Source organism: Capsicum annuum, chromosome 9 (assembly GCF_002878395.1).
Source record: "Capsicum annuum cultivar UCD-10X-F1 chromosome 9, UCD10Xv1.1, whole genome shotgun sequence".
Classification (NCBI taxonomy): Eukaryota; Viridiplantae; Streptophyta; class Magnoliopsida; order Solanales; family Solanaceae; genus Capsicum; species Capsicum annuum.
The window spans coordinates 155,160,535-155,304,713 of record NC_061119.1 but is presented as its reverse complement, the minus strand read 5'-3'; the positions used below and the strand labels follow the sequence as shown (position 1 = coordinate 155,304,713).

General features: G+C 34.9%; 1 protein-coding gene across 1 annotated transcript; it reads right to left on the bottom strand.

The window, feature by feature from the left end:
• Window positions 1-98,882: 98,882 nt before the first annotated feature.
• LOC107856869 lies at window positions 98,883-103,047 on the bottom strand. The gene is made up of 6 exons (XM_047396318.1): window positions 102,971-103,047; window positions 102,092-102,338; window positions 101,705-101,854; window positions 101,262-101,325; window positions 99,243-99,511; window positions 98,883-99,191 (listed from the first exon to the last, which is right to left on the bottom strand). Exons 1-6 carry the CDS (start codon window positions 103,045-103,047, stop codon window positions 98,883-98,885), a joined length of 1,116 nt encoding a protein of 371 aa, XP_047252274.1.
• Window positions 103,048-144,179: the final 41,132 nt, after the last annotated feature.

Below are 144,179 nucleotides of genomic sequence, written 5' to 3'. Positions count from 1 at the left end.
CTAAATCTCAGAACAGTGTAGTTGGGAGGCCCAATTTCCCAACATGTGCAAAGTATGGCAGAACCCATTGTAGTGAGTGTTTAATGGGCAAAGGGGGTTGTTATGGTTATGGGAGAATAGTCCATTGAATCAAAAAGTACCCATATGCTAAGCAGAGAAGTAGAGATACTCATCCCCAGACATAGGCTACTAGTCCAACACCTCAACCAAGATGCCCAGCTCCTCCCCAAGGCGCGTCTTTCAGTATCGGTGGCAGTCAACACCAGAATCAATTTTATGCTTTGCCATCCCATCAGGAACAAGAAATATAGTTCAACATATGTTATCACTAGTATGGTTTATGCTTTTTACCTTGATGTTTATGTATTGTTAGACCCGGGATTGAATTTCTCTTATGTGACTCCTTTGGTTGCTATAAATTTTAGGATAGGTCCTAAAAATCTCTCTAAGACCTTCTCAGTTTCCACTCTGGTAGGTACGCCAGTTGTTTTCAGATGAGTCTATAAGGCGTATCCTATTACCATCCTCTATAAGATCATACTAGCAGACATAATAGAGTTAGATATAGTAGAATTCAATGTTATTCTAGGCATGTATTGGATCCGTTCATGCTACACATCGATAGATTTTCGTACCAGTATGGTGAAGTTTTAGTTTCCTAATGAAGTAGTTTTTGAGTGGGAGGTAGTTCTATATCTCCCAAAGGTTATTTTATCTCTTACCTTAAGGCCCAAAAGTTAATTTCAAAAGGGTGTATTTATTATTTAGTTTGAGTCAAAGATACTAAATCTGAAGTTTTGGTCATTCAGTCAGTTTGGGTAGTAAATAAATTCCCAAAGCTTCTTCCTGAAGATCTTCCAAGGGTACCTCCATATAGAGAAATAGAATTTGGTATTGATCTGCTTTCTGATACTCAGCCCATTTTTATCCCCCCATATCATATGTCTTCGGCTGATCTCAAAGAGTTAAAAGAATAACTTAAGGACCTCTTAGATAAAGGTTTCATCAGACCTAGTGTATCTCTATGGGGCACTCCAGTCCTCTTAGTGTGAAAAAAGATGGTACTCTCATAATGTGTATAGACTATAGATAGTTAAACAAGCTTACCATTAAGAACAAGTATCCCATTCCTAAAATCAACGATCTGTTCAACCAACTTCAGGGTGCTAGGTGGTTCTCTAATATTGACCTTAGATCGGGATATCATCAGTTGAAAGTCCGAGAGGAGGACATTTTGAAAATAGCATTCCGAATGAGGTATGGCCATTTTGAGTTTGTGGCTATGTCGTTTGGACTGACAAATATTCCTGCAGCCTTTATGGATTTAATTAATAGGGTCTTCAAGTATTACTTGGATATGTTTGTCATTGTTTTTATTGATGACATACTGGTGTATTCTAGAAGTGAGAAAGAGCACGCAGACCACTTGAGAATAGTATTATAGACCCTTAAGGACCGTCAGTTGTGTGCAAAGTTTGGTAAATATATGTTTTGGTTGGAATCTGTTACCTTCTTGGAGCATGTTATTTTAGGGTCTAGTGTTTATATAGATCCTTGAAAGACTAATATAGTAAAGATTGGCCTAGACCCATCACTCCACTTAATATCTAGAGTTTTTTGGGTTTGGCTGGGTACAACAGAAGATTTGTTGAGGGGTTCTCCTCTATAGCTGCATCATTGACTAAGCTTACCCAAAAAAGGGTAAATTTTATATGGTTAGATTAGTGTGAGAAGAGTTTTCAAGAGTTGAGGATAGATTGACTTCGACTATAGTATTAGCTTTGCCAGAAGGTTTAGATAGATTTATGGTGTATTGTGATGCTTCTAGAGTGGGGTTAGGTTATGTGTTGATGCAAAATAGGAGAGTGATAGCCCATGCTTCTAGGCAACTCAAGTATCACAAAAAAAAATTACCCAAATCACAACTTGGAGTTAGCTGCCGTGGTTTTTCTTTGAAAATTTGGAGGCACTACCTTTATGGTGTGTATGTTGATGTTTTCACAAACCGTAAGAGTCTTTAGTATGTATTTACTTAGTGGAAGTGGAATTTTCATCAAAGTAGGTGGTTGGAGTTGCTGAAAGATTACGACATGAGTGTGCTCTATTATCCGGACAAGGCCAATATGGTGGCTGACGCACTAAGTTGGTTGTCAATGGGTAGTACGAATCATGCAAAAGAGAAAGGGAGAGAATTGGTCAAAAAGGTGCACAGATTAGCCCATCTGGGAGTCTGTTTGATCGACACTGATGATGGGGGAGTAGTAGTACAAAATGGTTCAGAATAATCATTGGTAGTGGAAGTGAAGGAGAAATAACGAAATGATCCCATACTTAGTCAGACATTAGAGGTAATGCAGTAAGAGAAGGTTGAGGTTTTATCCCAAGGAGGAGATGGTGTACTTTGCTATCAAGGTAGAATTTGTGTTTTTAATGTCGACGGGTTGAGGGAGAGGATACTAGCCGAGGATAATGGTGCAAGGTATTCCATTCATTCGAGTGCTACTAAGATGTACCACGACTTATGATAAATTTATTAGTGGAATGGTATTAAGAGGTACATAGCTGAGTTTGTAGGGAAGTATCCCAATTGTCAGAAAGTTAAAGTTGAACACCAAAGACCAGTGGTACTATGCAAGAGATTAGTATCCCCACTTGGAAGTGAGAAGTCGTGAATATGGATTTTATCACAAGGTTACCTCATAAAATATGTCAACATGATTAAATTTGGATCATAGAAGACCGAATGACTAAGTCAGCCTATTTCCTACTGGTCAAGACTTCAGACACCGTGGAGGATTATGCCAGAATATATGTCCAGGAAGTAGTGAGGCTTTATGGGATACCCTAATCCATCATTTCATATAGAGGCACACAGTTTATTTCACAGTTTTGGCAATCATTTTAGAAAGGCCTAGGTAAAAAGGTTAAGATTAGTACAGCATTTCACCCGCAAACTGATGGTCAGGCTAAGTGCATAATCCAGACATTAGAAGACATGTTGAGAGCATGTGTTTTACACTCTTTTTGGATAGAGGTTTGTCATGGTTTCATAATGTACGGTACTGTATGGTATGGTATGGTATTGTACAGTATAGTACAATACCATGTTTGGATAGACTGTATCGTTCATTGCTGTTTAATAATAGTTTTATTGTTTGATTTAACAGTATGGTACTGTATCATAACTGGTAAGTTTAGTAAAATACACTTAATCATTATAAATATTAAATTTATCAATAATTGTTAATAAAATAATTTTCTTCCTACTAATATATCATAAAATATGCCATGCAGATATATTAAGATATTAAATTGATGTAAATTCTAATAGTCACTAAAAGAGTAGATCAAAATAAATATCGCTGGATTCATTTTTTATAGTAACAAATTTCATTTTTTTTGGTGTTTTGAGACATGACACCAATGACAAGTACAAAGTTTGAATGCATCTTTTGTGTATTCTACGGGTCTGTTCGATAGTGAATTCAAAAAAAAAATTCCTTGAAAATAAATTGTTTCTTACTTATTTTCTTTGTTCATTACAAAAGTAGGGAAATATTTTCTAAAAGTATTTGTATATATTTAACATAAAATAATAAAAATGAATATGAAAAAGGGGTCGAGGTAAGCAAAAACTTAATTTTTTTAGAAAAAAAATATTTAGAGGGGTAGGGGTAGTGGAGTAGGAGGTCTAAGTAGGAGCTAGGGTAAGAAAAAAACTTTAATTTTTTGAAAAAAAATTATTTAAAAAATAATTTTTTGGTTGGGGATGGGGGTGGGCGAGGGGAGTTATTATTTTTTAGGTAATAGGGAGGGGGGAGAGAGGGAGTTGGTAGGGGTAGGATGGTGAAAGAAAATTTTCTTTAAATTTTTAAGAAATAAAATTTAAAAATAAAAAGAAAATTGGTGAGGGAGTGGGGCTAGTAGGTGGGGGAGGGATGGAGGTGAGGGTGAGGTAAGAAAAAGTTTTAAAAAAATAAATTAGGGTGGGGGTTTTGGCAGGGGTGGGGTCGAATAGAGGTGGGGATGGGATAAGCAAAAGTTTTAAAATTTCTAAGAAAGAAAATTTAAAAAATAGAGGGAGCAGGGTGAAGGAGGCGAAGGCGGAGGCTGGTGGAGTGGAGGCGAGGTAGGAGGTGGAGTTAAATAATATAAGGTGAAAGGTAAAATGGGATTATATAATGTTAAGTGAGGGCATAACTGAAAAAAAAAAAAAAAAAGCAAACCATGGGATACCATCAAATTATTGGTTACATAAAGTGAGAGTTTTCATGGTTGCAAAACCATAAACCATACCATACCATACATTTTAAAAAACAATCAAAGCAAATATGGTTCTCTTAGTAACTATAACATACCATACCACGGGAAACCATTATCCAAATAGAGTGTTAGACTTTAAAGGGAGTTGGGATGATCAATTATCGTTGATTGAGTTCGCTTATAATAATAGTTATTATGCTAGCATTCAGATAGCTATGTTTGAAGCGTTGTGTGGGCGTAGATGCCGATCACCAATCGTATGGTTTGAAGTTGGTGAAGCGGCTTTGATTGGACCGGATTATATTCTTGAATCCATGGAAAAGGTTCAATTGATTCATGAAAGGTTTAAAGATTTCTCATAGTCATCAGAAGTCGTATACCGATGTGAGAAAAAAGGAACTCGAGTTCGAAGAAGGCAATTGGGAATTCCTAAAGGTTTCTCCTATGAAATAAATAATGAGATTTGGAAAGAAAGAAAAGTTGAGTTGGTGATATATTGGTCCATATGAGATAGTGAAGCGTATTAGAAAGGTGGCTTATGAATTGAATCTTTCATCAGAGTTAGCTATGGTTCATCTAGTGTTCCATGTTTCAATGCTTAAGAAGTCTATTGAAAGTCCTTCCTTGGTAGCTCGTATATAAAACCTACGGGCCAAATATAATTTGTCGTACGAAATTCTCGTATTAGCGTCAGTGAAAGTTTTCTGGACAAACTAGTTAGTTGAAAGGGCTACTTGGAAAGCTGAAGCAGACATGATGGCCAAGTATACTCATCTTTTTTCTTCCAAATCAGTTCCTACCAAAGGTAAATGGTTATTTTTATCCAAGACTCTCTCTCCTTAAGTTTGTTTAAGTATTCTTAAGTCGTTTTATATGTGGTGTGTGGTTAGATCCTTAAGATAGGTTTAATCTTGTTTATAAGTTGGTTGTTGGCGTGACTGATCATTTTCCTAGTCCTAAGTGATGCCATATTCGTGGATGAATATTTCCAAGGAGGAGATATTGTAATACCCCATCCTTGAAGGTTTTCTATCTATCATATGACTCACCCCTTGAGTCGTATGTACATCATACAAGTAATAAGTTAAAATTGTATCCAAGGTAGTGTGGCATAGTAGACAATGTGTTGTAGGTACGAATTGACCCTAGGAGTCATCAAGTGGGGTATGAGTCATTAATGGTGGGTTGTAAGTTCATCAGTGTAAACTCCTTAAGATACTATCCAAGATATGATTGGGGGTTATAGGTGGAGCTCGTTATTTGATCAGTGTGTACCCTCTTTTGATTCTATCCATCTTATGATTTATGATGCCTAGTAATACCTTTCCATATGAGTCATATGCTCAACTCGTAAGAACTGGCGAGTAAATTCTAAGAAGTTAAGGGGATTTTTAGTCATTTACTCCTTATAATTCTCAACCCGCGACATTTAACCCCAAGGGGCATTACTTTTCCTCTCTTTTATATCATTTAAACAACATAAAATCCCTCATTCTACTCTCAAAAATAATATTAGGGTTTTTTCTCAAGACCATCTCTCAAGTCATAAGGGTCAAGTTTGCTTCACCAAGCCAAGACCTTGAAGGTATGTGGGGTTTATGAACAAGGATATTCTTTCATCCTTGTGCCCAAAACTTATTTTAAAGTGAAAGTTATATGACTTGCAATCAGGGTTCATACCCAAATTATCTTGTCTTGAGTTTATGAAATTATCATGTGATTGGAGTATTAAAGTGCATACATGTTTTCATCTATTTATGTTTCGACTTGAAAATTCTCTATTATGATTTGAATATCATGTGAGACATTGATTAAAGATTTCCAATTGAGTTTTAATCATGGTATTGTATTACAAGTTATATTATGGAAAGTATGAGATTTAAGGATTAAGTATAAGCATTAAGTATATAAGAAAGTTTGATCTTTCGATTCAATAACAAGACTTGAAATTCATAATTGTTCATCCTGACTATGATTTAAAGTAAAGAAAAGCATAATTGGTTTCTCGTATATAGACCCTTATTCTATTTTAAGGTGGATTCCTATGTATGAGCATATCTATAAACCTTGGGAGTAGTATTTAGCACCGAGATAGGAATGCGAATGAGTGTATCCTAAATTTTCAGAAACTACAAGCCAATGTAGGTTAAGATTTTTCCCAATATGAATAAAGTAAAGTATAGTGATCACTAAGATAAGGTTCTATTTTGATAGCAAGGGTAGAACAACTCTTCCCAATGTGGGTAAGACATTGGACTCCATGATAGCTCACACAGTTTATGTCAATTAGAAGAATCTCCCATAAGCGAGATTAAAAGCAAAGATTTTTAAGAAACTAAGCTTTATGACTTACTAAGTTTATTTATATGCTTCATTATCCATTTTTTGTAATCTTATAGTCTTTAGTTTTACTCAAGTCTGAGGTGAGTCATTTATGTTTAGCATGCCCAGTTTTAAAGCTTATATATGTATATTCAGTATTGTTTCACTTATTCATTCACCCCCACATGCTCAGTACATTTCAGAAGTACTAATCCACATATACGTCTGTGTGCTACACTATCTTATAATGTAGGTTCTAGTGCTCGTTTTCAGCAACACCCTTTGGCATCATTACCTGCATCCTAGTGTTTGTTGAGTCCTCATAGTCCGAGATCCCAGTCTTTTAGATTTGTGTTTTATTTGATGGAAGTGTTTTATATATTGATTTCAGTTTATGTACGGGTTAGCTGGGGTCTATCCCATTGGATTTCTAGTCTATAGTAAAGGCTTGCCAGACTATGTCTAAGCTTAAGTTCAAGAAGTTTGTGAAAGATTGCTAAGTTAAAGATTCAGTTTAAGTTATGAGATTGTTTATCTTTGTTTCCTTCTCATGTTTACCATCCTTATTGGGTGAGTTCTGAGTTGTAAAGATATCATGGGTTAGCTTGGGGCTATTCGTAGTCCTAAGTGTCATATGACGTCCAGGGGGTACTTTTAGGGCGTTACATGCTCGAACTTGAATCGAGGCTAAATGAATATAAATCTGAAAATCCATTAATAAGATTGAGTTTAAGACTAAATCGACTTAATAGTGAAGAAAGGGACGGAATCTCCCTCAATAAAAGTAGATAGAAAAAGAGTGGATTAATAATGGACTAGAATCAACCTCGCCTACTTTCCAAAATACCATATTTAGTTACAAAATCTAATGATTCATTGAATAAGGTGGTACGACTTCTATTGTAAAAGAATTTTTTTAAAAAGTGAAAAGTGGGAATAAATTTATTTTTTAGAAAATTGTAGTAAAATCTAGGTTTTGGGTGGAATCATAATACTAATGAGCATAAATATGCCTAAAAGTATGCATCCCATCACCAATATCCAAACAATACAACCATAAGTTCCTAAACATATATAAATTACAATCAGGTCCTTTTTAAGAGTAGAATACTCACCTGGAGTCCATCTAGTATTGTGGCCACGGCCTCAGGCCCAACAATACATAACAACAAATAATAGCACCATAATCCAAGAAACTATCAAATCACTAAGTCAAATAGTATGTGTTATATTACATGATCCTTAACATTAATCTATGGTTAACATGACTATAATCAAAGATAATAATGTTCTATGTCCATAACGGGTATTTTATCCTAAGGTTCAGGTCATATTTCTATCCCAAATTCTCAAAATAGGTTAAGCCATCATATACTAGTCATAATCCCATCCAATAATCCCTACCTAGTATCCAATCTATATGACACACAATCTCGTAGAGGAAAGTAGACCGTAGCCTACCTCGATGTCGAACTACATTCCTAAACTATGTATGGATCATTCATATTTGCTCCATGATCACAAAATGTCTTCATGCTATTAAAATCATAATATAAGCATTAGTACAAGTAAAACGATACCCATATTGCAATGTAAAATTTTGAACCTAAATACTGATTAAAAAATAGGCCTGTGGGCTTATTAGCAGAATCTCAAAATGAATCCATCACGAGTTCCCTCGAAGGATAAAAAATGTGTGCCAAAAATTTTAGAACAAATGGAGTTCAAATCGGAGCTCAAATCGACCCCTAAATTTTAGGGATTACCTAAATCCTAGGAATTTACAATGAAAAAGGATGGAATTTGATGGGAAAATAATGGAAAATGACCATAGAGCGTTGAACTATCTTACTTAGCTTCAACAGATGATTTTCCACACTTTTCCACGTCCCAAGCTCTCAAAATAGAGGAAAAAACCTAGAGAAATGAGGGAATATTGGGTGAAGAAGAGAAATTTATCACCAGCAGTGACTACTTTAGCGACCATTGAGTCTCTTAAGTGGAAAATGACCACAAAAGTGGTTGGGTAAGGATAGGAAAGGATCTCTAAAGTGGCATCCTAGCTGCTAAAGAGACTTCCACTAAAGTGGACCCTGACCGCTATAACGATGCCACTTAAGTGGACCTTGACCACTAAAGTGGACCTCATTTGAGTAGCTAAGGCTGCTAAAGTGGCTCAAGGCAGCTAAATCAGCTCCTAGACTGATTTAACAGTCACACTAGATATCAGGCATAAGATTTTTGCTAAGTCCATATGGACTGTGATTAGGTGCACGGGATTCAATTAGAAATACATACATATAAATAAACTTGAAACCATGCCAAATTCGACATTCAAGACTCAACTGAACCATCAAAACTTTTATTTGATATTGTTTTGATTAAGTTGGGGCCCACCCATAGTTTTATTTTTACCAAATTTACCCAATATCCCAAAATGAGTCTGAAAGCTTTGGGACCTGGACCAAGCGTCCTCCTAGCCTAAAATCAACTTTTTAGAGCTAGCGATGCTATTAGAATTCTTATATGAGGCTGTTTAGTAGAATTTTTAGTTTGAGACCTATTTCTCCACTCCAAAAGCTCCAAGATAGGGAAATGAGCATAAAATTTCAATGAATTTCCCAATAACGGAACTGCTGGTTCCAACAAGTCATAAATAACCTGAAGTCACTGTGGAATGGCAAAAAAACACCAAAAGTGTGTGGAAATCAAGAAAATAACTTAGAGGTTCATTACAATATCCATTACTAAAAGAACTTTCATCCTTGAAAGTCAATAGATATAAAGAGTTCAAAAGCTCAAATGGATGAAGTACCAAGAGCGCATTTCTTTAGCAAAACTCTCTAGATAACCTCTAAGTGTAACCAAAGCTTCCAAGGGATTTTACTCAAGGTATCTCTTTTTATTTCACATCCTTATTTTACTTTCCAAATAACTAAAAAGCCATCCTCAGCAACCAACAGGCCTCCAACTAAATCGAGCATGGCTGAGGCACGTAACCCAAACCACACCATGTTAACATCATACTGATACAAGTAAAACCAAGATATCACTAAACCAAGATAAAGATATTCTAAAGCATGAACCATTCAACCAACACCAAACCAAATACAAAATTCTCTTGTCTTTCCAACCGTTATCCACTCCGAACTGTACAGAATATCTCCAATATCATCCAAGTCCTGTCTTCACAATCACATCATATTAACCTTAAAAGACTAGAGTTGATCTACTGGAAATCCATGTGGACTAGCATAAGAACAAGGCCTATGAGGTTCAACATGAATACTCAAATAGTGATGAAAATGTCTTCGATTTGTCCTAAGCCACTAATTGATTTAGATAACCCTCAAAACCAACAGTTAAGAGTTTGAAGTATAATCTTTCAAAATTGAATAATCTGCTCCAGAGTACCCTACCGACTATGGGTGCAACCATGCTAAGACTAACTAGAATACACTTGTCCCACTTAGTCGACATAAAAGTTTCTGATGAAAACATAGAATTAAACGCCCAAATTAGTAGAAATTTAGTACCATATGCTGATGGACCATCTTTCGAGCATCTATCAAGTACACTATATCCAAACTAAAAGAAATTAAATAGATAGGTAATGAGTAAGCCTAGCCAACCTATCAACAAATGCTCAACTAGAACAAATCTTTGAAATGGTGCTGCAACCAAATTATGCAATCCATAGCCATAATCTCAACAACATCACTAAACTAGTTGATCTTATCTATCCAAATCATTCTTATGGACGAGTAAACATCCATAATCCAAAACCTGTCGCAACCTTTAAGTTGTCATTCAATAGATTTTTAACCATAGTTTGAGCCAACAAGACTTCACTAAGGTCAATTACCTTGTCACAACCCAAAAATTAGGGTCATGATGACACTTATCATGGCTAAGCCTTGACAAGTAAGCCAATCTCCCAAACAGATACATAAGAAGAAAACAGCACAATAATTCCCCAAGGCAGGACTTCTAGGGCAAAGTCAGACCATACCTATATGAAAATAGTAAAAGTCTAAACACTAAAGATACCATAAACCATCCCAAAACCTGATGTCACCGTGTATGAACAATCTACATACAACTTAAAACTAGAAATACAACTGAATCTAAACAAAAAGTAAAAATCTATCTGTAAATACAAAATAAAGAAATTAATTGGAGAGGAGGAGGCTTAGGGTCAACCTGAAGGCATAGAGCAATCAATAACTTAACAATAACAATGATCAGCCGCACAATCTCAATTATCACACGATATACTCATACCTAGATCTATATTGAAAGTGCATAGTAGGGATGAGTACAGTCAAATTGTACTCAGTAGGTATCATAGGCTGACTGAACAATGTATAAAATAATATACATAAATACAAACGGGTAAAAAGATACATAAAAGAAACAGAGTAGATTGAAATAAATAAGTAACAGAACACAACACTAAAGATGTATAACGTATGAAATGCAATTATGGTGTCACTTCCATATATACACATAAATACATACATATATATATATATATTATCTACCTATCTCAGTCTGAAAAAAGTTAAGCCATAACCTACCTCAAAATAATAAAATTTCAGTCCAAAGCCTTTTAATGTGGATCTTTCCCCTCTCAAACGCCCTTAAAATCAATTAAAACATATATGGAATCTATATGCTAAAAGAAAATCAATGATACCCATTTGTCTATTTCCAAGTTGGGGTCAAAACAGACCACAAAAATGGATTTCCAAAACAAAAGGGTAAACCAAATTTTTTGTTTGGAAAAATATTACCCATGATTAAAAAATCCACAATAAAACCCAAGTGAAATCGAGTTAAAACGAGATTTAAATCAAAGAAATATATTTTAGGACTCCTGAGCAAAAAATCCCAAATTCCAATTTAAAAACCCAATTTAAAGAGTTTTAAATGACATAAACAAAAGTAAAATAATTGAAATAGAGATTTAAACATTACACAATCTCAATAATAAAATAAATCATCCAAAACTCTCTCAACCCAAAGCTCAAAGTGTAACACCCCGCATTTTCAGACTTGAATTTGAGCTGTCGTTCCTACATGTAATATCTCAAACTGATGATTCCTATATAAATATAAGTTTAATGACTATTTGACTAGTGTGAAAACTTCTATTAAGGTGAAAAATGTTCATAGAAAACACTTAGAGCAAAGTTGAGTTAAGAGCTTTACATTAGGCCAAATTTTTGTATTTGATCCTACAAGGGTCAACTTTAAGCATATATAAATTCTGAAATATATGAAATTTTAGAGATAAAGACCCACTAAATTATATATAATTTTTTCCTCTTTCCAACGCATCTGATTTTTTCTTAATCTGATACCTGAGCAAAAAGTTATGAGCATTTTCTTGAGGAACCATTGAGGATGAATGATTTTAGCGTGGCTCGCCCTTTGTGCCCTGAGATTTTAACGTGGCATGCCCCGATTTTTAGAAACTCTAAAACTCATATTTATCTTTAGTTTTTGAAGATAAACTAGTCATTTACGTCGTAAACCATCCTAATACACAATCCCCCTTCTCCTAAACTCTCAAGAACAAAAAGCAAGGGTTTCTTCCAAAAATTCAATGCCCAAGGCTCCAAATCCATGTTCCCTTCAAAGAATCAAGAAATTCAGGTATGTGGGATATTCATCACTTGGATCCTTTCACCCATTAAGTCCCTAAGATTCCTTAAATTCTCAAGTCTAATTCTATTTTGATATAGGGTTCCCTGAAGATAATAAATTCCATGATTCCTCGATGTAATTCTTGAATTCAACCATGAAATAGTGTTTCCTCATAACGTTAAGTATTCTTTCGTACTCTAATCATGATAACTTATTATATTGATAAAATTGTTAGATACTTGAGTTTAAGTCATGAAATTTTCTATCATGTCATTACATTGAAATCATTATATTTAATTATACTACTTTCCGTGCTGGTGGGTTATGAACACCCGATACCTAGTTGATCTTACATGTTACTGTAACAACCCGAGACTACCCCCTAGTCGTTACATGGTGCTTACTCTCTCAAGGGACCACAAGATAACTCATGAGCTGGTACCTGCTGTGAGCACTAAATAATATAATCATGAATGCGGAAGAATAACTAAAATGCCATAAGGTTTTAATAATGAAATGACTAATGAATTATGAATCTGGCATAACATTGAAATTGAAATAATTTAAATAGCTAACTGTAATGTCTAAAAAGCCTCTAAACTGAATACTTTGAGTTGACGGGACAGGCCCCAACTAACTCTAGTAACTACTGAGATAAAGACATGAAGTAATATAATCGGTCCTCGAATGATGAGGACTCACCACTGCTACTGTAATGCTAATGATCTGAGGGACTAAGTGAGATCCGAGAACTGAGCATCAGCACCTATGATATGATACATCATAGCATAAAAGAAAAGTATGCTATCAGTACTTTGAATGTATAGGTATGCTAAATGAGGTAGACTGATATGCATGGTCTCATGAATAGGAGTAATAATAATTAACTGGACATGCATGTAAAGCATAGAGTACTGAATAAAGAGCATGGAATCTGTAGATACTGAAAATACATAAAAATCTGTAAATACTGAGGATACATGACCAAGCATATAACATGAACTGAGTAAAATTTGTAAACTAAAATACTGAAATAACTTAAATCAATATGCTTTGGTCAAACAATTCTAAGACTGAATAACTAAGCTGGGACTATAACTTAGACTATATCTGAGATTGTGGGAGGATCATCTAACCAACATTCCCTAATTTAAGCTAATCGAGGTCCAACTGGTAACCCCAGTTGGAAGGGTGTTAATACCGTTCCATGGGTACTAATGATGGCTGTGTTGATCCACTAAACTGATATAATGTCCAAAGGACTAAGGATGTCAAGCCTGAACTAATGGGTGACCCCTGCGAGATAGTCAAGCCTAATCTGATGGGTGACTACTCATATCCTATGCTGGCTACGTAGTTCTGGAGTATAAGGACTACTAGTAATGACTCTCCCTGTCTAATGGGAAAGCCGTCATCCTTGTACTCGCTCGGTGCTAAATCCTACTCCCAACGTAAAGACACTGAGATACTAGACTATTTTGAGTGCAATGACTGATATCTGACTATTCTAATAATGCTCATAACATAATCTGAAGACTATTCAGTAATGTACTGAGACTATACTAAATAAACAGCTATGGTTTTCGGATATTCAATACCCCCAGGACTCAAAACAATAATACTGAAAAGACAGTAAAACTTAAGGGACCAAAACATGAAGGCTCTTATTAAATAAATCACTCTTGTAGGCTTTTTATCATACACATGTAGTTCAAGGTTCAAAGCAATCATAGGAATGTCCTAAGACATATAAAAATAGCATGAATCTGACATACTAGAGATATATCATGGTTTTGTTCAATAAATGATGATACTAAAACATGGGGAATTGAATAATAACAATAATTTCATGGTAACATAGTATAAAATCAATAGTACATGGAGATTCATGGATGAAATCATAATTTAAAACATAATAATTTGAAAGATTATAACTTGGTGATTAAAATAGGTTACTTGGGTTCCATGGATGAAAGAGATCCATGGATGAACATCTAACATATCTACGATGATGAATTTGGATGGATTGATGGAGAGTTCTTGAGATTTGACCTTGATTCTTGAAGGTTAGGGGTTTGTTACTTGAGAGAATGTTCTTGATTATGGGGAAAAATTAATTTGAATAATGCCCAATTAGGGACTTAATTTCATGTTTGGGGCTGACTAGGACAAGGGAAGATTACTTAAAAGTCCTTGGAATTAAAACTTGGAATTGACTGAAAATCTTAATTTTTTGGGCTCGCGTGATGCGGCACTATCGCACCGTGTCACTGGAATTAGACAATTGGGAAACTATTCTGTGGTGCAACGCGGGGAAATCGCGGCCATTCACTGATTGAGACCTGGAAGTTTACCGCGACGCGGTGGTATCACTCTTCGACACTGGAAATGGACAATTGTCAAGTTGACCTATGGCGCGATGTGCCAGGATCGCGGAACCTCACTGGAATTTTCCAAATGGGAGATTGGTCTGCTCCGCGATGCACTAAAGGTTAAAATAATTGTGTTTAATGACTGAAACTTAAAATTGCCATAATTTCTTACCCAGCTATTAGATTTGGGCAAATTTTATGTCGTTGGAAAGCTAATTGAATTTCCTATCAGTGACAGACTCTAAACTAAAAAATAATGAGTGTTTAAAAATTTTCATATACAAATACTCATGTATTGGGACTTAGATTATGCTAGGGAAATACGAGGTGTTACAATATCTCCCGCTTGGGTTCATACATCCCCGAATGAAATAGGTTAAGATGAAAAAATTGATGGACTAAGCTTCTATACTAAATATGCATGCCTGATGCATGGAATGCATGACTGAACTGATTCATGAATGCACGACTGACATGAACATGATGTGCGGCTGAAACTGAGCATGATAGAGAAAAACCTTAAGAAGATTGGTACCTTATACTGAACCTGGATTTATGGAGAAAAGATAAGGGTACTTGGTCCGTATATCTACTTTTGCTTCCCAAGTGGCTCCCTCAATGGACTGATTCCGCCAAAGAATTTTGTCCAGTGGAACTTCTTTGTTCCTTAGTCTGCGAACTTGATGATCAAGAATTTCAACTGAAACTTCCTCAAAGGAAAGACTATTCTGAATATCTACACTTTCTAAGGGAACAACTACAGCTGGATCGCCAATACACTTTTTCAACAATGTGACATGGAATACTGGGTGTACTGAGGCTAAATATGAAGGCAACTTAAGCTCGTAAGCTACCATTTCAAAATGACTGAGGATTCTGAAGGGACCAATATATCAGGCACTGAGTTTCCCCTTCTTACCGAATCTCTTCACTTCCTTCATGGGAGAGATTTTCAAGTACACCAAATCACCAACCTCAAACTTGAGATCCTTTCTCCTCACATCAGTATATGATTTCTATCGTCTCTAGGCAGCCCTAAGACTTTCTCTGATTAACTGAGCCTTCTCTAAGGCATCAAACACCAAGTCAGGCCCTACTACTGCAGCCTTACCTACTTCAAACCAACCAATTGAAGATCTACATCTCCTACCATAAAGAGCCTCAAATGGAGCCATAAAGATACTGGAATAATAGTTGTTATTGTATACAAACTCAATCAAAGGAAATGGTCATCCCTACTAACCTTGAAATCAACAATATATGCTCTCAGCGTATCCTTAAGAGTTTGAATGGTCCATTCTTCTTGGTTGTCTGTTTGAGGGTAGAAGGAGGTACTGAGATAAACTTAGGTACCAAGACCCTTTTGGAACTCTTTCCAGAAGTGAGAGGTAAACTGGGTACCTCTATTTGAGATAATAGATAAGGGAACACCGTGTAACCTAACCAACTCTCTGAGATAGAGTTTGGCATAGTCCTCGATTGAATAAAAGGTATGGACTGGCAAGAAATGGGCTAATTTGGTCATCCTATCTACAATAACCCAAATAGAATTATACTGATAATGGGTACGAGGCAAACCTGTCACAATATCCATGTTCACTTCCTCCTATTTCCACATGGCAATATTGAACTCCTGCATAGACTCACTAGGCTTTTGGTGATCAACCTTAACTTGCTGATGCGTAGAGCACTTAGCTACAAACTCTGCAATATCTCTCTTTATCCCACTCTACCAATAGATCTCCCACAAATAATGATACATCTTAGTGGCCCCTGGATGGATAGAGTAATGCGCATAATGCACTTCGGCAAGAATTTGTTGCCTCAAGTCATCTATACCAGGCATACACAATCTACCTTCATAACGCAAAACACCATCTCCCCCTTGGAAGAAAACCTCTACCTTCTAATCTTTGACTGATTCTTTTAACTTAACTAGACTGGGATCCCTATCTTGCTTTTTCTTCACCTCAAAAACTAGAGATGACTCTGAGCTACTCTGCACCCATACACTACCTTCTGCTGAATTAAGTAACCGGACACCTAGTCGGGCAAGATGATGGACTTCCTGAGCTAACTTTTTCTTACCATCCTCAATATGAGATACACTACCCATAGACACTTTACTGAGAGCATCAGCCACTGCATTAGACTTGCTTGGATGATACAAAACACTCATGTGATAATTCTTCAATAACTCTAACCACCTTCTTTGATGCAAATTTAAATCTTTCTAAGAGAACACATACTGAAGGCTTTTATGATCAGTGAACACATCTACATGCACCCCATACAAGTAATGCCTCCAAATCTTTAAGGCAAATACTACAGCTACTAAATCAAGATCATGAGTAGGGTAACTCTTCTCATGAGGTTTAAGATGTCTGGAGGCATAGGCTAACAACCTTAACTCTTTGTATGAGGATACAACCCAAACCTACTCTAGATGTATCACAATATACAACAAACCCATCGAAACCATCTGGTAGGGTAAGAACTAGGGATGAGGTGAGTCGAGTCTTCAACTCCTGAAAACTCTTCTCACAGGAATCTGACCACTAAAACTTAACTTTCTTCAGAGTCAATCTGGACATAGGGGATGCAATTGAAGAAAACCCTTCAACAAACCAATGGTAATATCCAGCTAAACCTAAAAAACCCCTAATGTCTGATGAAGAGATAGGTCTAGGCTAGTTTCTCACCACCTTAGTCTTTTGAGGATCAACTTTAACACCATCACCATAAATGATATGGCCAAGGAAAGCTACCGATCTTAGCCAGAATTCGCACTTACTTAATTTAGCAAACAACTGGTGAGCTCTAAGAGTCTGAAGCACTAAGCTGAGATGATCTTCATGATCGCTTTTACTGCGAGAATAGACTAGAAAGTTATTAATAAAGGCTATGACGAATATATCCAAGTACTACTTGAACACTCAGTTCATCAAGTCCATGAAGGCTGTTGGGGCATTCGTGAAACCAAACGACATGACTAGAAATTTAAAGTGACCATACCAAGTTCGGAAAGCTATTTTCAAAATATCACATTCTCTGACTCTAAGGTGATGATAGCCCGATCTGAGGTCTATCTTGGAAAAGTAATAGGCACCCTGAAGTTGGTCAAACAAGTCACCGATTCTAGGAAGTGGGCATTTATTCTTGACTATGACCTTGTTCAACTGATGGTAGTCAATACACATTCTGAGAGAACTATCTTTCTTATGCACGAATAGAATAAGAATGCCCCATAGGAAGATGCTGGGCCTGATGAATCCCTTATCTAGGAGATTCTTTAACTGTTCTTTCAAATCTTTGAGTTTAGCTGGAGCTATTCTGTATGGTATAATAGATATAGGCTAAGTATCTGAGAGAAGGTCTATTTCGAAGTTGATTTCCCTTTTGGGAGGAACTCCGGGAAGATCTCCAGGAAACACATCTGAGAATTCATTTACTATTAAGACTGACTCAAGAGTAGGGGTTTCTAAACTAGAGTCTTTGACTTACATAAGATAGTAGACACACCCCTTAGATATTATCTTTCTCGGTCTATGGTATGAAATCAGCTGACCCCAAAGAGCTGTAGTACTACCCCTCTCACCATTCAAGAATTGGTTTATTTGGGAACTGAAAATGAACTATTTCTATAATCAACTGAGGCATAACATGAGTGGAGCTAATCCATAACGAGAATGATGTTAAAATTCATCACCTCTAACTCCACAAGATCAACTGAGGTAACTTCTTATGATATTATGATCGGACAGTTCCTGTATACCTATTTGGCTACAATGGAAACACCTACTGCGGTAGATACTGAAAAGGGTTCTACTAGAGTTTCAGCACTTACTTCAAAAGTGATGGATATATATGGAGTTACAAAAGAAAGAGAAACTCCAGGGTCTAGTAAATCATAAACATATAAGTGAAAGACCTGCAATGTACCAGTAACTACGTCAGGATAATATTCCTAATATTGGTAGAACTGAAAAGTATATAATCTATTCGGACGCTGACCACTGGTAGCACTGAAAGTGGCCCCCTACTAACTTGGGCGGCCGAATGGAACTAACGACTGATAGGACTGGACCTATTGGCGCGCATCCCTAACCTTTTGAAAAATTACCCGACACTCTCAAATCTGATGGCCTGGCTTGCCACACCTAAAGTAAATATCACTACCCTCTCTATACCACCCTGATGATGTCTGCCATTTTTCTGACATAGAGGATTTGTATGAGCACTTCTAACACTGACCTGGGACTTAGAGACTGGTGACCTATCCCTATTGTCTTTTCTAAATTTAGGTACTGGGGAACTAACTAAAGAAGGCACTGGGGATGAATACCTCAGGTGAAATGGAGGACGGTTATCACCCTCTGACTTTGGCTGGATGAAATTAAAACCCCTTGTCCTAGCTCTCTTGTTTCCTCTCTCCCTCTCTTAATCTTCTACTCCTTGATTTGTTGAGCATGCACCATCAGCTAAGACAAGTCCATCTCACTAATAAGCATTATAGTCCTACACTCCTTGAACATACTATCAGATACTCCATACACAAACTTACTTATCTTGGACCTACTGTCAGCTACCACATGAGGAGCATATCTAGCTAACTGAGTGAATTTAATAGAATACTCCCTCACACTCATGCTTCCTTGCCTCAAATTAATAAATTCTAACACCTTGGCCCCCTTCAACTCTAATGGAAAGAATTTCTCTAAGAAAGCCATAAAAATCTTCCCATTCTATAGGCCATGCATCAATACCTCTATCAACTTTCCACTGCTTAAACCAAGTATGGACTACATCCTATAATTGATATGCAGCCAACTCAACACTCTGACTAGATGTCACCCCCATAGCATCCGTTACCTTCTAAACTATATCTAAGAATTCATGTGGATCATCTTCAGACTTGGACCTCATCAAAGAAGGAGGATTCATCTGGGTAAAGTCCCAAATTCTAGTTGCAGCAATATTGGCCACTAGGTTGGCTGAAATAATAGCTCTTAATTGTGGTGTCATCCCAGAAACATTAGCTGAGACTTTCTCATTGTCTACCCTAGTGGGTAAATCTATTATATCCAGATGAGTATATAGAAATTTCCTGATTATAATATCTACAAAAATCACTTTAGTAGATCTTATGGAGTTAGAGATAACTAATTTTGATATCATTCTCGACACGGATTGGCTCCACTTATGCTATGCTTCAGTTGACTGTAGAAATAGAGTCATTCAATTTTAGTTTCCTAATAAACCAGTCATTGAATAGAAGGGTGGTACTTAGTGCTTAAGGTTCAAATTACTTCATACCTTAAGGCTAGAAAAATGATATATAAGGGGTGTATGTACTATCTTGTTTAAGTTAAATACTAATTCTACAACTCCCAGTCTTGAGTCATTTTCAGAAGTAAGGGAATTTCCAAATGTGTTCCCTGAAGATCTCCCTGGAGTCCCTCCCTAAAGGGAAATTGACTATGGAATAGATCTTCTTCCAGATACCTAACGTATCTCTATTTCTCCCTATAAAATGGCTCTATCTGATCTAAAAGATTTGAAAAAATAGTTGAAAGATCTCTTAGATAAGGGATTCCTCAGGCCCAGTGTCTTCCCATAGGGCGTTTTAGTCCTGTTCGTGTGTAAAAAGGATGGTTCTCTCAGAATGTGTATCGATTACCATCAGTTGAACAAAGTCATAATTTAGAATAAGTACCCACTCCACAGGATTGATGACATGTTTGACCAACTTCAGGGTGGCTGTTATTTCTCTAAGATAAACCTCAGATCTGACTATCATCAGCTCAGAGTTACAGAATATGACATTTCAAATACAACCTTCAGAACTCGGTATGGTCACTTCGAATTTTTAGTTATGTCTTTTGGACTAACAAATTCCCTAGTAAATTTCATGGACTTGATGAATATAATGTTCAAGCAGTACTTGGACATGTTTTTCATAGTCTTCAATGATGATATTTTTGTCTACTCCCTTAGTGAAAATGATCATACAGACCATCTCAAAATTGTAGTGCAGACTCTTAGAGCCCATAAGTTATTCGCCAAATTCAGTAAGAATGAGTTTTGGACAAGATTAGTAGCTTTTAATAGCCATATTATTTTCAGTGATGGAATAACAGATGACCCTCAAGACACTAAAGCAGTAAGAAACTGGCCCAAACCTATCTCTCCATTAGATATCAGGAGTTTCTTAGGTTTGTCTGGCTATTACAGATGGTTTGTTGAAGGTTTTTTGTCTATTACGTCCCTCATGTCTTGATTGACTTAGAAGAAGGTCAAGTTTCAGTGGTCAAATTCTTACAAGAAGAGTTTTAGGAGTTGAACACTCGACTCACCTCAACCCCAGTTCTGATATTGCCAGATGGTTCAGATAGGTTTGTTATTTACTGTGATACTTCCAGAGTTGTTCTTGGTTTTGTGTTGATGCATAGAGGTAAGGTCATAGCCTATGCCTCTAGAAAACTTAAGCCCTATGAAAAAAATTACCCTACCCATGATCTTGAGTTGTTTTTTCCTTCAAGATTTGGAGGCATTATCTTTATGGGGTTCATGTTGATTTGTTCACAGATCACAAAAGTTTGCAGTATTTGTTTTCGCAGAAATATTTAAATCTTTATCAAATAAGGTATCTTTAGTTATTAAAATATTATGATATAAGTGTGTTGTATCACCCGGTCAAGGCCAAAGTAGATTATCTATGGGTAGTGTTTCTCATGTTGAGAATGATAAGAAGAGGTTAGTTCAGAAGGTTCATCATCTTTCTAAATTAGGTGTTCGGTTGGTTGATTCTGCTAAAGGTGGTGTTTGGGTTCAGAATAGTTTGAAATCTTCTTTGGTTGCAAAAGTGAAAGAGAAATAAGATAGGGATCTCCGTTTAGTTAAGTTTAAGGAATCAATTAGAGATCAGAAAATAGAGATTTTCTCCCAAGGAGGAGATGGTGCGTTACGTTTTAGGGTAGGCTATGTGTGTCACATGTTAATGGTTTAAGACAAGAGATTTTAGCATAAGAGCTTGGTACGCATTGATCTATTCACCCAGGAGCCACTAAGATGTACCGTGACTTGCCAGAAATCTGTTGGTGGAGTAGTATGAAGAAAGATATTACAGAGTTTGTAACTAAGTATTCTAACTTTTAGCAAGTCAAGGTTGAACACCAGAGGCCTAGTGGCACATTACAGGAGTTTAGCATTCCTACTTGGAAGTGGGAAGAGGTAAACTTAGATTTTGTAATGGGTTTGCCTCGTACGTATCGTCATCATGATTTGATATGGGTGATTATAGACAGAATGACCAAATCATCTCATTTCTTTCCTGTTCATACTTCTTATTCGGCCGAGAACTACGCCAACCTCTATTTGAGAGAGTTATTTAGGTTGCATAGAGTCCCATTTTCTATCATTTTAGATAGTGGTACTTAGTTTACCTCTCACTTTTGGAAGAATTTACATAAGTATCTTGGTACCCAACTTCATCTCAGTAATACTTTTCATCCTCAGATAGATGGTCAGGCAGAGAGGATGTAATACCCCATAATTTTTCCTAGCTAATTTCATCCCAAGAATTCTTAGTATTAGATTCTAAATTGAATGATGGTTATTCCATGAAAAAATTTCAAGATTTTTACATTTTTTCATGTGGGAAATTCAATAAGCTTTCCATAAATATAAGATTCTCCTAAATCCGATAACCAAGTAAGAAGTTATGACTATTTCAAGTTCCTGTCGTAAAAAAATGCCATATTAATTAGTGGTGTACCATGTCACAAGATGAAATGGCATTTGGCAAATTCCAGTAGGGGAGCACAATTATGGCGCGTCGCGCCAGGGCCCAAATTCAGAATTGTCCTTTTCCAGTATCTCAGCACGATCTCCCTCACATCACGTCAAAGTTATAGGTCAAAAAGGAAGGGGAAACACAATGGATCCACATCGCGCCATCCATCAGTTTTCTAATTATCAAATTCAAGTGACACGGCGTAATAGCGTCGAGTCATGCTAGGGGTCCAATTCGGGAAATTTTTACTGAAATTACATGACGCGTCTAGAGTTAAAAGGGTCAACTTCCCACCCCTATTTAAGCCCTTTAACACGTGATTTAGCCGTTTTTCACCCAAAATACACTAATTACTCTCAAAAACTCTCAAAAACAAGCCCTGGGGTTTTCATAGAAGGTTCAATTCCAAGGGAATTCACCATCAAATTTCAAGAATCTCTCCATCAATCTTTGTAGAATCACAAGTTAAGGTATGCATAGTGTTCATTCATGGAGTCCTTTCATCCATGAAGCCTAAGAATCTCTTTTCTAAGTTTAATTTTATGGATTTCCTTATGAATTTCATGTTGGGTTTGTTTTGTTTATGTTGAGAATGATCAATTGAATTCAAATCCATATAAGGTGATTAATTTTATGTGGAATTGATTTATATAGATGTATGTTCATGTGAACCTATGAATAAACCCTAGATGATGAAATTAGAGATGAATCATGATGATTAATGGTTGTATAATGTTGTCTACATGTGATATGCCTACCATGTGTTTGATTAAATACCTAGATGAAGGAACAATGCCCAACTAGTATGATATCATGAAATCCCCATGTATGTACAAGTTATGCCTATCACATGTTTTGATGGAATGCTTCTAAAAATGTATTATAGATTATGATGTTAGTTATATGTTCAAGTAAGTTATGCTTGATCAGTTTTGCTTCCATCGAGACCTGGGGGTACTTATACCCAAAATATTAGTTGTGTGCCTAGAGCCATGTCATGTTTCCATAATACTCTCAGTCAAGCTATGAATCCTTAGACTTTAGACATTCTTATGACTCAGAAAATCTCCATGAACTCATGAACTCAGTCAATTATCAAATATCAGTAATATTTTATCAGTCAACAGAATTCAGTAACTCAGTCCATGTTTAGTTTATTAAATTATGTTCAGTGTCTATTCAGATGGGAGTAGAAATTAGCATCGAGTGAATCCAAGGATGGGAACTCACCTATTATATGAGAGTGTGATTCTTAGAAGCAATCCTTGTATTCTAGAACTCTGTAGCCAGCATAGGTTGAGACATCATAGCCTACTATAAGAGGTTAGCTGAGGTGTCTTAGCCTGCTATATGAGGGTTCCCACCATTCTTACTAGAGTTACATGTTATATTAGGGTCACTCACATGTTGTCCTTACCAGTGGTGCGGTATCAACACCCTTCTAATTAGGGCATAGATAGACCCCAATTCAGCTATAATGCATTATTTGGGGCTTGTCGATTAGATGACTACCACTCACAGTCTCAGTATCAGTCTCAGGAAAAGAACTTGGATAGTTCTTCAGAATTTAGGACTGTCAAATACAGTCAATTCAGACATAGTACAGAACTCAGATAGTTCCATCAAATTTAGTACTATCAAATACAGTCACTCATGTTATCAGTTATATTCAGATTCAGTAATTATTTTATCACAGTATTAGTGTCAGTTGTTATGTCTCATGTATGTATTCTCACATTCATGATAGTTAGTCATTTATTATTATTGTTTATGTATATGAACCCCATGCATTCAGCCTGCCTCACATGCATACCAGTATATTTAAAGTACTGACGTATTTGCGCTATGGTGTCTTATACCATAGGTTCAGAGACATGAGCTCCAAATCAACAGTAGATTCCAGTTTCAGCAGTCAGAGTTAGAAGTGAGTCCTCATTATTCAAGGATATGATTATTCCCTATTATCTCATTAATTAGTTTATTAGTTGGAGTTAGTTGGGGACATATCCTATCAGCTCCTTACTCAGACAGTTCAGTCAGTTAAAGGCTTTCTAGACTATCATGTTTCAGACTTTAGTAATTTTAGTTTTGTTTTGGGTATTCTATTACCCCACACAGATGTTATATTACTCAGATTATGTTCAGTTTTGAACCTTACAGCCTTTCAGTTCATGTTTCTACATTATTCAGTATTTTATGCAGTATACAGGTACAGATATCAGTCATGGGATAGCTTGTGGTCCTTCAGGGTCATGAGCATCGTGTAGCTTTTTGAATATCAGATTTGGGGTGTTACAAACTTGGTGTCAGAGCCTAAGGTTTAATAGAGTCCTAGAAAGTCTGAAATCCGCATCTAGGATGAACACCAGAGGCCTAGTGGCATATTACAGGAGTTTAGCATTCCTACTTAGAAGTGGGAAGAGGTAAACATGGATTTTGTAATGGGTTTGTCTTGTACGCATCGTCAGTATGATTTGATTTGGGTGATTATAGATAGAATGACCAAATCAGCTTATTTCTTGCCAGTTCATACTTCTTATTCAGCCGAGAACTACACCAACCTCTATATTAGAGAGTTATTTAGGTTGCATAGAGTCCTTTTTTCTATCATTTTAGATAGAGGTACTCAGTTTACCTCTTTCTTTTATAAGGCTTTAAATAAGTGTCTTGGTACCCAAGTTCATCTCAGTACTACTTTTCATCCTCAGATAGATGGTCAAGCAGAGAGGATGTAATGCCCCATCCATTTTCCTAGCTAATTTCATCCCAAGAATGCCTAGTATTAGATTACAAATTGAATGATGGTTGTTCCATGAGAAATTTTTAAGATTTTCACTTTTTGTCATGTGTGAAATTCAATAAGCTTTCCATCGATATAAGATTCGCCCAAATCCAATACCCGGGTCAGAAGTTACAACTATTTCAAGTTCCTATCATAAAACAGCGCCATATTAGTCAATGGCGCACCGCTCCACAAGAGGAAATGGAATTTGGCAAATTCCAGTAGGGGTCCGCGATTATGGCGCGTTGCGCCAGGGCCCAAGTTTAGAATTTTCCTTTTCCAGTGTCTCAGCGTGATCTCTCCTGCGTCGCGTCAAATTTCTAGGTCACAAAGGAAGGGGAAATGAAATGTCTCGTCACGCCATCCCTCAGTTTCCCAATTGTAAAATTCTAGTGACATGGCGTGATAGCGCCACATCATCCCAAGGGTTCGATTCGGGAAATTTTTACAAAAATTACATGATGCATCCAGGGTTAAAAGGGTCAACTTCCCATCCCTATTTAAGCCCTTTAACACGTGATTTAGCCACTTTTCACCCAAAATATACTAATTAATCTCAAAAACTCTCAAGAACAAACCATAGGGTTTTCATAGAAGGTTCAATTTCAAGGGAATTCATTGTCAAATTTTAAGAATCTCTCCATCAATCTTCTAGAATAACAAAATAAGGCATGCGTAGTGTTTATTCATGGAGTCCTTTCATCCATGAAGCCTAAGAATCTCTTTTCTAAGTTTAAGTTTATGGATTTTTGTATGAATTTCATGTTGGGTTTGTTCTGTTTATATTAAGAATGATCAATTGAATTCAAATCCATGTTGGGTGATCAACTTTATGTGGAATTGATTTGTATAGATGTATATTCATGTGAACCTATGAATAAACCCTAGATGATGAAATTAGAGATGAATCATGATGATTAATTTTTGTATAATATTTTCTACATGTGCTATGCCTACCATGTGTTTAATTAAATGCCTAGATGAAGGAACAATGTCCAACTAGTATGATATCATGATATCTCCATGTATGTACAAGTTATGCCGATCACATATTTTGATGGAATTCTTCTATAAATATATTGTGGATTATGATATTAGTTATATGCTCAAGTAAGTTATACTTGGTCAGTTTTCCTTCCTTCGAGTCCTTAGGGTACTTGTACCCGAAATGTTAGCTGTGTGCCTAGAGCCATGTCATGTTTCCACGATACTTTTAGTCAAGCTATGAATCCTTAGACTTCAGACTATCTTATGACTCAGTAAATCTCTATGATCTCATGAACTTAGTCAGTTGTCAGATATCAGTAATATTCCATAAGTCAATTGAATTCAGTAACTCAGTCCATGTTTAGTTCAATAATTTATGTTAAGTGTATATTCAGATGGGAGTAGAAATTACCACTGAGTGAACCCAAGGATGGGAACTCACCTGTTATATGAGGGTGTGGTTCTTAGAAGCAATCCTTGTGTTCCATAACTATGTAGCCAGCATAGGTTGAGACATCATAGCCTGCTATATGAGGGTAGATGAGGTGGCTTAGCCTGTTATATGAGGGCTCCCACCATTTTTACAGAGTTACCTATTTTATTAGGGTCACTCACATGTTGTCTTTACCAATGGCGCGGTATTGACACCCTTCCAATTAGGGCATAGATTGGACTCCTTTTCAGCTATAATGCATTATTTGGGACATGTTGGTTAGATGACTACCTCTCACAGTCTCAGTATTAGTCTCAGTAAAAGAACTTAGATAGTTCTTCAGAATTCAGGACTGTTAGATATAGTCAACTCTGATACAGTACAAAACTCAGATAGTTCCATCAGATTCAGAACTGTTAGATACAGTCACTCATGTTATCAGTTATATTCAAATTTAGTAATCATGTTATCACAATATTAGTTCAGTTGTTATGTCTTATATATGTATTCTTATGCTCATGATAGTTAGTAAATTATTATTATTGTTCATGCATATAAACCTCATGCATTCATCCTACCTCACATACATACCAGTACGTTCAAAGTACTGACACATTTGTGCTATGGTGTCTTATTCATAGGTTCAGAGACATAAGCTCCAGATCAGTAGTAGATTCCAGTTTCAACAGTCAGAGTTAGAAGTGAGTCCTTATTATTCAAGGATATGATTATTCCCTATTATCTTATTAATTAGTTTATTAGTTGGAGTTAGTTAAGTACATGTCCCATCAGCTCCTTACTCAGACAGTTCAATTAGTTAGAGGCTTTCTAGACTATAATGTTTCAAACATCAGTACTTTTAGTTTTGTTTTGGGTATTCTATTACCTCACACAGATATTATATTATTCAAATTATGTTCAGTTTTGAACCTTACTGCCTTTCTGTTCATGTTTCCATATTATTTAGTATTTTATGCAGTATACAGGTACAGATATCAGTCATGGGTTAGCTTGTGGTCCTTTGGTGTCATGAGCACTATGTAGAATTTTGGGTATCAGATTTGGGGCATTACAGAGGAACATTATTACCTTAGAGGACATGTTGAGAGCATGTGTTATTTACCTTAAAGAAATTTGGTATGATCACTTGCCTTTGATCGAGTTTGCCTTTAATAATAGGCATCACTCGAGTATTTAGATGGCTCCAATTGAGTCTCTCTATGAAAGGAGATATAGATCTCCTATTAGTTGGTTTAAGGTAGGTGAGACTGCTTTGATAGGACCAGATTTGGTGTTTGATCCAATGGAGAAGGTTCATTTGATTAGGAAAAGGCATTATACAGCCCAAAACTGTTAGAAATACTATGTAGATGTGAGGAGGAGGGATCTTGAGTTTAAAGTTGGAAATTTGGTGTATTTAATAATTTTTCCAATAAAGGGAGTGAAGAGATTTCGTAAAAAGGTGAATCTCAGTCCCCGATATATTGTCCCTTATCGAATCTTGAGTTATTTTGTGAAGGTAGCTTATGAGCTTGAGTTTCCTACAGATTTGGCATCAGTGAATTTGGTGTTCTATATTTTCAAATTAAAGAAGTGTATTGGTGACCCAGGTGTTGTAGTTCCTTTAGAAAGCATAGATGTTCAGGATAGCCTTTCTTATGAAGAAATCCCAGTCGAGATCCTTGATCGTCAGATTCATAGACTAAGGAATAAAGAAGTTCCCTTGGTCAAAGTTATTTGGCGGAATCAGTCTGTTGAGGGAATCACTTGGGATGCAGAAGCAGATATGCGTACCAAGTACCCTCATCTTTTCTCCGTAAACTCAGACTCAGCTTAAGGTAACAATTCTTCTTAGATTGACTCTTTTCCATTCTTAGACCCAGCTATATAATTATTCTCATGTCGTTTCATGCATTCACGAATTTTCAGTCATGTATCATGTTTAAGACTCAGTCATGTATTTATGTTTTCAGTTATGCATTTCAGTATATGATATCAGTTTCTTCGATACTCTCAGCTAAATTAGTCTCATTTGGGGATGAATGTTCCTAAGTGGTATATATTATAATACCCTGTATTATTCTTAGCTTAGTTCATCCCTGAAAATTTCACTAAGTGTCAGGAACTTAGTCATATATTTTGCCTCTTAATTTTACAAATTTTTAAATTGGTATTCCCAACTCCGAGACTAGGTTCTTGAGTTAATTCATGTTCAGGGGTTTAAGGAGCATGTCTCGGGGAAGTTTTGGATTTTTTGAATGAGTTTTGGGTCATGTTTGGATTTTGATTCCAGCAGCTCACCGCAATAGCATCGCGTTCCATATAGCGATGGACTTCTCATCACATTGCGTTGACCCATTAAATTATTTTCCAGTTACAAATTTAATTTCTGGAGGGGCAGTTACGTCTTTTCCTATTGACCCAATTTGTAAAAACACAAATTAAAACATTAATTAGGGCATTATTTGCCCATCATCTCCAATTTCCTCTCAAAGTAAACCCTACTCTTTCCCCAAGATCATGAAATTCTATTCCTTCCTCTCTAAAGAAACCGAGAATTCAAGCTTCCAAAATCCAAGAACCTTCAAGAAAGCATCAAAAATGGTATTCTTCTTTCAAGCTTAAGGGTTTAAGGTATGTGTTATGTTCATCCATGGGCCCTTTTCACCCATAGAGTCCAAGAATACATTTTATGTTTTAAATGATGAATTTTACATGTTTATGATGAATTATTTTCATAAAGCTCTTATGAATTTTGATTTATGTATTGTGTTTACAAGTGTTTTGATAGAATGAGCCTTTACACGTTTAAATGAAAGAAATTTTTATGTTAAATCCCTAACTCATGGTTTTAGTGTCGTAACTATGTTTTAATTGCATACTTTACCCATTACCATGCTAAGTTCATGACTCTCATGTGTTTGATAAAATGCCTAAGTGTTGGATTTTGAACAATGATTTCCTACTATGTTTTCAAAGCTTTCATATGTCTGTAATATTATTGCCATACAATGCTGGAGGGTTATAAACACCCGATACTTAGCTGTTTACATAATTTTGGTAGTTTCAAAATGATTTCAGATATGCCATGAGTGTTACCATTCAGCCAGTTATTATGATCAGTTGTTTTTTTTAGTTAAGCTTAGTCCAGTCTAGTAATATGTGTCAGTTCAGTTGAGAGTAGAATACAACACCGAGCAAACCCAAGGATGGGGGCATTTCTACCAGATTAGGGTTTGACCCTTAGTAGCAATCCCTGAGTTACAAAACTACGTAGCCAGTATAGGTTTGAGATATCTTCCTACCATCTTAGAGTTGACACACATCTCAAAAGTTACCTTCCAGTATTAGCTTACACTTTAGTCCTTTGGGACACCAGTTTAGTGGATCAACACAACCATTGTTAGTACCCATGGCATGATACTGACACCCTTCCAACTGGGGTAACAAGTTGGACCTCGATTAGCTCAGATTGGGGCATGTTGGTTAGATGATACCTCCTATAGTCTCTGTTCAGTATTCAGTATAGAATTTAGTTTAGGTTTGCTTGACCAAAGCATATAGATTACCAGTTATTCAATTATCAGATTTCAGTATTTCATCTTACAGATTATCTTAGAAATAATATATGCTTGGTCATACCTTCTCAGATTTTACATCTCTTATGCATTTTTCTCAGCTATTTCATGCATACATACTTTGTTATTTTAAGCTATCCAGTCAGTTATTATCTCATGCACAGTTAACCCATGCATTTCAACCTAACCTCATCTCATATACCAATACATTCAAAGTATTGATCGTATACTTTTCTTCGCGCTATGATGTCTTATATCATAGGTTCGGTGCTTAGTTTCCTAACTGCACTTAGATAAGTTCAGCATTACAGCAGCAATAATAGTGGTGAGTCCTTATCCTTTGAGTAAAAGTTTATCTTTTATTCAGTTATTTCAGTATTCTTTATTATAATCAGTTGGAGTTAGTTGGGGGTTCGTCCCATCAACTCCACAGTCAGTCAGTTAAAGGCTTTTCAGACATTGAAACAGTTAGTTTATCAGACTTATCAGTTGGATTTTAGTAGTTTTCTCAGATGTTCAAACTTGTGAATTCAATTGTATTTTCAGTATTTAAACCTTACGATATTATCAGTTGTTTTCCGCACATGTCTTTTATTATTAATTTACTCAGTTCTCATAGCAGGTACCAGTTTATGGGTTAGCTTATGGTCACTTATGACCGTGAGTATCGTTGTTACGACTAGGGGTAGCCTCGAGTCATGACACCAACATACTCTAAGTATATTACAAAAGTTAAATAATTTGTTGCAATAGATATTTAATTGGTTAGGACTAATTAAACTAATATAGAAATCCTATTGCAACAGATATAGACATCTGGTGTAGTAGATGAATGATATATTTGATTATTTCTGACATACTCTACATATGTTGCAACATATGAATAATTTGTTGCAACAAATGTTTAATTTGTTGGAATAAATTAAACAATATAGATATTTACTGCACCAGAGATAAACATCTATTGCAGCAGATGTTTAATATGTTTGATTAGTTCTAGCATACTCTACATATATTGTAATAAATAGATAATCTACTGTAACAAATATTTAATATGTTGGAAATAATCAAACAAATATTTACATCTGTTGTAGCAGATGAATAATCTGTTGTAACTGGTTATACACTTTATTGATGATATAATTACTATCTAATTTATTAAAATGCAATTGAAGTTATTGATTTATAGATAAATATAGTTAAATAACTTTATTTTTTACTAATCATGATTTATTGAAGCAATTCACATCAAATTAGACAATTGATCACTCTATTTAGGATGAATATACTTAGTTGAACATATAATTACTATCTAATTCATTAAAAATTTTATTGGAGTTATTAATAGATAACTAATTATAGTTAAATAACTTTATTTATTACTAATTGTGAAAATGAAATAATTCACATCAAATTAGACAATTGATTACTCTATTTAGGACAAATACTCTTAGTTGAATATGCAATTACTATCTAATTCATTTAGAATTTCATTGAAGTTATTAATCTATAGGTAATTGTAGTTAAATAACTTTATTTATTACTAATCATGATTTAATGAAGTAATTCAGTTCAAATTAGCAGGAACCCGTTGCAACATATTATAACCTGTTACAATAGATATCTATATTTGTTTGATTATTTCCAATTGATTATTCATCTGCTGCAATAGATTACTCATCTATTGCAGCAGATATAGAATATGTTGGAAATAATCGATTAGATATAGGCATGTGTTTTGTTTGATTATTTCCAACAAATATAGACATTTGTGCAATAGATTATTCATCAGTTGCCATATATTAAAGTATTTTTGAAATGATCAAATATATTAAACTTTTGCTACACTAAGTGTCTATATCTATTTGATTATTTCCAACAGATATATACATATATTGTAACAGATTATTTATCTGTTGCAACATTCGTAAAGTATATTGAAGATAATCAAAGATATCATTCATCTACTACAACATATATGTATATCTATTTGATTATTTCCCATATAATTCATTATTCTAACTAATTTTACATTTGTTGAAACAGATATAACACATCTTGCAATAGAAGTTGTTCTAGACATACAACATCTGTTGGAATATATATATATATATATATATATATATATATATATGAATGTATTATATAATAAATAAAATACATCAACAACTAAATTAATCTAGTTCATAATAAAACCAACAATACGACTAATTACTATTTTCAATAATTGCGGAGCATTTCAATTCAACAATGTAGTTATTTTATGACCAACCGTCTTACATACATAGTACTTATTTTTTCTCATTGGAAATGATTATCTTACTCCACTCCTCCTCTTTATTTACCTTCTTCCCAGTTTTCTTAACATATGGAGGAGGTATTTCTCTCTCTAAATTCTCCCAAGGAACAATAAAAAAATCTTTGGGAGGTAACAATTAATTTCCTCACAATATGCAATTATGTTTTTGTTTTCACCGAATAATATGGATATGAGTACTCATTAATCAAGATTCTAAATTAAGCACCATATTGGGCTTAAACCGCTACCATAGCATATAGACAAGGTACTTTGCCTAAGTCAAAAAGTCTACATGTACAAGTTCTTTTATGATGATCGACCATCGCAACATCACCATGATCGATGATACTAAACTTGTAGTTCGCTATTTGATGGGCCAATAACTTATTTCTTGAGTTGATATACTTTGATATTTTTTTCATTGTATGAACAATCTATTTGGTGAGTTGACTACCTCTATATGTCTCTCATGAAATAATTTTGCAAACCTCATGTTTATTTCGTTAAATAGAGTGATAATGGAAAATTCTCTTTCAACCTCAAATAATGCATTACCCGACGCAACAGTGTTTGACGTTATAATATTATACCCATACAAAAAATCACTTAATAAGATCTAAAATTACAATGTACTCAAATAAGACAGTTAATTTATACTATTATACTTATTTTCTAGGTAGAATACCCTACTCCATCTGTGGAATCCGACATGTTTGAAATATTCGACTGTCTTAGGTACGATTTCCCTTATTTGATTAAATTAGTTGTAGAACTCAACTCTATCATACACTTTTTCATCTTTATAAAAATGTGATATGACCTTTGAATTGTGAAAGTTGTTTCAAATATTTTTCTCAAGGTTCCTCATGGAACAATCATAATGAGTTAAAGGGTAGACATTGAAACTATCTTTTCAATACTTAAATGCCTATCTGAAATTATGCATAACTTATCGATATCATCTACATATCTTCACATTTAATTAAAAATTACTGGTATCAGGCATCATATTTATTGTCCACTATACAAAATTCCCTCAAAAAGATATGATTCTTCACATCCTATGTCACCAACGATAGAAAAACTTCATCATACTTACACTACAAGAATATCCCATCAAAGGCTATAACTTTTATCATTTTTTGAAAATCATGAATCCAAGCTACATAGACTATAAAAAAGTACTTGAACTTTTCATTTTCACAAATCTGTAATGTCGACTTACTTTCAAGATTTGCAAACTCAACCTTTATCAAGCACATCATACCCATGCTTATGTGTTCCCCAATCGAAGACTTTGCAATCTTCATGCCCTTATAAATATTCCAATAACTAACCTTAAAACCCAATATTTTAAGGAGGGGATTGGTCATATATCTTATAGATATGACTTTACCATTGGGGAAGCTAATTTAGAAGTATTTACTAATGACTTTTCTGTGGCATGCATATTATGGCTCGTAACATGCTTTGAACCACATGTGTGATACTTTTAATAGGTTCTAATTCAATATCTGATAGAACTTATGAATTTCACAAACCTTAATCACCACTTTCACTCTAGATGTGAATATTTAAAATACACACTATGCAAATTAATCACCTTCTTAAGTATAAGAACTTTTATCAAGCAAGCAAAATGCGATGAATTGGTTAGTTATTTCTTATTCTTGAATATCATTCCTTATAAAAACCCACTTCATTTTCTAGAACATTTCTCAACCGTGTTGATTGAAAATTGCGTACTATATTGCTTTCTACATCAGGTGTAGGCGTTTGGTCCTCCTCCACTTCATCTCCACTCCCATCATCTAGAATATTTATTTCCACCTCTTCTAATTCATCATTTAACATATATTGTTGATCTTGTTCTATATTCTGGTTCTCTATTATTTTTTCAATCACACATACCTTTAAAATGGTCCTAGCACCATCACTCAAATAAGAACGCAAACAAACTTGACTGCTTATATTAAAAGGTAGGACCCTTTAATTTTCAAAAGGGTTATACATGTAACTAATGACAAGATCTTTTGGTTGGAAATTTAGTCCATAATAACTAATGATTAGTTTTAAAAATCATCATACAAATCATCTCTTTTGGCTTGCATCCCTATTGTCTTTAACATGTCACCATTCCTCTAATGCTAAATAAATTGACTGGTTTTCTCGATCCATTCACTATGACAATCAACCCCAATGTTATTGGTTCCTCCATTAATGGTTCCTAAGGAAATTTGTTATAAAAAGTTAATAATGACAGTGAAGTAAGTTGAGTGGCTATATGTAACAACAAAATTATATGCATTATCATTGTCCCAACAAGTAACTCAATTGTTGCAATAAAAGAGTCATCTATTGCAACATATCACTATTTTGTTGCAATAGATGATTAAACTATTGGAGTCAACTTATCATTTTATCCTAGTATTTCCACCTATTGTAATATGATTCCAATAGTTAAGTCATCTATTGCAATAAGTAGGTCATTTGTTGTAGTAGATGAATCATTTATATTAATAGATGACTTATCAGTTGGATACATATTCAAAATAGAATATAAATCAAACATGTAAGTAATATATTGTAATAGATGAGTCATATGTTGCAATAGATAACTCATTTATTGCAGACGTATCTATTGGATTCAATTTTTCGTTCTATCCCAACTTTTCTAGTTACTGCGACTATATCCAACAGGTAGGTCATCTATTGCCATAGATGACTTATAATATCCCGTACCTTTCTTAGCTTAAATTCATCCTTAGAATTTTAAAGGATAGCTTCCAAAATGAATACTATTTATTTAGTGTGAAATTTTCCAATTTAGACCTTCCATTGTGTGAGAAATTGAATAAGCTTTCCAACGATATAAGATTTGCCTAAATCCAATAACCGAGTAAGAATTTATGGATATTTTAAGTTCTAGTCGTAAAACACTATGATTTGGGCGCTTAGTGCATCGTGGAAAGGGCCAATTTCCCGTTTGGCAATTTCCAGTGAGATATCGTGATATTGGTGCGTCGCACCAATGGTCAAAATGACAAACTAACGGACTCCACGATCGTGGTACATCGCAGTGAAAGGCCAGTTCTCGCTCGTCCATTTTCCAATGAGTCATCGCAATAGTGGTGCGTCGTGGTGCCACCCAGTTTGCAAAAAAGTTCATTTTTCCAATACCGTATAAAAGATAAAAGAGGTATTTTGGTAACTTACTCAGCCTCAATCCATCTTAAAAAATGAATTAAACCCCTCTAAAGTACTTTACATCCAATTTCATCAAATCTTAAAAAATGAATTAAACCCCTCTAAAGTACTTTACATCCAATTTCATCAAATCTTTCTCAAGCAAAACCCTAGCTCATTAAAATTTCTCCCCAAGAAATCAAAATTCCTCCATTAACTCTCCAAGGAAATTCAAGATTGAGGATCCCCAGTACAAGAACTCTAAGAATTCATTTTCAAAGCATTTATAGGAATCCAAGATTCAAGCTTTTTATTAAAGATCATCAATTAAGGTATGTGGGGTTATGAACTAGGACAATCCTTTTGTCCTGGTGCCCAAAATTTATTGTAAATTCAAACTTACTAAATTTTATATGATTTCTCATGAAATTCAAGATAGGGTTTACACCCATCATTTTTATTTTCAAGTTTATGATATTTCCAATGATTTAAAAGTTGAATTCCATGATTATGTTCATATTTTCATGCATATTTCTAAAATTTCCAAATTTTGAGTTGTCTTATCCATATTTACATTATCAAGAATGATTATTATGATAGATTTAACATGAGATTGATTCATGGGTTATTTATCCCAAGATTTAGTATTATTACTTCAAGAAAGATGATGCTTTAAGCATCTTATGAGAAGCTTGTTTATAGTTTTTCAGTAAAGCTTTGATAATTTGATCACTAGTTTAGCTTTGGAATTCACTTTATAGATTATTACATTTTACAGAACTTAGATTAGCTTTATTTACAGATTTAATCATACAAATGCATAATTGGTTTTCCATATGAATCCTTATGCTAGTTTTAAAAGTGGATTTCTAATGGTTTGAGCATACAAATCTAAGAGGGAGTGGTATTTAGCACCGAGCAAGAAGTGTGGGATTAGATTGTCCTATCTTCCATAGAACTACGTAGCTAATGTAGGTATAGATTATCAGATTATTCCCATTTCTATATGGATGACAGATTTAGCCTGTGATCGATCACATATATTAGGTTATACTCCCTGACAAGAGTAAGACACCTCTCCCCAATATGAGATTTCTTTCTTAGGAGGTCAAGACGTTGGACTCTATGTAGCTCACATGGTTTATGTCAGTTAAGAGAACCTCCCTTACAGATAAGCTTTTGAAAAAGTATTTCCCTAATAGTAAAGATTTTCAGAATAAGTTTTCATATTTCACTTAACCTATATGATTTGGGATTAAGAACGGAATATAGATTTCTGAACTAAGTGTAATGGCTCACAATATTTACAGTATATACTTTATTATTTATGATCTTCAGATTTAAGATTTACTCAAGCCTATGTAAGTCATTTACATTTTGCATACATGATTTTATAACTTGTGATGATATTGCTCACTTATTGCATTCACCCCCATATACTCAGTACATCATCAAAGTACTGATCCACATATATTTCTATGTGCAACATTATCTCATAATGTAGGTTCAGGTGCTCAGCCTCAGCAGCGCGAGTGATTTCTGAGCTTCTTATCTACTTCTCTGCAGTTGGTAAGTCCTCATAGTTTGGGGACTTAGCTATTCATATTTTTAGTTTATTAATAGATGTTTCCATATTCATTTTATACAATTTAAGTCACCCAGGGCCTGTCCCAGTGACTCTCTAGATTCAATTAGTAGAGGATTGTTGGACTACTAGATTCAGTTTTTGACATTTGATTCAGTATTCAGAATCCTTCAGTATTATTTTGCCAGAACTTTTAGTATGTTTCAGATAAGATTTCTACATATATTATGATTTTACATTTATATCTCCTATTTTGAGATCTAGACTTAGTAGAAGGCAACCAAGGTTAGCTCAGGACTACTTGTAGTTCAAAGCACCGTGTGGCATCTCGGGAGCTCAAATTTCAAAGCATTATAAACTTGTTATTAGAGCCTAATGAGAGTCATAGGGAGTCAAACAAGCCACATTTCGTAGAGTATTGATCATCGGTGTGAAGAGTGCCATATCTATGAGCAAGAGGCTATGGAGCGTTCTTAGGAAAACAACTGTTCTTTCATGATCTATCATGCATTTAGTATCTCTATCTGCTTCTAATTCATACTTTTACGTGATAGTTTAAAAGGCCTCCTCATCAATCTAATGCCTGCAAAAATGATAATTAGCCACCTCAGCCCGCAGATTCTTTGAACAAGAATGTGTCACATATAGAGTTTTGGGCTGCCTTTCAGGTACTGTCCCAAGATGTAACAGCTAATGTTCAGGGCAACCGTCAGGCTATAGTCCCATCTCAACAAGATGGAGACTTAGTTACAGCCTAAATTTGAGATTTTATGAGGATGAACCTACCGGAATTCTTTGGGTCGAAGGTAGGTTAGGACCCACAGTTGTATTTAGATGCGGTAAAGAAGATCACCCAAATTATGCATGTTTCTAAAGAATAAAGTGTAGAATTAAAATCTAATAGACTGACGGATGTTGCATATTATTGGGTGGTAATGTGGAAGAAAAGTAGAGGGGAGAATACAGCCCCCATGACTTGGCAGATATTTTAGGATACGTACTTATAAAGGTTCTTCCCGTGTGAGATAAGGGAAGCTAAGATAGAAGATTTCATGAACTTGAGATAGTGTTTAATGATAGCAAAAGAGTATTGCCTCAAGTTCAACCAGTTGTCTAAGTATGCCCCTGAACAGATGGCTGACCCTAGGTCAGGCATCAGTAAGTTTGTGATCGGTGTGTCTGGGTTGGTAGTTAATGAGTGTTAGACTGCTATGCTCATTAGATATATGGATCTTCCTAGATTGATGATGTATGCTTAGCAGATCAAGGTAGAGAAGATTAAGGAAAGAAAGAGAGTAAATAAGAAGGCTAGAATAAGGCAGTTTGATCATGGTCGGAATAGGTTTGGAGGAGGAAATCATTCGCAGTTTCAGAATCATTCATTTATGCCTGTACCATCTTCAGCTAGTGCTCTTGCACCCAAAACCAGAAAAGAACAGTGGGGTAAGTCTTCTATGTCCAGATCTCAAAATAGCATAAGTAATAGGCCCAGTTATCCTCAGTATGCTAAGTGTGGTAAGAATCATCCTGGTGAATATTTAGCTGGACGGAAAGGTTGTATTTACCATTTAATTTGAGTTAAAGACACTAAGTCTGAGACACTAACACTCCATTCCATTTGAATGGTTAATAAGTTTTTGGAAGTTTTCCCAGAAGATCTCCCAAGGGTACCTTTCTATAGAGAGATAGAATTTGGTATTGAACTTCTCCCAGATACTCAACCTATTTCTATCCCTCCTTATTGAATGGCTCCCACAGATCTTAAGGAGTTGAAGAAACAACTAAAGATCTTTTAGATGAAGGTTTCATAAGGCCTAGTATTTCTCCATGGGGCGCTCCAGTCCTATTCGTGCGAAAGAAATATGGTTCTTTGTATAAGTGCATTGGCTATCGTAGGTTGAATAAGGTTATAGCAAAGAACAAATACCCTCTTCCTGGGATTGATGACTTATTTGATGAAATCCAAGGTACAAGTTATTTCTAAAAAATAAACCTTAGATCTGGCTATTATCAGCTTACAGTAAGGGAATGTGATATTCCAAAGATAGCTTTCAGAACCCGTTATGGTCATTTTGAGTTTCTAGTTATGTCCTTCAGGCTAACCAATACTCCAGTAGCTTTCATAGACCTCATGAATCGAGTGTTCAAACAGTATCTAGACATATTTGTCATAGTATTCATAGATGACATCCTTGTGTACTCCTGTAGTGAGGATGACCATATAGATCATCTTAGGGTTGTCTTCCAAACTCTTAGAGATCATCAATTGTTTTCCAAATTCAGTAATTGTTTTGTTCAAGGTCAGTAGCTTTTCTCAGTTATATTATTTCCGCTGATGGCATTAGAGTTGATCCCCAAAAGACTTAAGTCGTAAAAAATTAGCCTAGACCCATCTCTCCATCAGACATTAGGATTTTCTTAGGTCTAGCTGGTTATTACTGATGTTTTATTGAAGTTTTCTCATCTATTCCATCCCCTATGTATATATTGACCCAAAAAAAAGTTAAGTTCCATTGTTCAGATTCCTGCGAGAAAAGTTTTCAAGCGTTAAAGACTCGACTTACTACAGCCTCAGTCTTAGCTTTACCTGATGGTACAGATAGTTTTGTGGTGTATTGTGATGCCTCTAGAGTTGGTTTGGGCTGTGTGTTAATACAGAGAGGTAAGGTCATAGCCTATGCCTCTAGACAGTTGAAGCCACACGAAAAGAATTACCCAACCCATGATCTAGAATTAGCTATTGTGGTGTTTGCTTTGAAAATCTGGAGACGCTATATATACGGTGTTCATGTTGATGTATTCACGAACCACAAAAGCCTACAATATGTGTTTACCCAGTTGGAGTTGAATCTCCGGCAGAAAAGGTGGTTAGAGTTGCTAAAGGATTATGATATGAGTAGGTTTTATCATCTGGGCAAGGCTAATGTAATGGCAGATGCCCTTAGTAGATTATCTATGGGTAGTGTTGCTCATGTGGAGAATGATAATAAAGAGTTAGCTATAGAAGTTTATCGTTTGGCTAGATTGGGCGTTAGGTTGGTTGATTCACCTGAAGGGAATGTATGGGTTCAGAGTAGTTTTGAATCTTCCCTAGTTTCGGAAGTGAAGGAGAAGCAAGATATGAATTCTAGTTTAGTCAAACTAAAGGAGTCGGTTAAAGGCCAAAAAGTATAGGTTTTCTCCTAAGGGAGAGATGGCTTGCTGAGATACCAAAGTAGATTATGTATGTCATGTGTTGATGGGTTGAGACAGTGGATTATGGCTGAAGAACATGGTGCGCATTATTATATTCATCTCGGTGCTACCAAGATGTACCATGACTTATGAGAAATCTATTGGTGGAGTGGTATGAAGAGGGATATAATGGCATTTGTAGCTAAGTATGCAACTTGTGAGTAGGTTAAGGTAGAGCACCAAGGACCTGGTGGTAAATTGCAAGAGTTTGGTATCCCTACTTAGAAGTGGGAAGAGGTGAATATAGATTTTTGACTAGTTTATCCCATTCGCATCACCAGCATGATTCGATTAGGGTTATTGTAGACAGATTGACTAAGTCATCGCATTTCTTGCCAGTTCATACGCCCTATACAGCTGAGGATTATGCTAAGTTGTATATCCGAGAGTTAGTCAGATTGCACGAATTCTCTTGTCTATCATCTCAGATAGGGGTACTCAGTTTACTTCCCAATTTTGGAGAGCTTTTCAAAAGGGCCTTAGTACCCAAGTTTATCTTAATTTAGCTTTCGACCCTCAGACAAATGGTCAAGCAGAGAGGACCATCCAAACTCTAGAAGATATATTGAGGGCATGTGCTCTTGATTTCAAAGATAGTTGGGATGAGAATTTTCCATTGATTGAGTTTGCCTATAATAACAGTTAGCATTCTAGCATACAGATGGCCCTATTTGAGGCTCTTTATGGGAAAAGATGTAGATCACCCATAGGTAGGTTTGAAGTGGGTGAGGCCACTTTTCTTCGGCCCGATGCAGTGTTTGAAGCTATGGACAAAGTTAAATTAATTAGAGAAAGATTAAAAATAGCTTAGAGTCATCAAAAATCCTATGCAGATGTGAGAAAAGGGACCTTGAGTTTGAGGTTGGTGATTTAGTATTTCTGAAGATTTCACCCATGAAAGGGGTGAAGAGATTTGGCAAGAAGGGGAAACTTAGTTCCCGGTATACTGGCCCTTATAGAATTATGAGACGTGTTGGGAAAGTAGCTTATGAGCTTGATTTGCCGGTAGAATTGTCTGTTGTTCATCCTGTATTCCATGTCATTATGCTTAAGAAGTGCATCGGTTACTCTACCGTTGTAGTTCCTTTTGAAAGCTTAGATATTCAGAATAGCCTTTCTTACGAAGAGATTCTAGTTGAGATTTTAGATCATCAGATCTGTAGACTGAGGAACAAAGAACTTCCCTTGGTCAAAGTTTTTTGGTAAAATCAGTCTGTTGAGGGTGCCACTTGGGAAGCAGAAGCAGATATGCGAGCCAAGTACCCTCACGTCTTCTTTGCAAACTCGGATTTAGCCAAAGGTAATACTCACCCTTGATAATGTTATTTTCTATTCATATATTCTGCTATATAGTTGTCCTCATGTAAGTTTATGCACTCACAGAATTACTCAGAAGCTTAGAATGATTTAGATTAAGTTGCTCAGTTTATTTTAGTTGTGCATGATAGATTATAGTCTCATATTTCCTCAGTATTCTTAGTCTAACTAGCAATATTCATGGATGAATGTTTCCAAGGGGAGATATTGTAATACCTCGTACCTTTCTTAGCTTAAATTTATCTCTAGAATGTTAAGGGATAGCTTCCAAAAAGAATATTATTTATTTAGTGTGGAATTCTTCAGATTTAGACCTTCCATTGTTTGGGAAATTGAATAAGCTTTCCAATGATATAAGATTCGCCTAAATCCGATAACCGAGTAAGAAGTTATGGCTATTTTAAGTTCCAAACAAAAAACACCATGATTTGGGCCCTTAGCGCGTCGTGGAGAAGCGTAAAATGACGATTGTAAAATTCCAATAGACCTCCATGATATAGAGAGGGCCAATTTCCCATTTTGCAATTTCCAGTGAGACCTCGCATTACTGGCGCATCGCGCCAGTGGTCAAAATGAAAAACTAAAGGGCTCCACGATAGTGGCGTGTCGCAGTGAAAGCCCAGTTCCCGTTCGTCCATTTTCCAGTGAGCCACCACGATAGTGGGGCATCGCGGTGGCCACCCAGTTAAAAAAAGTTCATTTTTTCAGTTCCGTCTAAAAGATAAAAGAGGTATTTTGGTAACTTACTCAGCCCCAATCCGTCTTAAAAAATGAATTAAACCCCTCCAAAGCACTTTACATCCACTTTTCATCAAATCTCTCTCAAGCAAACCCTAGCTCATCAAACTTTCTCCCCAAGAAATCCAAATTCCTCCGTTAATTCTTCAAAGAAATTCAAGAATGAGGATCCCCAACACAAGAACTCTAAGAATTCATCTTCAAAGCATTTATAGGAATCCAAGATTCAAGCTTTTCATCAAAGATCATCAATTAAGGTATGTGGAGTTATGAACAAGGACAATCCTTTCGTCCTTGTTCCCAAAATTTATTTTAAATTCAAACTTACTGGATTTTATATGATTTCCCATGAAATTCAAGTTAGGGTTTACACCCATCATTGTTATTTTCAAGTTTATGATATTTCCAATGATTTAAAAGTTGAATTGCATGATTATGTTTAGATTTTCATGCATATTGCTGAAATTTCCAGATTTTGAGTTGTCTTATACATATTTACATTATCAAGCTTGATTATTATGATAGATTTAACATGAGATTGACGCATCAGTTATTTATCCCAAGATTTAGTATTATTACTTCAAGAAAGATGATGCTTTAAGCATGTTATGAGCAGATTATTTATAGTTTTTTAGTAAATCTTTGATCTTTCAATCACTGGTTTAGCTTTGGAATTCACTTTATAGATTATTATAGTTTACAGAACTTAGATTAGCTTTATTTACAGATTTACTCATATAAATGCATAATTGGTTTTCCATATGAACCCTTGTGCTAGTTTAAAAAGTAGATTTTCAATGGTTTGAGCATACAGATTTAAGAGGGAGTAGTATTTAGCACCGAGCGAGAAGTGTGGGATTAGCGTACCCTATCTTCAACAGAACTACATAACCAATGTAGGTATAGATTATTTCCATTTCTATATGGATAATAGATTTAGCTTGCGATCAATCACATGGATTAGGTTATACTCCCTGGCAAGAGTATGACACCTCTCCCCACTGTGAGGTTTCTTCCTTAGGAGGTCAAGACGTTGGACTCTATGTAGCTCACATGGTTTATGTCAGTTAAGAGAACCTCCTTACAGATAAGCTTTTGAAAAAGTATTTCCCTAACAGTAAAGATTTTCAGATTTCACTTAACCTATATGATTTGAGATTAAGAACAGAATGCAGATTTCAGAATTAAGTGTAATGGCTCACAAGATTTACAGTATATGCTTTATTATTTATGATTTATAATCTTTAAACATGATTTTATAACTTGTGATGATACTGCTCACTTATTCATTTACCCCCATATACTCAGTACATCATCAAAGTACTGATCCACATATATGTTTATATGCTGCATTGTCTCATAATGTAGGTTCAGGCGCTCAGCCTCAACAGCGCGAGTGATTTTTATGTATCTCATCTACATCTCTGTAGTTGGTGAATCCTCATTGTTCGGGGACTTAGCTATTCATATTTTCAGTTAATTAATAGATGTTTCCGTATTTATTTCAGATAATTTGAGTCAGCTGGGGCTTGTCTTAGTGACTCTTTAGATTCAGTTAGTAGAGGTTTGTTGGACTACTAGATTCAGTTTTAGACATTTGATTCAGTATTTAGAATCCTTTAGTATTGTTTTACCAGAACTTTTAGAATGTTTCAGATAAGATTTCCACATATATTATGATTTTACATTCATATCTCCTATTTTGAGATCTAGACTTAGTAGAAGGAAGCCAGGGCTAGCTCAGGACTACTTGTAGTTCGGAGCACCGTGTGGCATCCCGAGAGCTCAGATTTTGAGGTGTTACATGGCTCATCTATTGCAATAGATAACTTACCTATTGGATCCATCTTTTGTTTCTAAATATGTATCCAACAAATAAGTCATGTGTTGCAACAAATGGGTCATCTACTGCAATAGATGACCTACCTATTGTAGATATCACTTTTTGTTGGATTCAAATTTTTGTTTTACCAACTTTGATAGAAGCTATCCAACAGCCAAATGGTCTATTGCAATAGATTACTAATCTATTGGATTCACTTAAGACACATGTGAAAGCAGATTTCCCATTTGTTGCAACAGGTGACTATCTATTGAAACTAAGTTTAACAGTAGTGGAAACTATCCACCAACTCTTGTAAATGAATACAATAGCTATTGAATATACTACTATGAATTGCTGAAAAAATAACAAATATATCACAACCCAAATGGACGTGAGTGGCACCCACCCCGTTCTCCGGTGGAAGAAACAATAATCCCAGATGTATTAATCTACACTTAAAAAAATAAAATAAACTATTACATTAATAATCAAAAAATAAATTCAAGGTTTAAAATAACTAAGAGAATTGTGGAACATACTCTTAAGTAAAATAACGATCCCTAATACTTAAAAATCGATGTATCAAAACTACTAAAGAATGTTAAGAAGAGGATGAAACCCCAAAAATTAAAAGGAAAACCTAAGTACAAAATAAAAGACTAAATCATCCAAGGGAGATTCATATATGATAAAGGACTAAATCATCCAAGAGGGATTCCTGGCAGCTCAAAACATGTTGCTCACCCTTAAGTTCGGAGTCTAATACTAGAATCATAAGTGAGGTCTCGTAGGAGTTGCTGGGATATATACTGCACTCATCAAAGTAAAAGCAGGTGTAGTATCAACACACAAGAAAATAATATTGTACTGGTAGGGTCATTTGGACAACCCAAGATAAGAATAAGAACACTCAACCATAACATAGTACGACAAGTTGATACATTTTTGTCCTAACTACACCTTGAAGCAACACACAACATTTAAGTAGTTTAGAATTCCTAGAAACAAATCAAAGACATCTACAAGTATGCAAATCAGTAAACTCAATACAAGTCAAGCAAATACCACACATATAAGTTCAATACCCAGTTCACTCATGGAGCAATCAAACTCACCTGTACCTTGTACATACACTCTAAGGGTATCATAACCACTTTATTGTCATGACTTGCAAAGGACAAGTTACATTCATTTACCAAATCCTAGACACAAGTGCCTACCAACCTTATTCCACCAATAAACCATGAGAATGTCCAATTAGCGGAACATTCCACAAAAAGCCATAGTATATGACAAAATCATATAAAACAAAATACCAACCAGCACTTGCAATATCCACTAATTTTACATTTAAGTTCATTTGAATAATAACCTTACATAAATTAGCGTGAACTAACAAGAAATACTAAGAATAGTTAACATGCATATATAACACAAATTGAATAAAACCACATAACCATCTACTGCCTTAATCCATGCTTGCACAACCCAACTAAGACAAAACATTGCCTTTCATGTCATTTCTTCTTGATTTTTATCTAGAAATACATACAAAATGCATAATCAATGCAATTACCTATCATGTTAGGAATTATAACTCAATCCCAACCCCTAAGGCCAAGTTCATGATCATTCCCTCATTATTCCAGGGCTTTTGTATCATAATCCACCTAAAACTACCCATTTCATGGATCATTTAGTGGATTGGCAACATACAACGGTAATTTAATGAACATTAAATAGAACCTAAGGATTTTGCACCCAATTTACTCCCTTTCACCAGAACACCAACTAAAAAAAGCCTTTCACCTTTCCTAAAATATATAGATTAGTAATTTTAGGGCTAGATTATTAATTTATTTGTTAATGGGAATGAATTCTTTACCTTAACGAAGAAAAATGAAGGATAACTGGTGATTTTTGCCTAAAATTGCCTCTTCTATTTCCAAATATGTGTCTTAGCAAATAAATAATTTTGGGAGTTTTTAGAATAAAATGGCAATTTTTGTCACTATAGCGACATTGCTATAACGACACGTCTCTATAGCGGCATTTGACCAAATTAACTGATTGCTATAGCAGGACTTCTACTCTTTTAGGCATGTCTCTATAGTCACATCGACAAGACAAAATGTCTAGTTTTCTAAAAAGAAATCCCTTTTTCACAACACACCTTAAATCCAATATATCCCAAACAATACCCTTTACACTAAGATCAATTTTGAGCATTCTACATACTTGAATTCAATTCCATAAGATCCCACGGGTCCCTTATTATATTAGATAATTAGAAATTAAGTCAAACACCACCACACTTACCAAATTCATTCCTGAATTGCTCTAAACCACACCTCGCTCAGATTTTGTTCAAAACTACCCTATCCTAAGATTTATAACTTTAAATTTGAGAAGAATCTTAGCCCAAATTTTTAAACAAGTGACTTATATATGATGATGGAAAGGGTCGTTACAACATATACCAATTTAACCATCATTAATCTATGAACAATCGAAAGAGAAATTAGGCTAAAATAAGGAAAGAAAAAGAGTATTTGTATCCTCAAACAAGTGAGGGTACTTATTTTGCATGTCCTTCTTGATTTCCCAAGTGACTTCTTCAACAGGATAATGCTTTCATCGAACCTTGACCAAATAAATTTCCTTCATTTTCAACCTCTGAACATCCAGATCCAGGATCGATATATTTTTCTCCTCATAAGCCAAATCCTTATCTAATAGAACCGAGTCTTATTTGATGATGTAATCTCCATCTCCATGGTAATTTATGAGGATAGATACATAAAATACCAAATGGACTCCTAACAACTTTAGCGATAATGCTAGTCTATTTACAACCAGACCAGCATCCTCAAGAATATCAAAGGGACCAATATACTGAGGGTTGAGCTTGCCTTTCCTATCGAAACTCATGACTTTATTCATAGGTGTCACGACATGAGGCTACCCCCAAGTCGTGATAATGGTGCTTACAATCACAAGTGATCATAAGCTAACCCATGAGTTGGTACCGGCTTGATAATTGAGTAAAACTGATAATAAGAGACATATACAAAAAAACAATTGATAATACCATAAGGTTTTAAATACTAAAATACAACTGAATCATAAATTTGGACGTCTAAAGATATACTGAAAAGACTGATAAACAACTGATAAACAAACTAATTGTCTGAATATCTAAAAAGACTAAGTCCCCAACACTTAGAGAAATTTTCAGGCTTTAAGCCTTTTAAACATACAACTAGGAGCTGAACTGAGTTAAGAAAATTATGGGGTATTACAATGTCTCCCCCTTGGGTACATTCATCTTCGAATAAGAATGATTTAGCTGAGAGTACTGAAGAAACTGAGATCATATACTGAACATGCATAACTGAAAGCATGATTACATGATCGAGAGTGAAACATGATACGTGAACTTAATATCATGAACTGAACTGATTCCTTCAATATATGAAATGACACGAGGATGATTATAAGACTGAGATAGAATTAAGAAAGTTCACTTATGAGTACCCATTACTTCGTGCTGGATCTTTTTTCATAAAAAAAGGTTGATAGATTTAGTACATGAAAGCTTCGGGTACTACAACATCTCCCCCTTAGGATAATCTCCCCCCAAAATGATACTGATTGGCTAAAATACTAAGGAAATATGGAGATGATGCATGGGACACTAACGGACTAAATAATGACTGAATATCTGGAATCTAAAACTGAAGCATAAACATAGAGTATCCACATCCTGGATTCATTATAGAGATAAAAACTTAGGATATACATGACATGATCTGAATTTTGCTAACCATTAAAAGAGTAGCATGAGTATTGAAAACTGAACATACTGTAAAGCATGAGTACTTAAGTTATGAGCAGCATGACCTAAGTTTGAAGTTCATAAATTTCATATAATATGATTCATACAATTGAGCAAACTGGAACTTCATATACTAAGAACTAGAAGCGTACACGACTTTATGGAAATTGTACGAATATGAGCTATGATCATTGGCTGAAATGTAAAGTATGGGTATATATATCGTGGGGGCTAAAGTACAAAAATTTGCACTAAGATAAGAATAGGTTGGGCATCTTTCTCCCCTACTGACATTCTACATCATACTGACATCACTACTGGAATCTGAGAGCCTAACTTGGCTTCTTATTCTATCATCTCCACCTTAGCTATAAGACACTTTACTCTAAAGTTCGGATATGATAATACTCATCAAAAATAAAGTCACCCTGAACGACTACACTTGAAAATGCAAAACCTGTTGCTAATACTCCCTTTTGAGATACAACTCTTAACTTTATATAGCCCCAATAGTCATTACATATAGCTTTAAACACTGCCTAACTTAGAATCTTCATGAGTATCACCATACTAAATTTTGAATCAATAAACATTAATTCTTCCATACACTATTTCAAGCCTACTAAATTTAGATAAACTCTATCCCCACTTTACTACTGCTAAACTTCTAGATTCATACTTCTAACTCTAGATCATATACTGTCATAAAATTCTGAGAAGGGATCTGAAAATATATCTGACCCCTAAGCACTGAGGTACTACCCCTTCATTCAATGACTGGTTTATTCTAAAACTAAAAATGAACGACTCTAGTTCTATAGTCAACTGAAGCATAGCATGACTGGACCGAATCATACTGAGAATGATATTAAAATCAGTCATCTCTTACTCCACAAGATCAATTGAGGTGAATTTTTGGGGTATTGCGATCGAACATTTCCTGTATACCTCCCTGGCCACAATAAAGACACCTACTAGAGTAGACATTGAGAAAGGTTCTGCTAAAGATTCGGGACTGACACTAAAATCGACTGCCATATAGAGGTTACAAAAGAGTGTGAAGCTCCGAGATCTAACAAAGCACAAACATAAAAATAAAAGACTAGTAACATACTCGTAACCATATAAAGAGAGCTTTCCTAATCCTATCAGGACTGAAGTGCATACAATCTATTCTGGCGCTGACCACTAGTTGCACTGGATGCATAACCCTACTAAGTTGAGCGACCAGATGGAACTGGAGGATGATTAGACTAACCCTGCTGACCACTCTTTGTAAAATCTCAGACTCTGTGGCCTGGCTTGCCATATCCAAAACATACATCACTGCCAGCTCTGCACACATCTTTATGGTTCATACCACATTCTCTACAAAGCGGATTGGTACGACTACCGTTCATACTACCTTAGGTCTTGGAGCCTGGCACACCATCCTGACTGTCATTCCTAAGCCTTGGTACTGGCGCACGAGTTGAAGACGGAGCTTTAGCTGAAAACTTCTAACGGAACTAATAACGGTTACCATCCTCTGACCTAGGCTGAGAAAAATTAAAGCTACCTTTCCTAGACCTCTTACTCTCTCTTTCTTTCTCTTTAAACTTTTCCTCCTCAATTTGTTAAGCATGACCTGTAAGTTTAGACAAGTCTATCTCCTTAATTGATATGGCGGTCCTATACTCTTTGACTACACTATTAGATACACCAGAAACAAACTTACTCATTCTCGACCTATTATCAGATACCACATTTGGAGCATGCCTCGCCAATTGAGTAAACTTAAGCAAATACTCCTTCTCACTCATACTACCTTTCTTTAGGTTTATGAACTTCCGCACCATAGCTTTCCTCAACTCTAATGGGAAGAACCTATCTAAGAAACCTATGGCAAACTCCTCCCACTCTATAGGCACTGCCTTAACATCTCTATCCTTCCTCCACTGCTTATACCAGGTGTGAGCTATATCTTACAACTAGTAAGCAGCCAACTCTGCACTCTCACTTGAAGTGACACCCATGATATCTGTCACCTTCTGAACCATATCAAGAAACTCTTGCGGATCCTCCTCAGACTTAGATCCAAAAAATAAAGGACGATTCATTTGGATGAGATCCTGAATCCTAGTTGCAGCTATATTTGCCACTGGATTAGCTGGGGCAACAACTTGTAGATTATTCTGAGCTACTACTGAGTGAGCTAAGGTAGTGAATGCAACTTTGAACTCAGAATAAGAGACATGTTCATTCAGGGGATCTTCCTGAATGATCGGAGGTACGGGGTGATTCTCATTCCTTCTTTTGTTATTCTTTCTGGGAGGCATTTTTGTTAATGGAATAAAGGATAGATTAGAAAGAGAGTTTAAATAGAGCTCATGCTAACTGGCATGACATGAATACTGAAAGAAGGGAAACTTTTCCTAAAATATTTTGTATTTTCTCATCCATAAGTATAGCGTGTTGTACACCCATGCACAAGATTCTACTCAAACGGCTTTTCAGACTCCCTAGGACTCTCTAAAACCTTAGGTTATGATACTAAGTTTTCTCATAAACTGAGGCTACCCCTTAGTTTCGACAATAGTGCTTACGGTCATAAGTGACCACAAGCTAATCCATAAGCTAGTACCTGCAGTGAGCACTGAGTAAAACTAATAATCAGAGACAAATACAAAAAAACAACTGATAATGTCATAAGCTTTTAAATACTGAAATATAACTTAATCATAAATCTGGACATCTAAAGACATACTGAAAAGACTGATAAACAACTGATAAACTGACTAACTATCTAAATGTCTGAAAAGTCTCTAACTGACTAACTATGGAATTTATAGTACAAACCCCCTAACTAACTCCAACTGGCTGAAATAGAGGAATACTAAAATAACTGAATGAGGATAAACATGTCCTGAAAAGATGAGGACTCACCACTACTGTTGTTGCTGTAATACTAAAATACCTAAGCGCGGTCAGGAAACTAAGCATCCAATCTTATGATATAAAACATCATAGCATGAAGAAAGTATGCGGTTAATACTTTGAATGTACTGGTATATGAGATAAGGTCAGGCTAAAATGCATAGGTTCATGTGCATGAAATACTGACTGACTAAATAGCATGAGATAATGACTGACTAAATAACATAAGATATCTAATGCATAATATGTGTGAAAGCTGTAAAATCTGAGAATGCATGACCAAGCATATAACATGATGCTGAAGTAGTCTATAAACTAAAATGCTGAACTCTGATAACTAAATAACTAATAAACTGTATGCTATGGTCATGCAAACCTGAACTGATATCTATACTGAATATTGAACTGAGGTTGTGGGAGGTATCATCTAATCGACACGCCCCAATCTGAGCTAATCCAGGTCTAACCTGTAACCCCAATTGGAAGGGTGTCAGTACCATGCCACGGTACTAACGTTGTCTGTGTGGATCCACTAAAGAGTCACCATCAACTGGCAAGTTGTGTTGTCCTCAACTGGCAGGTAAATACTTTATCAACCCTTAACTAGCAGGTTGATATCTCTAACCTACACTGGCTACATAGTTCTAGGATCAAGGGACTTCTACTAAAGGTCATACCCTCTACTGGCTGGTGAGCCCCATCCTTGGGTTCACTTAGTTCTAAATCCTACTCCCAACAGAACTGACACTAATTTTTGGACTTAGCTAAGTGCCATTGAGCCAAACAACTGATCATGGTAACTAACTAGATGATAGTACTCATGGTTTATCTTAAACCATTCTAGAAATAAAAAACTATGGAAACAGCTGAATATCGGGTATCCATAACCCCCGACACTAAATGTAAATAACAACAAAGGCATGTAATAGCATCAAAAACCCATAATGGGGAATCACTCTACAAAGTCATTCTCTTTGGCATTTCATCAAACACATGGGGATTAAGGCTTTAACATGGGGATGCTTTTAAACATGATGAGATAGCATGATTATATGACAAAAACTATAATTTGATGATTTATCCTAAATGGCGTGAACATGACATAGGAAATTCAACATCTAAAACATATTATAATCCATTCCACTTGAAAACAATTGTAATCTTAACTTGAAATCAAAATAACAAGTAATTCATGGAGATAATTCATTTAAAACATGGAAAACTCATAATTTAACATTTAAAAGGGATTCTTGGACTCCATGGTGAAAGGAAACCGTAGATGAACATCACACATACCTTAGACCTTAAATTATTAAAGAGAAACACAAATTTTTAAGCTTCCTTGAAGGTTCTTAGATTGGGAGCTTGATTTCCTAGTTTTCTTAAAGAGAATGCAATTGAATTTGATGTTCTTGGGAGAGGGTTAGGGTTTCTTTGATAGAAAATTAGAGAAGAATGGGCAAATAATGCCCAAATTATTGATATAAGTCGGGTTATGACGACTTGGATTGAGGGGAAAAGATGTTACTACCTCTTAAATATTTAAATTCATAACTAGAATGCTGATTAGAGGATCACCGTGATGCGCCAAGGCCCCCAGCACTATACCCACTGCGACATGCCACTATTACGGTGAGGTTCTAGAATCGAAACCTAAATGTACCCTAATCCTTGTTCAAAAAATATAAAACTTCCCGAGACATGCTTCTTACACCCCTGAACATAAATTAACTCAAAAACCTACGTGTCGGGGTCCGATGGACTCGTTTAAAAATCCTCAAAGTTAAGAGACCAAAAAAAGACTAATTCCCCAACACTAAATGAAATTTTCAGGCTTTAAGCCTCTTATACATGCAACTAGGAGCTGAACTAAGCTAAGAAAAGTATGGGGTATTACAATAGGAGACACCTTGAGTGACACTTGTTCACCAACCTTGAAAACCATGTCTTTTACCCTATAATTTGCATATTCTTTCTATCTACCTTGAGAAACCAACAACATAGTTTGAATAACCCTTACCTTTTCTAGAGCCTCTATTATCAATTCAGTACCCAATGATTTAACATCTCTAGTCTCAAACCACCAAATTAATAATTTACACCTCCTTTCTTAGAGTGCCTCAAATAGTGTCATACTGATGATGGAGTGATAACTATTAATATATGAAAAGTCATGGTAAAACTGGTCCTAATAACCACCAAAGTTAATAACATAGGCTCTTAGCATGTCCTCTAGCACATAAATCATCCCTCTGACTGCACATCAATTTGAGGATAGAATGTTGAGATAAATATGAGCTTAGAACCCAACTTCTCGAGTAACATGTCCTAAAATTTGGAGGTATTATTTGAATCCCGATCCAAAATAATAGTAAAGGTCACCCCATGAAGCCTGCTATCTCCTTGATAGAGAGTTTAGCTAGTTTTAGGAGTTTTAGTCTATCCTAACTGGCAAGAAGTGATCTGATTTTGTCAATCGATCCATTATAACCCTAATGGAATCATAGCTTCCCGAAGTGTTAGGAAGACCTATCACAAAGTCCATAGAAATATTCTCTTATTTTCATATAGGTATAGGTATTCTCTGAAGTGATCGGACAAATATTTTATATTCTACTTCACCTGCTGATTATAGAGACACTTGGACACATACTCTACTATGTCTTTTTTTATCCCAAGAAACCAATAAATCTACCTCAAGTCACGGTATATTTTGGTTGTACCTAGATGTACGGGGTAACGTGAACCATGAGCTTCATAAAGTACATCACAAATCAAATCACCAATCCAAGAAAAATATATCCTTCCCTTAAACCACAACACTCCACCCACGTTAAGAGTGGAGTCTACTGTATCTACATACACCATCTTATTTTGGAGTGCATTTAACTTCTTTCCTTAAATTATTTGGCCTTAATCTCATCTAGAAATGTTAACTTAACCTCAACACTAGCCAATACTTCACCCTTACTTGAAACATTAAACTACATACATTGAGATGCTAGAGTTTGAAATTATCTAGGTATAGGTCTCTTGGACACCCTCAAGAAGGACACACTACGTATACACAGTCTTTTGTCTCAATATATCTGCCACCACATTGACCTTTCCCAAATGATACTAAATAGTTAAATCATATCCTTTAACAAATCCATCCAACTCTATTTCCTTAGATTCAAATCTCATTGATTAAATATATGTTGTGGGCTATGGTGGTCTGTGAAGACCTCACACATAACACCATAATGATAGTGCCTCCAAATCTTTAGCGCAAGCATTATCGCCGTCAGCTCTAAATCATGGGTTAGTTATTTTTCCTTATGAAGTTTCAACTTTCTCAAATAATAGGTAATAACATTCCTATCTTGTATTAGCACATCACCCAAGCCCAAAAGTGAAGCATCACAAAACACTATAAAGTCTTTACCTTCAACCGGCAAAGAAAAGATATGAGTTGTAGTTAAAGTGTCTTATGCTTTTGGAAGCTGTCCTTATATTGGTATGAACAAACAAATTGTATTTCCTTCTGAGTTAACCTTTTTAAGTAATTGCAATGGATGCAAAGTTCTTGTAAAACCAGCAATAATAACTGGTAAAACCCACAAAGCTCCTTACCCCAGTCACAGAACTAGGCTGGACCCAACTTATAGTTGTCCGAATTTTCTGGGGATCCACCATTACTCTTTTTCTAAAACAACGTTCCCTAAGAAGGAAATCGATGACAACAAAAACTCACACTTTGAAAACTTGACATATAACTACTCTCTTTTAGAATCTCCAACACTCTGTGAAGATGACCTGTATACTCCTCCTTACTCTTGGAGTAAACCAAAATTTCATTAATAAACATAATCACAAAACAATCCAGATATGACTTAAAGATACCATCATCAAGATCTTAAAGATTGTCGACACATTGGTCAACCAAAAGGACATCACTAGAAACTCATAATAGCCATATACGGTTCTACATATTGTCTTTGGAATATCCTCCAGCCTAATTTTCAACTGATGATAATCTGACCGCAATTTAATTTTGGAAAATACTGTTGCACCCTGTGACTAGCTGAATAGATCATCAAGGCAAGGCAAAGGATATTTATTTTTGATGGTAAGCTCATTCAATTGTCTATAATTAATGTACATCCGCATACTATCATCTTTCTTCTTAACAAACGAGACCAAAGCACTCCAATGTGAAGCTCTTAGATGAATAAATCCCTTATCAAGTAGTTTTTGTAATTGAGTTTTTAGTTCCTAGAGCTCTATCCGTGCCATTTGGTAGAGAGGAATAGAAATAGGGTGAGTGCTCGACTCTTACTCAATGCAGAGATCAATGCTTGTAGATGGAGGCATACCCTATAAGTATGAATGAAACATTTCCTAAAATTTGGAGACCATCGAAACTGACTCTATAGAAGGAGACTCCACACTTACATCCTGGAGGTGAGCTTAAAATGTTGAACACCCTTTCCTTACTAACTTTCTAGCCTAGAAAAATGATGTAATGTTCATTGATTTGGCCTTATATGCTCCCTCTCACTCTAGTGTATCCGTCCTAGGCATACATAGAGTCATTCTCTTATTATTACAGTTTAGAACACCATGATAAGGAGATAAAAAATTTATACCAAAAGTTACATCGAAGTCCAACATATCCAAAATAATCAAATCTACCTGTGTCTGAAAACTCACAACAACACCGAACAAAAATGATAAACATGGGTTACTACTACAGACTCAGTGTTACGGCCCAAACCAGGGCCTATTCATGACGGGTATCTAAAGCCCACCATAGAACGAAGACCACCCCCTTAGCCTATCATCAAGAGGACAATAAAAAATCCAACCCACACTTGTCCATAAAAGCTTCTAAAACTAGAACATTAACTAGGTTGGGACATGCCCTCGACCATGACCAAATAAATCCACAATTTCAAAAATATGAAAAGAAAACTAATGACATAACAAGGCCTTCCAAAATATAGAAGCTCACCACTTCATAGCAGATCCACAAGAGTACTAAATAACCTAACATTACATAGGGACAATTAGTGAGGCGAGCACTAGCATGTAACTCAGGGAGTAGGGATAAAATAATCCAATTACCAAAATTCAGTCATAACCCATATGTACCACATTCATATACATATATATATATATGATGTCAAGGTAGGGACAAAGGTCAATTAACATGATACTTCAAAAAACTATCCTTAACTGTGTAGCTCATACCGTCCTAAAGGCACCCATGGGCTATGTGGGTCCAACTTCCCTTGTTGGAAGGGCCCTAGTGCGTGTTAGCCACATGAATCGAGGAAAATATGCAGAAAGGATAAAGACATCAAGACTATAGCCCTCCTAAAATATATATATATATATATATATAAAGTGTGTACCAAGCACACATTACACGGACCCCCAACACCGGCAAAACTGGTTTTCGATATTGATCCCTCTGGGAGCTATACCTTCATGGTGAGTAACATAATCCCCTTTAAGCCCAAATTAAAACAATTTACACATAACCAACCACTAAGACATGAACCATTTATTAAGACATTTACCACTTGATATCGCCATACCATTATGCTTGCAAGCCAAATCAATTATCCAAACAAATCCATATAACCAAATTAACTCCCACGTTCTATTTAAAATCCAATCCATGGCGACCAAGGACATTCAAAATCAATTTTTATATCCATTTATCTTTTGATGCAGCGTAATGGGTTCAAAAACAAGTTAAACCATGCAATTATCAATATTCAAAACTAAGTTTACAAAGTGAATTGAGGTTAATGTCATTATGAAACCAAAATTCCATCAATTTGGGGAAACCCATGTCCCCTATTCCAACCATTTAAATAATGCAGCAATTCAGTCCCAAAAACATCAATTTAAAGCATGAATAATACATTTAAAATATGGGACAAGTAATTCAAGCAGTAACAATCCAAAACCCTCAACCCCAATTTCAAACCCATCATCTAAATCACATGAATATTCAATAATTTAATTCCACAATGTAAAAATGTAAGTTAGGGATGAGCAACATGACTGAATACACAAGGAATTGAAGATAATTTGACGTTTGAAGCCCAAAGTAGTGATTTCTTGAAAAATCCTTGAGCTTTCTTGGATTTTGAGTTTACGAGAAATTGAATGGTGTTTTGATCCTTAAAAACTAAAAAAGGGTTATTATATGTTTATAATCATGCAAGGGGTAAAGAGACCAAAATACCCTTACACCAAGTGGGAAAAAAAACAAAACTGGATGTTTTTAACATAGCAGCATGGCACGACACTATCACAGAGGGTAGCCTCTGTTCCACGCCCTTATCGTAGAGGCTAACCTCTGCGGCACGCTAATATCACGGACCATCACTGCCTCAGGGTCCTAAAATGACCCCAAACCCCTTTAAAAATTTTTAAAACTTCCCCAAAGTATCCTTTTAACATCCCTAAATATAATTCAAGCCAAAAATTGATATTACACATATAGGAGGATCAAAAATAAAAACAATGAAACTTTATGGGGTCTCACATTATCCCTCCCTTAGGATTATTCATCCCCGTATGATAAGTTAGGACACTTTTAGTATGAGAATAATATGAATACATCAGAATCAAATGATAAATTTGAAATACAACAAAAGGGAAATGAAACTCATACCTCAAGCACTTTTATCCAAGATGGGGAACATGAATGGATACATGGCCCTTATATCTTGTTCAAATTCCCATGTTGCTTCTTCCACCATTTTATCTCTACAAAGAACCTTTATCGAAGATACATCCTTGGTTCTCAATCTACGAACTTTTCTATCCAATATCTCAACTGGGACTTTCTCATAAGACAATGAATCTATAATACCAATATTCTCAACAAGCACTATAAAAAAAGGGTTAGCCACACACTTCTAAAGCATGGTCACATGGAAAACATAATGAATTAAAGTCAAACTCATTGGAAAATCTAACTCATAAGAGACATTACAAATCCTTCTCTAAATCTACTACGGACCAACATAATAGGGATTGAGCTTCCCCTTCTTCCCAAATCTTATGACTCATTTCATAGCAGACACCTTCAAGAATACCCAATTACTAACTTTAAACTCCAATTGCCTTCAACTCATACCTATATAGACTTTTGGAGACTTTAAGAAGTCTTGAGTCTTTTGCTAATCACTTTCACCTTCTCCATATCTTGGTAAAACAAGTCAGGGTCAAACAACCTAGTCTCACCTACCTCAAACCATCTAATAAAAGATCTGCACCTTCTACCTTATAGAGCCTCAAAAGGTGCCATTTAGATGCTAAAATGATAATTGTTAATGTTGGTAAATTCAAAAAGAGGCAAATGGTTAACCCAATTACCTTTAAAATCAATCAGACATGCCCTTAGCATATCCTCTAAGGTCTGAATAGTGTGTTCAACTTGTCTATCTATTTGAAAATGGAAAGCAGTTCTAAGGTTCACCAGAGTTCCCAAAGCTTTCTGAAATAAATACTAGAAGTGAGAAGAAAACTGCATACCTCGGTCTGAAATAATAGACATCAGTGTACCATGGAACTTCACAATATCTTGAATGAACAAATTAGCATAATCCTTTCCGAAGTAGTTAGTCCTCAGAGGCCAAAAGTGAGCAGACATAGTCATTCTATCCACAATAACCCAAATAAAATCATACTAATTTTGATACCACAGCAGACCCATAACAAAATCTATATTAATCATCTCTCACTTTCATATAGCCAACTCTATCTCTTGATACATGCCACCAGGACTTAAATGTTCAACCTTAACTTGATGACAAACCTATACTTAACTACAAAATTTGCCATATCTCTCTTCATATTATTCCACCAGTATATTTCCTTCAAGTCATGATACATTTTAGTCAAACTCGAATGAACTATATATCTGACTCATGAGCCTCAATCAAAATTATTTCTCGCAACCCATTACATCAGGAACACGCATTCTTCTTTGATAACTCAAGATGTCATCTCCTCCAATCTCGAGTGCCATAACCTTATGTTCACCTACATTATCCTTGATTTGCATAAGTACGGGATTGATAAATTATTTCTCTTTTACCTCAGCACCAAGAGATAATTTAACCACTTCTTAAACAATCGCTTCTCTATCCTTAGAGTCTAAAAGATGAACCCCCCAATTTAACCAACCTGTGAATGTACCTCACTAATCCTTTTTTCTCCACATCAATAGGGGACAACTTCCCCATAGACGACTAAGAGCATCAATAACAACATTAGCTTACCTGGATGGTGGTGCAAACTTATATCTTAATCCTTAAGTAGATTGAGCCACCGCCTCTATTTGAGGTTTAATTTCTTTTGTACAAACACATACTGCAAGCTCTTATGATCTGAATAAATATCCTCTTACACCCTATATAAATAATGGCACCATATCTTCAAATCAAAAAAACATAGCTGCTAACTCTAAATCATAAGTCGGATAATTTCTCTCTTGAACCTTAAACTGCCTAGAATCATAGGCCATAACCTTACTATTATGTATTAAAACACAACCAAGTCCCACACAGAATGCATCACAATACATAACAAAACTATCATACCCTCGGGTAGGGTCAAAATAAGTGCAAAATTCAACTTATTCTTCAACTTCTGAAAACTTCCCTCAAAAGAATTAGACCATAAAAACTTAACCTTCTTCTAAGTTAACTTTGTTAATGAAGTAGAAATAGAAGAGAAACACTCCACAAACCTCTAATAATACCCAGCCAAGACCGAGAAGCTCCTAATGTTGATTGGAGTCATGGGTCTAGGCCATTTCTTAACTACCTCAACTTTTCATAGATCTACATTGATCCCTTTACTAGAAATAACAAGCCCGAGAAAAGTCACAGCACTAAGCCAAAATTCACACTTAGAAAACTTTGCACACAATTGTTTATCCTTAAGAGTCTGCAACACAATTTAAAGGTTATTTGCATGATCCTCCTCACTTTTAGAGTACACCAAGATGTCATCAATAAAGACTATAATGAACAACTCCATAAACTATCTAAAAACTCAATTCATAAGATCCATGAATACAGCCAGAGCATTAGCCAACTCAAATGACATAACCAAAAACTCATAATGGCCATATTTGATTCAGAAAGTAGTCTTGGGAATATCAACCTCCCCAATTTTCAACTGATTATATACTGAACAAAGATCATTCTTAGAGAAATATCTAGCACCTTGAAGCAGATGAAAAAGGTCATCAATTCTAGGACCTTATTTAACTAATGATAATCTATACATATTCAAAGATACCCATCTTTCTTTTGCATAAAAAGTACAGGAGCACCCCATGGAGAAATACTAGGACAAATAAAGCTTTTATCAAGCAGATTCTTTAACTATTCCCTTTACTTCTTCAGTTTAGTTGGAGCCATCCTATAAGGAAGAATGGAAATAGGATGAGTATACAGTAAAAAATCAAACCCAAAATCTATTTCCCTATCGGGATAAATTCTAGGAACATCATTGGGAAAAAATTTTATAAGACTCATTAACCACAGGGACTGATTACAAAGAAGGACTTTCAGAGTTAGAATGTTTAACCCAGACTAATGATATAAACACCCTTTGAAAATCAACCTCTAAGCTCTAAGATCAAAAATGAACCTCCTTTTGGATACTAAGGAACTCCTCTCTTATTCAATTACCGGTTCATTAGAAAAATGAAAACTAACTTCTCAGGTCCTATAAGCAAGAGAAGTAGCATAAATGGAGCCAATCCATCCCTAAGATAATATCAAAATCTACCATATCAAGTCCATCAATGTCTCCCCATGAATGATAGACACCACATAATCCTTATAAATTCTTACAGAAATAATAGAATCACTTACCAAAGTAGACACGGAAAAGGGGTCAGAAATATTCTTAGGACTAAAACCAAAGTGCACAGCCATATAAGGGGTCACATATGATAGGGTAGAACATGGATTAAGCAAATAATAAATATCACAAAAGAAGAGTTGTAACATACCAGTGACAATATTGGGGGATGACTCATATTCCTGATTAATAGCAAGAGCATAGAGATGATACGACCAATGTCGGTACAGAAAGTGGCACCCTTAGGTTCAGGAGCCAATGAATTTATGAATGGGACCTTATTAGCACTAGTAGAAACTCTGATCAAAGGACAATATTGCTGCATATGACCAAAACAACCATAATTATAGCATTGATTCCTCCCCTCCTCACAATATCTATGGTGAAGCTATCCATAAAAATAACAAAGAGAATAAGGTAGGGTTGACTGAGCTCCACTAACCAGAGATTGGGCACCTTGTGCCTTAGGACCACTGCTATCCTAAAAACGATGATCGCCAATTGGCTTGGGATAAGGAGCACTAGTAGATGAATAAGAATTTCCCTAATTCTTCTTCTTAGTCCACTATCTACTATCTCTCCCACTATTTTGCTGATTTGCATCCTACTTTGAATGTCTAAACTTTTTGTTTATCCTCTTTCCCATCTCTGTATATTTGTTTTTCTCATCCTTCACCTGTTGTAAATAAACAACTAGCCTAGATACGTCTATATCATTATTCAACATAGCAGCCTTACATTCTAACACCAAATCACGAGAAAACCTAGAAGCAATTTTACTTATTTGGGACCTCATATTAGACACCAATTCAGGAGTATATCGAGATAACTGATGAAACTTTAGAGCATACTTCTTAACACTTATCTTACCCTACTTTAAATTTATAAACTTTCAACCTTAGATTCCCTCAAATCTTGAGGAAAGAAGTGATCAAGAAAAGCACTAGAAAAGTCACCCCATACTAATTGTTTAGTTTCATCGCCTCTTATCACTTCCCATGCTTTATACCACTAATAAGCTACATCCTTTAACTGATAGGCAGTAAACTCCACACCCTCTAAATTAGTAGCATGTATCACCCAAAAAATCTTCTCCATCTTATTAATAATCCCCTGAGGATCCTCTTTAACCTTATATTCTGTAATGGCTGAAAGATTTAACCTCATAAATTGGCCAAATCGGGTGATCTCAGAAGAGCTAAAAACAGGACCAACATGATCAGACTGATGAGACTATGATACCACTAATTGAGCAAGCATATAAATAGATTGACGAAACTCTGCATTGGATATATCTTTCTGAGGTGACTGAGCATGAGTATCACTCGCCCGAGAATCTCGAGGAGGACTAGTAGGGATTGGGGAAACCCTAAATAGAGTGGTACAAACCAGAGCAAAGACCCTAGATCGAGTTTGAACTCTATAAACAAGGAGAGTTCCATCCATATTTTTCCTAATGTAGGAAAGAGTTTACAGAAGAGTTCCTACGACCGTCAGATTTTTATGGGGCATGATTTGAAATGCGATTAAGCCAAGAGATAGAGAAGATTCAAAGAACTAGACTCTATATCCCAACAAGAGAATACAAGAAAGAAAAAGAATACTAAATGCCTCATAGCCTCCCCTTTATAAGCGTGGCATTCTATATACCCATAAAAGAGACTCTACTTGACACAGCTTGTAGACACCTAATGTCCCTAAAGCCTGGCTCTAATACTAAGCTTGTCATGACCCGTACTAGGGCCTGGTCATAATGGGTATCTCAAGCACACCATGGATCGAAGACCACCCCCTTAGACAAACCTCAAGAGCATAATAATTATAATAAATCAAAAGCCAATCAATATAGAAATAAAAGATAAATAAGTCAAATAAAAGTTCTAATAATCAAAACTAACAATCCAACCCACACTTGACCAAAAAAGACACTAAAACCAGAATATTCAACTAAGTCGGTACATGCCTCCGACAATGACCAAATAAATCCATAATTTCCAAATGAAAAGAAACCAAATTACATAACAGGGCCTTTCAAAAGATGAAAGCTTACTACTTCACAGTAGATCTACAAGACTACCAAATCATCTAATGTTGCATAAGAGTAACAAAAAAACCCTCAGACTCTACATTATAAAATAAGGCAGTATCCTGGGATGGTCAGTAGGGCGAGCACTTGCATGTAACTCAGGGAGTAGGGATATAATAATTCAATCACCAAAATTCAGTCATAAAACTTATGCACCACATTTATATACATATATATAGGATGTCGGGGTAGGGACAAGGGTCAATTAACATGATAGTTCAAAATATTAACTTAAACTATGCAGCTCACTCCATCCTAAAGACACCAATGGGCTATATGGGTCTATCTTTCCCTACTGGAAAGTCCCCAGTACGTGTTAGCCGCATGAACTAAGGAAAATATACGGAAAGTCTAAAGACGTCTAAACTATACCCCTCCTAATATATACATATATATATATTAAAAGTATGCACCAAGTATATGGTATATGGACCCCCAACATCGGCAAGCGTGGTTTCCAGTATTGATCCCCTCGGGACCTATACCTTCACGATGAGCTATACATATCCCTTTAAGCCCAAATTAAAGTTACTTACACATAACAAACCATTAACCCAAAATTCATTCATTAAGGCACTTACCACTTGGTATTGTCATACCATTATGCTTGCAAGAAAAATCAGTTATGCTAAACCAATCCACATAACTAAATTGACTCCTAAATTCTATTTGAAATCTAATCCATAGCCATCAAGGCCATCCAAAACTATTTTATATCCATTTATCTTTTAATGCAATGTAATGGGTTCCAAAATAAGTTAAATCATGCAATTATCCATATTCAAAATTAAATTTACAAAGTGGGTTGAGGTTTATGCCATTATCAAGCTAAAATTTTGTCAATTTAGGGAAACTCATGTTCCCCATTCCAACCATTTAAATAATGCACCAATTCAGTCGCCAAAACATTAATCTAAAGAATGAATAATCAATTTAAAACATGGGACAAGTAATTCAAGCAGTAACAATCAAAAACCCTCCACCCCAATTTCAAAATCATCATCTTAATCATATGAATATTCAATAAATTAATGCCACAATGTAAAAATCTAAGTTAGGGATAAGCAACATGCCTGAAATATACAAGGAATTAAAACCAATTTGAAGTTTGGGGCCCGGAGTAGTGGTTTCTTGAAAAACCCTTAAGCTTTTTTGGGTTTTGAGTTTAAGAGAGAATGAATGGTGTTTTGATCTTTAAAAACTAAAATAAAGAGGTTATTTTATGTTTATAAGTCATGAAAGGGGTTAAAAGACCAAAATATCCTCACCCAAGTGAAAAAAACATAACTAGATATTTTTTAACACAGCAGCATGGCACACCACTATTGTAGAGGGTAGCCTCCATGCCACACCCTTATCGCGAAGGCTAACCTTCATGGAACTCTAATATCGTGGACCCTAACTACCTCGGGGTCCTAAAATAATTTCTAACCCCTTTCAAAAATTTCAAAACTTTCCCAAAATACCATTTTAACATCCCTAAACATAATTCAAGTCAAAAATTGACATTACACGTGTGAGAGGGTAAAAAATAAAATCATTAAAATTTTTTGGGGTCTCACACTCACCAACTGGGATAGATGCATATACGAGATAGTCGAGTATTTCACAAACCAATTTCAGACTCATAGCAAATTTTCAAGATAAATAAGAATTGGTAGACCCGAAATTAAATAAAATAAAATAAAATCCATCTAGTCACAAATTAAAATGGTACATGTGATAATCGTATTAGAATCCTCAACATCAGTCTTTCTTGGAAAGGCATAATAGTGAGTCATGTTATCAATTTAAGCTAACTTCCTTCTAGGATGTACTCTTCACCAACCGTCTTGCTGATTTTTTTATCTACCATATGGATGACCTTTGTCATTTTCTCCTCCTTTTCTATATACCAAAACTATGTTTGACTACTTGTATGTCTTAACAGGCACTCTATCTTAAAATAACCAACAACACCATAATAATATATTTCCTCTTAAGAAAAGGCCAACTAGTAGAAGAGTAAGAAACCTTTGTACTCTTTATAACCCAACTAAGAAAAGGCCTATAGTAAAAGTTGGATTTAATGACCTGAAAATTTGATGAAGTAAGTTAACTATGTGTTTTATGGGATTTGACTATTTAACCCCTCCCATAGTTGCATTGTGGTATTTCTAAGGTGTGGGGATGATTAGCATGATTCTCGATGCATTTTGGTGCCATTTTATGCAATATTGTGGTTTTTTTATTGCTTCAAGAGCCTAATTACGAGCTTATATGGTTATCTTTTGATCCATGCGATAGATGGCTAAACGGAATATGGCAGCAGATCTAAAATGTCAATTTTAGAGTGGTAACATATTTGGTGTAGTTTTGTGGCTTTTAAATCTCATTTCAAACCACGATTTAGAACTACCTGGATATTTGGTATGGGTATAAATAGACTCTTTAGTCATAGTTTTGGACACTTTTCACCTTGTCTCTTGAGAGATAAATCCTAAAATAGTGTCAGAGCTTACAAGTGAAGATTTTGGGTGCTTGGAAACTAGATTAATATCTATTTATTGATTCTATTATGGATTCAAGATGCGATTTCATCCTTTTCTTGCTCTAATTCTTGGCTTATTATTCAAAACCCCAAAAACCTTATTACTTGATTTATCGCCAAATTTCACTTCTTTTTATTTGTATAATATTTCTACTTCTATAATCACTTGTTTTCCTCAATTTAACCTTCAAAACAACTTTGATTCTCGGATTTATAATGGATTTCAAAAGTTTTACTCGGTAAAGGTTAAAAATAATTTTATGTGATTTGAACCTTATTTTTAACTCGATTTGACTTGGGTTTTCAATGATAGATTTCTAAAGGTATGGGAAACACTTTTTTAAAGTAAAGTTCTAATTTTTCACTTCTTTTTTAAAAATCTATTTTGGGGGCACATTTTGACCCCAAACCAAAAGTAGCCAATATGGATATTAATGAATTTTTTTTTGATGGATTGACTATATATATCTTGGTTTTAGTTGATTTCAGGGTCGTACATGAGAATTAAGGTTGTAGGGTCGAAGGGTAGCAAATTGATTCAACATTTGAGGTAGGTTATGGTATAACTCTTCAAACTGATCTGGGTAGTTAATTTATATACCAAAATGCATGTTAAGGGTGGGAGCCAATCATGAAATATGACTATCAATATGTTATTCTCATGTGGGGGCCTAAATATAATATAATTTTTGAATCTAAGATATTATGTGATGTGTGACTGTGTGAGGTTTTATGTGATGTTGGTAGCCTGAAATACATGTGAATAATTGTATTGTGTTGATTTGAAATGCCTATTGTGCTGCCTTTGGCGTATTATGATATATTCACACTTTGCAGGCATATTCATCATGTGGAAAATTTATGGATAGTGTAAATAATGAGTGGATATTGGCTCATATGACTGTGAAATTGAAAAATTATGGAATAGTTGTGGAAATACATCATGTGGATTGATTGTGAAAATACTCATTTTGAATGTTTATGAACATTGCATCATCATTCTCATGTCATCATATGCATCATTTGACTTTTTTGTTTTATTGCTTTATATATATGTATATATGTTTGTTGTCATGTATGTGAACTTGGTTTGTGTCTTATGCTATGTATATGCATTGGGAACACTAGAAATACTAAAAATTCTAGAAATATGTAATACACTGGAAAATACTGAATATTAGTATCAGATGTTGGATATTATGGACCTTCTTCGAAAAACTATGTCGGAGAAGACTCCACTCATACCAACCTTTCCTCCATAACTCCTAATCTTCTATTTATTTTAGCTCTCAATCCACTTATATCTGCACTCATTTCCACTACATGTTTGGTGAGGTGGGTGATGACTTCCAAAATGTGGTTGGAGCCTTCACCACTTGGACTTGCGTTTGATAATGTACCTACAAAACTTAACAAATAATATTAGTTTAAAGTCATATGTCGCTCATATGTATATGTTCAACTCACCTCCTAAAGTATTGTCTCCAAATTGGCAGTGAACTAATTCGGCTCAATCAATTAAAATCACATATACTTTTGTAATACCCTGTATTCTTTCTAGTTCAATTCTGCTCTAAAGAGGATTATTAGAGACTTAGGACCTGAAATTTTAGCTTAAGTGTTGAAGACTTGGTCTTATTTTTGGCCTCTAAACTTTGATGACTTTATTCTTAACTTTTCAAACCTTGAAATGTCAGTTTTAAAGTTGTTTCATGATCAGGGTAGTCCATAGTACCTTCGGGGTAAGTTTTGGAATTTTTGGAGAAGGATTGGGGCATGTTTGGTTAGCCAAAATAGAACCTCAATGCGATATCGCTACGTTGATATAGATGACATGATGCATCACAGTGAGCAATGCGATGCGTTGCTGATCACGTCGGAGCCTAGTTTTTGTGTGTTAAATGACCGGTTATAGGGGCATTTGAATCATTTACCCTCACCCAAATCCACCCAAAACACATAATTTTAGCCTCAAATAGCATAGATGCTTCATTATTCATCTTTTTCTTCCCCAAGAACAAAATCCTTGCTCCAAGAATTAAGAACAATTCCATAACTCCTACTCCAAGAAAGCTTATAATCCAAAGTTTTGGGTTCAAGAACTTCAAGGAGAAGCTTCAAGAACACCATTAGAGAGTCAAAGTTTAAAACTTTTACATTCAATTCATCAAGAAGGGTATGTGGGTTATGAACAAGGATCCTCTTTCATCCTTATGTCCAAAACTAGTTTTTAAAGTTGAAAGTACATAAATTTATATGATTTACAGTTTAGAGTTCATACCTAATTATCATTATTTGAAGATATTGATGTTACAAGTGATTAAATGTTGAATTACATCTCTATTTTTGCATGTTTATGTATGTGAAGTGATTTTATATGTATTGAGAGTTGAATTTCACTATCTTGACTAGAATTATGTAAGAATTTCAAGATTTTGATTATTGAACATGACTTTATGATAATTTGACATGAGTTTGATCATAGATTTCAAACCCTAAGTATGAGTATTGATATTTAAAGAAGATGATGCCTTTAAGCATCACATGATTAGTTTACATTTAGATTTTTCAAAAAAGATTTGATCTTTTGATCCTCAGTTAAGATATGGAATTTACTTCATAGTTTTGATTTCAGTTTTGATTATAGTTTAAAGTAAATGGATACATAACGGATTTTCATTATAAACCCTTATACTAGTTTTAAAGTGGCTTTCCTACAGAATGAGCATACAAATTTAAAGGGAGCAGTATTCAGTACCGAGTTGGGTATGTTTACATGCCCCAAAACTACGAGCCAATAGAGGTACAGATTATTCCTATTTTTATATAGATGACAGTTACAGATATGATTACTTAGATTAGGTTATACTCATTGGCAAGAGTATGACACCTCTCCCCAATGTGAGGTTTTTCCATAAGGGAACTAAATGTTGGACACTATGATAGCTCACATAGTGTATGTTGGTTAGAAGAACCTCTCTAATGGTAAAGCTTTACAGAATAATTTTCAAAAGAATCCCCTACAGAACAGAGTAATTGTAATAGAAAAGAACAATAGAAAAGCTTTTAGAAACTAAGCGTAAATGCTCACAATTTTAATCAGATATTATTTTTCATAAGTTATTAGCCATGAGATTTTAGATCTTAGTTTATGGATACAAAGGTGAGTCCCTTTACTTTTAGCTTAAATGATTTGAAAGCGGATTTGACTTCAGTCCTACTTATTTCACTAGCAGAAAGAGTAAAAGTATAGTTTTCAAAACTAAATATTATGACTCACTACATTTATGTAGTACATTTTGCTATTCATGGTTATGATATCTTTTAGTTTTTTAGATATTTCATCTTATGTGAGTCATCTATATTTAGCATGCATATTTTATAAATTTTGATAATATTGAGATATTATTTCTACTTATGCATTCACCCCCACATGCTCAGTACATTCCAAAAATAATGATCTACATATATGTCTATCTGCTACATTGTCTCATAATGTAGGTTCAGGTGCTCAGTTCCAGCAGCATGATTGGCCATGAGTATCTCTATCTGCATCCCGACAGTGGTAAGTCCTTATAGTTCGAGGACCCAGTTATTCAAACTTTCAGCATTCCAGATTAGTCTATTCAGTTATGTTAGATAGTTCGAATCAGTTGGGGGTCTATCCCAGCGACTCTCTAGTAGTAGCATTAGAGGTTTGTTTGACTATTACATATATTTTAGATTTTCAGTGTTATTTCTTTGTATTTTCTTAGTTAAGTATTTTCAGACATTATATGCAGATCAGCTCAGTTTAGTTCAGCTAGTATTTTAGTATTTTCTCATACCACATGCTCATATTACCTGATTTGAGTCATCAGAATAAGTAACGGGATTTCAAGGTTAGCTCGGGACTACTTATAGTTTGGAGCACCGTGCGACATCCCAGGACTCATTTTTGGGGTATTACAAACTTGGTATTAGAGCCTAAGGTTATAAGAGTCCTAGGGAATCAGACAAGCCGTATTACGTAGAGTTTTGATCATGGGTGTAAAGCGCGCCACATTTAAGAGCAAGAGTCTATGGGATTTTTTAGAAAACCATCTCTTTCTTTTATGATCTATCATGGTTACAACATATCTATTTGCTTTTAACTTGTGCTATTATATGACAGTTGAATATGCCTTCTTGCCAAGCTAATGCATACAAAAATGATAACCAGCCACCCCAGCCTGCTGACCCTCTGAACAAGAATATATCTTATGCTGAATTTTGGGCTGTGTTTTAGGCATTGGCCCAAGCTGTGACTACCAATGTTCAATGTAACCACTAAGTGGCAGTCCCAATTTATTAGAATAGGGATTTAACAGCAGCCAGAATTCATGACTTTATGAGAATGAATCCGCCTGAATTTTTAGGTCAAAGGCAGGTGAGGACCCACATCTTTACGTAGATAAGGTGAGGAAGATCATAATTATTATGCATATTACTGAATAGGAGAGTTTAGAGTTGGCATCCTATAGGCTGAAGGATATAGCGTATGATTGGGTGGTTATGTGGAAAATAGTAAAGGTGAAAATGCAGCTACTATAAGTTGGCAGGTGTTTCAAGATGTGTTTCTAGATAGGTTCTTTCCACGTGAAATAAGAGAAGCTATGGTAGAGGAGTTTATGAACCTGAGGCAGGGCTCGATGATAGTGAAGAAGTACTATCTTAAGTTTAATCAGTTGTCTAAGTATGCCCCTAATACGATGATTGACCCTAGGGATAGTATGAGTAAGTTTTTTACTGAAGTATCTGGTTTGGTAGTCAAGGAGTGTAGGACTTCCATGCTTATTAGGGATATAGATCTTGCTAGACTGATAATTTATGCATAGAAAATAGAGGAACAAAAGTTGAAGGGAAGAGAGAGGGGAAATAAGAAGGCTAGAATCGGCCAGTTTGATTATGGATAGACTACGTTTAGAGGGGGAAATCATTCATAATTTTAGAATCATTCATCTATACCAGTGTCATCTTCAGCAGGTGCTCTCGCCCCTAGGGATAAGTAGGAGTAGTGGGGTAAGACTTCTATGTCCAGGTCTCAGAATAGTATTAGTGGAAAATCTAGTTATCCTCTATGTGCTAAGTGTGGTAAAAATCATCTTGGTGAGTACTCGTTGGGACAAAAAGGTTGGTATGGTTGTGGTAAGTTGGGTCATGGAATCAAAGAGTGTTCGTATACTAAGCCGAGAAATAGAAATTCTCGTCCCCAAAATCAAGATACTATTGAACTAGCTCCTCTAGGCCGCTGAGTACCTCCTCAGAGCATATCATTCAGTACTGGTGGCGGTCAGTGCTAGAATTAGTTTTATGCTTTACCATTCATCAGGAGCAGGAGAGTTCACCAGCTATTATTACTGGTATGCTTTGTGTCTTTCATCTTGATGTTTATGTGTTGTTAGACCCTGGGTTGAGTTTTTCTTATGTGACCCCTGTAGTTGCAGTGAATTTTGAAGTAGGTCCCAAAAAGCTTTCTGAGATCTTCTTGGTTTCTACCCTAGTGGGTGAGTCAGTTGTTGCTAAACAGATCTATAGAAAGTATCATATCACTGTCCTTCGAAAAATCATGTCAGTAGACTTAATAGAGTTAGATATGGTTGACTTTGACCTTATTCTTGGTATGGATTAGCTTTATTCTTGTTATGCATCTATAGATTGTCACACCAGAGTGATGAAGTTTCATTTTCCAGATGAGCCAGTCTTTGAGTGGAAAGGTAATTCAGTGTCTCCCAAAATTCATTTCATATCCTATCTTAAAGCCAGAAAGTTGATCTCAAAGGGGTGTATCTATCATCTTGTTCGAGTCAAAGACACTAAGTCTTAGGCTCCAACGGTTCAGTCAATTCGTATAGTTAAGGAGTTTCCAGAAGTTTTCCCCGAATATTTGCCAGGGGTACCTCCCGATAGGGAAATAGAATTTGATATTGACCTTCTCCCCAATACTCAGCCCATCTCTATTCCTCTATATCATATGGCTCTAGCTGAGCTTAAAGAGTTAAAAGAACAGCTTAAAGACCTCTTATATAAAGGTTTCATAAGGCCCAGTGTCTCTCCATTAGGCGCTCCCATCTTATTCATATAAAAGAAAAATGGTTCTTTGCAAATATGAATTGACTATCGTCAGATGAATAAAGTCACAATCAAAAACAAGTATCTTTTTCTTAGGATTGATGAATTATTTGACCAACTCCAAGGTACAAGTTAATTCACCAACATACACCTTAGATCTAGATATTATCAGCTTAGAGTAAGGGAATATGATATCCCAAAGACAGCTTTTAGAACCTGTAATGGTCATTTCAAGTTTCTAGTCATGTTTTTGGGGCTGACAAATGCCTTTAGCAGCCTTCATGAACTTGATGAACAGAGTTTTCAAAAAGTAACTGGACATATTTGCCATAGTCTTTATTGATGATATCCTTATTTATTCCTGTAGTATGGATGACCATGCAGACCATCTTAGAATTATGTTGTAAACTCTTAGAGATCACTAGTTGTTCACCAAATTCAGCAAATGCAAATTTTGGCTAAGGTAAGCAGATTTCCTCGGCCATACTGTTTCTATTAAGGGCATTAAAGTTAATCCCCAAAATACAGAAGCAGTAAGAAATGGCCTAAATCTATCTCTCCATCAGATATTAGAAGTTTCTTGGGTTTAGCTGGCTATTACAGGCATTTCATTGAGGGTTTCTCATCTATTGCGTCCCCTATATATATATTAACTCAAGAAAAAGTTAAGTTTCAGTGGTCAGACTCCTATGAGAAGAGTTTTTAGGAATTGAAGACTCGACTCACTTCAGCTCTAGTTTTAGCACTACATGATGGTACAAATGGGTTTGTTGTGTATTGTGATGCTTCTTGAGTCAGTATAGATTGTGTTTTGATGCAGAGAGGCAAGGTTATAGCCTATGCCTCTAGATATCTTAAGCTTCACAAAAAGAATTACCCTGCCCATGACCTTAAGTTAGCTGCTATTTTATTTGCTTTGAAAATTTAGAGGCGCTATCTTTATGGGGTACATGTTGATGTGTTTACCGACAACAAAAGTTTGTAGAATGTATTTACCCAGAGGGAGTTAAATCTTTGTCAGAGAAGGTGGTTAGAATTGTTGAAAAAATATGACATGAGCGTGTTATATCATCTGAGTAAGGCAAATATTGTGGTAGACTGCAATACCCCATACTTTTGATAGCTCAACCTAGCCCCTAGAATGTCAAAGTCTAGCTTCAAAAATGGATAACTTTTGTTACATGTAGAATTCTCAGATTTAGACCCTCCATTATATGGTAAATTGAATTAACTTTCTATCGATATCAAATTTACCTAAATCTGATACTCGGTCGAGAAGTTATGGGCACTTTTAGTAAAGCAATATGCCATTTAGGCAAGCACCGTGTTGCGGTGAAGGTCTAATTTGCATTCATCAAAATCTAGTGAACCTCCGTAATTGCCCCATACCGCATTAAAGTCCCAGGTCCCAATTGTCAATTTACAGTGGCACACCATGATGGTGGCGCATCGTGGTGATGGCCAAAATGGCATTCGTCCCTTTTCCAGAGGCTCACCACGATAGCCCTGCATCGCGGTGATGGCCAATTTCCCAATCATCCTCTTCCAGTGATCCACTGCGATAGTGGCGCATCACGGTGGCATGTAAAATTAGGACTTTCTCTGTTATTTTAGTTCTGATTAAAAGTTTAAAAAGGGCACTTTGGTCAATTTCTAAGCCCCCAATTCATCAAAAACAAGGAATTGAGCCTATTCTAATCACTTTATGCTTATTTTCATTCATTCTCTCTCAAAGAAAACTCCTAGAGCTCAAAACTTAAGCTCCAAGAAATCAAATTTCCTCCATTGTTTCTCCAAGAAAACTCAAAATTGAAGATTCCCAAATCTAGATAATCAAGAGTTCATCTCTAAAAGCACAAATAGAGATTCAAGTTTAAGATTTCTTAGAGATTTCATCAATTAAGGTATGTGGGGTTTATGAACAAGGATCCTCTTTTATCTTTGTGCCCAAAACTAGCTTTTAACTACAAATTTACATAATTTTCTATGAAATTATATGAGATTTGAATTAGGGTTCATACCCAATGTTGTTATTTGTAAGATTATGAGTTTTTGAGAGATTTTAAAGTTGAATTGCATAACTATTTTTATATTTTCATGCCTATGGCAGCAAATTTCAGATTTTGAATTGAATTATCATTATTCTCAATGTCAAGCATGAACTTTATGATGTTTTGACATGAACTTGATGCATAGGTTATCAAGCCAAAGATTATATGTTGATATTTCCAGAAAGAGGATGCTTTAAGCATCCTGTGATCAGATTATTTACAAATTTTCAACAAAGGTTTGATCTTTTGATCCTCAGATAAGATTTGGAATCCACCTTATAGATATATTATAGATTTCAGAAATCAAAATAGTTTTATTCGCAGATTCAATCAGATAAATGCATAATTAGTTTCGTAATAACCCTTATGCTAGCTTTTAAAGTGGATTTCCAATAGAATGAGCATACGAATTAAATAGGGAGTAGTATTTAGCACCGAGATGGAAGTGTGGGATTAGTGTTCCCTATCTTCCACAGAACTACATAGCCAACGTAGGTACAGATTATCAGATTATTCCCATTTCTATATGGATAATAGTTACAGATGTGATCACTTAGATCAGATTATACTCCTTGGAAAGAGTATGACATCTCTCCTCATCATGAGGTTTTGCCCATAGGGGAACAAGATGTTGGACTCTATGTTATCTCACATGGTTTATGTTGGTTAGAAGAACCTCCCTTCTAGAATAGTTTTTAAGAGAACTCCCTAAAGTTGTAAGCTTACAGCATAACATAAAGAATAACAGAAAAAGCTCTTAGAAAACTAAGTGTAAAGGCTCTCAACTTTATTCAGATTGTGCTTTACATAAAGATATTAGCTACAGACTTTAGCTTTTAGATTTCAGACATAGAAGTGAGTCCTTTCTACACTTAGACAGCATGATTTACAAACAAAACACTAGTACATCTTTTAGAACTAAATATTATGACTCAGTAGATTTACAAAGTATGATTTGTTATTCATGATTACAGAATTCAGTATTTCAGATATTCCAGCTTGTGTGAGTCATTTAAATTTTTCATGCATTACTTTACAAACTATGGTAATGAATGATATTATTGTTTTATGTATATATTTCACCCTTATATACTCAGTACATCCTTAAAGTATTGATCCACATGTATGTATATATTCTACATTGTCTCATAATGTAGGTTCAGGTGCTCAGTTCTGCAGTGTGAGTAATTTCAAGCATCTCCACCTACATCCTGATAGTTGGTGAGTCCTCATTGTTCGGGAACTTAGTTATTCAGATTTTCAGCTTTGATGGTTTAGTATTCTTTCCAGACGGTTCGAGTCAGCTGGGTGTTTATCCCAGTGGCTCTCTAATTATTAGTAGTAGAGGCTTGTTAGACTGCTAGATACAATTTAGACTTATAGTATTGACTTTCAGATATTATATTCATAATATTCTTAGTTAACTCAGACAATTCTCCATCTTTATAATGAATTTTATGTCTATATTTCCCTTATTATGAGATTCAGGTTTAGTAGAAGGTAAACAGGGTTAGCTTAAGGCTACTCATAGTCTTGAGCACCGTGTGACATCTCAAGACTAGGTTTTAGGGCATTACAAACTTGGTATCAGATTCTAAGGTATATAAGAGTCCTAAGGAGTCAGACAAGCTGTGTTACGTAGAGTCTTGATCATGTGTGTGAAGCATGCCACATTTATAAGCAAGAGACTATGAGACATTTTTAGGAAAACATCTCTTTCTTTCTTGATATATCATGATTATAGTATCTCTATCTACTTTTAACTCATGCCTTTTCATTACAGTTGAATATGCCTCCTCATCGAGCTAACGGCCGTAGAAATGACAACCAGCCATCCCAGCCTGCTGACCCTCTTAATGAGAATATTTCCCATGCTGAATTCAGGGGCTACCTTTTAGGCGTTGGCCAAAGCTGTGACTGCTAATATTCAGGGAAACTATCAGGCAGTAGTCCTACTTCAAAGGAATAGGGACTTAGCAGCAGCCAGAATTAGAGACTTCATGAGAATAAATTTGCTGGAGTTCTTTGGGCCAAAATTAGATGAAGACCCGCAGCTTTATTTAGATGAGGTAAAGAAGATCACCCAAATTATGCATATTTCTTAAGGGGGATAGTGTAGAGTTATCATACTATAGATTGAAGGATGTAGCGTATGATTGGGTGGTTTTGAGGAAGAATGGTAGAGGTGAGAATGCAGCCCTTATGAGTTGGCAGGTATTTCTAGATGCTTTTTTAGATAGGTTCTTTCCATGTGAAATGAGAGAAGCTAATATAGAGGAGTTTGTGAGCTTGAAGCAGGGCTCAATAATAGTGAAGGAGTACTTTCTTAAGTTCAATCAGTGGTCTAAGTATTCCCCTGATACGATGGTTGATCCTAGGGCAAGTATGAGTAAGTTTGTTACTGGTGTATCTAGCTTGGTAGTTAAAAAATGTAGTACTGCCATGCTTATTAAAGACATGGATCTTGATAGAATAATGATTCATGCTCAACAGATTGAGGCAGATAAGTTGAAGGGAAGAGGGAAGGGAAATAAGAGGGCTAGAACAGGATAGTTTGAGTATGCCAGGCTAGGTCTCAAGGGGGAAGCCGTTTGCAGTTTCAAAATTGTTCATCTATGCCAACACCATCTTCAGCTAGTGTTCCTGCTCCTAAAGCTACACAGGAGCAGTGGGGTAAGTCTTTTATGTCCAAATTTCAAAATAATATAAGTGGAAGACCCAGTTATCCTACGGTAAGAATCATCCTAGTGAGTGTTTAATGGGATAGAATGGTTGGTATGGTTGTGGTAAGTTGGGTCATGAAGTTAGAGAGTTTTCGCATACTAAGCAGGGGAACAGAGATGTTCATCCCCAGACTCAGGCTACTAGTGCACCAGTTTCCCTAGGTTGCCCAGTACCTCCTCAGGCATGTCATCCAGTACCGGTGGCAATCAGCGCTAGAATTGGTTTTATGCTTTACCATCCTATCAGAAGCAGGAGGATTCACCAGATGTTGTTACTGGTATGCTTCATGCCTTTCATCTTGATGTTTATGTGTTGTTAGACCCTGGGTCAAATTTCTCTTATGTGACCCCACTAATTGTAGTGAATTTTAAAATAAGTCCTGAAAAATCCGTGACCCCTTCTTGGTTTCTACCCCAGTGGGTGAGTCATTTTTTGCCAAACAGATCTATAGGAAGTGTCCTATCATTGTCCTTCATAAAATCATGATAGCATACCTAATAGAGTTAGATATGGTTGACTTTTATCTTGTTCTTGGTATGGATTGTCTCCATTCTTAGTATGCATCCATAGATTTTCACATTCGAGTGGTAAAGTTTCAGTTTCCAGATGAGCCAGTCTTTGAGTGGGGAGAAAATTCAGTGTCTCCCAAAAATCATTTCATATCCTCTCTTAAAGTTGTAAAGTTGATTTCCAAAGGGTGCATCTATCAACTAGTTTGAGTTAAAGACACTAAGTCTGAAACTTCGATAGTTCAGTCAGTTAGAGTAGTCAATGAGTTTCCTAATATCTTTCCTGAAGATTTGCCAGGGGTACCTCTCAATAGGGAAATAGAATTTGGTATTAACCTTCTTCTAGATACTCAGCCTATCTCTATTTCTCCATATGGTATGGCTCTAACTGAGATTAAAGAATTAAAATAGCATCTTAAATATCTCTTATATAAAGGCTCCATAAGGCCTAGTATTTCTCCATGGGGCACTTCCATCCAATTCGTGTGAAAGAAAAATGGTTCTTGACGAATGTGCATCAATATTCGTCAGTTGAATAAAGTCACAGTCAAAAACAAATATCCTCTTCCTAGAATTGATGACTTATTCAACCATCTCCAAGGTGCAAGTTATTTCTCTAAGATAGACCTTAGATCTAGTTATTATCAGCTTAAACTAAGGGAATGTGATATTCTGAAGATAGCTTTCAAAACTCATTGTAGTCATTTTGAGTTTCTAGTCATATCCTTCGGGCTAACAAATTCCCTAGCAAGCTTTATGGACTTGATAAACAGAGTGTTCAAACAGTATCTGGACATGTTTGTAATAGTCTTTATCGATGATATTCTTGTCTACTCTCGTAGTGATGATGATCATGCAGACTACCTTAGAATTGTATTGCAAACTTTTAGAGATCACTAGTTGTTCACCAAATTCAACAAATGTGAATTTTTGATAAGGTCAGTAGATTTCCTTGGTTATATTATTTCCAGTAAGGGTAATTGAGTTGATCCACAAAAGACAAAAACAGTAAGAAACTAGCCTAGACCTATTTTTCTGTTAGATATTAGGAGTTTCTTGGGTTTAGATCGCTATTACAGACTCTTTGTTAAGTGTTTTCTTCTATTGCGTCTCCCATGTCAAGATTTACTAAGAAGAAAGTAAAGTTTTAGTGGTTAGATTCCTGGGAGAAAAGTTTTCAGGAGTTGAAGACTCAACTCACTTCAGCCCTAGTTTTAGTGTTACCTGATAGTACAGATGGTTTAATTGTGTATTATGATGCCTCTAGAGTTGGTTTGGGTTATGTTTTGATACAAAGAGGTAAGGTCATAGCCTATGCCTCTAGATAGCTTAAGCCTCATGAAAAGAATTTCCCTACCCATGATCTTGATTTAGCTGCAGTTGTGTTTGTTTTGAAAATCTGGAGACACTATCTTTATGGGGTGCATATTGATATGTTTACAGATCATAAAATTTTGCAGTATATGTTTACTCAGAGGGAGTTAAGTCTTCATCAGAGAAGGTGGTTAGAATTGTTAAAAAAGTCTAACATGCATGTGTTGTATCATTCGGGCAAGGCCACTGTAGTGGCAGACGCCCTTAATAGATTGTCTATGGGCAGTGTTGCTCATGTGGATAATGATAAGAGAGAGTTAGTTTGGGAAGTTCACCGGTTATCTAGATTGGGTGTGAAATTGCTTGATTCAGTGGAAGGAAATGTTTGGGTTCAGAGTAGTTTCGAATCTTCTCTAGTTTTAGAAGTAAAAGAGAAGCAAGATAAGGATTCTAGATTGGTCAAACTGAAGGAGTTAGTTAAGGACCAAAAGGTAGAGCTTTTCTCCCAATTGGGAGATAATGTATTGAGATACCAGAGTAGATTGTGAGTGTCATGTGTTTATGATTTGAGACAATGGATTATGGTGGAAGCGCATGGTCTGCGTTATTCTATTCATTTAGGTGCTACAAAGATGTACCACGACTTGCAAAAAATCTATTGGTGGAGTAGTATGAAGAAAGATATAACAAAATTTGTATCCAAGTGTCCAACTTATCAATAGGTTAAGGTAGAGCACCAAAGACCTAGTGGCGCTTTGCAGGAGTTTAGTATCCCCACTTAGAATTGGGAAGATGTGAATATGGACTTTGTGACTGGATTACCCCATTCGCATCGTCAGCATGATTCAATTTGGGTGATAGTAGACAGGTTGACTAAGTCAGCACATTTTTTACCAGTTTATACGTCCTACATAATTGAAGATTATGCTAAGTTGTATATCAGAGAGTTAGTCAGGTTGCATGGAGTTCCTTTATTTATCATCTCTGATAGGGGTACTCAGTTTACCTCTCAGTTTTGGAAAGCCTTTCAGAAGGGACTTGGTACCCAAGTTTATCTTAGTTCAGCCATTTCATCCACAGACAGATAGTCAGGCAGAGAAGACCATTCATACTTTAGAGGACATGTTGAGGGCATGTGTTCTTGATTTCAAAGGCAGTTGGGATGACCTTTTGCCATTGATTGAGTTCTCTTATAATAGTAGTTACTATGCTAGTATTTGGATGGCTCCATTTGAAGCTCTTTATGAGCAGAGATGTAGTTGGTTGGTTCGAAGTGGGTGAGGCCTCTTTTATTAGGCTATACATGGTGTTTGAAGCCATGGAGAAAGTTCAGTTGATTAGATAAAGATTATAAGTAGCCCAGAGTCATCAGAAATCTTATGCAGACGTAAGAAGAAGAGATCTTGAGTTTGAGGTTGATGACCTTGTGTATTTGAAAGTTTTACCCACGAAGAGGGTAAAGAGATTTGGACAAATGGGGAAGCTTAGTTCCCGATATGTAGGCCCTTTTCGGATTTTGAGTCCTGTTGGGAAGGTGGCGTATGAGCTAGAGCTACCCGCTGATTTATCATCAGTTCATCTAGTGTTTCATGTTTCCTTGATGAAGAAGTCCATTGATGATTCAGCTATTGTAGTTCCTCTAGAAAGTATAGATATACAGAATAGCCTCTCATACGAAGAACTTCCAGTAGAGATTCTTGACCGTTAGATTCGTAGAATAAGGAACAAAAAAGTTCCCTTGGTCAAAGTTCTATGGAGAAATCAGTTCGTTGAGGGTGCTACTTGGGAAGTAGAAGCAGACATGCGTACCAAGTATCCTCATCTCTTTTCCACAAACTCAGATTTAGCTGAAGGTAATAGTCTTCCTTTATTTAGTTCTTTTCCGGTCTTAGATTCAGCCATAAAGCTATTTTCATGTAAATTCATGCACTCGCAGATCAGTTCAATAGCTTCGTAAGTTTTAGATTCAGACATGGAATATATTTCAGTTGTGTATGATAGCTTTTAGCCACAAAATTGTCAGTATATTTAGATTTATGAGCTACATTTGAGAATGAATGTTCCCAAGGGGGAGATATTGTAATACCTTATACTTTTCCTAGCTTAATTTAGCCCTTAGAATGTTAAAGAATAGCTTCAAAAATGGATAACTTTTGTTACACATAGAATTCTCCATATTTAGACCCTCCATTGTGTGGGAAATTGAATTAGCTTTCCATCAATACCAAATTCGCCTAAATTCGATATTCAGTTGATAATTTATGGTGTTTTTAGTAAAGTAGTGTGCTATTTAGACAAGCACCACATCGCGGTGAAGGTTTAATTTGCATTCATCAAAATCCAGTCGACCTTCGTGATTGCCCCACATCGCGTTAAAGTCCCAGGTCCCAATTGTCAACTTCCAGTGGCACACCGTGATGGTGGTGCATCACGGTGATAGCCAAAATAGGGTTCGTCCCTTTTCCAGAGGCTCACTGCGATAGGCCATGTTTCGGTGATGGCCAATTTCCTAGTGTCCTCTTCTAGTGAGCCACCATTATAATGGCGCATCGCGGTGGCATATAAAATTGGGAATTTCTCTTTTATTTCAAATAACACCCTATACTTTTATGTAGCTTAAATTCAACCCAAATCCGACATCCAAGCGAAGAGTTAGAGCAATTTTAGTAAGACATTGTACCACCTAAGCCATCAGCGCATTGTGGAACCAGGAAAAATGGCAATTGTCAAAAATAGTGAGCCTCCGCGAAGGCTCAATTTCAGAATTGTCCTTTTCTAGTGTTCTGATGCGATACCATTGCGTCACAGTGAGCTTCCAGGTCGCGTTCAAGGTGGCAACGCGATTGTACCGCATTGCGCCACCATACAATTTTCCAATCATCATTTTCTAGTGGCCTAGCGCGATAGTGGCGCGTCGCGCCAGGGGTCTAGATCGGGAAAATTTTACGAAAAATTAAAGTTGCACCCAAGGTTAAAACAATCTTTTTCCATGATTTTATTCTACCTAGATATGGGATTTAAGCCCTAAAAATATGTAAAATCCTTCATTATTCACTTTTCCCCAAAATGAAAAGGTAGTTCTCTCTCAAGAAAACAAACCCTAGCTCTCAAGAATTAAGGTCAATCCCAAGAATTTCTTCAAGAACTTCAAGAATCTCACAAATTAAGGTATGTTAGATGCTCATCTATGGGTCCCTTCCACCCATAGAGTCAAAGAATCCATTTTTAAAACTTCAAGAATTATGATTCATGATTTATATGTATGAAATTGAATTGTGTTCATGTTTTGACATTTATTGAGTTTCAATCCAACATTAATGGTAGATTCAATGAAGTTGTATAGCATTTATGCTGAATTGAGTAATCCCCATGTTATAATCCATGAATTTGCAAGTTGATTCTTGTATCCATGTTAACCATAAATGTTTATGATCTAATGAACCAAGTATGCTTTCCATGTGTTTGATAAATTGTCTATGAGAATGAAATAATGACATTATAGCATGCTAACATGTAATCCTCATTTATGTACAAGTTAATGCATCACAAGTGTTTGATAAAATGTCTCTATGAATGAATTATGACCAAGTGAACATTGTTATGTTATTCAAGATTATGCTTTGCTTTACTTTTCATGTTATCGAGTCCTAGGGGAATTTAATACCCAATAATCTAGCTGTTATTTAGAGCCAGTGTTAGTTATAGAATAGTATCAGTTATGTCACCATTAGTAGTACTCTCAGTCCATTACATAACTCAGTAGAATGCAGTCAGTTATAGAACTTAGGAAAACTCAGTAATCTCAGTATTAGTCCCGTCCAGCTGAGTGTACTCAGTTCAGTGTCTTTCAATTTAGAGTAGGATTCAGCACCGAGTGAGCCTAGGGATGGAGGTACACCTGTTAGTTAAGACTGGGTCCTAGAAGCAATCCCTAAGCTCTAGAACTACGTAGCTAGCGTAGGTTATGAGATGTCACCCGTTAGATAGGACTAACATACTTAGGGATCACCCGCTAGATTAGGACTGACTCCACAGCAGTTGTCTTTACCCATGGCAGGGTACTGACACCCTTCCAATTGGGGTTATAAATTGGACCCCAGCTCAGTTATCTTTTGTTATTTGGGGCATGTCGGTTAGATGATTACCTTCCATAGTTTTAGTTTCAGTCTTCAGTTTAGAACTCAGCTCAATTTTACAGAATCAAGATTGTCAGACACAGTCAATCAGTATCAGTAATTCAGTTATCAATAATTTCATATATCAGTTATACAGTTATCAGAACTCAGTACTTAGCTTCAAAAAAGTTCAGTTATAGTATACACATACTCTTATATTCAGTTACTCTATATTATTTAGTCAGTTATTGTTCATATATATGAACCTTTGCATTCAGCCTTACCTCATCTAGCATACCAGTACATTCCCACATACTGATGCATACTTTCCTGTGATATGATGTTTCATATTATAGGTTTGGATGCTCAGGTTCCCAACCAGGCATAGTAGATTTAGATTCAAGCAACAGCAGCATATTTAGCAGTGAGTCCTCATCATTCAAAGACATTCTGTTATTTCATTATCTCAGTAGACTCAGTATTTTAGTAGATGGAGTTAGTTGGGGGATTGTCCCGTCAACTCTTATTTCAAACAGATTCAGTTAGAGGCTTTTCAAACTAGATTTCCAAATAGTATTCAGTTTTATAGATGTTATATTTTATCAGTATTTTAGATGTTTTGAACCTTATGGCATTTCAGCCTATAATTCCATATTTATTTTAGTACTATTGTTCAGTGCTCATAGCAGATATCATTCATGGGTTAGCTTGTAGTTCTTTGGGGTTTTAAGAACTATGTAACGACTAGGGGGTAGTCCCAGTCGTTACATTTCAATTTCGATTAAAAGGTTAAAAAGGCCAATTTGGTTAAATCCCAATCCCCAATTCGTCAAAACAAAGAATTGGGCCTATTCTAAGCTCTTTATGCTTATTTTCATCTATTTTCTCTCAAAGAAAAGACCTAGACCTCTAAACTTAAGCTCCAAAAAATAAAATTTCCTCCATTGTTTCTCTAAGAAAACTCAAAATTAAAGATTCCCAAATCAAGATTTCATCTCCAAAAGAACAAATAGAGATTCAAGTTGAAGATTTCTTAGAGATTTCATCAATTAAGCTATGTGGGGTTTATAAATAAGGATCCTCTTTCATCCTTGTGCCCAAAACTAGCTTTAAACTACAAATTTACATAATTTTCTATGAAATTACATGAGATTTGAATTAGGGTTCATACCCAATGTTGTTATTTGCAAGATTATAAGTTTTTAAGAGATTTTAAAGTTGAATTGCATGACTATTTTCAAATTTTCATGCCTATGGAAGTAAATTTCAGATTTTGAATTGAATTATCATTATTCTCAATATCAAGCATGAACTTTTGATGTTTTGACATGAACTTTTGATGTTTTGACATGAACTTGATGCATAGTTTATTAAGCCCAAGATTATATGTTGATATTTCCATAAAGAAGATGCTTTAAGAATCCTATGATTAGATTATTTACAAATTTTCAACAAAGCTTTGATCTTTTGATCCTATGATAAGATTTGGAATCCATCTGACAGATATATTACAGATTTTAGAAATCAAAATAGTTTATTCACAGATTGAATCAGATAAATGCATAATTGATTTTCTAATAACCCTTATGCTAGCTTTTAAAGTGGATTTCTAACAGAATGAGTATATAGATTAAAAAGGAAGAAGTATTTAAAATCGAGTTGGAAGTATGGGATTAGCGTGCCCTATCTTCCACAGAATTATTAGCCAATACAGGTACAGATTATCAGATTATACCCTTTCTATATGGATGACAGATACAGATGTGATCACTTATATTAGGTTATACTCCTTTGTAAAAGTAAGACACTTCTTCCCATCGTGAGGCTTTCCCTATAGGGGAACAAGACATTGGACTCTATATTATCTCACATGGTTTATGTTGGTTAGAAGAACCTCTTTTGCAGAATAGTTTTTAAGAGAATTCCCTAAAATTTTAAGCTTACAGCATAACAGAAAAGAATAACAGAAAGTGTAAAGGCTCACAGCTTTATTCAGATTATGCTTTACATAAAGATATTAGCTACAAACTTCAGCTTTTAGATTTCAGACATAGAAGTGAGTCCTTTCTACACTTAGACAGTATGTTTTACATACAAAACACTAGTATAACTTTTAAAACTAAATGTTATGACTCAGTAGATTTATAAAGTATGATTTGTTATTCATGATTACAGATTTTAGTATTTTAGATATTCCAGCTTGTGTGAGTTATTCACATTTAGCATGTATTATTTTATAAACTATGATGATGAATGATATTATTGTTTTACGTATGCATTTCACCCTCATATACTCAGAACATCCTCAAAGTACTGATCCACATATACGTCGATGTGCTACATTGTCTTATAATGTAGGTTAAGATGCTTAATTCTAGTAGCGTGAGTAATTTTGAGCATCTCTACCTACATCTCAATAGTTGGTGAGTCCTCATAGTTCAGGAACGTAGTTACTTATATTTTCAACTTAGATGATTTAGTATTCTTTCCAAACAATTTGAGTCAGCTGGGGGTTTGTCCCAATGGCTCTCTAGTTATTAGTAGTAGAGGCTTATCTGACTACTAGATACGATTCAAACTTACAGTATTTGTTTTTCTTTCATTATATTTAGATTATTCTTAGTTAACTCAGATAGTTTTTCATATTTAGCATGACTTTTATGTCTATATTTCCGATATTATGGATTTAGATTTACTAAAAGGCAAACAGGGTTAGCTTAAGTCTACTCGTAGCCTTGAGTATCGTGTGACATCCTGATACCAGGTTTTGGGGCATTACACAGACGCTCTTAGTAGACTGTCTATGGGCAGTGTTGCTCGTGTGGAGAATAATGAGAGAGAACTAGTTTGAGAATTTCACCGATTAGCTAGATTGGGTATGAGGTTGGTTGACTCAGCTAAGGGGAATGTTTGAGTTATGAAGAGTTTAGAATCTTCTCTAGTTTCTAAAGTGAAAGAGAAGTAGGATAGGGATTCTAGTTTGGTCAAACTGAAAGGGTCAGTTAAAGACCAAAAGGTAGAGGTTTTCTCCCAAGAGGGAGATGTATGTTGAAGTACTAGAGTAGATTGAGAGTTCCATGTGTTAATGATTTGAGCCAAAGAATTATGGAAGAAGCGCATGGTGCGCATTACTCCATTCATCCAGGAGCCACCAAGATGTATCGCGACTTACGGGAAGTCTATTGGTGAAGTGATATGAAGAAAGATATAGTTGAATTTGTATCCAAGTGTGCAACTTATTAACAGGTTAAGGTAGAGCACCAAAGACTTAGTGGCATATTACAGGAGTTTGGTATTCCCACTTTGAAATGGGAAGAGGTGAATATGGACTTTGTGACTGGATTACCCCATTTGCATTAGCAGCATGATTTGATTTGGGTTATAGTAGAGAGATTGACCAAATCAGCTCACTTATTACTAGTTCACATGTCCTACACAGCTAAGGATTATGCTAAGCTGTATATTTAAGAGTTGGTTAGATTGTATGGAGTTCCATTGTCCATCATCTCAGATAGGGGTACTCAGTTTACCTCTTATTTTTGGAAAGCCTTTCAGAAGGGTCTTGGTACCCAAGTTCATCTTAGTTCATCTTTTTACCCAGAGATAGATGGTTAGGCAGAGAGGACCATTCAAACTTTAGAGGATATGTTGAGGACATGTGTTCTTGATTTCAAAGGCAGTTGGGATGAACACATTCCATTGATTGAGTTTGACTACAACAATAGTTACTATTCTAGCATCCAGATGGCCCCATCTAAAGCTCTTTATGGGCGAAGCTGTAGGTCACTAGTCAGTTGGTCTGAAGTGGGTGAGGCTTCTTTGATTGGTCAAGACATGGTGTTTGAAGCCATGGAGAAAGTTCAGTTGATTCGAGAGAGATTGAAAGTATCTCAGAATCATCAGAAATCTGATGCAAACGTAAAAAAGAGAGATCTTGAGTTTGAGATTAATAATCTTATTTATTTGAAGGTTTCACCTATGAAGGAGGTAAAGATATTTGGTAAAAAGGGGAAACTTAGTCCCTGGTTATAGGTCCCTACAGAATTTTGAGTCGTGTAGAGAAGGTAGGGTATGAGCTTGAGTTACCCTCAGACTTGTCATCAGTTCACCCAGTGTTCCATGTATCCTTATTGAAGAAGTGCATGGACTATTCAACTGTTATAGTCCCTCTAGAAAGCACAGATATTTAGAATAGTCTCTTGTACGAAGAGCTTCCAGCAAAGATTCTTGATCAACAAATTCGTAGACTAAGGAACAAAAAAGTTCCCTTAGTCAAAGTTCTGTGGTGAAATCAGTCTGTTGAGGGTGCCACTTAGGAAGCAAAAGAAGACATGCGAACCAAGTACCCTCTCTTCTTCTCTACAAACTTAGATTCAGTCAAAGGTAACAGTCTTTCTTAACTCAGTTCATTCCCAGTCTCAGTTTCTTCCATATGGTTATCTTTCTGTCATTTCATGCACTCACAGATTATTTCAGTAGCTCATCATATTTTAGATTCAATCATATAGTTTTGGTTCCAGTAGTGCATGCCAGTATAAAGTCTCATTTCTCCAGTATCTTTACTTTAACTAGTCTCATTCAAAGACGAATGTTCTCAAAGAGGAGATATTGTAATGCCCCATATTCTTTCTAGTTCAATTCAGCTCAAGGGGAGATATTGTAATACCCCATATTCTTTCTAGTTTAGTTCAGCTCAAAAGAGGCACATTAGAGACTTAGGACCTGAAATTTTAGCTAAGTGTTGAAGATTTAGTCTCATTTTTGACCTTTAAACTTTGACGACTTTATTCTTGACTTTTCTGACCTTGGAATGTCAATTTTAAAGTTGTTTCATGATTAGGGTAGTCCCATAGTACCTCCGGGGTAAGTTTTGGAATTTTTGGAGAAGGATTGAGGTATGTTTGATTGGCCAAGATAGAACCTCAATGCAATATCGCTGCACCACATAGATGGCTGGGTCAATGTAGATGAGTGCTTCATTGATCGCGTCGGTACCCAATTTTTATGTGCTAAATGATGAGTTATAAGGGGCATCTTAGTCATTTACCCTTACCCAAATCCGCCCAAAACACACAATTTTAGCCTTAAATAACATAGATGCTTCATTATTCATCTTTTTCTTCTCCAAGAATAAAAGCCTAGCTCCAAGAATCAAGAACAATTTAATAACTCCTACTCCAAGAAAGCTTATAATCAAAATTTATGGGTTCAAGAACTTCAAGGAGAAGTTGTAAGAACACCATTAGAGAGTCAAAGTTTCAAGCTTTTACATTCAATTTATCAAGAAAGGTATGTGGAGTTATGAACAAGGATCCTCTGTTATCCTTGAGCCCAAAACTAGTTTTTAAAGTTGAAAGTACATGAATTATATGATTTACAGTTTAGGTTCATACCCAATTATCATTATTTGAAGATGTTGATGTTACAAGTGATTAAATGTTAAATTACATCTCTACTTTTGCATGTTTATGTATGTGAAGTGATTTATATGTCTTGAGAGTTGAATTTCACTATCTGGACTAGAATTATGCAAGAATTTCAAGATTTTAATTATTGAGCATGGCTTTATGATAATTTGACATGAGTTTGATCATGGATTTTAAGCCCTAAGTATGAGTATTGATATTTCAAGAAGATGATGCCTTTAAGCATCCCATGATTAGTTTACATTCAGATTTTTTAGAAAAAATTTGATCTTTTGATTCTCAGTTAAGATATGGAATCCACTTCATAGTTTTGATTACAGTTTAAAGTAAATAGATGCATAATAGGTTTTCATTATAAACCCTTCTGCTAGTTTTAAAGTGGATTTCCTACAGATCAAGCATACATATTTAAAGGGAGTAGTATTTAGCACCGAGTTGGGTATGGTTACATGCCCCAGAACTATGAGCCAACATAGGTATAGATTATTCAGATTATTCCTATTTCTATATGGATTATAGTCATAGATGTGATCACTTATATTAGGTTATACTCCTTGGCAAGAGTATGACACCTCTCGCCAATATGACGTTTTTTCATAAGGAAACTAGACGTTGGACACTATGATAGCTCACATAGTGTATATCGGTTAGAAGAACCTCCCTAATAGTAAAGCTTTACAGAACAGTTTTTAAAATAATTCCCTATAGAACAGAGTAATTGTAATAGAAAAGAGCAATAGAAAAGTTTTTAGAAACTAAGCGTAAAGGCTTACAATTTTAATCAGATATTTTTTTACATAAGTCATTAGCTATGAGATTTCAATTTTTAGTTTACATATACAAAGGTGAGTCCCTTTACACTTAGCTTAAATGATTTGAAAATGGACTTTACTCGGTCCTACTTCACTAGCAGAAAGAGTAAAAGTACAGTTTTCAGAACTAAATGTTATGACTCACTAGATTTATGCAGTATGTTTTTCTATTCATGGTTATGATTTCCTTCAGTTTTTTAGATATTTCAGCTTATGTGAGTCATCTACATTTAGCATGCATATTTGATGAATTTTGATAAAATTGAGATATTATTTCTACTTATGCATTCACCCCCACATGCTCAGTACATTCCAAAAGTACTGATCCATATATATGTCTGTGTTCTACATTGTATTATAATGTAGGTTCAGGTGCTCAGTTCCAGCAGCGTGATAGATCATGAGAATATCTATCTTCATCCCAATAGTGGTGAGTCCTCATAGTTCAGGGACCCAGTTATTCAGATTTTTAGCTTCCCAGATTAGTCTACTCAGTTATGTTAGACAGTTCAAGTCAGCTGGGGGTCTGTCCTAGTGACTCTCTAGTGGTAGCATTAGAGGCTTGTCTGACTATTAGATACATTTCAAATTTTCAGTGTTAGTTCTTCGGATTTTCTTAGTTAAGTATTTTCCGACATTATCTGCAGATAAACTAAGTCCAGTTCAGATAATATTTCAGTATTTTCTTGGACCGCATTCTTATATTACCTATTTGAGTCATTAGAATGAGTAACGGGCTTTCATGGTTAGCTTGGGACTACTTGTAGTTTGGAGCATCGTGTGGCATCCTGGAACCCATTTTCGCGGCGTTACATCTTTATGGTGGAGTGGATTCTTATCATTCTTGAAATAAGGACAAATTAATTTAAGGATGAAGGACTTGGATCAAGAAGTTTATCAACGAATTACTATGAAATTGAAGAACAGAAGCACGAAAAAAATCAATCTCAAAAAAAAGTAAAAAAAAATTACTTATGTTGCTTAATTTGAGGAATCAAAGAAAGAATTTGATGATTTAAACTATTTAAGAAGTAATTAAATATGTTTACTCGCTAAATAGTTGAGAAATCGAAGGAAAAAGTGTAAAAAAAAATTATGGAGTTTGGACACTTAAAAAAAAATTGGGGTCCCAATACTTGGGACCTTTACAAAAAAAAACTAATTGTTAAAGTATGCAGCAAATTGGCCTCTAAAGTTGAGGCCCGCTGGTTGTCAGGAACTGGGGAATTGTCGACCGCTACTAACGTGGCACGGAAGGTCCCTTCTTTCACATTGGTGTATATATGGTGCTGACGTGGTGAGGGTTGACTGGTCAACTACTGATGTGGAATTTAATTTATTTTTTTCAAATATTTCTCTTTTCAAAATACCACAAATAGCACCAGTAATACTTTGACCTTAAAATTTTTGGATCAAATTGTATTTTCCTATCTTCTTCTTTAAGAACAAGATGAACAAACTCAAGCACACCAACAAAAATCTCAATCATCACTTCATCATAACCTCATCATTTTTTCTTCAAATTTCATGAAATTTTCACCCCACGTATTTTTTTCAACACCACAAATGCACCGCACTAATTTTTGACCTTCAAAATGAAGCCAAAGTTTTAAAGCTCAAAAATCTTTCAATGATATCTTCAAATCTACACCTTCAAATCATGTGATATTTAAGATTTTGGTGCAAAAACACTAGAGAATCAAGAACTAGTGTCAAAACAACAAATCAATATTTAAAAGTTTGAATTTCTAGGGGATTTTTGAAAGATTTTTTTGTTGAATTTTTTAAGAGATCAAAATCCCAAGATAAAGATTTATTGAAACAAACCTTAACCTAGACTCTTGATATCAAAATAATAAGAATCAAATAGAGAAGAACAAAAAGAAAAAGGAAAAAAAAGAAGGATATGTAGATTAATATCTAAGTACTAATATTATGGAAAATAAGACACTTGATACCCTCACCTCACAAATTATTTCAATACTTAAACATAAGCCCTAGCTTGAACAATAACTGAAACAAGAACCACAAATCGATAATTCTTTGATTAATCAAGTCAAATTTACCAACAATTCCAAGATCAACATTAATTAATTCATCAGTTATACTAATTACTTCACTAATTTCCTTGATCAACACTAATTAAATTTTTTATACATTATATGTGAATCAATTTTTGCTCCATCTTATGATATATATCAATTTTATACATATATAAAATTTTATCTCTATTCTGTATTTAATATACTTTTTATATGCATTGTTTGGTACTGTATGTATATATGTATTTATCCATTACTGCATACTGAATGATGTATATCTTATTTGTATTGTATGTGTGTATATGTATTTATACATTACTGAGTACTGAATGATGGATATCGTATTTGTATTGTATGTATATTTGGTACTGTATATATGTATGGTTTATATGTGTGTATATGTATATATCCACTACTGGTACTAACTCTATAAATCATTTTGTATTATGTGTATTTTTTTGGTACTTGATGTATATTTTGTATTGGTTACATTATATTCATATGATATTTTATATATGGAAAATGTAAAATATTATGTTAGGAAACTTCCTTCAAAATCACCCCACAAGTGTTGTTACTCCAACAATAGTATAATAGTGGATTTGCAGGACAAAATTTATGTTGAGCAATTTGAAAAGTTTTGCAAGACGTCTTTTGGGATCTATATATGTATGCATGAGTGTTCTGTTCAAGCACTACTAGTTAGGTAGGGCTGGGCATATTTTGGTTTAAATCGAAAAAACCAAAAAACCAAACCAAAATTTTAATTGCGATTTGGTTTTTCAGTTTTTTGGATTGGTTTTGATTTTCAATTTTTGAAATTTGGTTAAACGATTTGGCTTTTCGTTTTTCAAAAAAATAATTTGGATAAACTAATTAACCAAAATTCTATAAATAATTAATAATATATATTTTATTATATATATATAATATTTAATATATAATAATATAATATAAATATACAATAGCAACCCTAATAACTAATAAGTAATAGTACATCACATACAACTAACAGCATACATTAGTCCAATAGTTGAACAATCGATCGAACCATAAACCGCCGGCGAGATCATCGTCTGTACAACAACACCAGAGTCGGCGACCAGATGACCATTGTGGGTTGCAGCTTGTAGTGCTGACTGTGATCTTTTCGGCAGTGACCACTCTTATGAGTTCCGACTGTTTATGCAAACTTATGCATAATGAAGTTATATGTTATGTTAAACTTATGGTTATATCAATTTAGTTTCATCCATGTTGAGTTATTTATATCTGAGAATGAAAAATAGTTATGAAATATTTTTTAAAAAAAAATTATTAATTTTAAATGTTCAGTCATAACAAAGAGAGGTTCACTACTTTAATATTCAAAATCAAAATAAAAATTCAAAATAACCAAACTAATTTGTAGAAATCGAATCAAACCGAGTTTATTTCGGTTTGGTTATAGTTGTCATTTTTGTCAATCCAAAAATTGAAAAACTGAACCGATATTAAACCATCAAATCGAACAAACAGAATGCCCAGCCCTATAGTTAGGTACTTTATGTCTCTGGGGTTAGAAGATATTTCCAAAGATGCTCTATTGATATATATAAATAAATCCCTACTTATTTCACGCTTAGAAAATTTGCAATTATAATAGGGTTAAATTCTTTTGGTAATTAGATGAATTTGTAATAGAAAATAAAGAGCCTAACAAGATTATTTCACGGTATTTTGGAGGTCAAAAAGTTGTTAAGAAAGTAGTTTTGGTCAATTGCTTTGACAACCAGGAGTGGAGTGAGGGTAATGATAATGATGTTGTCAAGATAGCTTTGTTGTATTTCATTAATACATACAATTTTTTTGGCAAGAAGAATTGTGTATCAGTCCATAAGCTTAATTTTTATTTGGTTAAGGATGGTCAGTACAAGGATTACCCATGGGGTAAAAAATATTTTTAAGGACTTGGAAAAATATTAACAGTATTATAGGATCCATGGTATGCCACTTACTATGGAAGTTTGGCTTTATGAGTGATGCTTTATTGTTGATCCAAAAATTGCTATCAAACATGCTAACAGAATCCCAAATTGCAAAATGATAAGACCACTGACAACCGTCCTCAATTCAAGGCTTTCATCAAAGGCATTTTAGCTGATGTTGATAATCTGATAACTATGAATGTATTCTTACATTCTTTCAACTACAATTTACATATATTCAAAATACGCTAATTTTTTATTATTTTCTAATTTTATACACGAATAGAACACCCATTTTAAGGGAACTGCAATTTTATGATTGCCTTCAGAAGATGCAGTAGCAGATACAACCTCACACAATATGTCTTCAAATGATGATTCTCAAGATGCTCCCCCAACTATAGTAAAGACAAAGGAAAAAAATTTGGTGTTGTATCTTCTCCATTCTGTAAGAAACAAAAAAAAGTAAAGTCTGCACCTTTACCTTCAAATATTTCTACCAGATCATCCTCAAGAAATACACCAACAAAACTAAAACCCCCTGAAACTTTAAAAAAAAAAAGCCCTCCCATTTCTATTTAAAAAGCCTCACCAAACAAGAGATCATTATCTCCTATTGCAAAAATCAGACAAAGAATATTGTGACTCAAAAGACTGTTCCTCGAAGGACTTTTTCTAAGCAGCCGCCATCCTACAGATAAAAAAATATGTGGTCAAGCCTATTGTTAAACCAAATCATTCAATATCCCCACAAATGTACCTTATAGTAGCAAGTCATATGAAGAATCCAATTTGGCTAAACAATTAGCCATTTTTCAATAATCGGTACATACAATTTTAATTTTCTTGAAAACTTTTCTACCTTTTTTCACATATTCCTTCTTGATACTCCATCCATTCAAAAAGAATGACCTACTTTGACTTGGCGCAAAGTTTAAGAAAATAAAGAATACTTTTGAATCTTGTGGCCTTAAATTAAAGTTGTGTTAAATTTATCAAAATGCCCTTTAATCTTGTGGTCCTAAACATGCCATGTGGAAAGTTAAAATTAAATTATTGTCAAAAAAGGAAAGGAGTCATTCTTTTTAAAACAGACTAAAAAGGAAAGTAGGTCATTCTTTTTTAAACAGAGGGAGTATTTGTTTTAAAGGTGAAGATCAAGATCGATGATTTGTGTAATTTGATAAGCGACAACTTCAAAAGTGTTATGAAAGTTATCAAAGCAAACAACACTGTTGAAAATGTATTTATAACAACATTTACTTTCATTATTGTATATATTTAAATATAGTGTATATACTAGTATAATAAATTTCATTGACGGGATTTTAATGCTGAAGTTGCAGCTGATATACCTACGTTTTCTCAACCATCACTTCAAGATATTAGCGTTGCTCATTCTCGTAATCCAAATTAGCGTGATACTTCTACCATCGAGCTACAACAGGTACCAATGTATAACTGTATTTCAAATTATATAACTACATACATATGCAATGTATTAATATTTATGTATGTTTTTATTTATGTATTTATTATCTAAAAAAATGCATGAAGTATAAATTAGCCCATCATATTTTGTTATTTAGACGAATGATGACATACAATTTAATAAAGTGTCAAAGAAAAAAGAGGTATATTCATATTAATGTATAACTTTTTTAGACACATTGTATTCATATTTTTATATGACATAGTGTATTCTATAATTTTAGATAATTGAAGAAAATTCTCCTCAAATAGATGTCAAAATGTTGATCAAAATATAGGTTTTTCTTTCTCTGTGCATGCCAGCAAATATAAAAGTGATGAACAAGTGATTGAGGTTGATGGTGTAACTATATTAGGGCCTTAGACTGAATCAAAAAGACCTATAGTTAGGCTGAAGTGGACTTACAACAAAAAGGGCCTATGATCGTCTCCTACTTGACTATTTAGACCTACGTAAAAGCAACTGGGCAAGTTCTAGATTCCTCTACACCAGGAACTCAGTAATACCTCACGCACACATGCGCATGGTTACGTTGCTAAGTACTACTTATCCATTTATGAAACTATTTACCTTAATTTTTTTATTCGTAATCCTAATTCCATTATCAGAGTCACAACGGTTTCACACACATATACATCACACAGCATAAAAAATTTAGGAGGGGTTTCAACTTTTGAACACAATTTCATCAAACACAAACACTCAGCATAGTGTTCCCAAATTTCTAAATTAGAACAAAAATCACAATTTATTACAAATATTTTCAAAATCTATTAAAAATCAATAAAAACAATTTTTTACCATAGGTGCCAATTTTCTCCCTATCTCAGCACCTTGTCAGCATCGAATTTGCAAGTCATAATAGACTTTTAGCTACTTAAATTATTTTTAGCTACTTCTAGAAATTTGGAAAAAGATATACCCCCACCCTCAATTGAAAGTCCTTCCACTGTCCCTAGTGCTAAAAAAATGTAAAGTAAGGATGAAAGGTCATACCTAGATACTCAAGGCGCCGGGTCAACAATATCAGCGTGTGGGCCCTCAAATCTGGTCCCACTATCATCAGTAATTATCTCATCAACTATTGAGACTAAATCATCAAAATAGTTGGGGGCACAACACTGTCCCGTTTTGCATCAATAACAGGTGGTCTCGAACCACCAGCTCTAGCGTCCATCTCACGGACCCTCGTTTCCCAATCCTACTCATCTTGAAGACAGTCTGCCTTAGCTTTATTCATAGCCTCTTTCTCCTCGCACCTTTTTTTCTTTTTTACTCTTGTTTAATCTCGGGTTATCTCAACTTTTGGCTCCAAAATAGCCTAACTATTAGGAATATGGACAGTGGGCACCACTATCTTAATCACGAGCTCTGAAATCACCGGTCTATCATACAACTCAAATACCATCTTCTTGATTTTAGCAACTTTCAATCTGATCCCAGTAATATCAATCGTCTGCCCGCTACTAAACTATCGAGTAATCCTCGACTTAAATTTATCAAGCCGCCCTTGGACCCGTCTGTCCTGGTTCATAAACTGCGTACAAGCCAGGGATTCTTAGCCTCCAGTGAGGCTAGTATAGTCATGGCCTCCACCATATCGCCTGCAAAATCATGATAAGTCCAGAAGGCATACCTCATGGCCTGGGTGGCATAGACTGTACTGGAGGTAGATCACTAAATGTACCTGTCACATCGGTCTAAGTAGTCTCTGTCTGTCCAACTATCTCAGCTCCCTCGATAGTCCATGTCGAAATATATCAGCCATCAATTCTGCTGCTTACCTAGCCTGTTGGGCCAAAGGGTTGGCTGCATCTTTAATCAGGCCTAAGTTAGTGGTGTTTGTGGTCTCTAACACCTAATTGATACCTGGTAGTTCTTGTACTCCCGCAGCCAGGCATATCTATGTGATCTTGCAATTATATGACAAGAGAGACTTCTCACCTCCTATAGCTCGGTCTCTCAACTTTTGAGTTAAGAACTCACCAATATCAAAATAGTAATCGGCTATGAACCCGACTATCATAGCTTCCCAGACTGGGGTTAGAACATTATCTCCCATGTTTGGATAAAACCTATGTCAGGCCAATGTCCACCATGCCTTACCCTCAAAGTTAAGGGAATTCTTTTTAATCTTCCGGGAGACCACCCTTGGGCCTCCAACTACCCATACAGTGTTTTGCCCGTTCAAAGCTATTTGCTCCACAATCCATCTAAATAACTCCATCTTCTCCTCAGAACCTAGCATCTTTTAAGTTATTTTTCTCATTTCTTCTATCTGATAATCCATCTCCTTAGTGTTTGTCAAAGGTTGATACTCTAATTCATACAAGAACCAACCAATAGTATGCGAAAAATGGTCTACTCATACTCCCTAAATAGCAAGTAAAGCAATAGGCTCACCACTCTTTCACAATTGTCCTTGTGGATATTATCTTTGAAGTTCACCTTTCTAGTCTGCGTAAATTTCTCGTACCAGTACCTCGCTATATTTTTCAAGTACTTTCAAAACCATATGCCTAAAGCACTTCTCATACCTGGGGATCTACGACATCCCAGTAGTCATCAATTTTCACTCTAGATATATCATCCTCAACCCACTGTTAAAAGTATCTTGCATACTGGGTTACCCCTATCATTCAATGATGGGCACGGAGCAGTGGTAAGTGCAAGTGAAGGATCCTGTCGGTCAATCGAGGTGGCATCAACCTCTTCAATACTGTGGATATTTTTAGAACTGGCTTTCTCCGTACTCGATTCAGCATCATTATCAATATCAGGTTGTGGTATATAAGGAGGAGAGGTAGTTGAATTTTTTCTTCTTGGACCTCGTGAAGGTGTCTCCTCCAGGAGTGCAACCTTCTTCCCCTTGTTAACCTTTTTTTCCTTTTGGGGAATCATTTTCTGTTGTTGTGCCTTCATATAGGTCACCACTACTTTTGGATGACATAGAGAACTCAGAATCAATGGATTCTGAACTAGTAGTCGGTGCCTTCTTGTTTCCCTTCTTAGCCACTTGCTTAGTAGCTGATGTGTTCTTAGGAGGCATAGTACCCGCAAATACACATTAGTTAGTAAATAAATAAAGAAAATAAAGCAAAAATAAGAAACAAAAGTTCAATGTGCATGTTTTGTTCAGGGTATGAGTGGGGAATGCAGGTCCTATCAACTGGGTGCGACTCATATAAATTAGTCGTATCCTACATAGTGAATGAACAATTACTCATTGGTATACTTAAGACTCCTCCTAACTAGTCACACCGACTAGGTATAACGTATTACTAACTATCGTAAGCAGATAATAAATATTTTTATAAAATCTTATTTCTCTCGGGTCAGTACAACTAAAGCATATGAGTCGTATGGATTGGGTACGACTCGTTTAGGCAAGTTAAATCCATTCCAGAACTTTAAATTTTTAAACTTCCATGTTTTCAATGGGTAAGAGTCCCATTACGACCCCATTATCAGTGGGTACGAGTCGTAAGGAGTCTCGTATCCACTGCAGCATAAAAGTCCAACTTTAAAGTTTGACTCCATATAAAATTTCCCAAAATACCCACTAATTTATTCAACAATATTACTCATTTCTAGTCAAAATATCATAAAAAATTAACACCAAAATTCAAGTATGTCCCCAATCCCCATGTTCAACCTAAAACCCATGAACTATGGTATCAACATTCAATGCAAATGCAAAATCAACTCAAAATAAGTTCAAGCAATCTCACATTTTCCATTTTATGCAAGATATCATGAATTTAAGTTTGAAATACTTACTTTAATGAGAAAATTAGGGTTTTTTAATTCTTCAAAAATTTCTCCAAATTCGTGCTTAAATTTGAGATCCGCGCAAGATGGTAGTTAATTTAAGTCGTTTTCAAGTGATTTAGTGTGTTAGGAGCTTGAAATTTAGGCAAAAATGGAGGTGGGTATGAATTTTGGCTATCAGGTAACCGTCGGGTACACTATTTTCTTTTACATCACTTTATCTGGGTTGGGTTGACCTGCGACCCTGACCTGGTAAGCTTAGGTATGAGTTTGTGTACAAATCATACCCAGGATTACGGGTCTTTTCTTTTACTCGTGTAGACCTGGAGCCTTACCTGGGTTCTAGTCAATACGATCCAATGTGACGAGTCGTGCCTTGAGGGTATGACTAGTTATAAGAGTCGTATCCACTCCAGAAACTTTTACCTTATTCTGCTTAGTCTCCCAGGTCCATACGACTCCTACTTATGAGTCGTACCATCTATATACGACTCATAAATACTTCATATAACCAAACTTTTTGAATTTTTCTGGGTGTCTTCAACACTTCTTATTCTTGTACACTGAACAAGCATATTAACCTATAAATAAATAAGTACAAAAATATGGGTTGCCTCTCATGCAGCACTTGATTTAACATCGTGGCATGACATGTCTAAGTTGGGTACTCATATTTCACCAACTAGCCCATGAGTTGCATCCTATGCAGTGCTTGATTTAACATCGCGGCATGACGTAATTGCCTTAGTTACTCAGTTTTCACCAAGGTCAATTTCAAAAACTTCATTCAATTTTTCATAATTTGCCATATAGTTCTTTACTCTTTTCCTGTTTACCTAAAATGGGGCTTCACCACCCTCTTCAGTTCTAAAGCACCATAGAGATAAACTTTTGTAACCATGAATGGACCATACCCTCTAGACCTCAACTTACCTAGAAACAGTCAAAGCCTTAAGTTGTAGAGCAATATCTGGTCACCTTTTTTGAATATTATTTTCTCAATTTTGCAATCATAAAGTAGCTTCATCTTTTCCTTGTAAAGTGCAAAACTTCTGTATGCCCGATGTCGGAATTCATCCAACTCATTCATACTCTTTACCCTTGACCTGGCTGTATTTTGCCACTCAAAATTCAGCTTTTTCAAAGCCCAAAGTGCTTTATGTTCAAGTTCAACGAGCAAGTGACACACCTTTCCATACACTAACTTATAAGGTGAAGCACCAATTGGGGTCTTGAATGCTGTTCGGCAAGCCTATAATGCATCATCTAACTTTCATGCCCAATCAGTCCTATTGGCACTTACTCTCTTCACCAAGATGGACTTAATTTCTCTATTGGACATATTAACTTGTCCACTAGTCTGCGGATGATAATGTGCTTCCACCTTGTGTTTCACTGTATACTTCTCAAGCAGACGTTTCAATAAAAGATTACATAAATGTGACCCTCCATCACTAATTCTAGCACGGGGCATGCCAAATTGAGAAAAAATATTCTTTTTCAAGAATGCAATGACACTACGTGCTTCATTGTTGGGAAGGGCAATTGCTTCCACCCATTTAGAAACATAATCTACAGCCACAAGTATATACTTTATGCCCAACTCGCAAGAGGACCTATGAATTCAATACCCCATACATCAAATAATTTCAATTCTAAGATAGGAGTCATAGGAATCTCATGGCGTCTAGAGATATTACCTTGTCGTTGACATTGATCACAAGTAGAAGAAAAATCATGTGCATCTTTGTAGATTGTTGGCTAATAGTACCTACATTGCAAGATCTTATAGGTTGTGCGGGTTCCTCTAAGATGACCCCCAACTGGCGAAGAATAACAAGCCTCAAGTATACTCATCATCTCCACCTCGGTATGAATCTACGAATAATCCAATCCTCAAAAATTGTGAATAAACAAGGCTCATCCCAAAAGAAATTCCTTACCTCTTGCATAAACTTCTTTCATTGTTGGAAGGAAAGATCTTCTGGGATTAGATCACTGGTTAGATAATTTGTATAATCTGCAAACTATGGAATTAGATCTTAGGAAGCTGCTAATATCTGCTCATATAGAAAACTGTCATCAATCTCAAGCCCATCTTCAACATTCTACATATCTTTCTCCTCTAGTCTAGAGAATGATCCGCAACTTGATTCTCAGTGCCTATTTGTCCTTAACCTCAAAATTAAATTCTTACAGCAATAGTACCCACCTAATCAGTCTAGGCTTTGCATCCTTTTTCATCATCAAGTATTGCAATGTTGCATGATCAGTGCACACAATCACCTTTATCCCAATCAGATAAGATCTAAACTTCTCAAAGGCAAAAACCACTACCAACAACTCTTGTTTCATCATGGTGTAGTTATTTTGAGTAGGATTTAGTGCCTTGCTAGCATAATAGATGGGATAAAGGATCTTTTCTTTCTGTTGACCTAGTACAACTCCTAAGGCCAAACCACTCGCGTCACACATAATTTCAAATGGCAAGGACCAATCTGGAGATATAATGATAGAAGTAGTCATCAACTTCTCTTTCAAACATTCAAAATCCTTCGAGCATGCTTCACTAAACTCAAACTTTAACTCTTTTTCAAGAAGCCTACAAAGAGGGCTGGCAATCTTAGAGAAATCCTTGATAAACCACCTATAAAACCCACCATGACCCAAGAAGCTTCAAACACCCTTCACAAAAATTGGTGGAGGTAATTTCTCAATCACTTCAATCTTCACTCTATCTACCTCAATACCTTCTTTTGGAATTTTTTGCCAAGCACTATACCTTCATTGACCATAAAATGGCATTTTTCCCAATTAAGTACCAAGTTGCATTCTTCACACCTTCTAAGAGCATTCTCAAAGTGAACTAAGCAGCCATCAAAAAAATGACCAATGACTAAAAAATCATCCATAAATACTTTGATGGTGTCTTCTACCATGTCGGTGAAGACTGACATCATACATCTCTGAAATGTTGTTGGGTCATTACATAACCCGAATGGCATACGTTTGAATGTGAATGTCCCATAAGTAAATGTGAAGGTAGTCTTTTCAAAATCATCAAGTGCAACAATAATCTAGTTATAACTTGAATAACCATCAAGAAAATAGTACCATTCTCTGCCCGCTAACCTGTCTAACATTTGGTCCATGAAGGGCATGGGAAAATAGTCCTTTTAAGTCCATGCATTCAATTTTCTGTAATCCATGCACACTCTCTATCCTGTGAATGGTCTCATTGGAACTAATTCATTCTTCTCATTTGGCACAATAGTATTACTATACTTTTTTAGAACATATTATACTGGACTGGCCCACTTACTATCAGAAATAGAATACACTACACCAGCATCCAACAACTTAATTATCTCTTTCTTCACCATCTCCTGCATAGGAGGATTGAGTCGATAATGATGCTCTATACTTGGAATAAAATCCAGCTGAAGTTGAAATTTATGAGTACCCAAACTAGGTGAAATACCCACAGTATTTGCAATGGACCAACCTATGGCCCTCTTAAATCTCTTTAATACTGATATAATACTTTCACTTCTGAATGTATCATATCAGCTGAAATAATAATAATAGGCAAAGTGTTGTTGGCCTCCAAAAATACATATCGTAAATGAGAAGGAAGGGCCTTTAACTCTAAGATAGGTGGCTCCTCAATGGATGGGAAAATAGGTGAAGTATTCTATTCTACAAATCAAGATCAAGGTTCTTTGGTGCATATGTATATCAACCACTCCCAGGAAGTGCACACACCATCTCATCATACTCTTCAATGCCATCACTATCAAAGTTTATGATCACAGTTACAAGAGCTTCAACACCTAGCCTCTCTTCAATAGGAATAACAACATCAGAACCATCATCCAAAAAAGTAACTGCATCAATATCATAGAATGAATATGCCTTATCATTATACACATCAATTACAAATATCACTCTGAACTCATCTAGTTACTTCATATATTTGCATACATTGAATATCACCTGTTCATTATTGAGTCTAAGCATCAGATGTCCTTTCTCCAAATCAATCAACATCCTACCTATAGCCAAGAATGTTCTTCCTAAAATAACTAGGACTTAAAAGTCTACTTTGTATTCTAAGATCATAAAATCAGCAGGAAAGATGAAAGAAGCCACCTTTACTAGTACGTCATATAGAATACCAACTGGCTTCTTCATTGTCCTATATGCCATCACTAGTCTCATGATAGTTAGTTTGGGAGCTTCTAACCCCAACTGTTTGAATACTGCAAAGGTTATAAGGTTGATTCTTGCCCCTAACTCACATAATGCTCGAGTGAAGTTGAAAGATCTAATAGTGCAAGGAATGGTGAAAGCACCAGGATCTTTCTTCTTCTCTACCAATGATTTAGTAACTACAGCACTGCAATGATGAATATTGTTAACTAGCTTATAAATTACTGACCTTTTATTGGTGATTAAATCTTTCATGAATTTTGCATATCTTGAAATTTGCTGCAATTCCTCTACAAGTGGTATATTGACTAACAACTTCTTTGACATAGAAAAAAATTTATGATACTTACCCTCTTCTTGTTTATTTTTCAGCCTTTGAGGAAAGGAAGGAAAAGGTATCAGAATAGGCTTCAACATAGGCTCTTCAACCCTGTCTTTTCTTTGTCCTCTTTACTACTGCTCTCTACATCAATTAGATCATAATTATTTTTATACTTATTTATAGTGTTAACAATTGGTTTTAAGGTGGTTTTACCACTCCGAGTGGTAATGGCATGGCAATGAGCATCATTCTTTGGATTTTAAACTATTACTAGGGAGAGTCCCTGATTGCTTCATATTCACTGTGGATGACATATGACTGAATTATTGCTCTAACTATTTGATTGTTGTAACATGTGATTTAACTTTTTGATTTAGGCCTGATAGATTGCCTTAATGTCCTAAAGACAGCTTTCTTGACTTTCTAGTTCTTTGACTAATTTTGACAGAAGTGCCTCTATTCTAGATTTTGAATCACGACCCCCAGGTGGAACATACTTATCACTCTTCTCCTTGTAGTTGTCTTTCTGACGCCAATCAGCATCTCTCTCTACTTTTATCTCTGTATCTATCATTATAATAGTTCTGACATTGATTCCCTTGCCTTTGGTCATGAAAATCTGCCAACCTACAATCAAGATACTTTGCCTCCTCTTCAAATTAAATCTCAAAAAATTTGAGGTGGATGTATGAGCCCTAACTGAATTCACTTTCTCAGCACCCACTACTGTAAATTGCTTAGTAAGAAGCCCAATATCTGTCCAAAGTTGAGCAACCTCTTATGTGACTAGATCATTATTTTCTCTATAATCACCAGCTACTCTAATAGAATATGCATCTGCACTACATTCAGCATCTCTCATATGCTATCCTCTATTGGTCAATGAAATATTATCTAGCATCTCTTGCACATACTTCCACCGAAGTTGCATAAATGTACCTTTTGAAATAGTATCTGCCATTGCTCTTGACCTAACATTTAGTGATCTGTAGAAGATTCCCAATAAATTTGACCCTCTGATTATATAATTAGGTACCATGCTCAGCTTCTTGTTGAATCTAAACCATGCCTCATACAAGGATTCTGCAAGTAACTGTCTGAAGTTATAAATTTTATCTTTCAACTATAACATCCTTCCAAAAGGGAAAAATCTGCTAAGAGACTGTTTCCGCAACTCATGCCAAGAAATGATTGAGCCTCTTTGAAGTTTCCTCAACCATAGTGATGCTTCTCCAATAAGCAAAAATGGGAACAACCTTAACCTCGAATCTTCTTGGTCCACCACCGGAATGGTATAAGATGTGTAGATCCCAGTAAAGATAGCAAGATGTAGATTCGCATCATCAGTTGTTGCTCCTGAAAACACACCCTTTAAGTTCAATAGTTGGATCATACCACTAGTAATGTCAAACTTGACATTGAGGAGTAGCAGTGGAGGAATAATTGCTCCTATCTCAGCTAATTCAATATATCATATATCCTCATTATCCTCTCCGTATGGTTACAGAGGATGATATGTAGGGATCACTAGAAGTCTACCTCTCTAAAATCTATCACCCACTTGCCTCGGCCTGACTAGTTCTTTATTCTGAGCTCTCCGAGCCTCTTCAGCTAACCTAGCCACTTTATCTTCTCGTCTCTCTCGCTCTAGAAGTTATTGCATTTTTATGTCTGCAATATTATATGGATCAAGTGAAGCAAGCGGGATTGTTGCATTTGGATCAATAGGTGACGGGTCTTGACCCCTAGCAGTAACACCATCATAAACTTGTTCTACTATTCTTCATGGTAATTGAAGACTTCTATTTGGCTCTGGATCAAAAGGGAGTAAGAGATTTCCTCTTCTCCTAGTGTTTGACATACACTGGCGTATGCTAAATCAAAATAGAAAATAAAACCCGCAAACTTCACCAAATTCAATCAACAAATTACACTGTCTTCTCCGGGGTTGGCATCAAAATTTGATGTCGCCCAAAACTAACCTCCTTAGAAGTATTCTACAATTGATGTCAAATATAGTAACCGAACTAGATTGGGGTTGAACACATGGGGAAGATGCTAAATAGTTGCTTTGTTTGATGTAATTCAGGAGCAGTACAGAAAAGTAAATGGGGGGATTTTAGTATCAATCGTAAGTAGTAACCAAGTCTTAAGTGCTTTTGAGTTGTAAATAATAGAAGAGGAACACTAGGCTTGTGCTTCCCTAGTTTATTAACTCTGTAAATTTCTCGTGATCAACTCGACTATTTTATTATTCTTCATGAAAAGTCTACGAGATAGGTATTATCGACCATCTTGTGAATGTAAAGATAAATCTCACCCTTTACCAGTTCAGTCTCAGGGTGTTGCCTTGTTGCTCCTTGTTCCGACCTCAATTCACTATCGTCTTTTGAGTTCAAGTGATTAGATGATATGGCAAGAATTATAAGGTGCAGGTGAATCTCAAATTATTGTCTTAATATCCTTTTCCCAATCACAAGCTCCCTTGTGAAAACATTTGCAAATATAGGCTACTCAAGATTTTGCAGCAGCTATGAGATTAATTATTGTGAAGAAGATTAAGATACATGAATAAACCCTAGAATAGATGAATATGACACTTTCTCTATATAGATAATCCACCAGGGTTTCCACAACCCTAGTCAAGGAGATTAGCCGCTCATATTCATGCAAGAATCCATATTATCAATGAAGGAAACATGTACTTAATTGCACAAGAATAAGATGAATAAACTCCAAAGTCTTGAATTGAATAAAAACCTAAAATCTCAAGAATAATTGTAAAGTATGTGAAAAGTAATAAGAATAATGTCAAAGTATTTAACCTGATAAAAGATAAACCCTAGGGTATTTATAGTATCTCAAAATTACATAGAAATTCTAATAAAAATGGGAAAGGTAAAGTTATATCGGCACTTGGTACAACTTAGTCTTTTACTCGTACTATTATCATATAAGTTGTACTTATGCCTCTCGTATCCACTCCAGTGTCTGATCTCCTAAAGTTTCAACTTTATATTCATACGACTTTTGCTCACGAGTCGTACACGAGTATAAGAATCATGTCCTTCACTCGTATCCACGTGGGACTTCTGTCTTTCCAAGCTTTGAATACTGGTTTGGTTACGGTTTCCCTATACGACTTGTACTCAGAATTGCAACTCGTGTACTTCTAAGACTTCAACTTTGGATGGCAGCTTTAGATTATGTTATGCTTACGGCTTCATGATATGTCTCGTACCCTCACTTATGACTCAAATGCTCCAATCGTATACTGTCTATACTTAGTTTCTCATTTTGGCTTTGGGTTTTGTTGTTCTTACAAGTCAGCCTACGAGTCGTATCGAGTGTTGACGACTCAAGGGTAGCTCGAATCTTGATCAGAATTAGTCTTTCTAGGTTTTTTTTTTCTATTTTTATCCCAACACTTCTGTAGAACTATTTTACCTGCAATCAATCCAAAAGTGCATCATATCTACTAAAATAACCCAAGTACTCCCATAAATTCAAAGTTTTAACCATCGAAAGTGTCGTGTTCCATGATACATAACTTATGTATGCAAAATGTGTCACATCCGAGTACACAGAAAACAAATTTTATGATACTCTTATTTCTATCAGAAATGATGTACATCTCTAGCCTCTGACCATGATCTTTCTTAAATTTCTCAAAAAATTAACTCTATGAAGCTTCACTTTCTAAATCAACCACTCTGTATTCTAATAGTAATATGTTCTCTTCACAAATAAGGGAATACAAATGCATGATAGATTTCAAAATAGTCTAACTTTCTATTTTAATAATGTAGCATACTTACCTGCCTCATCTAAAGTACTAGTGCAAATAAATGCCTCATTATATGTTGATTTAAGTTGGCTTCTATCAACTACAATGATTGGACTACAATATTAAAACCCTTTGATAAAAGCATAAAGAGATATAAGCAAATACAGAAATTGATTTTTAGGTGTTTTCTTCATTCAGATATGTGATCCAAGGTATGGTTTTCCCATTATGTATAGTATCCAGGTAACTTTCGGTAAGATCGAGCTGGTTTCCCCATTATAGAATTCATTGCCTTTTCCATAGCATGCCAAGCCACCATATACATCACTTCCAGTCCAATGTTTTTCTTTATATCATATTTAATATCATTTGGGATATATTTCCTCTTTAAATTAGCTATTTTTTTACTTAATAATCCCTCCTATCAACTTGTTAGTAGCATGACAGTCTTTAAAGACCTTGTTCTTCAGTGAATAAGTATGTTCTCTTACAAAAGACTAAACTACAAATATTTTAGAATGATTTATGCTTGATGACTTGAAAAACACACTTACATTCTTCATATTTACATTTAAGCCAATAATTGCATATATAGTGAATGCACACACCATTAGAAAATTATATACATTATGACATAAATAAGATATAGTCAAATTATATGTATACAGAATAAACAAGTCTGATGGCATTAGACCTAACTATTTTGAAAGTTAACCAGCTATCAATTGAATAGATATCCACTACAGCCTTAAGTGTAGCCTTGACTTTGTTTACCTGATCAACAACTACTTTTTTATTAGTATAAAGAGTAAAATTTTTCATTATTCTATTTAAATATATTGGTTTTTCATAGTTTGTCGTCACAATTTAAAGTGTATCAATCGAAGTTGTTGTATCAAGTTCACAATAATTTGCAAAAATAATTTCAATAAGAGTTTCTTCAATAAGATTTTCTTCTGACACATTCTTGTTGATCTCGTTATCAAAAAACTTAACAGGCAAAGGATACGTGGCAAACTTTTTGTTTAATTTCTTCAACTGAACATATACCTTGACTCCCATGTCATTGTGTATTTTATTGGTTTATTGATACCCTTACTACTGTATTTAATATTGACAGTTTTCACTGTCAAGTCTATCATCATTTGGCTATCAATTAGTTCAACCAAGTCCTTGTGATGCATACTCATTTAAGACTATTCCTTCAGTCTCATAGTCATCGTATTTATTACCTTCAGTAAATTTTCCTAAATGTCAAATCATGATCATTATGGTTGCCATTTTATTTATGTAAATATTGCTGCAATTGTTAAAAATCAAAAATATAATAGCACAAAGTAAATATAGTGTGGTATTTAATTGGATAATTTGGTATTGATAATAGTTCATAATTAAATCTTGTTATTAAAATGGAAGTTCAATCAATCAAAAGTTCTGTAAGTACTTATAGTCAATTATACACAAAATTACAATTCACTAAATCATAATAATTGAACTCTATATACAATTACCGAAAAAGGGTTTGAAATGCCTTTCAACTATGTGAAATGGTGCAAAATTATCGTTTGTCTAGTTATTGGGCCTAAAATACCCTTTTCGTCTACCTATTGGGGCTATTTTGTCCTTCTATTTAAGAAAAATTATATAATATCACAACTTATCTTTATTAAATTACATAGAATCCCTATTGTTTTTCTTAATATTAACCAAATAATAATGCACAATATTAATTTTTCATCGTTCTAAATTGATCTGATAAACAAAAAGAAAAATAAAATAAATAGTCATTTTTAAAAAATTATTGCATATGCATAACTGTATTAGTTGGTTGTCAGATATAGCATATAAAATATTTACTTTTATACAGATTCTAATATATAGAAAATAATTATATATTAAATTTTCATATTTCTTATTTACTATCTATCTTTATGGAAGCCTTTGTTCATTCATATTTTATATACTATATCAAAATTTTATGTTTTTTATTTTTATTTTCTACTTTCACGATGCCTCCATAAAAATATATGATATATTTATACCATAAAAATTCATGGTATATTTATATATTATATAAATTATAGATAAAATGGTCAAATCCCCCCCCCCCCCAAACCTTTACCCCAAATTCTAACTACACACTTATACTTTGAGAGGGTCCTATGACCCCCCTGAACTATTTTAAAATGAAATTATTATCCCTCCCCCCAAACTATTTTAAAGTGGAATATATACCCCTCTAAAAACTCATACCCAGATTTTATTTTGATTTATGGTCTACACGCGCTGCCACGTGTAATGTCACGTAATTCCACGTCATATATCATTTTTTTACTGTAAAAAATTAATTCCACATCATCATCATCATCATCATCATCATCTTCTTCTTCTTCTTCTTCTTCAATGGCATAATGAATCATATGGAATTCACACAATATGTAATCTTATCAAAATCAAATCAACAATTAATGTTCAAAAAATATTCAATTTTCACAAAATGGTGTCTCAACAGTGATGGCGCTGCGACAGCGATGGCGCCGCGACAGCGATGGCTCCAAAAAATTCAAAATTTTGGTGACTTTATTTTTCTATCTGAATTGATTCAACATTCTCACGTAATTTGAGTTCTTGAATGTCATTGAAGAAGAAGAAAAAGAAGAATAAAAAATGTCATTGATGAGTTCTTGGATGCCATTGAAAAAGGCGAAAAAAAATTAATTGTCATTGATGGGTTCTTGGATATCATTGAAGAAGAAGAAAAAATTTAATTGTCCTTGATGGGTTCTTGGATGCCATTGAAGAAGAAGAAAAAAAAATAATTGTCGAAGAAGAAAGAATAATAATAATTAAAATTATATATATTTATTTAAAGAAATATTAAAACTAAAGTTTTAATAAAATATTTTCATTCTCACTCTCTTTAAAGAGAGTGAAACACACTCTCTTGCCATGTCAGTGTTGAAGGGGTAATAATTTCATTTTAGAATAGTTTAGGGGGGTCATAGGACCTTCTCAAAGTATAAGTGTGTAGTTGGGATTTGGGGTAAAGGTTGGGGGGCTATTGACCATTTTCTCTAAATTATATTTAGATCATAAAAATACATGATATATTTATATCCTACAAATTATATTTATACCATAAGCATACATGATATATTTTAGATATAAAAATTTTATACCATGTAATACTGGAAATACATATTTATATTTAATAAATAATTTTTTAACAAGAAAATTACTTCCGGCATAATGAGATATACCATGAATATTTATCTCATAAATTATATCAAAAATATAAGAATATCTGATTTTGACATAAATTATATCTATACAATAAAAATACATTGTATATTTGTACTTCCAACATAATATTTTTTATTCCATAAATATTTATCCATAAAAATTATGGTTAACTCATTACGTTAGGATAAAAAATACACGATAATAAAATAATACTAGATGATTAATATACATGAAAATAAAATAAAACAAAACATACACAAGCAAATAATGGAATACTTATTTTATTTAAAAATATTTGAATTTTGAATATAAGAGAGAGAAAGATTTGAAAGCAGTGATTATCTTTTCCACTTTCAATTTGAAGATTGAAAATATATCTCTTAAATTAAGATGAATTGACAATTAATAATAGCATTAAATTAGGAATTACAATTATCTTTTCTGATTTTTTTTAAATGACTATATATATAAAAAAAAAATTATAATATTGAAAAAGTACTATTATTTATGTAATTAAGTTTTAAGGATGATCTTTCCATGTAATTTGTCTAAATAAAGGGGCAAAATAGGTCCAATAAGTAGACGTGAAGGGCATTTTAGGCCCAATAGATAGGTGAGAAAGGTATTTTAGACTTAATAGATAGACGAAAAGGGCATTTTAGGCTCAATAGGTAGGTGGAGGACATTTTTACTCCATTTTACATAATTGAAGGGCATTTAAGGCTCTTTTCAGTACATTTACCATGAACTGTACATTTAATCTACTGTATTTATTTTAAAGTCGAAGAATAAGTAAAAAAAACTACATTACAACATACAATATTTGTTTTGAAGAAGAACGTCAACCAAAATTTTGGAGATTTTGAATTATTCTGGATTTGTTTAAAGTTGAAGAACACTGAAAAACTCTATTACGATATTCACTAAATCATAACAATTGAACTCTTTATACATTTACCATTAATTTTAAATTTAATCGACTATATTTGTTTTAAAGTCGAAGAACGGTGAAAAAAATAGATTACGACACACAACATTTATTTCAAAGAAGAAAGATCAACCAAAATGAGGATTTTGATGATTTTGAATTGTTCTGTGTTTGTTTCAAAGTTGAAGAACTATGATAAACTACATTAGACATATAATATTTGTTTCAAAGGAGAAGGATCAACCAAAATTTTAAAATTTTTGATGATTTTGAATTTATTTTTATTTGTTTCAAACTCGAATAACAATGAAAAAATTACATTACAACATCTTTATTTGCTTCGAAGAAGAAGGATCAATCAAAAGTTTCACTATTTATGAAATAGCCAATATTTGTTTTAAAGTCAAAGAACAGTGAAAAATACGACACACGGTATTAGTTTCAAAGAAGATGGATCAATGAAAATTTTAGGAATTTTGATGATTTTGAATTCTTTTATATTTATTTCAAAACTCAAAGAACAGTGAAAAAAACATTGTTGCATAGCTGTATACGTTTTGAAGAAGAAGGATCAATCAAATTTTTGGGGATTTTGCATTTTGTTTGTAAACTTTGCTTTATTTATGATAAAATAGAGAATACAATTTCTACCTTTGAGAGCCTTGTATAATTGGGCAAGAGATTATTGAGTTGTAATGAAATACGCATGATTTGAGATATATTTTTACAAAAAAATATTCAGTCTCATTTTTGGCATGCCTAAATAATTAATGTATTTAAGTTTTATATGAATACAGACGACTGAGTAAAATTGAATACAATGGCTATAAATTATAATATTGCAAACTGTGGCTATGGGCGCTAGATTTTATACTAAAGTAACGCTATTTTTGAAAGTCTCCATTTTTATCCTTGTGGTCTCTCCAGGGCTAGGGGTGTGCATCGATCGGTTCGATTCGATTTTATATGTTATTGATTCGGTTTATCGATTTTTTATTTTTAAATATGTAAAACCAATCACTACAACAAAATTGATATATAGCTACGAAATTATTAGCTACGAGATAAAATTCGTCACTAATTGTTCACATTTTGTGACGAAAATTATATTTTGTATCTAAATACATGAAGCATATGCTTTTAGTGACGAAACATAAAATTTCGTAGCTAAGTTTTGTCCTCTAAAGTTTCCCACCAAAAAATATTTTGGCACCATTTTAATAAGATCATTAGTGACGAATTTTAAGTTTTCAGTGACATTTTTTTATCGCTAATAATGGATCCAATTCGTGACAAACTATTTTTTGTCTTGAATTAGTTATAATATTAGACACACAAAAAAATTCGTCATAAAAGGTAAGTCGTCGCAATAGCGACAAATTAGAGTTCCTGGTTAAATATTGTAAGTTGTAGCTACAAAATTTGATATTTTATTATGTCCTCAATTTTTGTCACTAATGTTATAAATAATTAGCATCGCTTATTTTATTGTCTCTAATCAATCTGTGATTCAGTGACAATATAATTTTATGACAAAATATGTCATCTTAAATAGTGACGATTTAGAATTTGTATCTAAATAATTTAACTATTTTTCAATGAAAAAATTTTTGTAGCTAAATATAAATTGATCTTTTGCTATTTTTTTATGATTATAAAAAATTTATTTTATATTGATATAGCTATGGAAAACAAGACTCGATCTAATTGTGTGAAGGTTGAAGTGAACTCATTGAATGAATTTTTGAAAGGTGTAAAGTCAGTGTGTTAATCTTGTACATGTGAGAAACATTTTAGGTAGACCAAAGTTAAATATGATCAACTAATTAATTAAAGTTTGAAAAATATTATATTATAAGTTTTAGACAAAAAATTTTATATTTAATTGTGACAAAAAATTTTGTAACTAATAATTCAAACAATTAGCAACAATGATATTATCGTCAATGTTTAACCTGCAATTAATCACAATAAAATTTTATCATCAAAAAATAATTACGACTTAGATTTGGTCATTGAATAGTGTAATTATTAGATATGAAGATATTTATGGTTATAATTATAAGATCAATACTCTAAAAAAATTTATCCAAATAAATAAAAATTAGAAAAAAATTAATATATTATTGAAAATATATATTCAGACACAATGATATAGACTGTGTCACATAATCAATATAAAAAGATAAATTTCTAAACATCATTATGATAGACAATTTAAAAAAAAAATACAAACAAAACCTACAAAACTGTTAAAGAGCCGCAACAAGCTTTTTAAATATATTTTGACATATGCATTATCCAACAAAAGGCATTTATGAAAAAGTGATTATCAAGCTTCATTATAATAACCCACAATATTATCCAAAACAAGCCACAATATTGATTGACGATTTATTTGGAATATAATAATTCAACCATCTCCAAATACGAAAACAAAAAGATAATCCAAAGTTATAATGATGAAAGAGCACCTATGTCAATAATACAAAATATGTAAAATTATGTTAGGTATTTAGATTTCCTCGTAATGCAAAATTCCAAGTTACTACTCCCTCCATTTCTTTTTATTTGCCTAATTTTCTTTTTTAGAGTCAAAAGACACAAATTTGATCAATATTGTAAAATGTATTTCTTAATCAAATTGAAAAAAAAATTATAATTTATAATACTTTTCATATAATTTTTGAATATCTAAATTTTAATTCTAAAAAATTAGATTAATCTAATCAAATAGATAGAGAGGTCATTTCTGAATATTTCTAAATTACTAACCAAACAACCACATTAATGTTATACTTGAACTACTGACCTGCTAACTAGCAACCAAACATAACATGTATTTAGTTGAGTCAAATCATCATTGAGATTTGCTCCTATACAACTAAAAATATTCCCGAAAGATATTCATTATCGAGTTGAGTACTCTTCTTGTCGATCATATACAGAGTTGGCTCGTGTTTTCTGAAAGGATACTATAATGTCATGGAATTTATCCTTCGAACATCATCTTTGTAGCATCAACTAATATTGGGTGAAGATCACTAGAAGCGCAACTAAGCACAGTGTACCCTTGTCCTCAATGCTTTTTTTGTGATAGTAAAAGTTTGGATAATTTCATTCAACAAGTACTAAACAACCAAATTCTTTGATCACAAAGATCACACATAGTAGCTAAACCTTAACTGAAGTTCTCCACTTACTACTATCTGTTCAGATTTTGATCAATTTAAGACATCTTCATAAAATCTATCTATCAAATGCACCCATTTTCTTCAAAACATTCATTGGAAACCAACAAACATAGTGGTTACCTTATCACTACTAAAAACTTAGCTATTAGCTGCGAAGTTTAGCGAGGGACAAATTGTATGTCGCTATTGCAAGGGACTTTGTGATGTTGTCCCTCACACAAGTCAAATATTTTAATTTTTAATTTTTTTAGAAGGCAGAGAGGGACATCCCTCACTAAAATATGGTGATAATAAAAATTTAATTTTAAGTTTATTATAGCGAGGGATTCTCCCTTGCTAAATAATAACAAATGAATTCATATTTCAAAGAAAATTTAAATATAACTTTTATTGTTTTTTTGGCTGGTACCAACAATGTTTTAATAATAAATAAATAAAAATAAAATATAAGTTATCCAAAGAGTCCGTCGATATAGAACACACACACACATATATATATACACACACACACTTCAAAAAATGTTATAATTGAATAAGTAGCTTAAAAAGTGATAATTAGAATATTTTAGTGGTATTCTTAATAAAAATTAATGATATATTAGGTTACTAGTATTGTTCGTACTCAGCACGGACCCAATATTTATATTTAAAAAAAATTATGTGACACACTTTATTTTTAAAATTTGTTCAAAAAAATGTTTTTTTTGTTTTTAGAAACAATTTGTTTTGACAATTTTCATTATTTTTTAATGAAATATTTTATGACCACACAATCCAAGGTTTATTTATAGCTGTTGACACCCAATTTTGACCGCCCGATACTCTTTTAGGCTGCTATTTTTAGCAAAAATATTAATTTCAAATATTAGTATTTTTTGCACACTTATTTTTTTTATTAAATAATTTTGACAAACCACATTCATGAGTTAAAAAATGTATAAATTATTTTATTACTTTTTAGTATCATTTTATAATCTCAATACGACATTTTTTACGTAAATGTGCACACTCACAATTTACAAATACATTGTCTAGTATTTATTATTATTATTATTTATTATTATTATTATTATTATTATTTACTAATATCAATACTTGTTATTTATTATTATTATTATTATTTATTCATTATTTATTATTATTGTTATTATTATTGTTATTATCCCTACTATTATTTAAATAACAGCCTCAATTGAAATTATTTTGCCTAATTTATTTATCTTTTAGCCCAATTTTTATTCAAGTCATAACAATTTTAGCCTAGTTGTATTTAATTTATTACAATTATAGCCAATTTATAACTCAATCTAAAGTTTTATTCAATTTTTGTGGTCAAATTTTCAACTTGAGATCTCAACCGTCGATCGAAACTAATCTGACGGCTGAGATCAAGATCCTATTCTTTCATTTTAAACTCAAATTCTCAAACCCTAATCTATTGACAACAGCCGCAACCCCCCTAATCTCTTTCTCTCTAGACTCTTTCTCCCTTCTTTCTAAAAAGTTATTGCCTCCCATCTCCGACCGTCGCCCGTCGCGTCTCCAAATCTGGTGGACCAAGCTACCATCTTGCCATGAATAGCCACCGCTCTAAGCAGCGAACCCTGCCCAAATCGACATCGCTAACAACAATAACAACACCAGCGTCACCACGCTGCCAGCGACCAAACCCCACCATCTCCGGCACCGTCCAAGTGGAGAGCTCCTCCAGCCGCCACCTTTTATGTCGTATCCATCGCGGAATCACGCCGGTGGAGCCACCGGCTTCTCCAACCTGCCTCACAAGCCTCAGTCGCTGTTTTTCTCTTCCCCTCCAGTGAATCAGCGTCAGCGCCGCTCCAAATTTGCCTCCCTCCACACTTTCGCCGGCGAAATAATCACCACAACAACCGATGCTGACTACCAACGCTATTCCCGAGCAAGTGTCCTCGAAAATTTTCAATACAGGATGGATTCACGGAATCCATCTCGGGTTTGATTTCGCGTTTAAGTTTTCATCTTAACATCCTCATCTTCTTTTGTCGTTCTTTTATTTGATTATTGAATTTGGAATTAGCGATAGTTGAGTTTAATCTTGATTTGACTCTTTTTGTGTTTTTATCTATATTTTTTATCACCATATGTTAAAAAGCCTAACTTGCGTATAATGTTATAGCTTTTCTTACTTTTAACTGTGATCCACCTCAAGTCAAGGATTTTGGGCAATTTTGACTTGTCTGTCTTCTGTCCTTTTGAATTTCAATCGTGATAAATGTCCTACATATATCTGAGCTGTTTGGTATGATTTTGACTGGTCACTTGATTTGTGAGGGTATATTTAAATCGTTTTGATATAATTTGGACTGATTGCTCGATCCTTATAAAATTTTTGGTGATCTGTCTTATTAATTCTGATGACAATAATTAGTTCGGACTAATTTTTTGACAAGCTGCTTGATTTTGTGAATTTGAACTGGTGGATTTATTGATAATAATTAGTTACAAATTTTCTGTGTGATTTTTATTATGATAAGGGTTCATTTCAGTTTCCTGAGATATTTGTGATCTCTTGTTTCAGAGAATTTTCAGTTCATTTTGTTGATATGTTAGTTAGTAGATGCACTTTCTGTCTTTAACTTGTAGGTTGTTAGATTTGCCTGTTTTTTCGACCTAGACTTTTTTTTGTGCTTTTGCTTCAATGGTTTTGATTTTTGTGTAATAGTGATCCAAAGTTTATTGTTGTTTGATAAAGTTTTATTCTTTGTTGTGTACCTTTTGTTTTCTTTAATTATGTGGATCAGTGGGTGCTGAATTTATTCGAAAAGGGTTCTTTTTGATTTCTGAAATGTTTTATTGTAAGAACTGAGGACCTTTACTTTGGATTTTTCACTTGGTAACTAGCTAAAGTCTTGATCTTTTTTCATTTTTCTCATTTTTGTGCTTTTGCTGCAATGGTTTGTGTTATTGTGTAGTATTGATTCAAGGTTTGTTGTCTCAGTTTCTTGTTATTTGATAAAGTTTTCATCTTTTTGTGTGTACCCATTTATTTTCTTTATCTTTGTGGATCAATGGGTGTGATTTTATTTGCAAAGGGTCCGTTTTTGTTTCACTAGATGTGTATTTTGTGATTCTTGTTTCAGAGAATTTAGTTCATTTTCTTAATCTGTTTATTCTATTTTGAGCAATAGATAAGATTACTTTTAATTAGAGGTTATGAGTTTAAGATTGAAAATATAAGAATGTTTTTGTGTCTATAATTGATTTTATTCTTAGTGCTTTTGCTATAACTCTCACTTTTACGAACCTGAAAACATGGATTTTCTTGGTTTATCAGAGAGTTTACTTGATATGCTAATTTTTTCTTATGATGTTCGCTTTTTGTACTTCTCTGTACTATCTCAGGTTTTAAAATAAAATAAAATTTGACCTTACCCAAAAAAAGTATTGTTGAACCTGAATGTTTTGATGTGTGACTACTTGAGGCTTTGGCCGAGAAGCGTTTAGAACTGCTTGACCCATAATGAACTCCAATGCTGAATTCAACCTGATTGTTCTTTCTTAACACAACATGGTACTATACTTATTTAACGGGATGAAAATAGATGAGTTGCCTTGAAGGAAAACATTTAGATTCCCTTTTGATGAGATAATGGCTAAGTATGTGTGTTAGTTTGGCTGTGCTTCAACAATATGAATGAAACATGAAACTCTATTTGAATGAAAGAAAGCAAATTAATAGATGAATGCTCTATTTCCTTGAGCAAGTTTTGTGCGTGAAATACCGAAGGTTTATTTAGTGATTTATGTTGTTTTTATTTTAACTATCAAATCTGAAAGTATCATCATCAATCTTAATTTTCTTCTCTTTTCCACAGGTGTAAAAGTGAGTAGAATGAAGACTAATTGCAAGCTCAACACGTTATTGATATTTTGGAAGAAACCTCTACATATCTGCCTTAGTTTAGGATAGGAGTAATATTAAGTATTATATTTAAGTTAGATCTTCTTTATGTTGGACTTGTTTTACCTTTCTATGCCTTGTGAGGAGATATTACCTTAGTATAATTTTAATTTTTTTAATTGTATGAGTATGGGTGAATTTTATCAATTTGACATGTTTTATAATTTTATTTTTGATTTATTCAATTCTAATTTAAAAAATAATATCAATATGAAATAATTAGGTGTTTTCTTGTAATTGGTGACAAAAGATTTTATTATCAAAGATAACTTTTAGCAACGATTAAATTATAGATTTTTGAAGACATATTTTTATCACGAAATAAACTTGTTCATCATAAGTTTGACTATATTTAGTGACATATGTATTTGTCTCTATATCTTACTATTTATTAATACAAATTAATTTTATATTTTATGACAATCATAATTGTCAGTAACCATAATAATTTAGCGACGATTTTACATCGTCGGTAAAAAAATACTATTTTTAGTAACAAAATGATAGATTTAACTATAAAATTATTAATCTTTATTATAATAATAAATTTATCACTAATTCATACATTTAAAGACGAAAATTTTTGTTGTATACAAAAAAAAGTTGTCAATAGTGACGAAAATACATTTGTTCAACCATGAAATATATATAACTCTAGCGACAATTGGTGTCGTCACTGATTGAATTAAATAATTGGGACGATGAAATTTTATCGGTATTGATAACTTTTTAGTGACAAAAGCATATCATCAACTACAAAAAAATTACATTTTTATGACAAATAGATTCGTCATAAATGTTACACATTTGGGGATGATTTTTTATTTTTTGTAGTCAATTTAATTTTTTTAGTGACAAAACACTAAATCGTCTTTGTCTACTTTTAGCGACCCACTTTTGGAGATGATTGATTGACGAATTTTTTTCGTCACGTTAATCTTTTGCGACGAAATATGACTTATAAGTGACAAAATAATTCATCTCAAATAATCAAATTTGTTGTAGTATAAGATATTTTCTTATCAGTTTATCGGTTTTTAGTCTTTGATGGTTCAATTTTCGGTTTAACCAATAAGAAAATACTTATAAAATAGAAATAGTAACAACTAACATAAAAAAACAAAATCTTAGTTACTGTCAAAGTCCTACGCAATGCATTTTAGTTTACAAGAATGTTCAAACTTGAACTGAATGTTAGTTCGGAAAAAAATTGAATAATAATTGTTGAAAGCTATAACTGTTTCACGCTTTTCAATATGATAATAGCCAAGCTTTATATTGTGCCTTTGTTGCCATGAATAGATTAATACTTTGTAAATTATCCGTACTCAGGATATTTTAAATTCACGATTTTATTGTTCTTCAGCCTCTTCATTTTTCTTTGAATAAATGTTTCAACAAAAGACAAACGACTCCTCCTCATTCTCTTCTTTCTTTCTTTTTTTTCTTATTTTGTATGCCCTTTGTTTAGTCAAATGGTTGGGACAACAACAATTTCTAAGTCACTCATCTAAGTCAAAAAAATGTAACCGACAACTTAAGTTCGGATATGTTCAATTTAATATCATTACTTCTTTGATTAATCTAATTCAATTATTTTTTGTCTTTTTGAAGAGGTAGTAGCTTGACTCATTCCAACAAAAATTGGTGATATCAGACTTCTAAATTTTATAAGAAATAATTTAAGAAAAAGAAATGTTTTTTCACGTGGAAAAGTTGGAAATAAGCAATCCATATTAAATGGGGAAACAATTCAAGGGTTGCTTCAAAAGCTACTTGACAAGCATATTTTTTATTATGATGATATTTGTAGCTATTCAATAAATACAATCTTACTTAACATCTCAAACAACCTTTAATGATTTCAGAAAATTGGCGATATCCATTTTGCATACTTCAGCAAAATATTGCACAATTAAAAAAATAGTTAAAATTTCTATGTATATCTTTTTTTGAACAGAAAACGATAACTAGAAAGGGAGTATCGAAAATAATTTTCAATTGAAATTTTTTTCAAAAAATTTTAAAATAACCAGTGCAAAAAAAAAAAAAGCAAAATCGAACTAGTTAAAAAAAGGTGCCAAAATGGGTCTAAATTTAGAAATGACCAGTGCATGAAATTAAAATGGTCGAGTGGCTATTCCATGGCATAGACTTGAAAATGACCATTTGGGTGGAATTTCTCTGACCGAATGGATATAACATGTCCCTGTTCTTAAAAAATTTGAAGTTGGTTCAATCATCTGGTAGGCCACAAGTCAAGTATTTTTTTTGGATGAGTTTCTACTAATTTTTCAATGAGTATTTTGAACTGATTGAGGTCTCGAATTAGGGCTTCACTTTCTATTTCTTAGCTTCATATAAAAAATAATTTTAAAAATTAATAATTATTATTTAAAAATAAATAAATATTTATAAATTACCTTACTTTTTTGTATTTTTTTCGTATTTATAGAAGAGAAATAGAAAGATCTAATTTTTTTCATCTCTACCGAGCATCACGTCATCTTTTAACAAGTTTTCATGGGTTATACAAGTTGTGTTTGTCCCGAGCAAATCGAGGCCTATGGCACTGTTGGAAAAGAAAAGTAATTACAAAAAAGATAAAAAAAAAAAAGAAAAAGAAATAAGATTGAAAAATGTGCTGTAAAAAACTTATGAGAAGTATTCTTGAAAGAGAAAAATGTTGTCGAAGCCAAAACTCTTTCTGTTTCCCGCAATTCTCATAGATTTCCCATATAGTGTGACCCAATTTCAGCTAATCCATCATTCACACTGAATCAATGAAATCTAATCCAAGTTTTTCGTATCATATAGTGTGACTTCGGGCCACATAGCCCTTCATATATGGAATCCTTCTATATTTCAAATTTTTAAGGTCTCTAATCTCTAAACTCTAATGATATAAAGATTGTTTCCTTTTTACCTCACTAGCTTCTTTTCTTTCTTCTTATTTTCCAAATTAACACTCATATTTTTTTTTTTTTTTGAGGGTGTTAATGTATTAGCATTACATTGAATTAAATGTGTTAATCTATGTTAAAAGGTGTTGAAAAGGAAAGAAATTAAATCTTTAATGTGATATGTTCCTCGATGGTCTATTTGGTTATGTCATTGTTATATAGCTTATCAAGGAAAACTTTAACCCCTAAACTTCGTACCTCTCCGCTCTTTTCAATTAGGAAAAAGATAATAATTTCCTCATTTCTCTGCCCTTATCTCTTAAAGTACTATAAGTTTTCTAAAAAATATATATTTTAGATCGCAACAGTTTTTCAATAAGAAATCACATAATAAAATTAATTTCATTTAAAGAAAATGAAAGAACAAAAAATAGATAATATGTCCAAGTGTTTATTTTTTAAAAAATATACATTTAATTTATTATAAAAAGAATGTGTTTAAAAATAAAATAAATGTGCCAAATATCTATCTTTAATATAGGGGTTGGTGGAGGATGAAGTCATAGACAGTGGGGACAAACTTTAGGATCAACGAAAATTATTATCATTGTTAACAACTTTACTTTTCAGCTACATAAAATGCATAAATTCTGGAAATTAAAATAGTTTAAGAAACCGAATGAAACCCTAAGCCACTATGAATATGAAGTACCAGTCAATTGTTTGTGAACATTGAGTTTAAAATTGATTTTCAAAAAGGTGTTTTTAAGGAGAAGCTACTTTTTTTAGCTTAAACCAGTGGAAAATGTTCTTTAAAACCTAACCCTAAACCCTACAATGCAAATACCGGCAACTATGGCCACCCTCGCCGGTGGGGGTGACCCACCAGACATTAATAAACAGATAAAGAATGTTCAGGAGACTAATCGCATGTTCAGGAGACTAATCGCATTGTGGAAGTTGCACCCACAAAGACGACATATGCCAATTTATTGAAATCAAAGGTTACTACTGGTAATATTGAGAAAGTACCACATAAACTAGTAGTAATGTTGCAAAGAGAACCTAGCATAACTTGAAAATCATCAGAAATCAAAAGCATGATCATGCAAGAGAATCTACAATTTGCTATCATAGTCAAATTCTCATATGGGAAACCTGACATCAGAAAACAGCGTAAAGCCATTCCAATGCAATGTGGTATTAAAGGTGCATGCAATATAGGGGGGCTGGATACTAGGTATATACTTATTAGACTGGAGATTTTGGAGGATTATGTTAATTTTTTATCAACTTCAGCATATTACATAAAAGCAAAATATATGTTTTGGCAGATGAGAACTTTAAAGTGGGATCGATGTTTGAACCACACGTGGAAACAACAATTGGAGTAGCATGGATCTTAATGACGGATTTACCTCCAAACTTTTTCGCTACAGAAACTATTTTTCCGATAGCTTCAGCTGTTGAAAAACCGTTAATAGTAGATATGGCAACAATGAATAAAACTAGACCTAGTTGTGCTAGGGTTAAAGTGGAGGTTGATTTAATTGCCAAGTTGCCACAGAGGGTCAGAATAAATGAGGAAGATAATGTAATAGGGAATATCAAATCAAAGTGGATTCAAATACAATATGATTATCTACCAAAGTATTGTAAGGAATGATGCTTACAAGGACATGATGAGAATACATGTCGGAATATACATCCGGAGTTAATGAATGAGAAGAAGGAGGAGAAAAAAGTCAAAGCAACAAAGGAGCAACATATAGAAGGGGGAAAATAAAAGAAGGAAGAAGATAATACAAGATTTCAAAGGGGATGAAGAAATCATCAGCAGTGGATTACCAGGAGAAACAAATACAGAAGGGACCAATATGGTCATATTATGGGGGAAATAAAAGAAGATACACAAAAATAAATACCAGTATCAAACACTTTTGATGCTTTTATGCATGAAGAGGAGAATGAAAAGGAAAAGAATGAAAATATGTAGAAGAGAAGGGATAAGAGTTCAACGGGTATGCAGAATACAAAGAAAAGCACGGAAGATTGGGTTATAAATACTTTTGGAAAGGAAGCAGAAAATAAAGAACAAGCTGCAAAGAATACAGAAGACAAAATAGAAGAGTTAAAAGAAACAATACCTCAAAAAGAGGGAAATGTAGATCAACAAACTATGCAGAATGAAAAAGTTTCAAGGGAGTTTGTGGTAGTAAATCAATAAAATAATGAGGAGATAAAAATATCAGAGGATGGTATTCCACTAGCAATACAAGTTGAACATCAAATTGAAATATGCAATAGTGGGAGAGGGGATTCGAATGATAAAAATTTGGGAAAGAATATTGATAAAGTAGCTGGGGGGGTAATCTATCACCTAAACAAATTTCAAAGATAAAAGATTCATAAGGCTTGCAGAGGAGACAAGACAAAGGATATAAAGCAAGTTTAATGCAGACAAGAAGTTTGGCTAAAAAAAATCTAGATTAATGCACTGATTTGAAATATGAAATCAATGAATACTCAGAAAGCATTCACTAGGTTAATTACTTTACAAAAAAGACATTACTTTTCATTCATAGGTCTCATAGATCCTTTTCAAGATAATCTTAATATAGAGGAGTACAAAAAGAGGTTAGGGATGCAACATGCAGTGCCAAACACTTTAGGGGAAAATGGGCCTTTGTGGACTTATTAGTTACTATTAATGTGACTATGGATGAAAAGTAGTAGCTAATGTTGAAGCTACAAAATAATGATGTAAGGATATCAATTGTAGTAATATTGGTATATGCTAAATGCAGTGTGGTGGAAAGATGTAATACCCCGTACTTTTTCCTAACTAATTTCATCTCAAGAATATCTAGTATTAGATTCTAAATTGAATGATGATTATTTCATGAGGAATTTTTAAGATTTTCACTTTTTGTCATGTGGGAAATTCAATAAGCTTCTCATCGATATAAGATTCGCCCAAATTCGATAACCGGGTCAGAAGTTACGACTATTTCAAGTTCCCATCGTAAATCAGTTCCATATTAGTAAGTGGCACGCCGACAAGAGGAAATGACATTTGGAAAATTTTAGTAGGGGTCCGCAATTATGGAACATCGCACCAGGACCCAAATTAAGAATTGTCCATTTTCCAGTGTCTCAGCGTGATTTCCCCCGTGTCGCGCCAAAGTTCTAGGTCACAAAGGAAGTGGCAACGCGATGGCCCCGCATCGCGCCATCCCTCAATTTCTCAATTGTCAAAATCCAGTGACACGAAGCAATAGCGTCGCGTCGTGCCAAGGGTCCAATTCGGGAAATTTTTACTGAAATTAAATGACGCGTCCAGGGTTAAAAGGGTCAACTTCCCACCCCTATTTAAGCCCTTTAACAAGTGATTCAACCACTTTTCACCCAAAACATACTAGTTTCTCTCAAGTTTCTCTCAAAGAACAAGATAGGGTTTTCATAGAAGATCCAATTTCAAGAAAGTTTCACCGTCAACCTTCATGAAATCACGAGCTAAGGTACGCATAGTGTTCATTTATGGACTCTTTTCGTCCATGAAGCCCAAGAATCCCTTTTCTAAATTCAAGTTTATGGATTTTCTTATGAATTTCATGATTGGGCTGCTCTTGTTCCTGTGGATAATGAGAAATTGAATTCTACTCCATGTTGGGTGATAAATTCTAACTATAGATATAGATTCATGCAAACCTATGACTAAACCCTTGAATAATGAAATTAGAATTAAGCCATGATGTTTAATTATTGTACAATGATGTTTACATGTAACATGGCTACAATATGTTTGATTAAATGCCTAGATGAAGAAAAGTGCCTAACTAGCATAATACCATGAAATCCCCACGTACGTACAAGTCATGCCTATCACATGTTTTGATGAAATGCTTCTATAAATGTATTATGGATTATGATGTTAGTTATATGTTCAAGTAAGTTATGCTTGGTCAGTTTCCTTCCATCGAGTCCTGGGGGTACTCATACCCGAAACATTAGCTATGTGCCTAGAGCAATGTCATGTTTTCCCGATACTCTCAGTCAAGCTATGATCCTTAGACTTCAGACAGTCTTATGACTCAGGAAATCTCCATGATCTCGTGAACTCAGTCAGTTGTTAGATATCAGTAGTATTCCATCATTCAATGAAATTCAGTAACTTAGCCCATGTTCAGTTCAGTAAATCATGTTCAGAGTCTATTCAGATGGGAGTAGGAATTAGCACCGAGTAAACCCAAGGATGGGAACACACACTATCAGATGAGGGTATGATTCTTAGAAGTCATCCTTGCGTTCCAGAACTATGTAGCCAGCATAGGTTGAGACATCAACACTGTCTGATGAAGGTTGATGAGATGGATAAGAATTGTCAGATGAGGGCCCCACCATTCTCATATAGGGGACACTATTAGATGAGGTTCATCCACAGGTTGTCCTTACCAGTGGTGTAGTATTGACACTCTTCTAATTGGGGTTACAGATTGGACCCAACTTAGCCATAATGGCGTATCAGGGATATATCAGTTAGATAGCTACTTCCCATAATTTCATGTTACAAAATCAGGATTGTCATTTATAGTCAATTAGTCTCAGTAATAGAACTCAGGTAGTTCTTCAGATTTCAGGACTGTCAGATACAGTCAACTTAGATACAGTACGAAACTCAGATAGTTCCATTAGATTTAGGACTGTCAGATACAGTCACTCATGTTATCAGTTATATTTAGATTCAATAATCATATTATCACAGTATTAGTGTCAGTTGTTATGTCTCATGCATGTATTCTCATGCTCATGATAGTTAGTTAGTTATATTGTTCATGCATATGAACCCCATGTATTCAGCCTACCTCACATTTATACCAGTATATTCAAAGTACTAACACATTTGTGCTATGGTGTCTTATACCATAGGTTCAGAGGCATGAGCTCCAGAGCAACAGTAGATTCTAGATATCCGCAAAGAGAGTTAGAAGTGAGTCCTCATCTTTCAAGGACTTGATATTTCCCTATTATCTCATTAAGCAGTTTAGTAGTTGGAGTTAGTTGGGGACATATCCCATCAACTCCTTACTCAGATAGTTCACTTAGTTAGAGGCTTTCTAGACTATCATGTTTCAGACTTCAGTATGTTCAGTTTTGTTTTAGGTATCTATTACCCCACACAGATTTTATATCATTCAGATCATGTTTAGTATTGAACCTTATGGCCTTTCAGTTTATGTTTCTGCATTATAAAGTATTTTATACAGTATACAGGTACAGAGTCATGGGTTAACTTGTGGTCCTTTGAGGACATGATCACCATGTAGCGTTCCGAGCACCAGGCTTGGGCATTACAAACTTGGTATCAGAGCCTAAGCTTCAATAGAGTCCTACAAAGTCTGAAATTCACATCTAGTAGAGTATTGTACATGGCTGTGTTGCGCGCCACATTTATGTACAGGAGGCTATAAGATGGTTTAGGAATAGTTTCCCTTCTTTCAGTATTTATGTCATGCCAGTGAGCATAATCTCAAGTCAATCTCTCAGTCTAATCTATTTCTTCCTTTCTTCTAAAGAACATGCCTCCTAAAACAAAAAATGGAAATCAGTCAGCCCCTTAGCCTGAAGATCCTTTAGGCAATCATGTTTCTGATGCGGAGTTCAGGGTCGTATTCACAACTCTTGCTCAATCAGTCGTCGGTTAGAATAAATGGAAAATAGTTATTCTAGACAACCCAGTGGCCAATTCAGCTGCAGCTAGGATTTAGGACTTCACCCAAATGAATCCTCCGTCCTTCCTCAGGTTTAAGGTAGATGAGGACCCTCAGGAATTTATTAATCAGGTTCAGAAGGTGACAGACATCATGGGGTGACTACTGTTGAGAGTGCTGAGCTAGATGTATATCAGTTGCAGGATGTGGTTCATACTTGGTTCAAATAGTGGAAGCCAGAGAGGTCAGATAATGCAGGACCTATAGAATGGGAGGAGTTTCTCACTGCATTCTTAGATAGATTCTTTCCCTAAGATCTTAGAGAGGCTAAGGTGCTAGAATTCATCAACCTTAGGCAGTGCAATATGACGGTGAAAAGTATTATCTTAAGTTTACTCAATTAGCCAGTTATGCCCCTCATGTGGTTGCAGACAACAGAGCCAAGATGAGTAAGTTCACTTCAGGGGTAAATGATAGCGTGGTAAATGAGTGCAGATCTGCCATGCTGAACAGTGACATAACTTTAGCTAGGCTTATGAATCATGCTCAGCAGATAGAGGAGCAGAAGATTAAGCAGAGGAAGAAGCAGAATAAGAGAGCGAAGACAGGTAGTTTTAACTTCGCTCAGCCTAAATCAGAAGGAGGAAACCATTCCCAGTTTTGTCCTAAGTCATCAGTTCCAGCCCCTTCTTCAGCCAGTGCGCTAGTTCTTAAGTTTAGAGAGGGTAACGGAGATACAGCACCAGGCTCTAGGTCTCAGGGCAGTGTTAGAAATGCCTGAACTAATCCCCTTTGTCAGACTTGCGGTAAGAACCATAAGGGTACTTGCAGAGCTGGTAGCGGTGTCTGTTTCGGTTGTGGCAAACTAGGCCACAGAGTTAGAGAATACCCTCAATCAGGTAATCAGAGTCATCTCCGCTCCTAAGCTCAGTCCAATCGCCCAAATTAGAAGGGTGCCACCACCAGTGCTACTAGTGGGCAACGTCCAAATCGTCTCTATACTCTTCAGTCTTGACAGAATCAGGAAAATTCTCCTGATGTAGTTACTGGTATGTTACAGATATTTTATGTGCATGTTTCTAGATCCAGGAGCTTATTTATCTTTTGTTACTCCCTATATAGCAGGCAATTTTGGAATCAGTCCTGAAACCCTAGCAGAGACCTTTTTAGTCTCTACCCCAGTGGGTAAAACCATTATAGCTCGGCAGGTATACAGGAATTGTCCGATTATGATATTTCAGAAAGTCACTTCAGCAGACTTAGTAAAATTAGAGATGACTGGTTTTGATATCATTCTTGGAATGGATTGGCTTCATCCCTACTATGCCACAGTCGACTATAAAAAAAGAATAGTCTAGTTTTAGTTTCCGAATGAACCCATCCTTGAATAGAAGGGTATTACTTTAGCGTTCAGAGGTCAGCTTGTTTCCTACCTTTCGGCACAAAAAATGATATCTAAAGGATGTGTCTATCATTTTATTAGAGTTAAGGACACTAGTTTCGAAACTCCCAGCCTTGAATTAGTTCCAGTTGTAGGTGAATATTTAGATGTCTTTCCTGAAGATCTTTCAAGAATTCCTCCCAAAAGGGAAATAGACTTCAGCATTGATCTTCTTCCAGATACTCAGCCTATATCTATTCCACCATACAGAATGGCACCAGCAAAACTCAGAGAACTAAAAGAAAAATTGAAGGATCTCTTAGATAAGGGATTTATCAGGCCCAATGTTTCCCCGTGGGGTACAGTATTATTCATGCAAAAGAAAAATGGTTCTCTTAGGATATGTGTAGACTACCATCAACTCAATAAGGTCACGGTCAAGAATGAGTATTCTCTTTCCAAAATTGATGACTTGTTTGATATACTTTAGGGTGCCAGTTATTTCTCTAAGATTAACCTCAGATTCGGCTATTATCATCTCAGAGTTAGAGAATGTGACATTCTGAAAATAGCTTTTTGTACTTGGTATGATCATTTCGAATTCTTAGTTATGTCCTTTGCCCTTACCAATGCTCCAATAGCTTTTATGGACTTAATGAACCGTGTGTTCAAGTAGTACTTGGAAATGTTCGTCATAGTCTTTATAGATGATATTCTGGTCTATTCCCGTAGTAAGCGTGATCATGCATACCATCTCAGAACAGCACTTCAGACTCTTAGAGATTATCAGTTATTCGCCAAATTCAGTAAGTGTGAATTTTGGCTAAGGTCAGTAGCATTCCTTGGTCATATCATTTTCGGTGATGGCATTAGAGTGGATCCTCAAAAGACTGAAGTAGTAAGAAACTAGACTCGCCCTATCTCTCTATCAAATATTAAAAGTTTCTTGGGTTTGACCGGCTATTACAGATGGTTTGTTGAGGGATTTTCTTCTATTGCATCCCCTATGTCCAGATTGACTCAAAATAAAGTCAAGTTTTAGTGGTCAGATCCTTGCAAGAAGAATTTTCAGGAGTTGAAGACCCGACTCATCTCAGCTTCAGTATTAGCTCTTCCAAATGGTTCAGATGGTTTTGTAGTGTATTGTGATGCATCCAGAGTAGGTTTGGGTTGCGTCCTCAGGCAGTATAGTAAGGTCATAGCCTATGCCTCCAGACAGCTTAAGCCCCATAAGAGGAATTATCCTACTCATGATCTTGAGTTAGCAACCGTAGTATTTGCCTTGAAGATTTGGAGTCATTGTCTATGCGGTGTTCATGTAGATATGTTCACTGATCATAAAAGTCTTCAGTATGTCTTTTATAAAAAAAATCTCAATCTTCACTAGAAAAGGTGGTTATAGCTCTTGAAAGATTATGACATGAGTGTCCTTTATCATCCGGAAAGGATAATGTAGTGGCCGATGCTCTCAGTAGACTATCCATGGGTAGTGTTTCTCATGTTGAGGACGGTAAAAAGAAGTTAGCTCAGGAAGTCCTTCAGCTTACCAGACTAGGCTTTCGCTTAGTCGATACAGAAAGGATGATATATGGGTTCAGGGTAGTTTAGAATCATCTCTAGTTTACAAAGTGAAAGAAAAGCAAGATAGAGATCCCAGCCTGTCAAGTTGAAAGAGTCAGTCCAGGATCAAAAAGTAGAGATTTTCTCCCAAGGAGAGATGGTGTCCTTCGTTGTCAGGGTCGTCTCTGTATTCCAGGTGTAGATGACTTAAGGCAGCAAATTCTATAGAAATGCATGGTGCGCGCTACTCTATTTATTCAGGGGCCACAAAGATGTACCGCGACTTACAGGAAATCTATTGGTGGAGTGGGATAAAGAGAGACATTGCAGAGTTTGTGGATAAGTGATCTACATATCAGTAGGTTAAGATAGAGCATCAAAAGCCTAGTGGGTCCATGCAGGAGTTTAGTATTCCTACTTGGAAGTGGGAAATTGTGAACATGGACTTCATGATGGGTTTGCCTCGAACTCGTCATCAACATAATTTAGTCAGGGTCATTGTAGACAGAATGACCAAATCAGCTTATTTCCTTCCAGTTCATACCTCTTACATCCGAGGATTATGCCAAACTCTACATCAAGGAGTTGGTCAGATTACATGGTGTTCTGTTGTCTATTATCTCAGACAGAGGTACCCAGTTCACCTCTTATTTCTGGAAATCATTCTAAAAGGGTCTTAGTACCCAAGTTCATCTTAGTACAACTTTTCATCCTCAGACAGATGGTCAAGAAGAAAGGACCATTCAGACGTTAGAAGATATGCTAAGGGCATGTGCAATCGATTTTAAGGAAAGTTGGGATGATCACTTATCTTTGATTGAGTTTGCATACAACAACAACTATCATTCCAGTATTTAAATAGCTCAATTCAAAGATCTCTATGGTAGGAGATGTAGATCTCCAATTGGTTGGTTCAAGTTAGTGAGGCCTCAGTTATAAGGCCTGACTTGGTATTCGATGCCTTAGAAAAAGTCCAATTGATTAGAGAAAGACTTCGGGCTGCTCAGAGCCAACAGAAGTCTTATGCAGATGTTCGTAGAAAAGATCTCAAGTTTGAGATTGGTGATCATGTCTATCTAAAGATCTCTCCTATGAATGCAGTGAAGAGATTTGACAAGAAGGGATAGCTCAGTCCCTAATATGTTGGTCCCTTCAAGATTCTCAGTCGTTTTGGTAAGGTAGCCTATGAGCTTGAATTGCCTTCAGATCTAGCCTCAGTTCATCCAGTCTTTCATGTCTCTTTGCTCAAAAAGTGCATAGGTGACCCATCAGTTGTATTCCCTATTCAGAGCACTGATATTCAGAATACTCTTTCTTATGAAGAGATTCTAGTCAAAATTTTAGACTATCAGACTCGTTGATTGAGGAACAAAGAAGTCCTTCTAGTTAAGGTTCTTTGGATAAATCAGTCTATCGGGGGAGCTACTTGGGAAGTAGAGGCAGACATGCATACCAAGTATCCTCACCTCTTTTCCACCAACTCAGATCAAGCTCAAGGTAACAGTTCTCCTTAAGCTTACTCAATTTCATGTTAAGTGTTCATCACAAACTTGGTATGCAGTTTCATGCTCATGTTCCCATTATAAACTTGGTATCAAGTACCATTGCATATTCAGTCATGCACTCATGTATCAGTTCATTTATGTAATTATACATCAAACATGCATTCTCATTGTGAGAAACTTAGTTCTTCAGAACACTCACTCATGCATTCATGAATTAGTTACACATACATCAGAATGCAAATTCAGTATTATATATTCATCTTGTCAGTCATGAGATCATGTTTTAGTTATTCATGTACAATATGTACGTCAGTTGTCTGACTCAAAGGGGAGACATTGTAATACCCCATACTTTTTCCTAGCGAATTTTATCTCAAGAATGTCTAGTATTATCTTCTAAATTGAATGATGATTATTACATGAGGAATTTTTAAGATTTTCACTTTTTGTCATGTGGGAAATTCAATAAGTTTTCCATCGATATAAGATTCGCCCAAATTCGATAACCGGGTCAGAAGTTATGACTATTTCAAGTTCCCTTCATAAAATAACGTCATATTAGTAAATGTTGCGCCACTCCATAAGAGGAAATGGCATTTGGCAAATTCCAGTAAGGGTCCGCAATTATGGCACATCACGCCAGGGCCCAAATTTAAAATTATCCATTTTCCAGTGTCTCAGCGCGATTTCCCCTGTGTTGCATCATCCTTCAATTTCCCAACTGTCAAAATCCAGTGACACAGCGTGATAGCACCACGTTGCACCAAGGGTCCAATTCGGGAAATTTTCACTGAAATTAATGACGCGTTCAGGGTTAAAAGGGTCAACTTTTCACCCCTATTTAAGTTCTTTAACACGTGATTCAGCCACTTTTCACCCAAAAAATACTAGTTTCTCTCAAGTTTCTCTCAAGAACAAGCAAGGTTTTTCATAGAAGATCCAATTTCAAGAAAGTTTCACCGTCAATCTTCACGAAATCATGAGCTAAGGTATGCATAGTGTTCATTCATGGACTCCTTTCGTCCATGAAGCCCAAGAATCCCTTTTCTAAATTCAAGTTTATGGATTTTCTTTTGAATTTCATGATTGGGCTGCTCTTGTTCATGTGGATAATGAGAAATTGAATTTTACTCCATGTTGGGTGATAAATTCTATGTGGGTTAAATTATTATAGATATAGATTCATGCAAACCTATGACTAAACCCTTAAATGATGAAATTAGAATTGTATCATGATGTTTAATTATTATACAGTGATGTTTACATGTACCATGCCTATAATATATTTGATTAAATGCCTAAATGATGGAAAAGTTTCTAACTAGCATGATACCATGAAATCCCCACATATGTACAAGTTATGTCTATTACATGTTTTGATGAAATACTTCTATAAATGTATTATGGATTATGATGTTAGTTATATATTCAAGTAAGTTATGCTTGATCAGTTTCCTTCCATCGAGTCCTGGGGGTACTCGTACCCGAAACATTAGCTGTGTGCCTAGAGCCATGTCATGTTTTCACGATACTCTCAGTCAAGCTATGATTCTTAGAATTCAGACAATCTTATGACTCAGGAAATCTTCATGATCTCGTGAACTCAGTAGTTGTCAAATATCAGTAGTATTTCGTCAGTCAACAGAATTCAGTAACTCAGCCCATGTTCAGTTCAGTAAATCATGTTCAGAGTCTATTCAAATGGTAGTAGGAATTAGCACCAAGTGAACCCAAGGATAGGAACACGCACTATCAGATGAGGGTGTGATTCTTAGAATTCATCCTTGCATTTCTGAACTATGTAGCCAGCATAGGTTGAGACATCAATACTGTTCGATGAGGGTTGATGAGGTGGATAAGCACTGTTAGATAAAGGGCCCACAATTCTCGTATAAGGGACACTATCAGATGAGGGTCTCCCATAGCTTGTCCTTACCAGTGGTGCGGTATTGACACCCTTCTAATTGGGGTTATACATTAGACCCTAACTCAGCCATAATGTTATATCAGGGACATGTCGATTAGATAACTACTTCCCATAGTTTCATGTTACAGAATCAGGACTATCAGATATAGCCAATCAGTCTCAATATAACTCAGATAGTTCTTCAGATTTTAAGACTGTCAGATACAGTCAACTCAGATACAGTACAAAACTCAGATAGTTCCATTAGATTCAGGACTGTCAGATACAGTCACTCATGTTATCAGATATATTTAGATTCAATAATCATGTTATCAGCTATATTCAGATTCAGTAATCATGTTATCACAGTATTAGTGTCAATTGTTATGTCTCATGTATGTATTCCCATGCTCATGATAGTTAGTCAGTTATTATTATTGTTCATGCATATGAACCCCATGCATTTAGCCTACCTCACATGCATAGCAGTAAATTCAAAGTACTGATGTATTTGCACTATGATTTCTTATACCATAGGTTCAGATACACGAGCTCCAGAGCAACAACAGATTCCAGATATCCATAGACAACGTTAGAAGTGAGTCCTCATCTTTCAAGGACATGATTATTTTCCTATTATCTTATTAATCAATTTATTAGTTGGAGTTAGTTGGGGACGTATCCCAGCAACTCCTTACTCAAATAGTTCAGTCAGTTAGAGGCTTTCTTGACTATCATGTTTCAGACTTCAGTATGTTCAGTTTTGTTTTAGGTATTCTATTATCCCACACAGATGTTATATCATTCAGATCATGTTCAGTATTGAACCTTATGGCCTTTCAGTTCATGTTTTCACATTATAAAGTATTTTATGCAGTATACAGGTACAGATATCAGTCATGGGTTCGCTTATGGTCCTTCGGGGTTATGAGCACCATGTATCATTTCGAGCCTCAAGCTTGGGGCATTACAAAAAAGTTACACTATGGGAATCCTTTGATGATATGTCTTTGAATATTAAAGATCCATGGTTAGTAGGTAAAGATTTCAATGTCATAATTAGTGAAGAAGAGAAATTAGTGTAACGCCCCGAGACTGCACCCTGGACGTCACACGGTGCTTACATTCCCAAAGGATCACAAGCTAACTCATGACTAGTACCTGCTGTGAGAACTGAATATAATACTGGACTATATATGCAAAAGAAATCTGAAAATGCCATAAGTTTATCAAAGTACTGAAATAATAACAGAGTGTAACTAATAATAACATCTGAAAACTGAATAACTGACTATGTAAGTCTAAAAGCTTCTAACTGTCTGAATATGGAGTTGATGGGACAAACCCCCAACTAACTCTGACTGAAATAACTAGTGAACTGTTGGAATACTGAAATAGATAAATTTTGTCCTTAAAATATGAGGACTCACCACTATAAATGTTGATGATAGCCTGAGATGCTAAGAACGATCAGGAACCTGAACTTTTAAACCTATGATATGAGACATCATAGCACAAAAAAAAGTATACAATCAGTATGTGAAATGTACTGGTATACTAAGTGAGGTAAGGCTGATATACATGGGTTCATATGTATGAGCTGATAACTGACTGAATGAACATCAAGAAGTAACTGGAAGAGAGTACATATAAAACTATAATTACTGAACATGCAATACTGCGCATACAGGTATACATCGTGTATCTGATATTATACTAAAACTGAGTACTGAATTCTGATGGTTGAGTAATTGATAACTGATAGCCATAGTTCTATAGAACTGAATGAGTTCTTTACTGAACACTGAGACTGAAACTGTAACTGTGGAAGTGTTTATCTAACCGACATACCCCGGTATAGACTGATTTGAGGTCCAACCTGTGACCCCAGTTGGAAGGGTGTTAGCACTTTGTCACGGGATACTATCAAGGCTGTGTCAACCCTAATCTGGCAGGAAGACTCATGAAATATATATATAATTATGTCAATGCTAGTATAGCAAGAGGACAACTTACCTAATGCTGGCTACATAATTCTGTAACTCAGGGATTGCTACTAAGGGTCAAACCCTAACTAGCAGGAATGCCCCCATCCCTAGGTTTGCTCGGTGCTGAATTATACTCCCAACTGAAAGACACTGATCACTAGACTATAGTAAGCTTGACTAAACTGAACCTGCTTGTGTTGACTAACTGAACTGGACTGAGTTTACTGAGTTCTGTTAACTGACTGAGTACTACGATCCTTAACCTTTACTGGGACTATTCTATAACTATTACAACTAAGTAAACATCTAGATTTTGGGTAATAAATATCCACAGAACTCGATAGCATAATTGATAAATTCATATCACAACTTTAATAACACAACAATAGGTTACCATTTATGATTTACTGAACATTTTATGCAAGGCATAGCTTAAGCATAGAAATAGTTTAAACTTGTAGTAATAGCATGATTTCAATGCTAAAATCACCAAAAGATCACAATGCACAATTCCTTCACTTAGACATTTTGTCAAACACTTAGTAGGCATAACCTTGTAATAGGAATGAACAACATGTTAATGCATCATGACCACAACAATCAATTCACAATTCAAAGGTTTGACATGATATCTGCATCAACCAACATACCCATTGATCTATTTTACATGAAACTCATATTTTCTTAATTTGAAACTCAAATAACAATACAAAAATGAGCATAATTCAATTCATAACATGGGAATTATAATTCAAGTTTTGAAAAGGGTTTTTAAACTCCAAGGGTGGTAGAAAACCCAATGATGAACACCTAACATACCTTGATTGTTGATTTCATAAGAATTGTCGGTGAATTCTTGGGACTTGGACTTGGACTTGAACTTGATGAAACGAGGGCTTTGTTCTTGAGAGCATTTGTGAGATAATAAGTGAATTTTGCCCTTTGGGAGGTTTAATTTCATATTATGGTTGAGTATTGTAAGAGGAAAATGACCCAATTACCCCCACAAACCCATAACTTAATAATAAAACTTACCTAGTGACGCGATAGGCGATGTGCCGCGTCAATGGGGTCGATGCGATTACCAACATATCACGTCGATGGTGCCAATGCAATAGGCAATGTGACGCATCATGATTGCATAGGCTTTTTATTTAAGTCGCCCAAACGTAGCTCAAACGATGTTCAAAAAATTTGAAACTCAACTGAGATAACCTATATATAACCTTGATCATGAATCAATTTAAAAATCGATAATCTAAGGCCGGGAAGATCGTGAATGATATCATTGAAATATCGAGGCCAAAAATAAGACTTAGTGTCAACACTTGGCTGAATTTTTCTAAGTTTGAGACCCCTTTTGGAATGCTAGAAATGACTGAAATGACTAGGACTTTGCGGAGTATTACAATATCTCCTCCTTGGGAACATTCGTCCTCGAATAAAACTGACTGAACCGTGAAGAACTGAGTAACTGTACTTACACTAACATGCATAACTGAAGTATGATTGAATTCTGGAGACATGATTAGGGCTGGGCATTTGGTTTTTTTGGTTTGATGATTTAATATCGGTTTGGATTTTTGATTTTCAGATTAACAAAAATGACAAATGTAACCAAACCAAAATAAACTCAGTTCGGCTTGGTTTCTACAAATTCGGTTCAGTTATTTTAGATTTTTATTTTGATTTTGAATATTAAAGTAGTGAACCTCTCTTTGTTATGACTGGACATTTAAAATTAATGATTCTTTTAAAAAAATATTTCAAACCTATTTTTCATTCCGAGATATAAATAACTCAACATGGATGAAACTAAATGATATAACCATAAGTTTAACATAATATATAACTTCATTATGCATAAGTTTGCATAAATAGTCGGAACTCAAAAGAGTGGTCGCTGTCGGAAAGACCATAGTCGGCACTGCAGGCTGCAACCCACAATGGTCGTTTGGTTGCCGGCTCTGATGTTGTTGTACAGACGACGATCTCACCGACAGTCTATGGTCCGATCGATTGTTCAACTATTGGACTGATGTATGCTGTTAGTTGTATGTGGCGTGACATTACTTATTAGTTATTAGGGTTGCTACTATATATTTATATTATATTATTATAGATTAAATATTATATATATAATAAAATATATACATATATTATTAATTATTTTTAGAATTTCGGTTAATCGGTTTATCTAAATTTTTATTTTTTTTTTGAAAAACCAAAAACCAAATCGTTTAACCGAATTTCAAAAATTAAAAATCACAACCGATCCAAAAAATCAAAAAACCAAATCAAAATTAAAATTTTGATTTGGTTTTTTGGTTTAAACCAAAATATGCCCAGCCCTAGACATGACACATGATTGAACTGTTTCATGAATGCATAAATGATATTAAAATGTTATGCAGCTGTTACTGAGTATGGAATATAGTAAATCTAAGAAAATGTTACCTTAAGTTGAGAACCTTAAGTTTAGAACACCGAAGAATATGAGATCCTTTACTGAACATGCGTTAATGGGAACATGAGATCATAACTAAGTTTGAAGCATGATGCATGAACTGAATATCATGAACTGAATTCGATTTCTTGAACACATGCAGTGACATGAGAATGGCTATAAGGCTGGGATAGGAATGAGAGAGTCAACTTATGATTAACCATTATCTCTAGCTAGATCTGGTTTCATGAAGAAAAGATGAGAGATTTAGTACATGAAAAGATCGAGGGTATTACATCTCCCCCTTGGGATAGTTCGTCCCTCGAATGATACTGATTTGACTGAACTACCAGGAAAACTAAGATGATGCACGGAATGCTTACGAACTGAATCATGACTGACTATCTAGGATCTGAAATATGATGCATGAACAGAACTAGATTTACAATTTACATGGATGCGAATAAACTATTTACTTGGAAGGGATATATATTCATGAAACTTTAGATAGTAAGACTAGATCGAAAGATGGAAAAACCATAGGAACATGCCTGTCTGATGCTAATCTGAATTACTGGCTATACATACCAACTCATACTGAAAGCTTATACTTAACTGGAGTATTTCTTCGACACTCTTTCTAAGAAGTTCTAATGACCTTTAAGGAGTAAGGAATCTTGGGCATGGTCTGAATAAGACATCTAGATAAGAAATCACAACAAGGCTAAAATTTGGTAATATGAAACACAGTCCTACGAAATATCAGCTAGGATAGAGATACTAGGCCTTACGCACTGCAACTACTATATTTTAAGCTTAGACATACTCCTTAAATACTCTCTCAACTATACCCTCTACCGTAATACTGTACTTCACCTGAGACTAATAAAAATATTCACATGGGCACTGATAACTCTACCTACTGAAGTCTGAGCTGGACTGAATTCTCCCACTATGTACAAGCCTACTCGAATCTATGAAATGCACACATAACACTGTAATACTAGTCCGAATCATGAACTCAACAAACCCTGCATTTTTACTCTCATCTTATGAATAATTCTGATTTCCCATTCAACACTAAATGCAACCTCTTTAGCCATTCACTAATGTGTAATGCATTTATCCACTTACACACCAACATGACGTTCAAACCTATATTCATGACTAAAGCCTCGAGTAAAACAAACATGCAACAATCTTTTCTTAACATGAAATATTTACTCTCTCCTATCTAAGCAATTACTCATCACTACATCATTTCATAAGGAGAGGTTACTGAAAGGCTAAAACATGAGGACCTAAAACATGAATGAACACTATACAAAACTTGACACTCAAAAGAGGCCTGAGGAATAGAATATCATCATCATGGGTTCATCAAGAGACCTAGACTGAGGATATACATGACATAATCTGAATTTCTCTCATCATTAGGAGTGTTGAATGAATACTGGAATTGAACATACTACAGAGCATGAGCACATGAGTCATGAGCTGCATGACCTGAGTTTGGAATTTTTGAATTCATGGAATATGGTTTTCAATGCTGAGAAAACTGGAACCCCTCATACGAGGGACTAGAATCGTACATGATTCTATGGAAAGTACATGAATATGAGCTACGAGCATAGAGTTGACATGTACGGCATGAGTAGATATCATAATATAAGTAAAGTACAAATAGTAAAATAAGCCTGGGTCAGGCATTCTCCTCCCTAGTGTTGTTCTACAACACACTAGCATCACTACTAAAATTTGAGAGCCTGACTTGGTCACTTGTTCTACCATCTCCCCCTTAGCTTAAAGTCATCATTCTAAGTCTGTGGACCACTTAAGCAACATCTCCAAACTATACTAAAACCATTTTACTTTAGAGTCCGAGATATAACAATACTCATAAACACTAAACTTACCCTAAAAAACTGCACCTGAAAGTGTAGAATCCTACTGCTGATACTTTCATCTGAGATAGAACTCTTAACTTTATATAGTACCAAATATATCCTGTAACAACTTAAGAACTGACTAACTTAGAATTTTCAACTCCTCTTTCTATTAGATCAACCTTCAAAGATTCAAACTTAGGTCCTAACACATAACGTGGATATCCCTAATTCTTTAATAACTCTACCACTTTCATCATAGCCTACAACTATCACACCCACAACATATATTTTGAATTAATAAATTTAAATTCTTGTATACACTGCTTCAAGCCTACTGATTCATCTCTCACATGATCAGTCCCATGAATTATATAATCTGCTCAACTTCAGATAACACCATCCCAACTCTACTACTATTTCTAAATTCCTAGTTTCATGCTTCTAACTCTAGATCATATAATGTCATATGATTCTGAGAAAGAAGCTGAAATCATATCTAACTCCTAAGCACTGAGGTACTACCCCTTCTTTTACTGACTGGTTCATTAAAAAGTTGACACTGAACTACTCAATTTTTGAAATCAACTAAAGGGATTTACTGGGATACTATAATCGGGCAATTTTTGCATACCTGTCTGGCTAGGATAGATGTACCCACTAGGGTAGACACTGAGAAGAGCTCTGCTAAGGTTTTAGGGACTGACACTAAAATTGACAACTACATCAGGGGTTATAAAACAAAGAGAAGCTACAAGATCTAACAAGGCATAAACATGTAAATAAATGGACGGTAACGTACCTAACCACATCAAGAGAACATTCCTAATCATATCGGTACTGAATTGCATATAGCCTATTTTGATGCTGACCACTATTAGCACTGGAAGGGACAGTACCCTGCTGAGTCAGGTGGCCGAACAAAATTAAGGATGGCTGGACAGACCCTGCTGACCACTCTTTAGGAAATCTCTGACTCTGTGGCTTGGATTGCCATACCCAAAACACACATCACTGCTGGCTCTACACACACCCTTATGATTCTTACCATATTCTTCACAAAACGGATTAGTATGAACACCCTTCCTACTACCTTGTGACTTAGAGCCTGGTGCTCTATCTTAACTATTATTCTTAAATTTAGGCACTGGCACACTGATTGAAGGCAGAGATGGGGCTGAGAATTTCTTACGAGATTGGAAAAAGTTACTACCCCTTGACCTAGGCTTAAAACTACTTGTTCTGTCCCTCTTATTCTTTCTCTTTTTCTTCCTACGCTCCCCCTTCTCACTCGGCTGAGCATGAATCAAAAGCATAGGTAGGAAAATAGCATGTAGATTGATTTGAGAAACTACTGAAGAAGCTAAGGTAGTGAAAGTGTCTCTAAATTTAGTGTGAGAGACATGCTCCTTCAGGTGATCTCCCTATATTGGCAGAATCACGGGTTAATTCTCATTTTTTTGTTAGTATTTCTAGGTGGCATATTCTATAAATGAAAGAAAGATTAGAATTAGATAGAGATTTTAACTTAAGCTCATGATTACTCGCATGATATGTACACTAAAATAATGGAACTTTTTACTAAAATACATCATAGCCTCTTGTCCATAAGTGTCGCGCGCTACACACCCATGCAAAAAACTCTATCGGATGCGTCTTTTAGACTCTCTAGGACTCTTTAGAACCTTAGGATCTGATACTAAGTTTGTTATGCCCCAAAACTGCACCCTAGGTATCACACGGTGCTTACAATCCCAAAGGACCATAAGATAACCAATAACTGTACCTGTTGTGACCACTGAATATAATATTGGACTATATATGAAGAAGAAATCTGAAAATACCATAAGGTTCTCAAAGTACTGAAATAATAACTGAGTGTAACTGATAATAACATTTGAAAATTAAATAACTGACTATTCTAGTCTGAAAGCCTCTAACTGTCTGAATATGGTGTTGATGGGACAAAGCCCCAACTAAATCCGACTGAAATAACTACTAAACTGCTGAAATACTCAAATAGATAAACTTTGTCCTTGAAATATGAGGACTCGCCACTATAACTATTGCTGATAGCCTGAGCTGCTAAATATGGTTAGGAGTCTGAACGTTTGAACCTATGATATGAGACATCATAGTGCAAAAGAAAGTATTTCGATCAATATGTGGAATGAACTGGTATGCTAAGTGAGGTAAGGCTGATATACATGGGTTCATATGCATGAGCTGATAACTGACTGAATGAACATTATAAAGTAACTAGATGAGAGTACATGCAAAACTGTAACTACTGAACATACTAAACATGCAATACTGCACATATAGGCATACATCGTGTATCTGAGATTATACTAAACCTAAGTACTAAATTCTAATAGCTGAGTAACTGATAATTGATAGCCATGGTTTTGTAGAACTAACTGAGTTTTTTACTAAATACTGAGACTAAAACTGTAACTGTGGTAGTGTTTATCTAATCGACATACCCCGGTATAGACTGATTTAGGGTCCAACCAATGAACCCATTTAGAAGGGTATTAGCACCTTGCCATGGGATACTAACAAGGTTGTGTCAACCCTAATCTGGCAGGAAGACTCATGAAATATATTTATGATTGCGTCTACCCTTGTATGGAAGCAGGACGACTTACCCTACGTTGGCTACATAGTTCTATAACTCAGGGATTACTACCAAAGGTCAAACCCTAACTGGCAGGAATTCCCCCATCCCTAGGTTCTCAGTGTTGAATCCTACTCCAACTGAAAGACACTGATCACTAGACTATACTAAGCTTGACTGAACTGACCCTAATCTTGTTAACTAACTGAATTGGACTGAGTTCACTGAGTTCTGTTAACTGATTAAGTACTACGGTCCTTGACCTTTATTGGGACTATTCTATAACTACTATAACTAAGTAAACAGTAGATTTTAGGTAATAAATACCCTCAGGACTTGATAGCATAATTGATAAACTCATATCACAACTTTAATAACACAACAATAGGTTACTATGCAAGATTTACTCATATGGACATTTTATCAAACACTTACAAGGCATAGCTTAAGCATGCGAATAGTTTAAACATGTAGAAATATCATGATTTCAATACAAAAATCACCAAAAAATCACAATGCACAATTCCTTCACTAAGATACTATGTCAAACACTTAGGAGGCATAACCTTGTACATAGGAATGAACAACATGTTAATGCATCATGACTACAACAATCAATTCAAAATTCAAGGGTTTGACATGAGATCTACATCAACCAACATGCCCATTGATCTATTTTACATGAAAATCATATTTTCTTAACTTTGAAACTCAAATAACAACACAAATAGGAGAATAATTTAATTCATATCATGGGAATTATAATTAAAGTTTTGAAAAGGGTTCTTGAACTCCAAGGGTGGTAGGAAACCCAAGGATGAGCACCTAACATACCTTGATTGTTGATTTCATGAGAACTGTCGGTGAATTCTTGGGACTTGGACTTAAACTTGATGAAACTAGGGCTTTGTTCTTGAGAGTATTTGTGAGATAATAGGTGAATTTTGCCCTTTGGGAGGTTTTATTTTGTGTTATGGCTGAGTATTGTAAGGGAAAAATGACCCAATTACCCCCACAAACCCATAACTTAATACACAAAACTTTCCTAGTGATACGATAGGCGATGCATCGCATCGATGGGGTCAACACGATTATCGATGCATCACGTCGATGGTGCCGATGCAATTGCCAATGCAACACATCATGATCGCATTGGCTTGCTATTTTGGTCACCCAAACGTGGGTCAAACAATGTTTGAAAATTTTGAAACTCACCTGAGATAATCTATAGATAGCCCTGATCATGAATCAATTAAAAATCAACAATCTAAGGCCAGGAAGATTGTGAATGATACCATTGAAATATCGAGGCCAAAAATGAGACTAAGTGTCAACACTTCGCTGAAATTTCTTAGTCTAGGACCTCTTTTGGCATGCTATAAAGGACTGAAATCACTAGGACTTTGTGGGGTCTTACAGTTAGGGGGATTACTAGCTACTGTAGCTGAAACTGAAGATTTCAAACATTAAATAAACTTATCCATTCTGGAGGTTGTTGGGTTCAAGGGAAGTAAATAAACATGGTGGAATGGGAGAACAGATGATGATTGCATATTCAAAAGATTGGATAGGGTTATGTGTAATAAAAATTAAGAGACGTATTTCAAGTAGTGGAGGTATAGCATTTATTCAGAAGTGGATCAGATCATACTCCATTACAAATTAAGTTCTGCATAATTAATGATCATATTACTAAGTCATTTTAGTTCCTTAATATATGGCTGAAAGATGATACTTGTCTGGAGATCATAAGGCAGAATTGTCATACGCAAGTACAGGGAAATCCTTTTATCATATTTCATTATAAGTTGAAGCAAGTTAAATCTGCTTTAACTAAAGGGAGGAAAGAATATTTTGGAACTATTTTCCAAGAGATTTCTACCCAGGAGGAAATCATAAGGGTGAAGGAAAAGCAATTTGAGGAATAGCTAACTAGTGTAATTAGGGAACTTTTATTTAAAGCACAGGCAGAACTAAATATGCAACTGAAAAGGGAAAAAGAGTTTTGGAAGCAGAAGGCAGGCATTCAATGGTTCAAGGATGGAGAAAGAAATACTAAATTCTTTCATGCAATAGTAAAGTGTAGAATAAGAATATTGAAGGTGCAAAGGATTCAAAATGCAGAAGGGGAATAGTTAGAGGAATAAAAAGATATTTCTGAAGCTATTGTAGTTTTTTTCAAAAGCAATTTTAAAAAGAAGCTGAAATTAAGAATTTCACTATGTTGGAAGAATTACCAACATTAGTGAATGTAGAACAGAGTGTATAGCTGAACAGTATTCCGAAAATTCAACAGGTCAAGAATGCAGTCATGGGTCTGAATAGAAATAGTACTGGAGGCCCAGATGAAATGACAGGAGATTTATTCCAGGATGATAGGGATATTATTGGGGAAGATATTCATCAAATAGTGGTAGCATTTTTCTGTGGATTTGAGTTACCAAGATTTGTAACGCATACAAATTTTGTTCTTCTTCTAAAAAAGTTAGTGGTAAACACTTTTTCAGACATGAGACCTATTTCTTTAAGTAATTTTGTTAATAAAAATTTTCCAAAATTTTACATGACAAAATTAAGAAGCTTCTTCCAAACACCATATCAAAGGAACAGGTAAGATTCATCCAAGGAAGAAATATTGCAGAAAATATTTTTGTGGTACAAGGGATTATTTCTAAGATAAGAAAGAGAGGTAAAATCCCTAACATGGT

What these genes read in the sequence shown, in the direction of transcription:
- LOC107856869 (XM_047396318.1), bottom strand. Translation starts at nt 103,047, where the DNA reads ATGATAGATACAGAGATAAAAGTAGAGAGAGATGCTGATTGGCGTCAG. An exon ending in TTGAAGAGTATGATGAGATG is followed by an intron (nt 101,326 to 101,704) that starts GTGTGTGCACTT and finishes CCTCCTATGCAG; the next exon opens with GAGATGGTGAAGAAAGAGAT. An exon ending in AGTGTATTCTATTTCTGATA is followed by an intron (nt 99,512 to 101,261) that starts GTAAGTGGGCCA and finishes TTGTGGCTGTAG; the next exon opens with ATTATGTTTCTAAATGGGTG.